General features: G+C 41.8%; 1 protein-coding gene across 1 annotated transcript; it reads right to left on the bottom strand.

Moving 5' to 3' along the window:
* Nucleotides 1-43,847: 43,847 nt before the first annotated feature.
* Nucleotides 43,848-122,855, bottom strand: LOC124777874. The gene is made up of 8 exons (XM_047253413.1): nt 122,770-122,855; nt 112,197-112,322; nt 101,750-101,885; nt 100,204-100,328; nt 67,596-67,724; nt 54,912-55,043; nt 54,604-54,657; nt 43,848-44,086 (listed from the first exon to the last, which is right to left on the bottom strand). Exons 1-8 carry the CDS (start codon nt 122,843-122,845, stop codon nt 43,935-43,937), a joined length of 930 nt encoding a protein of 309 aa, XP_047109369.1. The 5' UTR covers nt 122,846-122,855; the 3' UTR covers nt 43,848-43,934.
* Between the last annotated feature and the right edge of the window lie 21,324 nt (nt 122,856-144,179).

The raw sequence follows: 144,179 nt of genomic DNA, 5'->3' as shown, positions 1-144,179 counted from the left end.
TTATGCTATCGCCAGTGCGTTTATTTTTCTTTTGAGAAATTGTTACATGTTATTTTTTAAAGAAATTTTTGGTACAGAATATTTGGAGGTGAATTTTGCAGCTCTTTAAAGGCTAACGTGTAAAGTAAACCGGCTGAAAATATCATAGAAAGTGCTTAACATGTATGGGTGAAAACAAAGCTAAAAAGCTATCTTGCATAAGGCGGAATTCCTCTCCAGTTTTCTTAGCAAGCACGGAAATAAGAAGAGTGCTAACATTCACAAGATTATAATAACGCATAGAAGAACACAAGGACGAAAAAGCAACTGACGTGAGCATCCCTCACAAATGGAAGACGAAAGACCTGCAGATAAAGGCTTTTCTCATCAAGTCGACTGATTGGTAAGTTGTTGGACGCCCGACGAACAGATGAAAAAATACTCTTGGAGTTCCCACTTGAACCAAACGCGGTGAAGTGTCCTCAGTGATTAAGATATGATCAGATATTCTTCATTTTTTATCCATCTCATTAGGTTCGTCGGCTCTAATAACCTTGGCTATCTGCAAGACATTAACCTATTACCATCCTTTCGTTTCTGCAAGATCACCAGTCTTCCTTTCCCTGACCTTCTCCCGTAACTTCACATGGTCGGGATGAGCCAGTAGTAGAAGGGTGCCGAATGCCCTTTGTTACTAGCTTCTACAGGGTGGAGAAAAATTGTGTCGCGAAATTTTAAACCCGGTTAGCTGATGCCAGTGGGAACCAAAATTACTAATATTGTGTAGGTCGACGACGCACAATTTTTAAACCACGGAAACTTGGCGTCACGCGCTTCGATTGGCCGAAGGATTGCCCTGTTGCCGCATGCTCTGGACAACTCATGGCCGCGAATGCTTTGCCTGCCGCAGATCGCTATGTATCCATGGTGGCCCGCGCGCTCGGTGGAGGCGCGCCAGCCATCCACACTGGTGGCTTGGGAGGGGGGCAATCCGCCGGGGTCCCGACACACACACGGTATTGGGAACAAACCCGTTAACAGCTGTTAGTTCAGGTACAGAAAGGCTTTTACAAATTGAGTCGGCCCTGAAAAGGGCCTATTTGTAGCTAAAGCATTGTTTACTTATAGCACGTGCTCGAAGTGGCGATTAAAGATTTCTGGCATTGCCCTAATGTGACTGGCGGATGTTGAATGCGATCTATTAATTCCTCTTCGTTTCTAGGTGGTTCGCTTTCGGGTGGGTGAACTAGAACCTTGAAGAATACCCACAGGAAGAATTCCGGTGGGGTGATGTCTGATGATGGCGGAGGCCAGGTCCTATGAGCACCTCTGCCGATTACCCGGCCGTCGAAGAGTTCATTTAAATATCCGAGTACAGCGCGACCGCTATTTACGAGCGTCCCATCATACTGCAACCACATGCGTAGCTGTATGTCCATGGGAACGTCTTCCAGCAGACAGGGTAGCGTTTCTTGCAAAAGGTGAAGACGGTTTGCCCCGGTATGTCGAAGAGGTAGACGGACCGGCCCAATCAGATGGTCACTCACAAAGCCTGCCCAAATGTTGAGCGAAAATCGTTCCTGCTGTCCGTGGACGTACGTGGCAAGAGGATTTCCCCTTCGCAATAATGAACGTTTCGTGTGTTTTAAAGGCCATCGCGATGGAAGGAGCACTCGTCGGTAAAGAACAAAATGGCGGGGAAGTCGGGATCTAGTGCAACACGTCGCAGAAACCACAGGAAGAACGCTGGCCTCTGTTCATAGACCGCCATAGTATTTAGGTCTTGAACAGGGTGGAAACTAAATCGGTGCTGGCCGTCATCCCTCAAAACCTCCCAGATTAACCGACGAGTAACCCCCAGGTCGGGTCCAACCGCTCGAGTACTTGTCATACATACTTCCTCGATGCGCTCGGGAAGTCTCTCCAAATGTAACATCCCGTCGTGTTCGAGTTCTTCCAGCATTACCGTGATATCCCGCTAAAGAGCCTGTTTCGCCAAGTCGCCCGTGAACAGCTGTAAACGTTTGCAGGTATGGGTCGAGTCTTGCTGGGTACCGTTCCTCGTACAACCGTCGAGCTTCATGCGCCTTACCGTCGGATAGTATGACTAAATCGCAGGTGACGTGTGTGTGCTCCCTACCAAAGCTCAAGTGTGAATGCTTCTGACGTGAGGTGGAGACCAACAGCAAGACCTATTCGCCATGTGTGCGTATCACGTTGGGACAGTGACGGTGCGAGGAACGTTTGTATGTGTGAACCGGCAACCATAGCGCCACCCGTCAACCGACTAACGGCAACATGGCAATCCCGTGGCCAACCAGAGCGCGTAGCCCCAAGTTTCCGTAGTTTAAAAGTTGTGCGTTGTCGACCTACACACCATTAGTAATTTTGGTTCCTACTGGCTTCAGTTATGTAAAGCTCAAAATTTATTGAAAATTTGTCTCCACCCCCTACAGCCAAAGGTAGGTGTGTACACTTTCTCCTCCATTCTCGTTATATCGTTGACTCGTCTGCAACAATTAAAATTTACTGTTTAATTTTTTCAGTAAATAAGCTGTATATTGTGGTACTTTATGTGGTTGTGATTGAAAGATCACCATTAAAAAGTTAAGCGATCAAGACTGCTTCTAAGTTATTTAAAATAATTACAGATGACTGTTTTCCTATTTAAGAACTATGTTCTTTAAAACGTTCATACTATGTGCCAGTCACGGCAGGCAGACTGTTAAATTTCGTGGTGACATCTTCAGCTGTACTTTATTTTGCACAATTCGCTACTAGTTTCGGTCAGTTACCATTATCAAAATGATGCCAGCTAAGTTTGATTATAAAGGACAGTTCAAGGTTTCACCATGAATTGTAACAGTTATTTAGCGGGTGAATATCCCAACCTGTAAACACACAGGGTGACTATTATCGAACTATATGAAATAAAATCGTCATAACTTTTCAACGGTTTGTGTTAGGACGTTCAAACTGCACGGTTGGGCGCGGGGGATGATGGGAATTAGTATGCGCATTCATCCTCAACGGGTGACTATGTGGTGTGCGTTGTACAGTCACAGAATAATCTTCGCGATATTCCTCGATGGCACGGTGACTACCGAACGGTACGTTAAGATCTTGGAAGATGATTTAATCCCCATAATCCACTGATTTCGACAATATGCGGTTAATGCAAGACGGAGCTCGACCCTATCGGAGCAGGAGAGTGTTTTATGTCCTGAAGGAGTACTTTGAGGACCTCATCCCGTCTCTGGGGTACTCAGAGGCCACTGGCATAGGCCTCGACTGTCCGCCTTATCCGGATCTGAACATATGCGACTCCTTTTTGTGGCGCTGTATTAAGGACAAGGTCTGCAGAAATTAAAGACAAGGTGTACAGCAATAACCCTAAAACCATTGTCGAACTGAAAACAGAAATTCAGGATGTCATCGAGAGCATCAATGTTCCAACTCTTCAGCGGGTCATGCAGAATTTCGCTATTCGTCTGTGCCACAACGTCGCCATTGATGGCAGGCATATCGAACATGTGATAACCTTGATCCGAATATCTGTAGTGACGTTTAGCTGTTGAATAAAGAATGTGCACACCGTAGTTTGTAACTAATTTACGTTTTTTTCATATAGTTCGACAATTGTCACACTATATATAAATACGTCAGGCAGAAGGTGTATCAGCATTTGCAGCAGAGAAAAACAGAAATTTGGTATAAAACTGCTACTTTCTCTGATAGTGGAAGACACAAAAGGGAAGCGGAAAATCAAGTATTATGAAACTACTGTTCTCTAAAAATCACAAGGAGAGAACTGTGATTTGAGTTGTCATTCGATATGAGTAATAAAATGCAACGTAGTACTTCTAGTGGTAAATAACGATTTAATTACACTTTCCTGTCTTTCGATAACGGGAAAAATTGGAGGTCAAACGATAGATTATCTCAATATTAATTTGGGAATGGAACTGAAGTTCACGGGCGAGAAATAAAACTTTTAAGCTTTTCCGATCAGATTGTAATTTTTGACAGAGGCAGCACAGGGCTTGGGTCAGTTGAACGGAATGGACTGTGCCTTGAAAAGGAGTTATAAGATGACTTACAACAAAAATAAGGCAATGGTCGCGGAATTTAGCCGAATTTAATCAGTGGTGCTGAGAGGACTAGATTAGGAAATGAGGCACTAAAGGTAAATAAACTGATTTTGTCACAACTGATAGCGACAGAAATAAAGAAGATATAAATTGCAGACTAGCAATAGAAACAGACACATCTCTCCAAAAGCGAAACATGTTAACATCTAATGTAAATTTATGTGTTAGGAAGTACACTGACGGGAAAAAATCGCAACACCGAGAAGGAGTTGTGCGACATAAACGAAAGTTAGGCGTGTTTCTACAACTAAAAGATGACGTCTATTCAGATTTCGCGCAAGTCACATAAGACCAGCGCCAGTAGCGCCACTATGTGGATGCAGGTTATCTTTAAACACGTGCTCTAATTGTCGTGAGCGTTAGTTGCCTTTGAGATTGGGAGTGGTGTGTTGATGTTAGTCAATAATGCATTTAAGGCGACGAAGAAGGCATTATGAGCACCTCACTCCTTTTGAACGAGGTCGTGTAATAGGTCTACGAGAAGCTGAATGTTCCTTCTGCGGTAATGCAGAGAGACTGCACAGGAATGTAGCCACTGTACATGATTACTGGCAGTGGTGGTCACGGGAATGTACGGCCCCAAGGGGACCTTGATCCGGACGGTCACATGGCACTATCGAGGGAAGACCATTTTGTTCACCGTATGGCTCTGGCGCATTGTAATGCAATTACAGCAGCAATTTGAGCAGCAGTCGGCACCACAGTGACTCAACGAATACTTACAAATCGATAACTTCAAGGATAGGTACGAACGAGTGTGCATTCCACTGACCTGTAGTGTGCATTCCACTGACCCGGAACGACTGCCATTTGCGAATTCAGCAGTGTCAAGCGAGAAATCATTGGAGAGAGGAGTGGAGGTCTGTTGTGTTTTCTGATGAAAGCTGGTCCTGCCTCGGTACCAGTGATGGCCGTGTTGGTTCCAAGGTGGCCAGTTGAAGCCCTGCAACCATCCTGTCTCCTTGCTAGACACAGTGAACTTACATCCGGAGCTTAGATATGGGATGCGATTTGGCGTGATAGCGGGAGAACTCTCGTTGTCATCCCACGCACCCTGAATGCTTTGTACGTCAGTGTGGTGAATCGACCTGTTCTGCTGCCATTCACGAACAGCATTCCAAGCGGCTTTTTCCAACAGGATAACGCTCGTCTACAAACCGCTGTTGCAACCCAACATGCTTCACAGCCTTGGCCTGCTCGATCTCCAGAATTGTCTCCAGTCGAACACATATGGGACATCATCAGATGATGATCCACAACCTGAAGAACCGTCCCTGCATTGACCGACAAATTGTAACGGTAATGGAACTCCATCCGACAAACAGACATCCGGCATCTGTACAACACAATCCATGCACGTTAGCATGCTTGTATTCAACATCCTGAATTTTTCACCGATTACTGAAGTACCAGCATTTCGCACTTGCAATGGCTTATCTCGCACTTACATTGATCTGTAATCTTGCAATTTTAATCACTTAAATATGTTACGTAGACTAATTTCTCCCCCTGATTTCATTACTTTATATCTAGCGTTGCGACTTTTTTCCGTCTGTGTATTTTCCCGAAATATTTCTATGAACTTTAGCCTTATATGGAACAGAACATGGCTGAGAGTAGAAGAGCTTGAAATATACTGTTTTAGAAGACTGCTGAACAACAAGTGAGTTGATAGTGTAAGCAGTGTTAAGGTCTTGAATCTAGTTAAGAAACAACTTAGTAATAGAGAGGGAGTGTGCAAACCACCAGGTAGCCGAGAGCACGTGCTGCTTCCTGGCCTCGGGTAGGCGCGCTGGCTCCGTATCGAATCCGCCCGGCAGACTAACGACGAGGGCCGGTGTGCCGGCTAGCCTGGATGTGGTTTTAGGGCGGTTTTCCACATCCCACTAGGTGAATATCGGGCTGGTCCCCTCGTTCCTCCTCAGTTACACGACTCGCAGACATTTGAAGAAGTCTGCACTATTCTATGGTTTACACTAGTCACAGACAGTTGGGGTGTACACATTCCATCCCGGGGGGTGGGGGGGAGGGGGTACCCCTTAACATTAACTTGACAATTCCGGTTAACCATGAACTGTGTAGCAAAACCAAGTGACGAATACTATAGTACGCGGGTTCAAATGGGTATTGGATGTGGTAGTCATTCAGAGATGAAGAGGCTTGCACAGGTTAGAGTTGCATGGAGTGGTGCATCAAACCAGTACGTGGACAGAAGACCACAACAACAACATTAATGTTTGCGAGCTCGCTATTGGTATTACTCTATTCATGACTGTGATGATTAAGTTCCAAGCCCCTGGGATAGTAAAAAAAAAAAAAAGCACTCCGTCTTCAGGCCACAAGTGGCCCATCGGGACCATCCGACCGCCGTATCATCCTCAGGTGAGGATGGGGATAGGAGGGGCGTGTGGTCAGCACACTGCTCTCCCGGTCGTTATGATGGTTTGCTTTGACCGGAGCTGCTACTATTCGGTCGAGTAGCTCCTCAATCGGCGTCACGAGGCTGAGGGCACCCCGAAAAACGGCAACAACTCATGGCGGCCCAGATGGTCATCCATTCAAGTGCCGGCCACGCCCGATAGCGCTTAACTTCGGTGATCTGACGGGAACCGGTGTACCCACTGCGGCAAGGCCGTTGCCTACCTGGGATAATGGCTAGTAAAAAATACAGTAACCAGCTTAACGTTATTTATGCAAAGACACATTCTGAGCATTCACTCATCTTCATTTGAACAATAAAGATATGTAATCCTTACTGCATGTTGAATTCTGTGGCTTCCTTGAGCAAATTGTTTTCCTTTAGATATCACGTCTGGCATGGCATTGCGTACGTCACATTGTACAAGAAATCTGGGTTTCTCCCCGATAAACTCACAACAGCGAGCGGGAGGAATGGCCGTCTAAACGCCTCTATGTGTGCTGCAATTAATGTGCTCTTGTGTTCTTAAAACTCTGTGACAGAATGCGTCTGTCTGCAAGCGTCCCCCAGTTCAGTTTCTTCAGCATCTCTGTGACACTCTTCCTCATGTAAAACAAACCTGTGACTGTTCGTGCTGTCCTTCTATCTACACGTTCAATGTCCACTGTTAGTCCTGTCTGGTACGGGTCCCACACACTTGAGAAATATTCTAGGATGGATCGCACGAGTGATTTGTAAGACATCTCCTTTGTAGATTGATTCCACTTCTCTAGTATCCTACCAACAAGCCGAGGTCTGCTACATGCTTTAGCCACTACTGAACCGATGTCATCATTACATTTCATATCCCCCAAAGTCTCACACCCAGGTATTTGACTTGATAGAGTCCAGAAGTGACTCTTTAACACTGTGGTCGTGGGATAGTATGTGTTTTCTTTTTTTTCATTTTGTAAAGCGCACAAGTTTACATTTATGAACTTTCAAGACTAGGTGACATTATTTGTGCAACATTGAAATCTGTATAACCTTTTTCAGACAGTACTTCTTATAGATAACTGCATCATCTGCGAAAAGTCTGAGCTACTATTAATACTGTATGCCTGTTCTTCATGTGGAACATATAATACTCGTAATTCAATCAGCCATCGTCAAACTGTGAGTTACGTGTCCTTCTCTTTCTGCGCCTTTAAGTCCAGTTCATAGGCCCTTTACAAAGGACCTATATGTGCAATTCAATGCGTTCGTACAGACGCTGCAGTCTTCTATTTTTTATTTTTTTCATATATACAGTTTACTGCCAGAGATGGAAATAAATGGTTTGAATCCAGACTCTTTAGAAACTAACAGTTACCCATTGTGCCAGCCAAACAACCATTATTTATATCCCGAGAAACTAAAAAATTTGATGATACGTTAAATTTTTCAGAGTTTATGTTCAGGGAAACATCGTTACCCCTACCCAAGAGGTACACCTCGCCATTCACTGACGAATTTCCCCCGTTTTGTTTTCCTTTAATTTGACTCTGCCGTTCGTCATTTTACTTCTTTCCTTTTCGCTTCATTTTTTTTTTTTCACTTCATGAGCAAATAGTGCGTTGGGAAAAACGTAATAAATGTTAAATCTTCGACAGACAACTCTCTTTACTATTCTAAAAGCAAGCTGTTTATGCGATTTTTTTTTTCCTGTATCGGAGACGCGAGGTTCATCTGCGCAGTTGATGACTGTGCAGGTTACCTTGTGCCCGAAGGAAAGGAATCTTTCTGTTACTCGACCTACACTGTTGACCACTGCTGTGGTACTGGAATTAAGTGCAGTATGTGGGAACAACCAAACTAAACACTATTAAAGGTATCAGCTTTTCGTATTTCTACTGGTATTAATTTGCTTACAACCTACTATATTTGCGTAATTCCTCTTAAAACATTGTCTATAATGTTATTAATTAGCTGTTAAATATGCTAGATGAAATGATAGGTGCTTCCTTACTCTTGGTATCTGGACCGATCTCGTCAAGCATCATCGCTTCTAGATTGAGGAAAAAGGTCCGAAAGAAATTAGAAGAAGCGTAATTTGGCTTTCAGTGGAACCGAGAAGGACACCCAACATCTGATCTTCACTCTGATGAAGGTCATCAAAAAATGCTACAAATTGTGTTCATCAGAGGCTGGTTACAGGTACTACTTGCCCCATTCCGTAGTAACACTCAAGTCCACACAGTAAGTATTTAGTCGGTGTACAGTGAAGCCTCGGTATGTTTCTTGGAGCTAATTTTTTGAAAGCTAATAATGAGAGAACAAATAGCACGAAACATGAAATAAGTGTGATACGATATTGAATTGCCTGTGTTATTCAGACGAATTACCATGAAATGTTCCTTTCGACATGCACGTATGACCTAAGGAATGGGCACTGTGGCGAATATTGCCGTTATGAAATACAGTAAATGTATTCGCAACTGCGAATACGGACAACCATCAACTTTATAATGGAGTGACAATGAAAAGTCGTGCTGGACCCCGACTCAAACCCGGATTTTCCGCTTACCGCTAGCGCTCGCCTTACGAGATGACTATCCACGCACGACTCGCTATCAGACACAAACTTCCTTACGTCATCAGCCAAGTGTCTATAAGCTGTACTTGTACATCAGTTATGTATATTTCAGTGCAAGAGGGACGTTTTAATGTTCGCTTCATCGTACTTGTGACTAACACTGGAGTAAGTGCACTCAGCTCCACAGTCCTCCAATAACTTGTTCCTACAGTACAGTGAACATCGAGTTTGTTGAGCTGTATTTGCGTCATGCCGTTGGGAGTATGTAAACTCTTTCACGTGGACCCACAATCAAAAGTTCACAGGGCATGGGATCGGGAGGTCGTTCTTGCCATAAGGCACGTCCGTTACGCCCAGTCTGATCTGAAAACGTACTTGGCTCGATATCCTGGCCAGCAAGCTACATAGCAGCAGAGAGATCCTAGACCACTTCATTCTTCAACTTTCGGACTTGTTTGACCACGCTGGCAGTTCCTGTGCCACCAGAGAGCTGCGTTATATGATGCTTCATTGTTGCTGTAGACACTCACAAACTCATCGTAGACTATTGGAACGTTGTTCGTCTTTAAACGGAGAAAACGATTTACTGCACGATGCTGTACAATATCAATGGATGTACCACTTTACATTGTCTCCACTGTGCACACGGATTTCATTGTGAACCAAGAACGCACACTTACATCTACGAACAAATAAAAATTTATTTATGTAACCACATTTTTATGTATCGATCAGTGAAACTTTAGGGCTATTCTCTTACTTTGACTTTTCTCAACAAATCGTTTGACGACATCTAGCTCTTTTATCTTTCGGAATGTGCCCAACCTGTCGTACGTGCGTCATTGTGGTGCCATACATTACAGGTATTAGCTGGGCCGGCCGGTGTGGCCGAGCGGTTCTAGGCGCTTCAGTCTGGAACAGCGCGACCACTACGGTCGCAGATTCGAATCCCGCCTCGGGCATGGATGTGTGTGATGTCCTCAGGTTAGTTAGGTTTAAGTAGTTCTAAGTTCTAGGGGACTGATGACCTCAGATGTTAAGTCCCATTGTGCTAAGAGCAACTTTATTAGCTGAATAGGCAAGTATAAGATTTAACAAGTACCTAAATGCTTTCTTCCGTAATTACGTATAGATTACATCACGAATTTGCAAATTCCAGTTAAGAATGCACTGTATCTCCCACAGGTACTTGTTTCAGTTATGCTGACGATGCATTGCAGGTCATTAAAGGTGAAACTGTGACTTCGATATGTATATAAATGTCACAAAAACTGTGTTCAAAGGCGGATTTTGTAAACTATTACACTTATATCACTGTCTAGTTTTTGCTAAGAATAACACTATGGCTCACATTGAGTAATCCATTTATAACGGCTACCTCGTATTGCAAAACATGACTGTCCAAACATGCAAATAAATCTCTGCTAAGGTATAAATAATCGGCAAAATTCTCAGACAATGTTGCTATTTAGAGATATATTTATCTTCAATGCCATGCACTATCTCATTACCTTAGTAGTATTTTATATATAGTTGTACGTTTTTTTGCAACGAATGACACCAAGAGCCCACGAGACGTCGCCGAGTGTACTTACAAAGGGAAGACATTCCTGGAGGGCCAGTTCATTGAAGGAACACAATCTGAGTGCGAAAGGTGTGTTTGCCAGGAGGGATTAGACGGTAAGTTAACAATTAATCGTTTATAAACACAGCACTTATAGAGTAAAGAAATCGGTTTCCCTTTCGTAACTTCAGTAAACAGACATAAGAGAATAGAGGCGATGACCTACCACAAACTGCAAACTACTACACTCCATAATGCCAACACCGTGTTACGAAGGCTTTTACACCACAGTCTACTCGTTTCATACAAAGAAAAGTATCACGTATACAATACAAGACACACATCTACACTGAAGAGCCAAAGAAACTTGTACAGGAATGCGTATTGAAGTACAGAGATACAGTATGTAAACTGGGAAAATACGGCACTGCGGTCGGCAACGCCTATAGAGGACAACAAATGTCTGGCGCAGTCGTTAGATCGGTTACTGCTGCTACAATGGCAGGTTATCAAGATTTAATTGAGTTTGAACGTAGTGTCATAGTCGGCACACGAGCGATGGGACATGGTAGCTCTGAGGTTGCGATCAAGTGGGGATTTTCCAGAACGATCATTTCACGAGTGTACCGTGAGTATCACGAACCCGGTAAAACATCAAATATCCGACATCGCTGCGGCCGGAAAAAGATCCTGCAAGAACGGGACCCTCTACGACTGAAAAGAATCTTTCAGCGCGACAGAAATGAAACCCTTCCCCAAATTGCTGTAGATTTCAGTGCAGGGCCATCAACAACTGTCAGCGTGTAAACCATTCAACGAAACATAATTTATATGGGCCTTCGGAGCCGAAGGCCCATTCGTGTATCCTTGATGACTGCACGACACAAAGCCTTAAGCCTCGCCTGGACTCGTCAACACCTGCATTGGGCCGTTGAAGTCTGGGAACATGTTTCACGGTCGGACGAGTCTCGTTTCAAATTGTACCGAGTGGATGGACGCGTACGGGTGTTGATTCAACCTCACGAATCCATGGACCCTGCATCTCAGCAGAGAACTTTTCAAGCTGGTGGACGCTCGTAATGGTATGAGGCGAGTGCAGTTGGCGTGATATGGGACCCATGATACGTCCAGATACGACTCTGACAGATGACACGTAGGTAAGCATCCTGTCGGATCAACAGCATCCACTCATGTACATTGTGCATTCCGAAGGACTTGGGCCGTTCCAGTAGAACAATGCTCCGTTCTTTTACGCTTCTTATATGCAACAGCCACTTTTTTCAGTCGCTTGGGTCCTTGCGCTGAGCGACAGATTTGCTATAAAGTTAGGGGCCAATGCTATGAAGTACTCTTTGTAAAACAGGGTTGTGATTCCATCTCGACCTGTCGACTTACTTGTTTTCAACTCTTTCAATTACTGTGACGGTCATACGGAAGTCTGTTCTATGGTCAAACGACGCCATGTTTGTACGATTCTCCTGTGTGAACGGTTTCTGAAACGCGAAATTTAAAACTATGCCTTTCATTTTGCTGTCTTTAACTGTCGCACCAGACAGGTCAACGAATGACTGCGTGGAAGCCTCAGAACCGCTTAGTGATTGTACGTGCGACCAGAATTTTCTCGGGTTCTCCGCCAGATTGGTTGCGAAGGTATGACGGTGACAATTCTTGTATGCTTCGCGCACAGATCTTTTTAGAGCCGCACGAATCTCTACTGACCTTTGCCTGCATGATTACCAGTGTCTGGTTTCTGTCTCCTTCTTTGCAATAATCAACTAGTGAAAACTTCCTTATTGGCATCTAGATCCAGTCACGTACCTGGTATGGCACTTCAGAACGTTACCTATAGAGTATTAATTTTCTAATAATTTTCTGATAACGGTCTCTTTAGTTTTTGCGATGATGTGGTGACCAGTGTAATTCTGTGATATCAGGATACCTTCTCAGTTTATCGGAAACAATTTAGCTATGTACATATACACTGATCTTCATTCTCCTTAGAAACGTGGGATTTGGCACTTAGAATCTAGTAGTTTTCCAGTCATCAATTGTTGGTACCTATCTACATAAACACCTGCAACAGCAATATAGGAAATAGTAATAATGGTAAAAATGTTAGATGAGCTTTTATTATGTTAGATGTGTTTTTTTTAATCAGTCAAGATTTTCTTTTATTTGTATTTTACATGAGGGTTTCTTATCTTAATAATCTGGACTATAAGTTGCTTTTATCTGTTTACATCACTGAAACAGTGAATTTGTTCAAGCACTTTGACAGTATATTTGAATAATAATATAATTGAATAATGATAAAAACACTGTTGTATATAGATGTAAGAAAATTGTAATCCCGATTATTAAGATAAATGACCACTGTACCAAATTATATCGAGGGCATTATCAGTGTTAACTACATCTAAAAACAACAATGTAATTGTTTGTTTACGTAAGTTCGTTAGTTTCGATGTATACTCTACACAGAAAATTGTGTGTGATGTTTAATATCTGTAAGATTCTGCAGAAACGGACCGCAAGAAACTGTAAATACAAGCATTTTTACAAATTTCGACACTAACTATACATCAAGATCAAAAATCAATTAAAATTGGGTGCTTTTATTTCAGTAAACGTTACAGAATATTGGAGAGTCTCACACATCAAAAACATTGCAAAAAAGCTCATAGAATGCAGGGAAAAAAACACACTTTAAATTGGGCACCACACGCGTCGTGTGAAATGTAAATAAAAGAAAATCATGAGTGGTAGCAGATCTGCTCGATTTTTGAAGGTCTTACTCTTGAACAAATCATCCAACTTTTATGAAATTGTAATCATTTGTTTGTCTTTGCATGTACGCCTCATATATCGATTTCCATCACATTCTGATAGTTCCTTCGTGGTGCGTAGTTTATTTTCTCTTTTTTTCCTTCGTTTTCTTGAAGTATATATCAATGTCTGTTTGGACACTTGCGAAGTTGAGAGGAACTCTGGGGACTTCCGTCTGTACAGATTATTTTGCATGTTGAATGAGTTCAAAATATAGATCATAAATATCGATAGCATTTTGCTACGAAGTACACGCTGTGAACAGATAATTATACGAAATCAACACCCTAGCAAGGGAAATAGAAAATATGTATGGTTACGCTAAGTGGTCTGAGCGATTGTCACAATTTCTGTCAAAAATAAGACAAGGGAACACAAAATATCTCGTTTGTAGTAACCCTAGCATCATTTTGACTTACTCCTCCCTTGCCTACTAATGAATTATTTCCAGTTTCAGTAAATGTACTGAGAAAGAAATCTAAGAATTTAGAGTAGCCCTTAACAGTCTAACAGGTTTGACCTCATACTGAAATTTTTGCAAAGCTAATATAAATAATAAAATCTAACTGTGTTTCAGATCACGTCAATTTTAGCAGATATTATGCTTTTAACTTCTTGCCATATTTTCAGCTTAATAGTTTTTGTGCAGGTATTTGTTTATAGGTACATATTTTCTTATCTATAATTCTTTAATTATGATAAACTTATATCTGTGAAACATTGCAGGTGAGTAGTGCTCGTTTGGAGATCACAGGCTGAAGAAAGGCGACTATTTCTTTCTTATGGCAGAAACTGCATAAAGTGCACATGTGATACACCACCGTTTATACCCTGTGAGAAGCTTCCTGAGAAAGACTGTCCAACAGACAAGAAATAAGATGACATTATGGAGAACATGTATTGGATATCTATCACATCCAAGAAGAAATATAGATTGTTAAAGAGCAAATATAACAAGAGCTTGTAATTAAAATTACAGAAAAAGTAAATTTTGGCATCTCTGCATTTAATTACATTTCCTATACCACACTACAAACTGACAGATTTACCTTCAGACAGTATGACTGTATAACAAAAAGCAGTCCGTATTGGATTAGTATTTGCTTTGGTGAATATTTTAGGAACGAAATATCTTCATTCAGACGTCTTTTTAAGATGTTTAGTATCTGCACAGTCATGACGATACCACTCAATAACGCTTTCGGCACAAAGTACTGCATGGTATGACGGTGGCTCCACAAGAACCTGGGAAACAGAACACTGCAGGAGGAGATGAAAGCTCACCATCCGATTTAGTCTACAGGGAAGTAGAATGTCCGTAACAGCACAGCGATGTGTACAGGGATAAACACATGGACAACTGAGACTATGGATATGGCGCAGGGTGAATCCAGCGTTAGAACTGTCCCACCTGGTTCAATGTCACCCGATGGTACTCTAACGAACAACCTACTCTACTCCAGCACTTTCTACTTATTTGGATTTTGTTTAATACTTAACACAGTGCCATGGCTCGTGTAAAGTACAAAATTAAAGGAGTACATGTAACTCAGTGTCCACAACAAATCTAATTGAAATACTACAGTACCTTCCTCAGAACGCCACTTACATGTTAACTCGCCAAATTTTGCAAGCATTGAATAGTATTATTATTATTTTCTGCGACTTGTCTAAGGCATTTGACTGTGTGAAACGCAGTATTCTCCTAGAGAAATTGAAGTTATGTGGGATTGACGATTTAGCCAATCAATGGATAACGCCATATCTAATTATAAGAATGCAGAAAGCTGTAATTGGTAATTCAAATAATATAGTCTGGGGACGTAATTCTGACTGGGGAAAGAAAGTCACATATGGGGTTTCTCAAGATTTAATCGTAAATCCGCCATTGTTCCTCATACTTGTAAACGATCTTCTATCTAATATAAAACAAACAGAATTAGTTCTTTTTGCAGATGACACTAGTTTTGCGACCAGTCCAAGGTTACATGCGGAACTAGAAGAAATGATAAACAAAGTTCATTATTATTGGCTGCTTTTTTGTGAGCGGTCTCAGACTCAATTTTAAAAATGTACAATGTATTTGGTTCTGCACATCTTAGTGTCCTACACTAGTGATAAGCGTAGCTCCTGGTGAAGAAATAATAAGATGGAATCTTCAAAACTCTTAGGTTTCCATATTGATGAGAATTTAAATGGGAAGAAGTACATTTAGGAACTCCTAAAACAACTTAGTTTAGCCACATTTGCAATTGAGACCATTGCAAATCTTGGGAAGAGAGAAATCAGTAAGATAAATACTTTGCATATTTTCATTCAATAATATCACATGGAATAATGTTCTGCAGTAACTCATCTTTATGACGGGAAATCTTCATTGCTCAAAAACGTGCTGTAAAAATAATATGTGGTGCTCACTCATGACCATTTTTAGATATGTTTCTAAAAAACTGGACATTCTCATTTCTGGTTCGTAGAACATTTATCCCCTCATGAAACTTGTAAATAATCGACTTCCATTCAAAAGGAACAGTGAAGTACAGAGTTTCAATACCAGAAGAAAAAATTACATTCATTACTCCAAATTAAGGCTGTCTTTAGCACAAAAAGAAGTGCACAATGCACAATCTAAAATCTTAGATCACTTACCAAGTGATATAAAATGTCTGTCAGAAAGCAAAGTAAAAATTGAACACAAACTGAGAAAATTTCTCCTTCACAATTCCTTGAATTCCCTTGCATAAGTTCTGTTATTGTAATGTGTACAAAGTGGTGGTTAGGATTTACTTAAATCTGTGCATCTTTTTTTAATAACAAAAAACCTTAACAATGTTAATTTGAAATGTGAATGAAAAATTACTTGTTCTGCATCATTACCATTTGTCATACAAAATTATCCACGGAATATTTGGGCACTGTCTGTTCAATAACCGATAATGCAGACAGCAATGCAGACGCAGCTGTTTCACTGTACATGTGGCCACACATGATTTACACACGTTTCTGGTAACACAACACGTTACAAAATAATAATAAACAAAGAAACACATTGTCTTATATCGCTAATACCGCGTGACTGCTACGGTCGCAGGTTCGAATTCTGCCTCGGACGTGGATGTGTGTGATGTCCTTAGGTTAGTTAGGTTTAAGTAGTTCTAAGTTCTAGGGGACTGATGACCACAGTAGTTTAGTCCCATAGTGCTCAGAGCCATTTGAATCATTTGTTAATTTCTAAAAGATATTTAACCACATTATTGAAAAGTAAATAGTTGAATGAAGGTAGCTCTTCTGTTACGACAATAATTTGCACACGCTCAGACTACTGTTAACTTACATTTAAAAGTTTCATGATATTGTAAGTAACGTACTTGGAATGGATTGCAGTTACTATGAAAATTCACTGAATTTAATAATGAACTACTGGCTTCCAACAGGCTGCCAAAGCTGAAACAGAATTGTTACAATAGACACAGAGATGAAACATATAAACTTAACTTATTCTTTCTTACATTTGTGATCCCTAGACTTACTCTAAGTTGCTTTAATTTTTCTTCACTCAGTTATCAAGAATAGTTATGCCGCTATATATTATTAATCAACACTGAAAACTTATTGACACTTCATTATTAATTAATTTCAGTTCTCTTTTTTCAAACAAAGAAAATTGGCCATAATAGGGTTTTGTTACGTTCCTTTTAGCTACTTAAACGACGACACTAGGCTATTCAATAACTGGAAATGAATGGCGCCTAAGTACGTGACAATGACTGAGGGCAAAGATAAGATGAGGTAACTACATTTTTTTTGGTACACCTTTTATTACGGGAATTAAGTTCACTTAGAATGTATCTGAGTAGTACCTAAGAATTTTTCTAAAGTGAACTAAAATAAAACGACATTACAATTCGCTGCAGATGTCCAGCCGCCGTCTTTGTTGTTGTCTACAATGTAATCACTGCTCCATCTAATATTGCGATCACTCCCTGATTCGCCGTGGCCAGGTATGGGGCAGGATTTTGACCTTACTGAATACTCCTACATCTGACCATACCCGTCATGCCCTTGATGTCCCGCTTGTAACAAGTGCGCCTCACATAGGCCCGACAGGCACTCCACTTGTTTGTGTCCACTCTTACGTCTCACCACCAAGCAAGTCACACTCGCGCCAGAGGCAGCGCTCCTACACAAGTCTTCTCTCTCTGCCAACGATACTGTAATGCTTTTCCTAAGTTTCCCTAGCGGCATTAACACAGAATAATTATAACACAGTGAAGAATAATCTATACAAGTGGCAATACATATTTCATTTTCATTAAACACATAGTATCGAAAGGTTTACAGAATAAAACAAACACGCCATATTTATAAATAAACAAAATTGGCAAACTAAATTTAGGTAGCCCTTCTGTATAATAGTACGACAAGTGGAGTCAAATCAACAAAAAATGTGGAAGATTTTCGGTGCCATAATTTAGTTACTTATATTTAAGGTACAACAGCTAGGAAATGCCACTTGAAACATATCAAAAACAAATAAACATACAGAGGACTCATTTTCTCTAATTTTCTGCCATAGAGCAACCAATCTTTAACGCTTGTAGCTAGTATAGCACCGACTTCTTTTAAATTTGACCGTGCACTTTTTCTTTGGCATTGGAAAGAACGCAAAGGCCTACAACGATACAATATGTGTGGAACTTGAAGAAACAAAGACAAGATAACAGCACTTCAGACTATTGTCTCGCTGTTAGGAGAACAGCTCAAGTGTCTATCCCACTACATCAAATGTATGCAGACACGAAACTCGGGTACGATTCACGTTTTAATATCATAGTTGTCGCGTCAAGTTATCAAAATGTTGACCCTGAGCAATGACACATACTGTAGAGCGACTGTGCGCAGAGAATGTAAGCAAGCACGAAACTCAAGTACATTTCGTGTGTTAATTACCATGGCTGTCACACTAGGTGATCGAAATACTGATCTTGAACACTGATACATGCTGTAAAACGATTAGGCAGAGACAATGTAAGCAAACTTGAAACTCAGGTATGGTTAGTGTGTTAATTATTATGAGTGTCACATCTAGTAATCAATCAGTGAGTGAGAGTAGTATAAAAGAGAAATCGATAATACTGCTATGATATAACATTAGCGTTGCAGTGTACAGAGGCTTTGGGGTTACTTATTTACTTATCGGTGTAATATGTTCGCAGATGATGCAGTTTCTATAGGAACACTGTAGCGTATTGTTATATGATCTGTGGAGCATGTATGATTGGGACAAGAACTGGCAGGTGACGCAGTCATAAATGTATATAACTGTTGCATATAAATAGACATAGAAATCCACGACTAAGGAATTTCGTTAGCTCCGGTAACAGTAACTACCGCAAAATACCTAAAAATGGTTGTTAATTCTCTTGAAAAGGGATTATTTAATTTAGTATGGTAGCTTGATCTCACAGATTTTAATTTTTTTTTCTTCCCAGAATTTTTGGGTTCTTTGCGTAATATCTATAGGTGGGTAAGTGGAGATGGTACGCAGCGAGAGATCTGTGGAGTTTTCTGAGTAACTGTTAGATTGGTACAGGTTGTAGGAGTGGAATAAAAATTTTAAGATTTTAGCCCTGCCTCAAAAGTCAAAAGGGACTCTAAACCCTTATAAAAATTATTGCGACTATTTGCATGTTGGAAAGCGAACTGAGTACAGCGATGAATATTGTTGTTCAACTTTCGAGAGTGTACGTTCTGGGTATCATACTTCGTCCTCCCATATACTTGTCGAAAACTTAGAGTTAATACATAGATTTACCACCAGTAATTCGTTCCATGCGAATGGAGCAGGACAGGGTTCTGTGTTTCGAATGATAAACACATCCCGTATTAATGTACTGTAATAGATGGCCATATATTGTCGATCAGCGAGTGTAATAGCAATTTATGCATGTAGTGCACCACTGATAGGGAAGCAAATTAGCCCATGTGCGCTAGAGTATATGGCGAAAACAAGTGCTACTATGCAGTGATATAAACTGATAATGGAAAACAAGAGGGCCATTACAGGTACACAGGTAATACTTACAAATAACTTTCCGCTCGAATGGAACAGAGATGGAGGTTAAATGACTGTAGCATGACACACCACCACAAATTATAAGATGATATACAGGCATTAAAGGTTTTCATTTGTTAAACGAACAAGTTCACGAAATGCTCAAGTGATAGGAGATATACACTTCAAGGTTGGGAAGACGTACTTTGCCTTTAGAAACTAATGTGACATAATAGGCACACGCGTCACTGTTAATCCCTGATCTTTTTGATAGTACCAGCATAACGAGTCTCAAACGATGGACATCCCGCGCTAAAATAGCTTGATGGAATTACTCGGCTGACTGTTCAATAGCTTTCTGTGCTGTTCGCACTGGAACCACACGAAAACACTAGACATTACATCGACGCTCTCATCTTATTAATTTTATTCCGATAGGAAAAAAGAAACGAAGCAAGCAATAATCATTTAAGGTATTGATATATATGCAGTCGGTCTAAGCAAAGTAATGCGTATCGAATTCTTGTGTCAAAAGTGAAGGTTAGCGTCTGTGTGGGATTTCAGTAGTAATAATAAGCCCTGTAAATGTTTACAAAAACATCCTAACTTCCGGCCTCCCTTTCTTCGTTAGCGTCTGTATTGCTCCTGTGTGCGAGGATGTGTGCGATCCGTTCGCACTGTATGCTTACAACTTGCTGTATGATCTGCTGGATTTAAAACATAATGCTGGTAAGTTCGTAATCTGAGTCTTCAGTGGAAAGAACGTACTCGATTTTAGCGCAGTTTCTTATCGTGATACTGGTGTATACATACCACAAACATTCATAAATATGTATTTCCACCAACTTAAACTTGTAAAAAGGCAACTTAAGTGAGGTACTTCAATTACAAGCAACATACCATGGTTTTTTTCTGTCAGTTTTTGAATTTCCCGCACTTAGATGCTAAGTTTTCTTCCTGCCTGGGGTGGCGGCTCATCTCTGATACTGCTGTAGCTTCATATGGTATATCAGGATAATTTTAGCGATGTCTCGTTTGTGATTTCTAGTGTAATTGTTACGTATGGCTTTTTTAAGTGGAATGGGTTAATACCTACATGTCAATTTATCTTTCTCTGCCTGGGAACGGTGGCTGTGCCTGGTCTCTGTAGCACCTAGTGTTACATCACGACTGGATAAAAAGACCACCTGTGTAATATCAGCAATGTCTTTTGTGTGTTCCGTAGTGCAACTGTAGTACGTTGTTTTGTGTGTGTCGTAGTGAACTCCCAATCATAGGTCTATGTATAAAGAGAGCAATTGCTTAATACTGATACGACCCTTTTTTCTTCATTTACCTGGGGTGGTGGTAACTAATCTCTACTGGTGGCACTTCTGTTTCCAATTTTATTCTCAGATGTATGAAAGTTGGACATGAGTGCAGTTGGAGATTATGAATCCTCAGACCCACACACGTTGGCAGTTTACTGCACATAGATGTAAAAAACACTTCTACTTTGAGTTGACAAATTGGGGTAGGAGTGTATTTTTATGCACCTCCGTATTCCAAAGGATAAGTGCCCAAATGAAACCTGCATCTACACATTTTGATTATTATGTAGCATCAGTGTACTTAGTGTCTGACAGAAATTAATGCCACGCGAGATTTCCTGGCCGTCAGGATAACTCACCTTTGATTTTCCACACCAGAAACACCTATGACGCATTAAAAACGTCACCCTAAAATTTTAGGAAACAAGTTCGATAGTTTACAAAATTTTAGTGATTACGATACATTCGTTTGATTGTCAGCTGAAATAGAGGGCAAATCTTTCGGCAAATGAGCAGCAGCCCTCTGGTTCGAAAATAAATCATCGTCTAGTAAAATATGACGAATTGTGATCTGTATGTCACAGGCAACACGCATTGGAGGGTCCTCCCGGTGAAGCAGGAAGCCATGCATCATAGGGCTGTGGCCTATGTGGAGGCGAGTAAGGAGCACCTCATTCCGTCTGCGTGGCTAGAAGGGCGAACACCATGGCCGTGTTGTGGACTTAACGAGGCACAGCTTACTACCTCCCTCTTCCAGTCATTCTTCTTCCCATCGATGCATAAGTATGTACGTCAACAGCGATGTGACAGCGTCCTGTGGAATGGCACATTGAATTATCTGCGGATCTTGACTCGCTTCCTTGGCTGCTACTTCTGGCCTTTCATTCCCTGCAATACCTATGTGCCCTGGCACCCAGTAGAAAGACACGTCCTTTCCACAGTCTTCGTAGTTTGAGGAGGGCGTCAGGGAAACTTTGGATACAAGCGGTGCATAAAGTGGAACAGACAAGGAATTTAGCACTCAAAACACATCTCATCTGCTCCAGTACCTGCTATATAGCGTATAATTCCGCATCGAACACAGTGAAGTCTTCAGGCAGTCTGACCTTGAGAATATGATCAGGGAAAACAACAGAGCAACCAAAGGAGTCCCACTTTTACAGCCTTCTGTAAATAGAACTGAAGTGTTGTGGTGTTCAGCTAAAATATCATAAAATAATTTGTTAAAAATATGTGCAGGGGAGCAGCTTCTCCTGTACTGCAATACATCTAAAATTAATCGGGGCCTCTTGAGTAACCAGTACGGCAGGTGGTTAAAATCCTGGAGTTGGTGTTACACTGGCCCAACACCAAGTGATTCCAGCACACGCTGTACATGGTTTCCAAACGGCCTTGTTGCTTGAGGAGGTTTGCAGACAAGACGCTCCAGAGGCGGACGAGCCACAGTATGCTATGCTGGTGAATTTGATTCAACAAGGAACTTACAGGCCTGAGAACCTTGAGGCGCTGTCGCCGGATGGTGGGTGTCTGATCCCCAACCCCTGCATAGAGACAGGTTACAGGGCTGATCCTGTAGTTGCCCCATATTCAAACTAAGTCCATCAAGGTACAGAACGTCAGTAATCTACAGATAAGAAGGCCTCGTTGATCCACACACTGTGCACCCATAGTATAGAAGCGATCACACCAAAGTCCTACAAAACTTTCCTCTTCCCAAGACGTTTGACTGAGGCACCTTAAGATGTTCAGTGCCTTGTGGGTGCCGGTTTTCAGGTCTCTCAGCAGTGGGAAATACAACAGTTTGGAGTCAAAAATGAGGCCTTGAAACCTCGCTGACTCTTTAAGGGGTAGAATGATATCCCTCATATGGAAAACAGGTAAATTAAAAGTACGGTGAAAAAAATTAAAATGAACACGCACACACTTACTTGCCGGAAACTGAACACCCATATTTATGGTTGAAATGGTTCTGAGCACTATGGGACTTAACTTCTGAGGTCGCGCGGTTCCAGACTGTAGCACCTAGAACCGCTCGGCCACTTCGGCCGGCCCCATATTTGTGGCTCACTTCTCTAACCTCTGCATTGTTGTCCCTGACGAGTCGCGGTGGGAGTACTGGAGAAGGAACAGAAAACTGCAACATTGTCCAGGATCTATTACCGTAGACGTGGTACTCTATATGGCTACGGCAAAGAGTGTAACACTTAAAACGCTGCCATAAGGAATACCATTCTTCTGCTCAAAACGATCCGACAGCTTGTCACCAACTCGGGACCGAAAAAAGCTCTTAGATGGGAAGGACCAGGTGAAGATACGAAGGTGCCGACGAAAGCCCCATTGGTGAATCTCTCCTAGAATACATTTGTCTCCAAGTAGTGCTGTACGCCTTACTGATGCACTATGCGATCAAAATTGTCTGGACACCTTGCTAAAAATGACTTAGAAGGTCGTGGCGCCCTCCATCGGCAACGCTGGAATTCAGTAAGGTGTTGGTCCACCCTTAGCCTTGATGACAGCTTCCATTCTCGCTGTCATACGTTCAATCAAGTGGTGGAAGGTTTCTTGGGTAATGGCAGCCCATTATTCACGGAATGCTGCACTGAAGAGAGGTATCGATTTCGTTCGGTGAGACCTGGCACGAAGTCGGCGTTGCAAAACATCCTAAAGGTGTTCTATAGGATTCAGGTCAGGACTCTGTGCGGGCCAGTGAATTACAGGGAATTTATTGTCGTGTAACCACTCCACCACAGGCCGTGCATTATGAACAGGTGCTCGATCATGTTGAAAGAAGCAATCGCCATCCCCGAATTGCTCATCAATGGGAAGCAAGATGGTCCTTAAAACATCACTGTAATCCTGTGCTCTGATAGTGCCACGCGAAACAACAAGGCGTGCAACCCCCCTCCATGAAAAACACGACCACACCATAACACCACCGCCTCCGAATTTTACTGTTAGCACTACAAATGCTGGCAGATAATGTTCACCAGGCATTCGCCATACCCACAACCTGCCGTCGGATCGCTACATTGTGTACTGTAATTCGTCACTCCACACAATGTTTTTCCACTGTTCAGTCGTCCAATGTTCACGCTCCTTACACCAAGCGAGGCGACGTTTGGCATTTAGCAACGTGATTTGTGACTTATGAGCACCGGTCGACCATGATATCCAAATTCTGTCAACTCCCGCCTAATTGTCACAGTACTTGCAGTGGATCCTGATGCAGTTTGGAATTCCTGTGTGATGGTCTGGATAGATGTCTGCCTATTACATACCACGAACACCTTCGACTGTCGGCAGTCTCTGTCAGTCAACAGACGAGGTTGGCCTGTACGTTTTTGTGCTGTACGTGTCCCTCCACATTTCCACCTCACTATCACATCGGAAACAGTGGACCTAAGGATGTTTAGGAGTGTGGAAATCACGCGTAGAGACGTATGACACAAGTGACACCCAGTCACCTGAGCTCGTTCGAAGTCCGTGAGTTCCGCGGAGCGCCTCATTCTGCTCTCTCACGATGTGTAATGACTAGGTAGTTCTCTGATATGAAGTACCTGGCAGTAGGTGGTAGCACAATGCACCTAATATGAAAAACGTATGTTTTTGGGCTGTCCGAATACTTTTGATCACATCAAAGAATATACCGTGACAGTGATGTTTAAGTAGAAGATCTCCAGGTCGCCTCTAGGAAGGTCAGGTTGTCGATAGTACATCGAAATCTCCTGAATCCACGCTGAGAGCGACTAAGGAGTTGGCTGACATCTAACATCCAGACCAGGTGACAGTTAACCATTAGTTCCAGGGTTTTTCCTGCACAAATAGGTAACGTGCATCTCCAGTAACTACTGGCTCACGTTCGGTCCTTTCCTGATTTTGCGAGACGCGTCAAACTTTATTCTCTAATGAATTGGGAACGTGGCCTGTCTGCCACAGCAGTTTATAACATTCGAGGAGGATTTCATTTGACGCTGCTGTCAAATGCCAAAGCATGCTGTACCGAACTTCACCGTGACGAGGCACAGTATCAGAGGCCTCAGACAGTGCAGAACCCATCTCTCACATGAAAGGGGAAGTTGTAAGACTCCAGCCGACCCCTGTCAACAGTCACGCTGAAGACAGTGTTGAATCCAGCTTCCACATGGAGAGATGTTAGTTCTAAGGCTCCAACTGGTACCTGTCTACAGTCAGTCCAAATACAGTGCCGAATCCAGTTCCCACACGGTTAAAGGGCAGTTTTGAAACTCAAACCGGCCCCTATTTACGATCAATTCATAGCAACGAAACACCAGATCCTGGCTGGCAGTAGCGGTACACGTTGCGGAATGCTCTACCGTCGTCTGGGTGATGTCCCACGGTTTTGCTAGGGGACACGTTTCAGGACTGCTGCTACGGATGAATGACTGAGTATCCCGGAAATCCTTCTAATGGCTTGCCATACTTTTGTAGAAGAAGTGGAATAGTTGATAGAACGCTTGGCAAGACCTTGAATTGCCCTCGCTAACCACGCCATGAACTTTGGCTGTCGCAACTCTAAAGGCTCTGAGGTTGTCTGTTGTTGTACGGCATTTATATCATCAAAGAGGCGCATGCCTGACCCAGACTGTTGAGCAACATTCATCCGTACACCAAGGTACAGATTGACACTTAAGGTGATCTAAGGACTTTGGGATGAATAAGTCAGAGGCATGGTGGATCATTCGCGTGATGTAGTCCAACATTTCCTGGATGCTGCCTCTTTGTTCAAACACAGCTGCCTGTCTGAAGCACATCCAGTAGGTGTATCAACAGCGAGAAGTGATCACTGGAATGATGGTCATCAGTTGCTTCCCACAGAGCTGGGAAACAGTAAGAGAAGTCGATCGCGGAGGACGACCCGGGAGCAGTCAAGAAATGAATAGGATTGACCATGTTGAGGATGTACTGTTCCTGAGACATCATGAGGCTCTCCAAAACTTGACCCCTATATGAAGTTTTAGTTCGATTCCCATCACACATTGTGGGCATTAAAGTTACCGCGTAGGAGAATTGTATAGCGAAGTTGTTCAATAAGGTCTGTGATAGATTGTATAGCTTCCTATTGAGGTAAATACAGTGAGCAGTTAGTGATCTTCTGCCCAACATTAACTTCAATAGTCGCTGCTTGTTGGTCAATAACCAAGGGGAGGTACAGGAATGGGGTGCATTATTGACAAACACAGCAAACCCTCCCTTGCCTCTTTCCTCAGTCTGGTCATCCATGCAGTAGAGGGTGTAGTTCAGAAACACAGGGGCATCGGTGGTTTCAAAATGTGTGTCCTGTAAACACAAGCACATGGGGTGTGCCCAAGCTAGGAGGTTCAGTTCCTCAACATGAGTCCTGAACCTGTTCATGTTGTACTGTAGTATGGGAACCATTTTTATGGGGTTTGCACTTTCGCCCTGTCTTTGTGCTGCGGTGGGATGTCTTCAATGGGTGGAGGTTCAGTCTTAGGGCGAGATGGTTGCCCTGACAAACTTCACGTTCCGCTGGCTGTAAGATCGACATGGTCTGAGGGTATACTGCTTGCTTTCGCTTGTGATGCTGGTAAAACGACTACAGTGCCATCTACAGCTTTCCAGCCTGTCTTTTGGTGGTCATAATTCATTATAAATGGTTAAAAATTGATGGTAATAGCACTATAGGTCATTAATTATGATATTTAGGTAATAAGTAGCGATGATAGATTATACAGATTTATATTATGACAATAACATAACAGGTCATCAATTTTTGCTGTTGTGCTTTTCTGTCCTAAGACCAGTTTGATGCAGCTCGCGATGCAACTCTATCCTTGGCAAGCCTCTTCATGTCTATATCAATACTGCAACCTACACCACTTTCAACCTGGTCACATACTCATCTATTGGTCTCCAGCTACAGTTTTTACTCACCACCCTCCTCTGCCCCCCACCCTCCACACACACACACACACACACACACACACATACTCATGCACACACACTTACCTCCAATACTAAATTTATGATTCCTTGATGTCTCAGAGAGTGTTTTGTCTAATGATTCTGCCTCTCAGTCTACATGTGCCATGAATCCATTTCCTCTTCATTACTTACATGATCTATCCATGTAATCTACAGTATTCTTGACGAGCACCACATTCCAAAAGCTTATAGTTTTCTTGTGTCTCAACTTCTTATCATCCCTATTTCATTTTAGTACAAGGATTCGCTTCTTCAGAAACGATTTTTTGCCTTTTCCAGTCTACATTTTATATCCTGCCTACTTCGACCATCATCAATTACTTTACTGCCAAATAACAGAATTTCTTTGATGCTTTTAGTGTATCCTTTTCTAATTTCATTTCCTCAGCACTGACAGATTTACTTCGACTTCAATCCATTATATTTGTTTTACTTAGTTATGTTCATCTTATATTCTCTTTTCGAGACACTGTCCATTCCCTTCAAATCCTGATCTAATTCCGTTGTATTTCTCACAAGATTACAATGTCTTTGGAAAATATCAAAGATTTTTTTCTTCTCCCTGAACGTTAATTCCTTCACCAAATTTTTCTATAGTTTCCTTTACTGCTTGCTCACTGTCCAGGTTGAATAAATTTGGTGATAGGCTACAACCCTACCTCACTCCCGTCTCAATCACTGCTTCCCTTTCATGCCCCATCGCTCTTGTAATTGCAACCTTTTTTTTGCAAAAGTTGTAAATAGCCTTTCGCTCCTTATAGTTTACTCCTGCTACCTTCAGAATATCAAAGAAAGTACTCCAGTTAATATTGTCAAAATCTTTTCTAAGTCTACAAAATAATGCTATAAACGTTGGTTTGCCTTTCCTTAACCTATCTTCTACGAAAAGTCGTAGAGCTCTATTGCCTCACATGTTCCTATATTTCTCCAGACTGCAAGTTGATCTCCCTGACATTGACCTTCTAACAGTTTTTCCATTCTTCTGTAAAAAACCCATTTTAGTATTTAGCAACCATGGTTTACTAAACTGATAGTTGGCCAGTATCCACCCCTGATAGCATCTGATTTCTTTGGAATTACATTCTTGTTGAAGTCTGATGGTATTTCGGTTGTCTCATACATATTACACGTCATGTGGACTTGGAAGTATTACGGTCTAAAGCTTTATCTCATGATATTTATTTTATACGTGATATGCAAGTACTGTTTCTTTCTTGTACTGTTAGTCAGTGCTTATACTTAAATTAAAAAAAAATTTCCTATAATTTTTTACTTGTGTTGTAGGCCAGTTTGACAGTTTTGTTTCTGATGAAGGCACTCATAGTAGTGCCGAAACCTGGGTCAAAAGACGTCTTTTTTGCGATAGAGGGCTGTTGTTGCTTTGATTTTACTTTGTAAACGGTCGCTGACCACACAACCATGTCCAGAAGTTTAAGTATTACAGTCTTCTTGAAGTCTTGACAGTAGTCCTTGGAAATAAGGAGGATATTGAGCACTGACCTTGAGGATAGGCCGGCCAGAGTGGCCGAGCGGTTCTAGGCGCTACGGTCTGGAGCCGCGCGACCGCTACAGTCACAGGTTCGAATCCTGCCTCGGACATGGATGTATGTGATGCCATTAGGTTAGTTAGGTTTAAGTGGTTCTAAGTTCTAGGGCACTGATGACCTCAGAAGTTAAGTCCCATAGTGCTCAGTGCCATTTGGACCATTTTTTGAGGATGGGCCAGTTGATAGAATGGTACACTCTCATCGTTCAGATGTCTATTTGTATTTCGCATGTTTCATACATCACATCAGGTGAAATAGTGTTGTCATGATTAGCTCTCTCAAGACATCAGTAGTTCTGACTCAAATTATTGCCACAGTATCATATTTCACCTCTCATCATCTAAGTTCTCTTCTTTCTGTACAATTTTGCTTGAAGACCTTTTGCTTTTATAGCTCCTCTACATAAACCTTCCTCCTTTCAGCTTCCATTTCTTTTCTTAGCACTGGTTTTCCATCTGAGCTCTTGATATTCATACCGCTGCTTACCTTCTCGCCAATGATCCCTATAATTTTCTTATACTCGTTATCTGTCTTTGCCCTAATTCGCCCCCAATGTCTTAGTAGTCAGCGCGACAGAATGTCAATCCTAAGGGCCCGGGTTCGATTCCCGGCTGGGTCGGAGATTTTCTCCGCTCAGGGACTGGGTGTTGTTTGTCCTAATCATCATCATTTCATCCCCATCTACGCGCAAGTTGCCGAAGTGTAGTCAAATCGAAAGACTTGCACCCAGAAAACGGTCTATCTGACGGGAGGCCCTAGTCACACGACTTTGCCCTACACATTATTCTTTCATATCCTTACATTTGTCCTCTAGCAATTCCTGCGTAGCTATTTTGCTTTTCCGGTCAATCTCAATTTTAGACATTTGTATTCCCTTCGCCTGCTTCATTTACTGCATTTTGATATTTTATTTTCTCTTGATTAAATTCCATATCTTTTGCGATATCCAAGGATTTCTACTAGGCCTTGTCTTTTTATGATCTGCTGCATTCACTAATTCATCCCAGCAACGTACCCATTCATCTTCTACTATATTCCTTTCTCTGCTTCAGTGAATCGTTGTCTAATGCTCCTTCTGAATCTCCCGACTGTCTCTGGTTCTTTCAAATTATCCAGTACCCATCTCCTTAGTTTACATTATCTCTGCTTTTTTTCAGTTTTAGTCTACAGTTCATAATCAGTAAACTGTGGTCAGAGTACACATCTGCTCATTCCATAATCTCTGCCTTACCATTATATAATACATCGGAAAACTTCCTGTTTCTCCATTTTAATTTCATGTATAAAAATGTCTTTCACGATTATTACGCAAAGTGTTAATGATGGTTAAATTATGCCTTGTGCAGAGTTCTAGCAGGCGGCTCCCTCTATCACTCCCTTTCTCCAAGGCTGCACACACCTACTAGTTTTCCTCCTTTTCCTTTCCCTATTACTGATTTCCAGTCCACCATCATAATTAAATTTTCCTCTGCCATAATTGTCTGAATAATTTACTTTACCTAATCATTTTTTTTTCAATTTCTTCGGCCTCTGTAGCACTAGTTGCCGTATACACTTGTACTAATGTAGTGGGTGTTGGATTCGTGTCTGTCATGCCTACGATAAGAAGTTCACTGTGCTGTTGATAGTAGTTCAATCTGCACTCGCTTGATGTGTTCTGGAGTAACCATAAGCGCCAGAACGCGTTGCAGAGATTTTCTTTGCTTTTTTTTGTCTATTTGTTGCAATTGTATCTTCCAACATGCCCACCAATCCTGTCCCGCCCCCAGCTCCGACGCCACGTAGCTAATGCAGTTGTTTCAGTTACAGACGAACCACATTTCTACCCTGCACACCACGGTGCAGCAGCTACTCGCCAACGCTGCGCGCCCGATAGAACAAGCACCACCTACTACAGCTGCTATCCGCCTTTTCGACAGTTTCGTGAATGAGACGAGTAATGGCTCGAGTGGCTGCACCAGTTCAATGCGCCTATGGTGGCTCATAACGTCCCAAGTATTGTGAAACTTCCATATCTATTATAGGAAGTGCAGTGTTCAGATTAATTCAAAAAAATTTTCCTAACGCCACTCCGAGTGAATTTCATTACGACCAGGTTATCGTCTCTCTAACAAACTATTATGACCAACAAGTGAATGTGGTAGCAGCTAGGTATCAGTTCTTTAATTGCAAAAAACGCGCAGAACAAACTTATTGCGAGTGGCTAACAGATTTCCAGGGTATGACAAGAAAATGCAAATTCAAATGTGCTTGCGGTTATTTACATTCAGACATTATGTTGCATGATGCAATCGTGTACAATGTCCATGATGTCAAAATCAGGGAACAACTATGGAAAAAGTCCGATCCATCATTTCAGCAGGTAGTGCAAATATTAGATCAGCATGATTCTGTGGCCTTGTCGCTCATATTTTGAGTAGCAAGCTATTTTTCAGGTAGAGTCCCTTAGTCGTGATTTCCCCATTCCACACAGGCGGCGTGCGCTAGCCACGCCGGGTAAACAGCCTTCCACGTCGCATACGCACTTCGCTGAACAGGCGGCTACACATTCGAACAGAATTAAGTCTTGTCCTCGCTGTTATACACGGAACAAACGACACCACTGCCCCTACCGACAAGCTCAGTGCTAAGCTTGAGGTAAAAGGACATGCAAAATCCGTATTTTTGCAATGGAAGAAAGATAAAAATTCATCCCACTCACAAAACAATGATACACCAGTCAAACCAACTTTATGTTCATTTATTTATTTATTTGTGAAATTTCAGTTGGACACAGGTGCCTCTGTCACATTGCTAAATCGTCGCACATATGAACGGTTAGAATCTCCACGTGCCTGCCATATATCACTCGCATACGCGAACAATGACTTTCACAGTACTACAGTCACGTAAATGTGAGAACATATTTGCACTTGATTCTTTTCATTTGTTTGGCTTTAACATGCAGGACAATGTGTTGTCAGTGTCTGCATTCAATACAGAAGACAGTTTAGCTAGCTTGCTAAAAATGGTTCAAATGGCTCTGAGCACTATGGGACTCAACTGCTGAGGTCATTAGTCCCCTAGAACTTAGAACTAGTTAAACCTAACTAACCTAACGACATCACACACATCCATGCCCGAGGCAGGATTCGAACCTGCGACCGTAGCGGTCTCGCGGTTCCAGACTGCAGCGCCAGAACCGCGCGGCCACTTCGGCCGGCTAGCTTGCTAAAAGAATTCCCGGAACTCTTTTCTGAGGGTTTAGGCTAAGCTAACGATTTTGTTGCACATATTGCGCTGAAAGACAATGCTCAGCCGAAATTCTGCCGGGCTAGAATTGTTCTCAATGCATTACGGGACAGACTCGTTGCTGAACTTGGAGAATTGCAGCTAGTTCAAAAATGGTTCAAATGGCTCTAAGCACTGTGGGACTTAACATCTGAGGTCATCAGTCCCCTAGACTTAGAACTACTTAAACCTAACTAACCTAAGGACATCACACACACCTATGCCCGAAGCAGGATTCGAACCTGCGACCGTAGCGGTCGCGCGGTTCCGGACTGAAGCGCCTAGAACCACTGGGCCACAATGGCCGGCTATCAGCTAGCTAATGGGCAAGTCCAATGGTTTTACTCCCCAAACCTTCAGGTCGAATTCGCCTCTGTGTCGACTTTTAAGTCTACCGTCAACCCAGAAACGTCATTGATACCTATCCATTGCCACGCCCAGACAATCTTTTGGACAAATTAGGCGCTAGACGCTATTTTTCGAAAACTGTTTTGCAAGACGCGTATCTTCAAATACCGATAGATGAAGAATCTCAACAAGTGCGTGTGGTGAATACTCATTTGGACTTGTTTAAATATTTGCGTTTGCAGTCCTTCCGCATCCGCCATTTTCCAACGGTATTTGGAACAGCTGACTGCATAAATGCCAAACTGTTAGAACATACTGCAAATTTACGTGCTTTGTTTCATGTGTTGTCTGAAGCAGGACCAAACTGTACACTGGACAAGTGTGATTTTTTAAACCTGAGTTGCAGTATCTTCGTCACGTCACTAACAGTCAAGGTTTACATCCCCTTCAGTCGTATTTAGTAGTTCAAATGGTTCAAATGGCTCTGAGCACTATGCGACTTCTGAGGTCATCAGTCGCCTAGAACTTAGAACTAATTAAACCTAACTAACCTAAGAACATCACACACATCCATGCCCGAGGCAGGATTCGAACCTGCGACCGTAGCGGTCGCTCGGCTCCAGACGTATTTAGTAGTCGTAAGCGACTTGCCAGCAAGAATGTGCCCTTTGTCTGGACAAATGAGTGCCAAGTAGCTTTTCAAAAACTTAAAGATGCATTGATCAGTGATCGATGCTTAGTTCACTTTGATCCTGAAAAACCAGTTGTATTGCAAGTTGACGCTTCTTGTTACGGAATCGGTGCAGCGCTTTCGCTCAGAATTGGTGATAAAGACAGACCTATTGCTCTCGTATCAAAATTGTTGGCCAAAGCCCAGTGTAAACTATTGACAAATTGAAAAAGAGGCATCGGCTATTATGTATGGTGTCACGAAATTCCACCACTATTTGTATGCCAGAAAATTCTACTTAGCAATGAATCAGAGGCCTTTGCAGTTCTTGTTTGATCCGGCTAAAACGGTTCCTGTACTAACTGCACAAAAATTGCAATAAAGGGCTTTTTTGTTGTCTCAGTATCAGTACAAGATTCTGTATCGTCCGACAGCTCAACATGGTAATGCAGACGCACTTTCACGTCTTCCGATTGGTTCTGATACAAATGGCTCTGAGCACTATGGGAGTTAACATCTGAGGTCATCAGTCCCCTAGAATTTAGAACTACTTAAACCTAACTAACCTAAGGACATCATCCACATCCATGCCAGAGGCAGGATTCGAATCTGCGACGTAGCGGGCGCGCGGTTGCAGACCGAAGCGTCTAGAACCGCTGGGCCATAGCTGCTGCCAGGTTCTGATACAGACTTTGACACATTGATGCTCAGGATTCTGGATTCCTTCAGTCTTTTCCGTTGAACTATAAGAAAATTGCACAGGCCGCGGTAGCTGATCCAGATTTGAACATTTAGCTAACCTACATTCGCTCATCTTGGCGTCGTTTGTTGTATAGCATAAAGAACTCCGTAGTGCGCCTATACTTTGCACGTCGGTATAGCCTCCCCGCACAGAAAGGTGTAATTCTGGTTCAAAATGACAGTGGACAGTCACGTGTGTTGATCGCTACAGATTTGCAAAAACAAGTGTTGTAGTTACTTCACCTGGGACACTGGGGGATTGTTTGTACGGAACAGTTAGTGCGTCGACACTGTACTTGGCAGGATATGGACGCCCAAATAGAACAGATGACGTCACAGTGTCACGCATGTGCAGAAAATCAGTCCGCACATAATCTTTGCGGGACCCTTTTGAACACTCGCTGGCTAATTGTGGTTTACTCATACAGCAAGTTTCCTTTTGCTATGCCCATGTACTCGACAACATACCGTAGCACGATTCAGGCATTGTCATCTTTTTTTTTTTGCGTTGAAGCCTTACCTGAATTAATAGTGTCAGACAATGGACCTCAGTTCACGTCAAACGAATTTCAAACATTCTGTGAACGCAATGGCATGTTTCATCTAACTAGTACGCCGTTCCAGCCACAGTCAAACGGCTAAGCGGAGCGTTTTGTCAGAACATTCAAGCAGCAGATGGCCAAACTTCGCTCCGCACGCACAAGGGGTCAAGCATCGTTCACACCTACTAGATGGACCATCACCGGCGGAATTGCTTCACAGCTGCCGTCATGGCACACTGCTTCACCTGCTCCACCCTCCTCAACATCCGGCGCCGCAGGACGACCACAAGTATCGCTTCGCTCCGCATGATACTGTCTTTTACAGGGATTTTAGCAGCAGCAGACGGTGGGCGCGAGGCGAGGTCGTCCGTCGACTTGGCGCTTGCATGTATCTTATTTCAGGTCCGGATGGCTTCCAGCACTGCCATCAAAATCAACTTCGCCTCTGTCACGTATACGATGATTGCAGTCTCTCTTCTCCCAGATTCACGGGTCCAGAGGATAACGCGGCCGCAGCAGCTTTCAGAGGGTGTCATCACGCCATCGCGGGACGACCGCATGGATAAGGAGCCTTCGCCCCCTCCGCCCCCTCTCGTCTTACCGATGGAGCTGCACCCACCCACACCGCAGCAATTTCCGCCCTCGTCATTTTCATGGCAGCAGGAGGTGGACGCGTGCCCTTCTGGTCGTTTTCCGGGGGACGTTCCCGGCAAAGCGCAGGCCGGATGGCCGGACGGCCAGAAGCTGGACGTCGCCTGCAGCCACAGCTTCCTGCCCATCAGAGCGTCCACGCTCCTGCATCCCTCGCCGTGGTCGCACTCCATACACGTCGACGGTCGCTTGCTTTGGGGGGATGAATGTTGTGGGGTAACCACAAGCACCGGGACGGAGATGCGGGTCGCAAGAGCAGAGAAGGCGGCGAGAAAACGGCGGCCAGTGGTGCACGGAACTGGACCGCGCCGCGTCAAGAGCGACACCTGGAGGAAGGGAATATAAACGCCGCTCCTGCTAGCCTCAGCAGGGCGGATCGGCTCCAGATCGTGGACGTTAGTTTCAGTGACGCGTGTCAACTTCCCTCAGTAGTTCACATATCAAGGACTCTAAATTATATTGCTTGTTGCTCCTCGTTTGCAACTACTACTTGTAAATCTCCAAAGGTTAGATATTGTCAATTGCTTTATAGAAATAAAAGTACTTATATTTTTTGTTTGAATTGTTGTATAGCATTCCAAGAACGCTAAATCCCTTAGGCACCCTATCAGCTACGAGTGAGCAATACCCCTTATAATGAAAAGTTCTTTTCATCGTGTCACCACTAACTCCCACAGTATCTAACTTCAACCTTTCCATTTCCCATTTCCAAATTTTTAAAACCACCTACATGATTAAGGAATTTTGCATTCCACGCTCTGCACATAGCATGCCGACTCTGTTTTGCCTGATGACGAGATCCGAATGGGGGTCAATTTTATGTCCATAATATTATAGCCAAGAGGATGTGATCATCATTTAACCGTATAGTAGACGTGTATGCATCATAAAAATTACAGCTGTGGTTTCCCCTTGCTTCCTACCATTCCCTGTGCCAGCACAGCAAAGCCATGTTGGCTGATGTTGCAAGGCCAGATCAGTCAGTCATCCAGACTGAAGCAGTGGTGCGGAGACACTGCAGTCAGAGGAGGCAGGATGGAGACATCGCAGCGGAGAGGCAGCGTCATTGTGGGACTGTGGCTCAAGCAGACATCAGCATGGACAGGCGCAATGGCTACAGAGCAGAGAACAGACATCGTTGTGGACTGGCACATCGGATACAGCGAGGTCTGGTGACAGCGTTTCAAACCAATGACTCTGTAATGATTGATACACATACAGGCAGCGGTATGGATCAACAGTCCTACAGTGGATGCAAGACCAGTAGGCAGACGCTGGGAGAGGATTCAGCATGGATGGATGTGATTGCTGTGATGTACAGACACTGTAGCTTCGACCATCATTGAAGTGGACAAGCACAGTGGCTGAGGTATGGTCGTGTGGTGGCTTGTGGATGCAGCTGCCCCGAGATAGATGCGGCATGGACAGACAAAGGAGTGGACGCAACGGTCCTACAGTCGCTTTGGAACTGACAGGTAGCAATGTGGATGCACGTCCCTGTGATAACTTCAACGTGGGAACTGGACACAGAGATGGTAGCCCAGTGAAAATTGCGATATGAGCAGCGCGCCTGCTACAATTGCAGCATCGACAGATAGCAGTATGGACGTGACCATCCTGTGAAGACTGTAGCTAAACATGCAGTGATATAAAGACAGCAACTCTCTACAGACTGCAGCATGGATAGTGGTGGCGTTGTCAAATTGTGGCGTTGCGTACACCGCTGTCTACTGCTCCCACCCACAATAATTGCACTGCTACTACAGTTGCTGATACTGCGCTGTATGAATCATCTCAGAGCCAACATACTAACTCTATTTCTAAGATCCCCAAACACATATTTACACACAGTCCGGACATGAACCTTAGAGTGAACTTGTTTAGTTGAGTAGGTAATTCGTTTATTAGTGTTCTGCACATATTTTCTACGTGTACAATTTTCTGGAAAATTTCCTCTTTACCAGCTCTTTGTTCTTCGTCTTCTGTATGGTCTTTCAGATTGCTGTGTTATACATAACCTAATGGTTCGCACTTCCCACTGTCTTCTTCAGCCATCACACAATGTATCACGGAAAATGCTTCTTTATTCTCTGTTGTCTTTCCTGTATAAAGGTAACCTCTGTCGCCCTTCTGAATCTTTACAGCATTTTCGCCAAAATTAACCTCAACTTGATGTTCTGTCAACCCAGCTGCCTCCAGTATACAATCCAGACGTAAGTTTGGTACAGCCAAAGCCTCCAATGCATGCGTTTCTTGCCCTCTTTCCAAAGCCAAAAATACTTGGCAATTTGTACATTTGATGACATCTCCTATTATGCCTACAATCTTACGTCCCTTGTGGGAAAACTTACTATGTGAACTCCATTTTTCAACATGTAACATTACCTGACTCAAAACTTGCTTGTACTTCTATAGTCTCAAATTTTGAGGTTATTACCAGTGATCTCTGTTCCTTTCCGCACACCTCATTCTGTCACAACAGTTCTTGTTGTTTCTAAATGGTTCAAATGGCTCTGGGCACTATGGGACTTAACAGCTGCGGTCATCAGTCCCCTAGAACTTAGAACTACTTAGACCTAACCAACCTAAGGACATCACACACATCCATGCCCGAGGCAGGATTCGAACCTGCGACCGTAGCAGTCGCACAGTTCCGGACTGCGCGCCTAGAACCGCGAGACCACCGCGGCCGGCTCTTGTTGTTTCTCCTTTAATTTATCTGTATATTTCATTAGTATTTTTGCTGGTCTTTCATCTCCAGTTCCACATTGGGCCTCTTGTAGAGCTACTACTAGCTATTCAGTTCACGAATACAGCCTCCACCTTTCTCTAGTTCTTCAAGAGTTTCATATCAACCTTTGTCCCACCTATACTGTATGTCCTCTGCTGTGGACAAAGCTTGCCTCGGGCCTCATTCATAGTGGTCCCACTTCTGCCAAGCACGCACACTATGGCCATTAATACCATCCCATCATCAATACTGTTCTAGCAGTAGTGGACACCGGAAGATCCTGCGGAAGATCGCAGCAGAGGGGTCAAAACGCCGATAGTTTTAGAAGAAATATGACGCGGACTAATAACCCAGAAGATTTTAACTTCAGGGATCTTAATCCTGTTGTTCATTACTTATCCCTGTTTCTTAGTAATTTCTGTGCTGCATGTTTATTCCATGTTGCATGATTCTCTGGACATGCATTTCTTTTTGGATCTAGTCGATTCCTTTAAAACCTCCTGTGCTGTTTCCATGGATTGCACTACTGTTCCTGCTAGTGTATGTTCCATGGCACTCCTTTTATTAAAACTGAAACTATTCATTTTTCATGTCGTTGACACATAGATAGATTTATGTCTTATTCCTTACCACCGAAACTCTTTAGCATTCTGTTCTCTCTTGAGCATCTTCGTCCAGTTATTAACGTAAATTTTATTTCAGTCTGTTTTTCTTCTGTCCGGTATACCTCTAGGAACGCTGCGTAAAAATTGGTGTAGGTCTCCGTTGCCTTTCATAAGAACATGTGTCACACATCGGCTTCTCCACTTAGCTTCCTTGACCTTTGTGTCTTCTGACCAACCCACAAGCCAACCTCGTTTGAAGTTTGTTCAAAGAGCTTTGGAGCTTTGGGGATCAAATTTGTAATTTGACTCAACCGAGAGACGTCACAGCCTACATCTATACCTCCACTTAGTACCCAGTGCGACTGCGTTAACTCCTCCTTAACCCATTCATGCATGGTTTCTTCAGTATTCTTAGGGTTCTCAGCAATTTCCTTTCTGGCTGTTTACACTTAATTATATAATTACAGAGACATTCTGCGCAAGTTTACTACATTCACCTTGAGTCTGATTACATCAATGCACCACTTGCACGTTGTGTTCTACAATCCCATTACCTTTCTTAGATGATTCAGTATTCACTCGGATATCCTCCCTAATTGCTTTAGACCGATTGAGCAGGCCCGTTTCCATATCAGAAAGTTTTCCTGAGTATTTGCTCCTAGTTCCTCACATTTGGCTTTACATCGTTTTATTGACTCTCTAATTTCCTCGTGCTCTTTCTTTATCTTTTCAAGTTGTTCCTTCCGCCTCCATTTTCCTTTCCCAGGGTGTCTGCCGCCCATCCTGTTTTCTTCCCCACTGCGCCTCCTTCTCCTCCTCTTTTCTTAACTGCTGTGCCTCTTTTATCATTAGTACATCGACTCACTAATAGTGGTTTTGTGTGCTTGTTAGATACGTCCATTTATTTCTTAGTTTCGTCCATTTTTTCCACTTTATTCTTGTCTCATTTCTTATTTGTTCCGTTAAATACTCCTTCAGTTTCGGCCATAAGTGTAGTTAGTAGCCGGCCGAAGTGGCCGTGTGGTTCTAGGCGCTACAGTCTGGAACCGCGTGACCGCTACGGTCGCAGGTTCGAATCCTGCCTCGGGCATGGATGTGTGTGATGTCCTTAGGTTAGTTAGGTTTAAGTAGTTCTATGTTCTAGGGGACTGATGACCACAGCAGTTAAGTCCCATAGTGCTCAGAGCCATTTTGTAGTTGGTATTCGTACATACTTTATCACAATAAACACTAAAGCATAATTCTAGCACTGTTTGCTCTAAATCTTGACTTTATTTCACTTTCTCAGTAATACCATCTGCTCGTGAATGCTAACCTCAGCAACTACTGTAAGGATTTTGATACAGTGTTTAGTAAAAGACAAACTGATTGAGGAGGAGAGTTCATGAATGTAATTTATCATCGCTAAGCAATGAGTGTGTTGTATACATATTGTTACCTGTTCCATGTTTAACTGACGTTGGAGGTCACATTCGTGAGATTGATGGGAGCTACGAGCAGTTCAGCTAACAGGCGGTATCTGGCGGGAAAATCAGTGAAGCAGGCAGCCCCTACAACTGCAGAGTCCATTGTAGCTTGACCAGAATCTGCGTCGGCTCTGCTCGTCTAGAGGTCATACTAGCGGTTATGCAATCAGATTTATAACCTAGCATTCACCTGTCAGTGGTGCGGAGATTCCCCAGAAAAGACATATGGTTCGGTTTCCGCATTAAGCAGAAGGTCCTCTTTACCCGATTGGATAACTGTGGTGGGTTAGGGACATGCAAGTCACTGAAGTAACGTTCAATTGAAAGGCTTACACCACGACTTTGTGCCACATGAGGTTATTATTACCAGAATCTTATAAGTCTATACATATCTTCTTGTACATACATACCTTTGCAGAAAACAAAGTTAACACACATTTTAGAGGCTTCCAGTTCATTCAAGATTTATTGTTGCGATAGTGGATATGGAGCACATCAAATTTTTACATTTATGGATCAATAGCACAAACTGTTCTCCAGTACCATGTATCAACCCATGGTGAAACACCGACATTAGCACGTGGTGTATGGAATATGTTATGACACGCCTGCTGCACCTGTTCACGCAGTTCTGTAAGAGTTGTTGGCTGACGAGTCACACTGTCACTTCGCATCCCACCATAGCACAAACGTGCTCCACTAGAGACAAGTCCGGAGATCGTGCTGGCCAGAGAAGTTGCTTCTTGTCTTGCAGAGCACGTTGAGTTTCAAGGGAAATGCGTAGGCGAACATTATCCTGTTGGAACAACACAGCATTTCCTGTTGCAATAGCGGCAAAAGAATGGGTCTAAGAATATTCTAAACGTACTGAGTGCTGGTTAGCGTTCTCTCCAGAAACACCAAAGATAAACTAAAGTTGTAACTTATCCCACCCCAGACCTTAAGGCCTGGGGAGAGGCCAGTGTCTCTTGGACGAATGCACTATATGAGACAGCACTCCAGGTCTACGGCGTAAGTGCAGACGACCATCACTTACGTGCAGGCAGAATCTTCTTTGTTCGCTGAAGACCACGGGGCGCCATTGCACCTTCCAAATGATCCTCTGACGACACCAATCGAGCTATGCCCGTCGAGGCTGTGGCTTGAGCGGAAGATAGGCCAGAGATGTGCGTGCCCGTAGTCCCACTGCTAATCAACGGTTTTCAACAGTTCATGTTCACATATCTTGCTTCACAAGCCCTCTTATCTCTGCTGTGGTAGCTGTACGACTTGCCACTGCTGCCCTTATAGTATGATGATCCTAAAGGCCGTCTGTGCTGCGTGGACATCCAGAATTTGACCTTTTTCAAGTTCCCTCAGTTGACTGTAAGGAGCATTAGTGCGTCTTTGTTGCATGGTTTTCTGTTTGCTTCATACGTTTGCATCACAATGAGCTTTCTGCCTGTGACCATTACCTCTCAAAAGGTAGGCACATTTGGCGCTCTGGTAGCTATGCTACTACGCTATCCATTGGAGGATGACGAAACCATTATCAGTACATCTCCTATCCCCCAGCAGGCATATACAGTCAGAGGGTCAAAATAAACGTTGTCTTTCGAGGTGTACAAGCCTTTTCTTTTCATATGACTAAGAATAGAAACATACAATCTGGAGAGGGTATTGATCTTATTTTCTAGGAGTTGTTGAAGAAGGGATTTTTCGTAATAACACACCTAACGGGGTGAAACAATGCTCAAAGGTTTTCGAAAATATGTCGCTATTAAGGCAATTGTCAAACTAGACTCACCGGAATTGGTCATAAATAAAGAAATACGTGTGTAACATTTTTGGAACTTTTTAACCCATATAAGGATTAAATAGTGGGTGAAACTTTTTTTTAATAGATCACTATTAAAGAACTACTAAAGTATTTTTAGAGCTATATCCACAAAAAATGGTGCTTGACTTCTCGGTTGAAAATTTAAAAAAAAGTGTTTCAGTGTTTTTGGAAATTCAACCCGCATGAGGGGGAAATACGCCCTGACTAATTAAATGAATCATCATCACCAAGCCTAAACTCCTAATGATAGAAGCTTGAAATTTGGGCAGGTTATTGATCTTATACCTTAGGCATCGTTTACCAAGGAATTGTTCGAAATTCCACCCGTAAGGGGGTAAAGTAGAGGATGTAATGCTTTTCGAAGATACGTCGCTTTTAAGGCAGTTTTGAAGCTAGAATTACGAAAATTGATATTTGGTCACTCAGTCAGAAATAAAAAAGTACGTGTTTCAGCAATTTTGAAAATTCAACCGCGGAGGGAAAGAAAACTGGGTCAAAACTATTCTGATTTGGAGAGGATGCTGATCTTATACTGTAGGCATCGTTTAGTTCTGGATTGTTCAGAATACGACCACTAAGGGGAGAAGTAGGGAATGAAAGGATTTTTAAAAATATGTCGCTATTAAGGCAATTCTGAAGTTAGAACTACGAAAAGGGGTATTTGTTTCCTCAGTCAAAAATTAAAAAAAAAATAAAATACAAAAATAAAAAAAAACCTGCTCTAGCATTTCTAAAAATTTCAACCACTAAGAGAGTAAAATACTGAGTGACAGCTTTTTCTAAAATAAATCATTATTAAATTACAATTAAAGCTACATAGAAGGAAATTAGTATTTGGCTTATCGGTTAGAAATAAAAAATATATCTGTTTTAGTGTTTTTGGAAATTCGGCCCCTCAAGGCGTAAAACAGGAGTAGAGATGTGTTACGAAAATATTTAATTATGAAAGCATTTTTGAAACTATCTGAAAAATTGTATTTTGCTTCTTTTCCCACTATCTGTTTTCTGTGGCCATTCCACTTAAGGTCGCTCTGGATAGTTACGCCTAGATATTTTACGGCATACTCTGTCTCCAACTGTTTGTCGTCAGTAGTGTAGCTGTACAGTACTGGATTTCTTTTCCTATGTATGCGCAATATGTTACATTCATTTACGTTCAGGGTAAACTGCCAGAGTCTGCACCATTCATCAGTTCTCTGCAGTTCGTTCTGCAAATTCTTACTATCTTCTGGCGTTGCTGTTTTGGTATAAACAACTGCATCATCTGCGAATAGCCTTAATGAGCAGCCGACGCTTTCTACTAGATCATTTATATATATTGTGAACAGCAACGGTCCTATCACACTTCCCTGTGCTACTCCGGATATTACCTTTACATCTATCGATTTAATTCCGTTAAGAGCGGCGTGTTGAGTTCTGTTTGCAAGAAGGTCTTGAATCCAGTGGCAGGTCTGCTCCGATACTCCGTAAGCTCGTATCTTTTTTCATTAAACTTCAATGCGGGACGATGTCAAATGTCTTACTGAAATAAAAAAACACGGCATCAACCTAAGCGCCTTTGTCCACTGTGCTGTGGATCTCACGGAGGAACAGAGCGAGCTGAGTTTCGCAGTATCTGTGTCTGCGGAATCCATGTTGGTTTTTATATAGGAGCTGTTCAGTTTCCAAGAATGTCATAATTCTTGAGCATAAAACACTTCCATAATTCTACAACAGACTGACGTCAACGATATAAGTTTATAATTGTGTGGGTCTGCCTTACGGCCTTTCTTAAAAGTGGGAATGACCTGCGCTTTTTTCCAGTCGTTACGTACCTTTCGTTGCTCACGCGAACTACGATAAATTACTGCTTGGGGGGGGGGGGGAGTTCTTTCACATAATCTTTATAGAATCTTATAGGTATCTCATCTGGTCCTGAGGCATTTTCACTATTAAGCGATTGTAGCTGCTTTTCAGTTCAACGATCGGTTATTTCAACATCTGTCATTTCGACGTTCGCACGACGATTGAAAGGAGGGACAGTGTTATGATCTTCCGCGGTGAAACAACTTCGGAAGACCGAATTCAGTACTTTGACCTTCTCTCTGTTATCTTCCGTTTCGCTTAGAGAATGAATAGATGATTTTGATCCACTTACTGATTTTACCTACGACCAAAATCTCTTATGGTTTTTATTCAGGTCGGTTGACAACGTGTTACTTTCGAAGTCATTGACCGCTTCTCTCTTTGCTCTCCTTACGCTCATTTTCGCTTAGTTCAGCTTTTGTTTGTGGCATTAAGAAATTTTAGCATTTTTGTGAGAAGGTATGAAACATATTAATTTGTATTAATGAATCTGAAATTTTTGTGTCAGTAAGAATGGGATCTTTTATTTTTAATAATATTTTACAAAACATTTGTGCTAATATAACTGTTTCATTTCTAGACTATTCATCTAAATCAATACAAAATCCAATGAACTTTTCATTTTCAAATGTGTTATAATGTGTATCCTACGGGTTTCATCTGTAATTCTTTCTCTCATATCATAATACTGATTTTAAGAGTGAATCGTTCTATTAATTGTGAGGTATACGGAAGATAATTAAATACACAATGTCTTCATGTAGATTTATTCCTTGTAATCTTTATTTAAATGCCATCTTTACATTTTCCTTTCTACATTCTATATTCCGTTGTTGTTTGTGACTGATAATCAATAGATGTGATTCATACATTTGTCTTACTTCTTCGTCGTAGGGCAGTAGGAGTCTGGAAGCTTCTCGCAGGTTATGAACGGTGGTATATCGCATGAGCATTTGATACACTTCCCTCCAGTTGACAGAAGTTCGTCGCCAATCTTCAGCTTGTGATCTCCGAACGAACACTGATCACCTACAACGTTTCACACACATGAGTACATCCTTACGTCTCGATCAGAGATAAGCGGAAATAAAACAATAAACATTGTCAAACACATACACAAAAATTATTAGGGTGAAAGTCACATGAGAAATTGTAAGTATTCGTAATTCTGTGTGAAAACATTTCACAATGAGTTCAGATGTGTTAAACTGTTATATGCACAGCAGTAAGGGCACTAATTTGAAAAACATGAGCTCCGTTTTTCAGTGCATATAGTAAAATTGAAAGAAAAAGTCCATATATACATTAACACGAATGGCTGGCGTCAGGAACTGTAATGTACGAATAGGACGGTAACTGCATCATGGGCTGAGAACTGCCAGCGTAACCTTATTCATTTTTCATGTGTCTGGCTGATATTTTTTTATCGAATGAATGTCAAATCACAATATCTTACTCGCAAAAGCATAATTATCCTCCTACTAAGGACATGCATGTTATCTAATGCGTAAAACAATCTTTGCAGATGAAAATTCGCCGGAGTTCCTGTTGCACATTGCTGAACAGATAATAAATATTTGCTAGAATTACGTAGTTTTGTTAACCCTCCCTTGATGAATTGTAAATGAATCTGTAGGTCATTACTTATGCAGCTAGGAAATTGAAGCACCAGGAAAAACCAGAAGGTAACTTCCGCTTGTTCGTTAACATAATTCAAACTACCATTAACATCAGTTTTCTGCTCGTTCAGCAGGTCATTAGCATCTCCATTTCTTAATTCCTTTGCATATCTATCCGTCCAACACATCTTCCAGAACCTGAAATCTCCTCCTTCCTCGCTTCCTCCCTCAGTAACGTTCTCTGTCCTCCCCCTCCTCTCAGCAACTCCTCAGTTCCCCCTCATCCATATAAGTAGTTCTTTTCTTCCTCCTCCATGTCTACATCTGCAATGCCTGGAGCTTTGCTCAGTCTTTTTTCCTCCTCGTCCACCTTCTAACACCATACATGAGGATACTCATCAGTGAAAAATATCTTGGTCTGGCTACTTTCCGCCACTAGTACTTTCTTTTGTAAACTAAGACGCATTTTTATCGGTGCATCCTATATGTTTTTATGTTTTAGGTGTACTTCACCATTTGTGTTAGGGAATTTGTGTATCTAGTAGTTATTCGTTTGTCCGCCCCGAAATCTCCATTTCCTCTCAGTTAATCATAGGTTAGTCTCTCAACTTCATTGGCAGCGTAGGAGAAAATTGCAGTATTAATAATGACGTTTGCATTATAAGCTATAATCAGATGAGAGGAATCGCAGATTTTTGCAGGACATGAGAATAAATGTTAAATCCACTGAACATCATAAAGGGTGAAATGCATCTGGAACAAAAATAAAGATTGTGGTAGGTCTGGGGCGTTTTAAGTTATAGAAAGATCTTTCTCAAATACTTATGCATATTTCTGCAGAAATCTCTCCTTTTATTACAAAATGTTTCTTTCGCCGTGCCTGTCCCTTTCTTAATATTAGTGTCTGTTTTGCGTCCTATGTGTTAAAATATTTGCACATCTTATAATGTATCTTCATTCAGTATTATCCTTGCCTTCCCATTTCCTCGAAGCCTTATTTCTTTTGTTTCCTTGATGTCGATTTTCATTCGGTAGTTTCTTCCTTTTATCGATTTTCGTTCGTTAGTTTTCCCCATTTAATCCCAACGATCACATTTTTCTGAACGACAAGAGTCGTCTGCAAACCTCAAACATTTACTCATTTTCAGTTAATTAAAACCTCCGGGCTAAGAGGCCTTGGTCGAACAGTAGAGTTTCTTCCTCCTGACGTTGCGTTCCCAACTGCCGGCAACGTCTTTCTTTTCCTGATTCAGCTCAGTACTTTCTCCTCGCAGTGCCACAGACATCTTTTGAGTCAAATGAAAATCACCTGTCGGGTAACGTACACGGCCCTAGGGAGCTGGTCGCAGGCGGTGCAGTTTTCCACAGGGAGGTGACACTAGTGGAATCACTTTACCACAGGCAGAGCGACTTACAGAAATTCAGTGTCTGGCACAAAAACTGACACTCGTGTCCACGATTGAAGCTTCGGCAGCTGCTCCTTTTCAGCAGGAATCATCCTCGGTCTGAAATTTGAACCTCGCCACTGCCTAAATTTTGAACGTAAATCAGCAATGCCAACCGAAGACTTAGGCATAAAAAGTTATCCTCGTTCTGCCAAAGGCCTTGTCAAAGAGGCAAAAAGGGCGGAGGAGCGGACAGAGATTCAGGGCACTCCCTTGACCTTGGGTGCAAAAGGCAATCGAAACCACTGAAGGGAAGGCACGTAATGTACATCCACAAGACATGTGGTCTGTAACTGAAAAAGTGTCATGATGATCTCTCCACTGGCATCTCACCATACTAGTCAGCTATCCAGATCTCAAGGAGGGAACAGCCATTGTTGAGGTGCACATGAGGAAAAAGACTGGACAGCCAACGCAAGGGTAACGTTCTACGAATCAGGACGAGGTATGTAATGTGTTTGAACGTCGTAGGGAAAATAGAAAATCTGAAAAGAGAAATGCTAAACCTCAAGCTAGATACAGTGGGAGTCAGCGAACTGAAATGGAAAGAAGACAAGGACTTCTGTTCAGACGAGTATAGGGTAATACCAACTGTAGCAGAAAATGGTATAAAAGGAGTAGGATTCGTTATGAATAGCAAGATTGGGGTGAATCAGTTATTCTGAACAGTTCAGTGTTTCTTCCCATCAGCAACAACAGAAAACCAACAACGGCAACACTACTTCAGGCATATATGCTGACGTCGTAAGCAGAAGATGAAGAGATACGGAAAGCATATGAAGATAGCAGACGGATAATTCAGTACGTAAAAGGAGATGAAAGTCTAATATCCATGGGGGATTAGAATACTGCAAAAGGCCGGGAGATAAGGAGTGATTCTAGTTAGATTACATCACGGTCAGGCAGAGATTCCGAAATCAGACATTCGATTATAAGGCGAAACCATGAGCTAAGATCACAATTTAATAAGGATGAAGAGTAGTCTGTAGTTCAAGAGACTAGTCATGAAGAGTCAATGCACAAGCAGGTGCGATACAGGAGTATTAACGAATAAAGAGACCATCTTTTAATTCTGTGAGGCTAAAGATACTGCGATAAAGATTAGCTCAGCAGGCAGTTCAGTTTAAGCGGAATGGACATGACTAAATTGGGAAATAGTTGGAAAGAAAAACACAGGTACAAGGAAGGTATTAGGTAAGAAACAATGGGTAACAGAAGACGAACTTCAGTTGATCGGTGAAAGAGGGAAATTCAGGATGAAATAAATAGGAACTACATGGAAGCTAAGGTGAAATGGCTGCCTGAGAAGGGCTAACTTCACTTGTAGAGAAGTCAAAACAACCTACGGTGAAATTAAAAGAAAGTGTGGTAACAGAAAGAGTGAAACGGGAATTTCAATGCTAAATGCAGAGGAGAGGGCTGATAGGTGAAAAGAGTACATTGAACGACTATGTGGGGAAGATTTGTCTGATGATGTGACAGAAGAGTTAGGTGTCGACAGGGAAGGGATGAGGGATCCAGTATAAGAATCAGGAACTAAAAGAACGTTGAAAGACTTGAGATGAAATAGGCAGAAGGGATGGATAAGATTCCACTGGAATTTGTAAAATAACTGGGGAAAGTGGCTACAGAACCACTAATCACGTTGGTGTGTAGAACGTATCAGATTGGTGACGGACCATCAGATTTAAGAAAAGCTTGATCTACATAATTCCGAAGATAGAAAAAGCCGACAAGTGCAAGAACCATCGAAAATCAGCATAACAGCTCACATCCAAGTTGCTCGCAAGAATGACATGCAGAAGAAATGGAAAAGGAAGTTAAGGTTTTGTTATATGACCATCAATCTGACTTTAGGAACGGTAAAAGCAACAGGGAGGCAGTTCTGACGTTGGGATCAAAAATGGAGGCAAGACTGAAGAAAAATCAAGGCACGTTCATACGACTTGTCGACTAGGAAAAAGTGTTCGATAATGTAAAATGGTGCAAGATGTTCGAAATTATGAAAAAACAAGGGTAAGCTATATGGAAAGACGGGTAATGTACAATATGTACTAGAGCCAAGAGATAACTATAACAGTGTAAGATCAAGAACTATGTGTTCGGATTAAAAAGGTGTATGACTGGAATATAATCTTTCGCCCCTACTGTTCAACCTACACATCGAAGACACAATGACGAAAATAAAAGAAAGGTTCAAGAGTGGAATTAAAATTCAGAGTGAAAGGATATCAATGATAAGATTAGCTGATGACATTGCTGTCCTCAGTGAAAGTGAAGAAGAATTACAGGATCTGCTGAACGGAATGAGTACAAAATAGGGACTGAGAGTGAATAGAAGAAAGACGAATGTAAGGAGAACATCTACATCTGCATCTACACGGATACTCTGCAAATCACATTTATGTGCCTGGCAGGGGGTTCATCGAACCACCTTCACCATTCTCTATTATTCCAATCGTATAGCGCAGGGAAAAAAACGAACACCTATATCTTTCCGTACGAGCTCTGATTTCCCTTATTTTATCGTGGTGATCGTTCCTCACTGTGTAGGTGTCAACAAAATATTTTCGCATTCGGAGGAGAAAGTTGGTGACTGGAATTTCGTGAGAAGATTCCGTCGCAACGAAAAACGCATTTCTTTTAATGATGTCCAGCCCAAATCCTGTATCATTTCTGTGACACTCTCTCCCACATTTCACCATAATACAAAACGTGCTGCACTTCTTTGAATATTTTCGATGTACTCTGTCAGTTCTATCTGGTAAGGATCCCACACAGCGCAGCAGTATTCTAAAAGAGGACGAACAAACGTGGTGTAAGCAGTCTCCTTAATAGATCTGTTACATTTTCTAAGTGTCATGCCAATAAAATCCAGTCTTTGGTTAGGCTTCCCCATAACATTTTCTATGCGTTCCCTCCAATTTAAGTTGTTCGTAATTATAATTCCTAGGTATGCAGTTGAATTTACGGCCTTTAGATTTAACTGATTTATCGTGTAACCGAAGTTTAACGAATTCCTTTTAGCACTCATGTGGATGATCTCACACTTTTCGTTATTTATGGTCAACTGCCTACATTAAAAAGGGAAGTAGCAGATATGAGAGCAGCGAGAGACTTACCAACAGGATTTGGATCACGAAGTAGACGAAGTTAAGAAATTCCACTGCCTGGGTAGCAAAGTAACCGATGATGGACTGAGTAGGGGGACATGAAAAGTAGACTAGCACTGGCAAAAAGAGCATTCTTGGCTAAAGCAAGTCTGCTAGCCTCAAACATAGACCTTAATTTGAGGAAGAAAGTTCTGAGACTGTATGTTTGGAGTACAGGTTTGTATGGTAATGTGAGAAAACTGTAACAGAAGAGGAACATTTGACATGTGGTGATACAGACTGTGAAATATAGCCGATAGCGATAGGTAAACTTTTTATATCTTTTCCGTCATTTCTTTTCCTTTGTTAGACTAAGTACTCATATCTTTGGTGTAGTGTATTTTGGTGTTGATATTAAAAGGTAACTGCAGTTTATTTCATTTTCTTTAGAGCATAAGTATGTTTCCTTATTATTACTTGAATATGGAAAGACTTTAATTTGTTTTATTTTATTTGCATTTGCAATATTAACTGTGCTGTGAAGAACTGCTATGTATATTGACTCCTCTTCCTCTGCGCGAAGTTTCTGGGAAATCGAGTTGTGGCACTTCCTGTGTTCTCCTAGTGGGTTTTGTCGTGTAGACTGTCTAAGTGTACGAAGTGCACTTACTTTGTCCGTCTCCTTAGCATTTGCGATAGTAAAAAGTCATCCAACATCACCATAACTATCAGCTGTGGCTTCAGGAACGTAAATAACGGCCCCGCAGACTCCTCAGAGTGGTGGATGAGGGGGGGGGGGGGGGGGGGGGGGGGGGAAAGGGTGGCATGTGGCATTACATACAGCGCTCAGATTCCACAAGTAGAGTCTTCACAGAATACCGTCGTCGGCAGATGCGCAGCCGGCAGGGAATGTGTGGGGAGAGCGATGGTGGTGGGGGTTTCGGGCAGACGCTGTAGGGGAAATGCTGTTCTGGACTGAAGCCTACGCTCACATTTTTTGTATATATTAAATGGAGCCCCTGCATGCGCACATGCGTGGTGACCATTCAGAAAGATCTTCCGTCACCTCTTCTTTCGTTAGTATCTAAAAGGAAATCCTCTGGAAATGCAGCCATTCATTTCCCCTTGGTTTGTTAACCATTTGTAACTTTCAGAGAAGTATCATGAGTGGCGAATTTTGAGTAAAACCTACACATTTCTCTTATTTCCATGTTAAAATTTGCCTCTATTTCCAAAACACAGCAGAGTTTACACAATGTCACCTCACTAATATTTTGTGCACATGCAACAGCGAGAGAATTCCGCAACAGTGGTTTCTGAAGTTCATTGAGAGAGGAACTGACGAGAAGTAAGGTCAGTAGCATATTTTTAAAAAGTACATCCTCAGTACAAAATAGACGTGCAATGCCTTCGCTAATGTCGTTCCAGACCTATAGAATTTCTCGTTTCACCAGCTATCGATAGCCCCTAAATATCACCTTTCACCGAAAAGATCTGTAGTCAGTGGAATAACATGGTTGATAATGAAGTTTTGAATAATAACCACATGGCAAAATACTCTCCTCTTTGCGCGCTATCATTTGCCAAAATCTCATTTGCATATGTCAAACCGTTTATGAAATATGAGGAATGTTGAGAATATTTCACTCTTGCTTTATCGCTGGCGCGGCGCGATCGCGAATGAGCGTGTCACATCAGCTCAATTTTCTCGACATTGGTAACAGGTAAGGACCTCTACCCAAGACCAATGAAAAAATTCAGTGTCTTAGTTAAATTTCATACGCAGCAACATATTACGTAATACGCACCAACGCAAAATCATAGCGAACGCTATTTTTCATTGCAAACTTTTTCGAATTTCGCGCGGTGTCTTCTTCCATGTAAATATCACAGAAACGTTGACCATTAATGAAATGAAGGCACATGATCCTGAGCCTGACGTATAAAGATGTAAGTAACGCAGAAATTCATAGTTCCTGTGAAATCGTCTGATAAATATTCCAGGGCGTGGCCTCGATTTTGTCATCGACCAGCCGAAAGGTGGCAGACACAGTCGGCCTCCCGTTCCGAACAAAAGAATGTACTCGCCCTGCGCATTGGACGCAAGTTGGTCAGTGCGCATCAGCCACCTTACCCTGCGTGGACTCAAACTAGTTTTCTGCGCGAGTGGCCGGTACGCCAGCTGGCGCTCTAGAACGCGCTGCCTTCTTGATTTTGTTTCCTTTAACTCTCGATGACAACAATAGACGCCCCTACTAACAATCCCATACGTTTATTTGTGTTTCTGTGACAGCCACAGTCTTAAAGGGCAAGTAAATTGATAATAGAAAGTGACTCTTACTTTAAAGTTGTGTATGTAAGTTGTCTGACTAATGCAATTATTTTCTCTGCATTAATGTAAAACGTGTTGGTACTTTTTATTATACTGACTGTTCTTAAGCTTTTGCATTAGTTAAGTTCACAATGTCAAGAAATAGGCTATATTTAGGTGGTGTGCTAAAGAGAAAGTAAATAGCCTGCCGAGATGAAGGAGCTAAAAAGATAGTGAAAGTACATACAGTCTTCCAGTGATCAGCTACACCTCAAGAACAGACATGCACTAAAATTAGTAATGAGATTGAACTTTAGGAAAAGTCTGTCGATTTAAAGTTGAAAATGGAAGTCAATATAGTTGCAAAATCGAAACTGGGAAAGATTCTGACTTTTGCAGCTTCATAGGGGACACGAAAATGGATAGCGTGGGGTTAGTATTGTAATTACACTAAAACTGCTCAGAAAATGGAACAAATTTGGCTACGCTATTCCCCTACTTTAAATGCCCCTTAATTGTGTAGCCTGCTGATTACTCGGAAATGAAGAAAAAACGGCGTCATGGACACTTTGGCGACTGGCAAGGTCTAAGCAAGAAGATAAAAGTATGAAAAAACTTTCGCTACACATTTAAATGTGTGTATTACTCACAGAATGTGGAAACATGGCAAAACCATTAACACAGATTTGTATAACAGGTGTGATGAAACGGAAGCCATTATTTCTAGAATACCGTATCTAACGAGAACATCAGCTCCGTGACGAATAGTTTCGGTGGCCTCATGAATATGCCATAGGGAATATAGTGGCAACTTTTTAATTATAATAGATCATCGCTCTAGATATGATCCTGCTCTGATGACATATCTTTCAAATGAAAAAAAAAGCTAAAACAAAGTTTTCAACCCACAAATTGAGAACGAGAGAATATAACTGCTGAATGGTTGTGTTTTAGAGCGGATCATCGGTGAAATTAAACAACAGCCACTCTGTTCTCTTGTAGACCCAATCCCTCATTTATCAAGGAAGTGATGTAAGATATTTGCCCTTAGATTTAAACGAACTAGATACACCCAGAGTTTGAAATAAAGGAATCGTTTTCAGGGTTTCGTAAAGTAAGGGGTATAATGCTGAGAGTTTTGCAAAATAAATAATAACTGATTTAGAGACGATGAAAATACAACTGGGTAGATGTATAGATCAAGGGTAAGATGGTGCTGTGTCTGTGAGTGGTAAATGTTTTACGGTCAAAAATATAACTGCAAATCCTGAGTTTACATATTGTTCAACAGAAAAGCTTAATCTGGTGCTAACTTAACTGTCGTGAATACAGCGGAGCTGCAACAGTTTCATGAGAAAATACAATGCATTTATGTTTTCTTTACTCCTTCACTGTTTCGACGTCAATAAGTAAATGGAACTGTAGCAAATTACAGACGAGTTACAACGGCTGTGAAGAAACTGTGCCCAGCCAGATGGCCTTCCAAATCTGATTCTTTGTTATCAATAAAATAGGAGTTTCATAAAAATTTTGCTGTGCCTATCTTGTCTCATTATAAACACCAAGAAGAAAGCAGAGAGGGAAGCAGTGTCTAATCTTATAAAAAATTGGAAACATCTGGCATTGTCCTGCCTCTGTATTTTAAGGTGAGCTTTGGAAAACATTAATCTACCTTCCCAACTACCGTAGTACCCAAATAATGATACAGATATTACCTCTCAGATCCTTCAGACTAAATAAAACTACTCACCTTATGAAATAATTTTAAACTTGTAGCCGAAGAAACGAAAGTACTGGCGAAAGTTTGTAGCATTGACACAAAGCTGACCTAAAGTGTAGAAATTTTTGGACCAGTTTTCTGCAGATCTTGAGTTTTGAATAAACTAAAGTCTTTTCAAGTGGCAGTTTTCAATGATTTTACTCATATTTTAAATCAAAAATGTTAAATACTTTATCACCCTAAAGAATGCTAATGATTATTTTTCTTTCTTACGTCCTGTTCATCATTTTAAATTAAAAAATGAAGATATCCAGGAAAGAGTGAAAAAAGTGATTAGAAAGTACTAATATGATTTCACGTGAACCTTTTAGCTTAGAAACTCTTATGTCGAAAGAATTTGAAAAGAAAGGACACGTGTTGTCAGTTAAAGAGCTTGTAAAATTGTTGGTTCTTGCAGGTACATTTCCAGCAAGCAGTTTAGCCCTGATGTTTGCACAGCCCGACAGCTGTTCTTGACTCTGCCAGTTATATCCGCCATGGCAGAGAGATCATTTCAGTGTCCGAGTCCAGATTAAGTGCTTTAGCAATTCTAAGCGTTGAACTTGAAACCTGCTCTATTTACTTTGATGCCGTTGTGAAAATGTTTTTGAGCGCTATGGTAGGAGAAAGATGTGTATGTTTTAACATGCAGCCTCATTTCACAACACTGAAGGCTTTGTTCGTTCTACAAATAATGTATCGATAAGTGAGTTTATTTCCCTCTTCACTTGAATTATGGCGTCTGAATGAAGAGTTTTTTCGATTTGTTCTTTAATTTTTTTAGTAAATAAGGCCAACAAAATTTATTTGCACTGGGTTCCCCAAAATCTTACTTACGCCACTGTTATTTAGTATACTACTACCGTTTTAGATGTTTGTTTGAAGATGCCGACAATTACAAGTAACTTTCTTTTGTGCAATGATAACTTTTTACCTTTTGTGCAATAGTAACTTTTTGTGTTACTTAATCCATGCTGGCATCTGAACACCAAGGCTGTTTTGGTAATACATATCACTGAGAAAACAACTTCCACCAACCACACTTTTTAATGTCGTATTTATATTACCGTGAAGCATGTCAAAAACTTTGATAAACTTATCTTTCACCCAGTTTCCATCAGTCCGCTGGCGATCGTCATTGATATTTATCAAAAAAAAGCTTACTAATAATTTTTCAACCGATAAAAACGGATGCTGCATGACACAGTTAATTAATGGTTTTTGTGGCCGTAAATAACAATGGAACTAAGGCAGTATTTTTATAATCATTGTTATGTCTGATTTCCTAAAAGCTTTAAATTAAACGCTGTAGAGACTGACCTTCGTTCGCCGTTGATGACTCAGAACGCCTTACTACAAAATCTTCAGCGGAAGCTGCGGAAAGAATAAAGTACACCAATAAATTCTATACTGTATTGTCTAAAGAACGATGTGTTACAGGTCAGTTGACATGTAAAGACATTTGCAGAGTGACTGTGATAATTCTTCATGTTGTAGACACAACCGAAACTGTATTTGCTGACGTTTAAAACATGCATTTATTACGCCGAAAGACGTGAAGTTTTTTTTCTTCTATAAGTAAAAAGCTACAACTGGAAATTGACACAAGTTAATTTGGTGCTACTTACGGCAGTGGAACTCATAAGTACAGCACTTGTTTTCTTCACTGTACAGTGGCGCACACGTACGTAGCTGTGAAATGGGCCATGTCAGACGATACCCGCAGCTGGGTCTGCTACACCACGGCCCTTTCAGCGTTCCTGTAACGTAATTGCAGTCAGTATTTAACGACAGCAGGACGTGCATACACTAAATACTTCTATCAACTACACGGATGCGTCACTGCTGCTTCTTGGGCTGTTGCTTCTTGTTCTCTACAGTCTAAACACTGGCTCAGTTTAGCTCTGCAAACCCGTCTAAACTGCCCAAGTCTGTCCATGCCCACATAACTACTGAAATCTATAGATCACCTTGAATGCTCCTGCAGCATCCTTGTCTTTGAATCATATCTCCCTTCCAAACTCCCCACCCACAAGCCCGTTCTTCACACTTCCTTCCATTACCAAATCAACTATTTATTGATGCTCCAGGATTTGTCCTAGCAACTTATCAGTTCACTTTGTTCCATATAACTCTTTTCCTCCTGGAATTATTCAGTAACTTCATTTACTGGTTGTCCTGTCGACAAATCTAATCTTCAGCATTCCTGTGTAACAGGTCAGTTTAAACTGCTATGTTCTTGCCCCCCCCCCCCCCCCCCCGTGAACCATGGACCTTGCCGTTGGTGGGGAGGCTTGCATGCCTCACCGATACAGATAGCCATACCGTAGGTGCAACCACAATGGAGGGGTATCTGCTGAGAGGCCAGACAAACGTGTGGTTCCTGAAGAGGGGCATCAGCCTTTTCAGTAGTTGCAAGGGCAACAGTCTGGATGATTGACTGATCTGGCCTTGTAACAATAACCAAAACGGCCTTGCTCTGCTGGTACTGCGAACGGCTGAAAGCAAGGGGAAACTACAGCCGTAATTTTTCCCGAGGGCATGCAGCTTTACTGTATGATTAAATGATGATGGCGTCCTCTTGGGTAAAATATTCCGGAGGTAAAATAGTCCCCCATTCGGATCTCCGGGCGGGGACTACTCAAGAGGATGTCATTATCAGGAGAAAGAAAACTGGCGTTCTACGGATCGGAGCGTGGAATGTCAGATCCCTTAATCGGGCAGGTAGGTTAGAAAATTTAAAAAGGGAAATGGATAGGTTGAAGTTAGATATAGTGGGAATTAGTGAAGTTCGGTGGCAGGAGGAACAAGACTTCTGGTCAGGTGACTACAGGGTTATAAACACAAAATCAAATAGGGGTAATGCAGGAGTAGGTTTAATAATGAATAGGAAAATAGGAATGCGGGTAAGCTACTACAAAAAGCATAGTGAACGCATTATTGTGGCCAAGATAGATACGAAGCCCACACCTACTACAGTAGTACAAGTTTATATGCCAACTAGCTCTGCAGATGACGAAGAAATTGAAGAAATGTATGATGAAATAAAAGAAATTATTCAGACTGTGAAGGGAGACGAAAATTTAATAGTCATGGGTGACTGGAATTCGAGTGTAGGAAAATGGAGAGAAGGATACATAATAGGTGAATATGGATTGGGGCTAAGAAATGAAAGAGGAAGCCGCCTGGTAGCATTTTGCACAGAGCACAACATAATCATAGCTAACACTTGGTTTAAGAATCATGAAAGAAGGTTGTATACATGGAAGAACCCTGGAGATACTAAAAGGTATCAGATAGATTATATAATGGTAAGACAGAGATTTAGGAACCAGGTTTTAAATTGTAAGACATTTCCAGGGGCAGATGTGGACTCAGACCTCAATCTATTGGTTATGAACTGTAGATTAAAACTGAAGAAACTGCAAAAAGGTGGGAATTTAAGGAGATGGGACCTGGATAAACTGAAAGAACCAGAGGTTGTAGAGAGTTTCAGGGAGAGCATAAGGGAACAATTGACAGGAATGGGGGAAAGAAATACAGTAGAAGAAGAATGGGCAGCTTTGAGGGATGAAGTAGCGAAGGCAGCAGAGGATCAAGTAGGTAAAAAGACGAGGGCTAGTAGAAATCCTTGGGTAACAGAAGAAATATTGAATTTAATTGATGAAAGGAGAAAATATAAAAATGCAGTAAATGAAGCAGGCAAAAAGGAATACAAACGTCTCAAAAATCAGATCGACAGGAAGTGTAAAATGGCTAAGCAGGGATGGCTAGAGGACAAATGTAAGGATGTAGAGGCCTATCTCACTAGGGGTAAGATAGATACTGCCTACAGGAAAATTAAAGAGGCCTTTGGAGATAAGAGAACCACTTGTATGAATATCAAGAGATCAGATGGAAACCCAGTTCTAAGCAAAGAAGGGAAAGCAGAAAGGTGGAAGGAGTATATAGAGGGTCTATACAAGGGCGATGTACTTGAGGACAATATTATGGAAATGGAAGAGGATGTAGATGAAGATGAAATGGGAAATATGATACTGCGTGAAGAGTTTGACAGAGCACTGAAAGACCTGAGTCGAAACAAGGCCCCCGTAGTAGACAACATCCCATTGGAACTATTGGCGGCGTTGGGAGAGCCAGTCCTGACAAAACTCTACCATCTGGTGAGCAAGATGTATGAAACAGGCGAAATACCCTCAGACTTCAAGAAGAATGTAATAATTCCAATCCCAAAGAAAGCAGGTGTTGACAGATGTGAAAATTACCGAACTATCAGTTTAATAAGTCACAGCTGCAAAATACTAACACGAATTCTTTACAGACGAATGGAAAAACTAGTAGAAGCCAACCTCGGGGAAGATCAGTTTGGATTCCGTAGAAACACTGGAACACGTGAGGCAATACTGACCTTACGACTTATCTTAGAAGAAAGATTAAGGAAAGGCAAACCTAAGTTTCTAGCATTTGTAGACTTAGAGAAAGCTTTTGACAATGTTGACTGGAACAATTTCTTTCAAATTCTAAAGGTGGCAGGGGTAAAATACAGGGAGCGAAAGGCTATTTACAATTTGTACAGAAAACAGATGGCAGTTATAAGAGTCGAGGGACATGAAAGGGAAGCAGTGGTTGGGAAGGGAGTAAGACAGGGTTGTAGCCTCTCCCCGATGTTGTTCAATCTGTATATTGAGCAAGCAATAAAGGAAACAAAAGAAAAATTCGGAGTAGGTATTAAAATTCATGGAGAAGAAATAAAAACTTCGAGGTTCGCCGATGACATTGTAATTCTGTCAGAGACAGCAAAGGACTTGGAAGAGCAGTTGAATGGCATGGACAGTGTCTTGAAAGGAGGATATAAGATGAACATCAACAAAAGCAAAACAAGGATAATGGAATGTAGGCTAATTAAGTCGGGTGATGCTGGGGGAATTAGATTAGGAAATGAGACACTTAAAGTAGTAAAGGAGTTTTGCTATTTGGGGAGCAAAATAGCTGATGATGGTGGAAGTAGAGAGGATATAAAATGTAGACTGGCAATGGCAAGGAAAGCGTTCCTGAAGAAGAGAAATTTGTTAACATCGAGTATAGATTTAAGTGTCAGGAAGTCCTTTCTGAAAGTATTTGTATGGAGTGTAGCCATGTATGGAAGTGAAACATGGACGATAAATAGTTTGGACAAGAAGAGAATAGAAGCTTTAGAAATGTGGTGCTACAGAAGAATGCTGAAGATTAGATGGGTAGATCACATAACTAATGAGGAAGTATTGAATAGGATTGGGGAGAAGAGAAGTTTGTGGCACAGCTTGACCAGAAGAAGGGATCGGTTGGTAGGACATGTTCTGAGGCATCAAGGGATAACCAATTTAGTATTGGAGGGCAGCGTGGAGGGTAAAAATCGTAGAGGGAGACCAAGAGATGAATACACTAAGCAGATTCAGAAGGATGTAGGTTGCAGTAGGTACTGGGAGATGAAGAAGCTTGCACAGGATAGAGTAGCATGGAGAGCTGCATCAAACCAGTCTCAGGACTGAAGACCACTACAACAACAACATGTTCTTGCCTTGATACAAGCATTCATTTGTCATGTTTACCGTCCACATGAGGCTACACTGCAAACAAATATATTCAGAATGTACTTCCTAACACGTAAATATACACTCTGAGACAGAGAAAACGTGTCATGGAGGAGCTATGCAAATCGGTCGCAAACTGATATAGATGTATCGACGGAAAATTCAAAATTGTAAACTTTGGCGGTCGATGGATGAATGTGTTGACCTGCAGCGCAAATTCACTGCACAGGTGGCAAGGATAGTACACAGGGGACATGTCAGTACCAGGGCATAAAATATTCGTGAATTTAATTTCGTGTACTCAGTTTGACAATGACTATGGCACAGACAAGCGCGTGAACAATACACGCAGATGTCAGCAATTCAGTGAAGATTTGTAGTTGGGCTCAAAGAAGCTGGTTGGGGTAATCGGCGAAACGCTCGACGTTTCAATACGAGCCATGCTACTATTCAACCATGTTGGCAGGAACAGGTGACTCATGACTTAACACATCGTCAAGAAAGAAGCGGTCAACGTAGAGACACGACACAACGTGAGGACTGAGCAGTCGCCAGAGAGGCATTCAGAGCCCCGGTTTCAGCGGTATCATCGATATGATGTGGAACTGGTGCCGAAGTGACCACAGGGACCATTAACAGGCTCCTCACGAGAAGGGCGCTGATTTCATGGCGTCCGCTGCGCCGACTGCCGTTGACGTCTGCTCATTAACAGGCCCTTCTGTGGTGTTGTCGGCACACTCGGCCTGAATCTCATCGACTGGGTTAGAATTATCTTCAGTGATGAGTCACGCTCCGAACTGAGCCCCGATGACCAGCAAAGACGCATCTACAGGGGCCCCAGACAGCGGTGGGATACCGGCCTCACTGTATCCCGCTGTACGGCCCGACAACCAGGAGTGATGATCTGGGAAACCATTTTATTTCATAGCAATACTCTTTGGTTGTCATCAGTGACACTCTTGCGACACATATTCTACGCCTCGTTTTTTTTCAGTTTCATGGAAAGCTATCCTGGACTTACTCTGAAGCAACATAACGCCCGCCCGCACAGGGGAGAGTTTCTACAGCTTCCTTTCGTGTTTCCCTCCGCAGTTAAGAACGTTTCGAACTCTGTGGGAAGGGCATCCAGTCAGCTCGTTATTCTGATGATGTACCGGTTCAGTGGGACAGAATTTGGCACGATATCTCTCAGGACATCCAACATCTCTATCAATCAGTGCCAAGACGAATAACTATTCGCATAAGGGCCAGAGGTGGACAAATCGGTTATTGACTTGCTCAATTTGTGGCGCTCTTTCTATAGAATAAACCACCCAGTTTGCCTGGAACAGTAACCACTTGTTTGTCTGTACGTGTACCTCACATCTACCGATTCCGGATCCATTCGGATAATTCCTTTGTGGTGCAATCCTTTCTTTCTTATTTTTTGTCTTAGCGTGTATACTGCCTCTCAAAAATGTGAAGCAACCAGAAGACACGGTAGAACATCAAGGTAATTTCGTTCACGTACAAAACTTAGGGTGGAGCGTAAATAAATAAATAAGATGCAGTTCTTTGTGACACGTAATACTTCCAGCACAGCGCATTATTTTTGTTAGCATTTTGACCTGTTACCGGGATTTGTTGGGTATGTAAGGGGCGTAAACACCATTAGATGTTAAGTGATCACTGTGAAGAATACGGAGATGTAGCGTGGTCGTGTGAGACGGCGTTATCTGCATGTGGCACAGTTGGAAAGAGGCTTTATTCGGGACCTCTACCTGGCCAACTGGTCACATCGTGCAATATACTGATTTGTGGGGCATTCAGATGCAACAGTGGCGCAATGCTGGAGTACATGGAGACGTGAGAACAGGTTCTGGTCGATCATGTCAGACCACTACAAGGAAGGTTCTTCGTATTGTGCACCAAGCACATTGTAGCCAGTTCACACCTGCACGTGACAACCGAGGACATGTAATGAACTTCCTGCAACCTCCTGTGTCATTCCATATTACTGATCGGAAACCAGCAACAGCTGGATTACGGAATTAGCATATGATGCGTAAGCTTCTGTTAACACCACAACACAAACGGCTGCTATCACAGTTGTGCCATGACTAGGAAAAACAGACAGCTGATGAATGGCATCACACTGTGTTTAGTGATGAATCGCGGTTCTGCACTACCCCTGACAACCACAGCCGGTGAATATGAGGTGAGTATGACGGGGATATGCGGAGAGGGCCCCATTTCTCTGATACTTTAGAGGGGTACAGCAATGTTACTCCTGGCGTCACGTTATGAGGAGCCACTGGATCTAGCTTCAGGTTTTGGTTGCACTGACCGAAGTAACTCTGACGGCATGTCCACGGTGCACGTCCTCTGTCCTCTTTTTTTATCTCTCGCACGACAATACTTTTTAACAGTGGTACGCTCGTCCACAGATAAACCGAGTTTCTATGAACTGTATTCAAGGTGATGAGGTATTCACTTAGCCTGCAAAACCCCTAGGTCTGTCCCCGATAGAACGTGCGTGGAAGCAGCTTGGACGTAAAGTACATCCCAGGGCCAGTATACAGGACATCAATTACCAGTTTACTTGTGGGCCAGCTTGCCACAGAAGAGAATACAACGGCTTTACGTAAGCTTTACCGAATCAAATCGTTCCATGCCTCCGAAGCGTGCGCAACGTCATAGCAGCAGCTGACTCATGTTGCCTAGTCATTTGCAAATTTTACTCGATCATTTATCACTGAAATAACATCATATTGTTGTGACTTAGCACGACAGCCAAGTCACAACGAGAGGAAGCCGGAAGGCACGCGTTAAGCTCACGCAGATTGGCGTGAGGTCTGGAACAGTTAAAAGGAAATGAGAACTTAGAAAATGGACGCAGTTGCTGTAATACTTAACTTTAATCCACATTTGTAGAACATCGCTCTTGTTACGGTACAAGCTTCATAATATTAATTATCAATTGAATACGGCGCCTTGCTAGGTCGTGGCAAATGTAGCTGAAGGCTATGCTAACTATCGTCTCGGCAAATGAGAGCGTATTTGTCGGTGAACCATTGCTATGAACGTCGGCTGTACAACTGGGGCGAGTGCCAGTACGTCTCTCTAGACCTGCCGTGTGGTGGCGCTCGGTCTGCAGTTACTGACAGTGGCGACACGCGGGTCCGACGTATACTAATGGACAGCGGCCGATTTAAAAGCTACCACCTAGCAAGTGTGGTGTCTGGCGGTGACACCACACATATACTCTCTTAATTTGTGAATTTTCATTTCTTATCGTCCTCCCCTTCTTGGTCCTTTAGTTTTTTTCGCTTAATGTGTTTTCGGTGTTAAAATACGTCTCCTTTTTCTGAAAATAGTCTCTAGCTGTTGCAAGTCAGGATTTTATATTCTCTATGGTGACGTTCCTCTCAGTTCCTTTGGTCGCCAAACGGGCTTAAATCATTCCCTGTAAAGGAAATTATTTCTTTAAGAGCAGTTAATGTATTCTGCATATGCAAAAGGAAACTGAAAATGTAAGAGATCAAAATCAAAAAACGAAAATTGGAGTATAGACTGAAAACAAATGCTACAATGGAAAAATATAAACTGCATTTGGAAAGAAATCTGCCTGTGCCAGGAACACAAGATATCTTTGTCTACTGTAATAGCAGTGCAAATTGATCGGGTGTTGGAGTACACGCAGAAATCAGTGTCTACATGGATGTTTCCCGTATTAATCTGAATTCAAAAAACTTGTATACAAATATCCGCTCCCATTCAGGCTGGTTTACGAATGATGGTGTTTACATTTAAATGTGGTGGACCGAACGCTGTGCACCTACCAACAGAACAGCCATTTGTGGTGTTTAAAATTGACATAAACGCTACTTATGAAGGTCGCTTGTTTCCAAGGTTTATAAACTTTAAGTATTATAAGAAAATGCCACAAGAATGTGATGAGAAGAGCTAGTAACACACAGTCAGAAAGATCTGGAATGTTTTAAATGCTTTGTTATGGAGAAAATAGAAGAAAAATTGAAGTACTGGATACCCTTACCCACAGTCATATTTCCAAGAAGAAGCAGAGTTTATTCCTGAAGGCGTAAGAGAAATATTTTTTAGAGAAATTTATATATGTGGGGCGAATCACCTGCAACAAGCTTCACAAATATTGCGGAAATGGAAAGTGCTATCGATTTGCGGTTTTCACAGAAACAATTGATAGTCATGGCTCTTACTTATAGCCGATACACAGATTGTAATAATACTTAGAAAGTGTATTTTTTGTGCAAATATACAGTTTTTTAATGGAACAGTGCGCATTGGCATTAAAAAACTAAAAGTAGGGTAAATCAGAATGTCAATCCTGTTTGTTGCAGGATGCTAGTGCGAGTCGTTTACGAGATATCGTATTTTGAAACGTTTCCACGCCGACATTTGTTTGTGTCATTCAATCTACGTAGCTGCTGGGTTCGATATTGTTATGTTTGCTGACAGTGTGCTTGTGTGTTCCTTGAGTGCACCGCGACTTGCTAGTCGGTTAGTGTGTGACAGTCCAAGAAGCAGGTTGAAAGCAGACGATGAGATTTGCCTAAGCATAAAAAGCCAACAGGCTCATGGTATATGGAGCGTTGCCTTCCCTAGAAAGCTGTTCGTTCTTGTACGGTTTATTTGGAAAGATAAGCCAATAGACGTCAACCATCTCCGAAACTATTTATCAACATCTTCAACCAGTTACGTGAATGTGGCAGTTTGATCTCTAGACAGCGTAACAGAAGGAAACAAGTGACGACATGAGAGAAGGAAATCAATGTTCTTGCTGCCGTTGCTGTTGATCCGCACGTTGGCTCCCACGCAATCGCACGAGGAAGTGGCATTGGGTATTATCAGGTAAGTGTCGTACGTATCGACATATGTTCCATGCCTATCACATCTCACTCCATCAATAGCTTCAAGGAAGCGATTATGAGAATTGTGTTAACTTCTGTACACGGACATTAAGACTAGATATTTCAGAAAAATGGTTCAAATGGCTCTGAGCACTATGGGACTTAACATCTATGGTCATCAGTCCCCTAGAACTTAGAACTACTTAAACCTAACTAACCTAAGGACATCACACAACACCCAGTCATCACGAGGCAAAGAAAATCCCTGACCCCGCTGGAAATCGAACCCGGGAACCCGGGCGTGGGAAGCGAGAACGCTACCGCACGACCACGAGGTGCGGACGATATTTCAGATGTATCATGTATCTTGTTTAGTGATGAACCCACTTTTACCAATCATGGCCAGTTAAACCACCGAACAACACTCCGCCAAGTGGGACGTAAGTGTACATGGTATGAGAACGTGTGGTTTGGGATACTGAAAATCAGGTCATAGGCCCGTTTGCCATAGATGGAATACTGAACTCGCTCAAGTATAGCTGCCTGCTAACAGACCATCTTCCACGGATGCTGGAAGACATTCCTCCGGAGACTAGGAGAAACCTGTGGTACCAACATGATGGCTTTCCAGCTCATAGTGCACGAATTGCTACAGTATGTCTTCACGAATTATTTACAAATCGTTGGATTGGACGCAGAGAACCTGGACCTTGGCCGGCCCGTTCCCCGGATTCTTCTGTGGGGAAAGCTGCAAGGCGCTGTCTGAAAGAACATATCAACTGCACCCGCTGATATTCAAGGACGTATTACTGCAGCCTGCTCGAACATATCCGCTGAAATGCTAGCAAGTGTGCATCAGACGTCCATACTAGACAGGAAGCGTGTACTGCCGCTGCCGGTGGTCATTCTGAACACAACTTGTCAAAGCTTCACCCTCCATTGCTGGTTGTGGACTGGAGTCGAGCTCGCGGCCGCGGATTGTATGTCCAAGGGCTTTTCCGTGGTTATTTCCGGTGCGGTTCTCCTCTTGCTACCTGCAACGGTCGTTCGCTGCAGCACGGTAATCCTGGATCCGACCACCTTGAGACTTTCTTCTTTCTTGCTGAAGCTAGTCGCATGTTTGTGCATTTATGTAGCTTCTCTGAACAAGCTGGTGTGATAGCTCTTCTCTACAGCCAGAATTACCGTGTCGGCGAATTTTACTACGTGGTCAGCCTCATAGTGTATTGTCGCTTATGCTCTGTGATCCTCTTCCGCATGTGCATGGTTTTCGGCATACTACTGGCATTGCAAGTGGGTCCCTTTTTTCCTTTGCCGGTCTTTTGTGTCGCTTTATAACTGGACTTTACGCCGTGCTTGCGCAGTGTACGACTGATTCTGTCATTCAGTCTGGGAATGTATGACAGAAAGACCGCACCCGATATTTCCTTTTTCTATGGCTCACTTCGTCAATTGCTTGACTCTGTTACACTTCTTATATAACTTTCGCATTGTTGCATTTTGCGTCTGAGGAGCTGCGTCTCACATATTCGTCTTGCTCGCGTCACGAGCGTATTAATCATGCCTCTTCTGGTCCGAGCGGTGATTTGACAGTTTGTACAGGTATCGGTCCGTGTGTGTCAGTTTTCGATATACGCCGTGTCCCGGGTTTTTACCATCCCTTGTGACCAGCACGTCTAGAAATGGCAGCTGTTTGTAGTTTTCTACTTCCATGATAAATTTTATATTGCCATGAAGGCTGTTCCACACAACGAAGGTGTCATAGACGTATCTGTACCACGCATTAGATTTACAAGGTGCTAACTCCAGTGCCTGTACTTCAAAATGTTCTAGGGACAAGTAGGGCACCACTGGACCAAGAGGACTACGCATGGCGAAGCTTTCCACCTGTTCGTAGAAGTTCCAATTCCACTTGAAAGAGTTCGAGATGAGACTTGCATCAAAAAATTTTGATTTATTGCTGGAAAATGGAAGCGATGTGCTCCAGAGAACCATTAGGAGTCGAGGTACTGGCGGAATTAAACCTGTGAGGACGGGTCGTCAGTTGTACTTGGGTAGCTCAGTTGGTAGAGCACTTGCCGGCGGAAGGCAAAGGTCTCGAATTAGAGTCTCGGTCCGGCACACTGTTTTAATCTGCCAGGAAGTTTCATATCAGCGCACACTCCGCTGCGGAGTGAAAATGTCATTCCAGAGATGCCAAGCGTTTTGCCAGTTTATATGTCGGTGAGACAGGAGCGATATCATTCGATCTTAATGGAACGTTATTCTTACGAACCGTTGGTTATCCACACAGCCGAAGTGGTAGGGTTTCTCTGTTGCGCATGTTCTTCTGTATGTCCACAGAGAGAGAAGACGCCTCGATTAACCGATTCATATTCCGTGTGATACGCTGCGTGAGATCTGCGCCTAGTTTTCGGTACGTCGTCGGATCTAACAGGTCCCGGATTTTCTGTTCATAATCTTGGATCTTCGGTCGCGTTTCCCTTATCGGCGGGCAGTACCAATAGACTCCTATCGGCGTTAAGATTCTTAATAGCTTGTACCTCTTCTGTCTTTAGGTTACAAGCTGGTGGTTTTGCTCGGCGCAGTATCCTGGCTGTTTCAGTGCGGATTTCCTCTGTTTTTTCACAAGTTAGGGCCCGAATGGCCGCTTCAGTATTAGTAATGATCTCCTCCGTAGGTATAGTTGCGTGGATTGTAGCGAAATTGCCTCCTTTTTGATGGACAGATTCTTCCTCTTCCGTCAATTGTCGTTTACTGAGGTTGACCAATGTGCGTGGAATGTCAGGAATAGCCTTGTCAGTCTGCTTCCGGCATCTTGCAAACTTCTTCTGTCGTTCAGTGCAGCGCTCGAGTTCGTTCTGTATGTTCCTACATGTTGTTATTTAGTGTGTGCTATTACAGCTATTGTACATGTGTCAGTGTGAGAACTTTCCAAGATACGATATCTCGTATACGACTCGCACTATAATCCTGTAGCAAACACATTTAACATTCTAATTTATCCTAAGATTAATTTTTTAAGGTCAGTAGGCCCGTTCCACTAAGAAAGTGTATGTATGCACAAGAAATGCACATTCTAAGAATTATTACAATCTGTTGATATGCCAACAGTACGAGCCCTGACTACTAATACATTCTGTGAAAACTGCACATCAATAACACTTTCCATTTCCACAATACTTGTGGTGTAAGTTCACCCTGTATACAGTTATTTATAAAATAACTGGTAAAAATGATCTGAGTGATTCGGGTGCAGATTTAAATTGAAAGTTAAAACTTATCTGGATTCTATTAAAACTACACCAAACACAAATAATAAAGACTTCTTTTCAGTGCTTAAACGTATATATAAAAATTAATAACAGTTCTTGTTTGAGAATATTTTTTTTTTCATTCACTACCATGCAAAAAACCATAAACGTCTGCTGCTCACAACGATCTAAATGTGAGTTTGGGCTGAGGTAGTGGGTTAGTTGGTTGAGCCTGAAAAGTGGTTGAAACTAGGTAGTTCAAACTGCAACAATTGTCGTTTCTTACCTGTATGATAATACCCCAGCACCTATACATAAGGCAATCGGTCCGGAAGAGAGGGAGATGGAGAACGGGTGGGTAGGATAGGGATGAACTTGACCTTGATCTTCGAGGAGCTCTGATTACAATGGAGACTCCGCCAGAAGTCGCTTCTTCTATTACTCACCATATCATACATACCATGTCGGTAGAGTTCAGTGCAATGGTTTGCAATTTGTATCAGTTTTACGTAGGTCTCGGCCTTCATGCATCTATTTCTGTTTACTGGCTATAAAGTAAAAGACACCAAATAATTTTGGCTATCGTTATTATTTCTGTAGACGCGAAATTGTTTACTCACCGTCATACCCCTTCTGACAGACACATCTCTGGCACTCAGACACGGTTCCATGAATGACCTGGCCCTCCAGGAACGTCTTGCCTTCGTAAGTACACTGTGTGACATTCCGTGGGCTCTTGGTGTCATTTGCTGCAAAATAAAATATACGTATTTAATTTACTAACAGTTTGATGTAACGTACATAAATGAAGATAAAAGTGTCTAAACTGCTACAGTCTATGAGTGTTTAGCAGAATTTTTGCACCCTAGCAGAAACGTATTTCTATTTTCGCATGGTGGGCGTCTTCTGAAGCAGCTGTTACGTGTCAGTTAACTTCATGTAAGCTACGATGGTTATTCTTCGTAAAACCAAAACGGTTAAGTAAATGGAGGACTTAACAGCAATATGTGTCTACTGCCTTTATAATGTCGTTTTTACTATACCGATGATCATGGCTTCAGCCTCTATTTCAAGGCCTCCTTTCCGGTGTCATCACACCAAAAACGGGAATCTCCGGAAGCTGTAATACATGCTTATGGGCAGTTTTAATTAACACCTCCAAAAAATTACTTTTGTAACTAATTCTTTTTTATTCGTTTTAATTTTCTATTTTTTATGTTTATTTTTTATTTGTCATTTTTTGCGTTTGTTTGTTTGAAATTTCCTGGCAGATTAAAAGGAGCGCCGAACCGGAAGTCGAAGCTAGAAACCTTTCCTTTCGCAGGCAAATGCTCTATCGTCTAAGAAATCCTTCTTTTCTTGCATATTTAGGGCCTCCCTTTTCCCATCACAGCCTGCAAGGGTACATTACCCTTACATAGTACCGATCATGCACTACGCAGCGATCATAAAATTAAAGCAATGACTGCAGTGCAGTCAACAATGTGCGAGTGGGTGAGCGAGAGTCGAGTGTTAAGAGTCCGTGAGTTGAAATCGGGTGTGCGAGAGGCCAGAGCGGGTGCTCGGTAACGAGGTTGGAGATTAGTGGCAGAATATAGGCGTAATGGCACACAGTATTTGACTCCTGTTGAGTGTTTCTAAATGTTGGTTTACGAAAGGGTGTTTTTAATTAATAAAATCCAGTAATTGTGAAAGGAGATGATATCATTTAGTAGCTTTCCTTAGATTTCACAAGAATAGAAGGACACGACAGTAAGCCTCTTGAAAAGGAGCTATTACCTATTATTGTAAAATAATTAAATATAACTTCACATTCAGCGTATGCGAATAATAAATTTCGGCACGTGCGTCGGACTTCGATTCCACAGCAATCTTCGGAAACGACGGAGAAGACGGAGAAGACAACACAGCAAACGGTGAGTCTGCAGCATTTCAGCACAGCAGCTCTTCGAAATTAAATGAATTCAACGTTGTGTAGGAATGAACAGGAATAGGAACAATCAATAGTGATACTGACTTTTAAGTAGCAAGTGAACGTTTCAATTAAGTGCAGGCATAAGTTGTAACGAACAGTGATTTTTGTGAACAGAGTTAATATGGCTAATTCAGAACAAAACGGTAGTGTTACTGAAGGTGAGGGAGGACGATTTAATAACGTGGTTGACGGAGTACAAATTAATGTGATGGAAAATACTACAGTTAATTCGACAGAGGACATTAGTATTGTCAGTTTTGATTTACCTTAAAGATGTTCAACACCAGTGGCTATCCAGCAAACAGGAACTGCTATTGTCAGTAAAGACTGCATGTGTCAATTGTTAGAAGCATTCAAAAATGCTTATGAGCAAAATAGACAGGTGCGAGTAGAAATAACAAAATTTTGTGAGGAACCCAAAAAGTTCCATGAGGAAACCAAAAATGATTATCAGACACTAACTAATGCGATTAGTAATTTGCGAGCGGACTCACCAGCTCATTTGAACGAAAGCATGATGAGCTCCGAAAAGAATGTCAAGACAGACATATGGCCATTAGCAGCGAAATTTCATATCTTATGGCTCTGAGCATTATGGGACTTAACATCTATGGTCGTCAGTCCCCTAGAACTTAGAACTACTTAAACCTAACTAACCTAAGGACATCACACATCACCCAGTCATCACGAGGCCGAGAAAATCCCTGACCCCGCCGGGAATCGAACCCGGGCGCGGGAAGCGAGAACGCTACCGCACTTCAGATCTTAAAATACAGGTTAATGGACGGTGCAGGCAAACGGAAGATTCTGTTAGTAAAGTTAATGACAAAGTTAAGGTTCAAGATGACGAAATTGTCAAAATTAAAAGTTCTTGTAAAACCAAAAAAGAGTCAATAATAAGATGGTTAGCGGCGTACAAACGCGATGCGATGAAGTAAGTGATGAGGTGGATGAGATACGAGAAAAGGTAACAAACAACGACACACTGTCAAAAGGAATTAGTAAAGAAATTTTGTGTGATAAAATTAATGCAGTATCACGGGAATCAGATAGCAATACTGTTGGTTTGACGCAAGTAATTGTTGACAATGGTATGACCGGTTGAAAATTTCATGACTATGAACCGAAACACCCACTTGCGTTCATTAAACAATTGAAACATGCGTTTCGGAGGCATTATAAGGAACGTGCTAAAATCGATACTTTCGTCAGTCACATGAAGGATGAGGCACATATTTGGCGTATAAGTGTATCCGACAATTACGCCAAGTATGAAAAATTTTCCCCCCCATGAACCATGGACCTTGCCGTTGGTGGGGAGGCTTGCGTGCCTCAGTGATACAGATGGCCGTACCGTAGGTGCAACCACAATGGAGGGGTATCTGTTGAGTGGCCAGACAAACATGTGGTTCCTGAAGAGGGGCGGCAGCCCTTTCAGTAGTTGCAGGGGCAACAGTCTGGATGATTGACTGATCTGGCCTTGTAACAATAACCAAAACGGCCTTGCTGTTCTGGTATTGCGAACGGCTGAAAGCAAGGGGAAACTACAGACGTAATTTTTCCCGAGGGCATGCAGCTTTACTGTATGGATAAATGATGATGGCGTCCTCTTGGGTAAAACATTCCGGAGGTAAAATAGGCCCCCATTCGGATCTGCGGGCGGGGACTACTCAAGAGGACGTCGTTATCAGGAGAAAGAAAACTGGCGTTCTACGGATTGGAGCGTGGAATGTCAGATCCCTTAATCGGGCAGGTAGGTTAGAAAATTTAAAAAGGGAAATGGATAGGTTAAAGTTAGATATAGTGGGAATTAGTGAAGTTCGGTAGCAGGAGGAACAAGACTTTTGGTCAGGTGATTACAGGGTTATAAATACAAAATCAAATAGGGGTAATGCAGAGGTAGTTTTATAATGAATAAAAAAATAGGAGTGCGGGTTAGCTACTACAAACAGCATAGTGAACGCATTATTGTGGCCAAGATAGACACAAAGCCCATGCCTACTACAGTAGTACAAGTTTATATGCCAACTAGCTCTGCAGATGATGAAGAAATTGATGAAATGCATGATGAGATAAAAGAAATTATTCAGGTAGTGAAGGGAGACGAAAATTTAATAGTCATGGGTGACTGGAATTCGTCAGTAGGAAAACGGAGAGAAGGAAACATAGTAGGTGAATACGGATTGGGGGGAAGGAATGAAAGAGGAAGCAGCCTTGTAGAATTTTGCACAGAGCATAACTTAATCATAGCTAACACTTGGTTCAAGAATCATAAAAGAAGGTTGTATACCTGGAAGAATCCTGGAGATAATAAAAGGTATCAGATAGATTATATAATGGTAAGACAGAGATTTAGGAACCAGGTTTTAAATTGTGAGACATTTCCAGGGGCAGATGTGGATTCTGACCACAATCTATTGGTTATGAACTGCAGATTGAAACTGAAGAAACTGCAAAAAGGTGGGAATTTAAGGAGATGGGACCTGGATAAACTGAAAGAACCAGAGGTTGTAGAGAGTTTCAGGGAGAGCATAAGGGAACAATTGACAGGAATGGGGGAAAGAAATACAGTAGAAGAAGAATGGGCAGCTCTGAGGGATGAAGTAGTGAAGGCAGCAGACGATCAAGTAGGTAAAAAGACGAGGGCCAATAGAAATCCTTGGGTAACAGAAGAAATATTGAATTTAATTGATGAAAGGAGAAAATATAAAAATGCAGTAAATGGGGCAGGCAAAAAGGAATACAAACGTCTCAAAAATGATATCGACAGGAAGTGCAAATTGGCTAAGCAGGGATGGCTAGAGGACAAATGTAAGGATGTAGAGGCTTGTCTCACTAGGGGTAAGATAGATACTGCCTACAGGAAAATTAAGGAGACCTTTGGAGAGAAGAGAACCACTTGTATGAATATCAAGAGCTCAGATGGCAACCCAGTTCTAAGCAAAGAAGGGAAGGCAGAAAGGTGGAAGGAGTATATAGAGGGTTTATACAAGGGCGATGTACTTGAGGACAATATTATGGAAATGGAAGAGGATGTAGATGAAGACGAAATGGGAGATATGATACTGCGTGAAGAGTTTGACAGAGCACTGAAAGACCTGAGTCGAAACAAGGCCCTGGGAGTAGTCAACATTCCATTAGAACTACTGATGGCCTTGGGAGAGCCATTCATGACGAAACTCTACCATCTGGTGAGGAAGATGTATGAGACAGGCGAAATACTCTCAGACGTCAAGAAGAAAGCAGGTGTTGACAGATGTGAAAATTACCGAACTATCAGTTTAATAAGTCACAGCTGCAAAATACTAACGCGAATTCTTTACAGACGAATGGAAAAACTGGTAGAAGCGGACCTCGGGGAAGATCAGTTTGGATTCCGTAGAAATGTTGGAACACGTGAGGCAATACTAACCTCACGACTTATCTTAGAAGAAAGATTAAGAAAAGGCAAGCCTACATTTCTAGCATTTGTAGACTTAGAGAAAGCTTTTGACAATGTTAACTGGAATACTCTCTTTCAAATTCTGAAGGTGGCAGGGGTAAAATACAGGGAGCGAAAGGCTATTCACAATTTGTACAGAAACCAGATGGCAGTTATAAGAGTCGAGGGGCATGAAAGGGAAGCAGTGGTTGGGAAAGGAGTGAGACAGGGTTGTAGCCTCTCCCCGATGTTATTCAATCTGTATATTGAGCAAGCAGTAAAGGAAACAAAAGAAAAATTCGGAGTAGATATTAAAATTCATAGAGAAGAAATAAAAACTTTGAGGTTCGCCGATGACATTGTAATTCTCTCAGAGACAGCAAAGGACTTGGAAGAGCAGTTGAACGGAATGGACAGTGTCTTGAAAGGAGGATATAAGAAGAACATCAACAAAAGCAAAACGAGGATAATGGAATGTAGTCAAACTAAATCAGGTGATGCTGAGGGAATTAGATTAGGAAATGAGACCCTTAAAGTAGTAAAGGAGTTTTGTTATTTAGGGAGCAAAATAACTGATGATGGTCGAAGTAGAGAGGATATAAAATGTAGACTGGCAATGGCAAGGAAAGCGTTTCTGAAGAAGAGAAATTTGTTAACATCGAGTATAGATGTAAGCGTCAGGAAGTCGTTTCTGAAAGTATTTGTATGGAGTGTAGCCATGTATGGAAGTGAAACATGGACGATAACTAGTTTGGACAAGAAGAGAATAGAAGCTTTCGAAATGTGGTGCTACAGAAGAATGCTGAAGATAAGGTGGGTAGATCACGTAACTAATGAGGAGGTATTGAATAGAATTGGGGAGAAGAGAAGTTTGTGGCACAACTTGACTAGAAGAAGGGATCGGTTGGTAGGACATGTTTTGAGGCATCAAGGGATCACAAATTTAGCATTGGAGGGCAGCGTGGAGTGTAAAAATCGTAGAGGGAGACCAAGAGATGAATTCACTAAGCAGATTCAGAAGGATGTAGGTTGCAGTAATTACTGGGAGGTGAAGGAGCTTGCACAGGATAGAGTAGCATGGAGAGCTGCATCAAACCAGTCTCAGGACTGAAGACCACAACAACAACAACACAACAACATAAAGAATTTGAAACAGCATTCTTGAAATAATTTTGGTTTAAAGGAAAACAGTGGGATGTAAAATCAAAAATTCTCACACCGCCGAACTATGCAAGACATCACGGTAAATGCGTGAATTTATGCAAAGGTACTGGAATGACAATGCGTACTTGGACGATCCGGTTAAAGAAGAAGAGCTGATGCTTATATTAATCCAGAAATTACCATTTTTGGTGGGTGAGAAGTTAGCACTCACACCACAGTTCATAATGGAGCAAGTGTGTTTGCTAATTGACCGGATGGAAGCGCTCAGTGTCGAACGGGAACAACGTGAGCGAAACAGTAACAGTAATTACCCGAATCGTCAAAAAGGGCCCATCGCGGGAAGAAATTCCAAGCTGCGGACGACCGATAGTGTTTGATGATGATAGACACAGAAGAAACAGATACAATGTACAAGACGGATTCAGGTCAAATCATCCGCCGAACTGGCCACGCAATCACAGAGAAAGACAGCATCGATCGCCAGAACGTGCAAGAAGCCGCGATCTCAATCAGCGAGATTCTGAACAGTTAAACTAAGCAAAGTTTCGGAGACGACCCGCTCCGAAATTCTGTCACAGGGACAAGGGTCGGATATTATGATAAATGCCATAAAGTGTGAACATGTAAATGACGTCAAAGAGGATTTGTGCCGAGAAGATGAAGAGACTACTAAAGAAAATCTGATGCCATTTGAAGAGGTAGAAGTATGTGGTATTGTTGTGGATGCATTAATTGATTCAGCTAGCTAGGGAAGTGCTATTTCTGAAAACCTATCTGCTCAATTAAACAATCTTTTAACCATTCCCACATTTCCTGTTAACGGCGTACGTATTTTCAGTGCAGCTGGAAACCGAAGCAAACCAATTAAAGGACCACTAAGATTTCGTATTCAAGGGGACGAATATGAGCACAGTGTGTTAATCGTTGGTTCTCTCAATGTCGCACTAGTTCTCGGAGTTGATTGGTTGTCAGAGATGAGATGCGGTATTAATTTTGAGGAGAATCGACTGCGGACACGGAAAGATAATGAAGAAAGAATTGTATTTAAGGGATTTATTGTGGGTGATGATAAGGTTGGCTCTGAGCACTATGGGACTCAACTGCTGAGGTCATTAGTCCCCTAGAACTTAGAACTAGTTAAACCTAACTAACCTAAGGACATCACACACATCCATGCCCGAGGCAGGATTCGAACCTGCGACCGTAGCGGTCTCGCGGTTCCAGACTGCAGCGCCAGAACCGCGCGGCCACTTCGGCCGGCTGATGATAAGGGCGCTGCGGGCGTGAAGATAAGGATGATAAGTTATAGAGGAGAAGATGAAACTGTAACTTTAAACAGTTCTGAGAACTACGCTAAGCAGCTAGAGAGGAACGAGAAGGGTACTCTAAATTGTGTTCGAACCAAGTTTCGAGTATTGGTGGATTTGACTGAAGCAGAACAAGAAGAACTGAGGCAACTACTGAGAGGCTACGTCGACATATCTTCAAAGGTAACGGGATTAATTGAGGGATGTGTTTGTAAAATTAAAGTAAAGGAACATGAACCATTCCGCAGTAAGCCATATGCGATACCATTGGCAAAAAAGGAAGCTGTTAACAAGGAAATACAGAGGATGCTGAATAATCAAATAATTGAGCGCAGAGATAGCGAATATTCAAACCCAATGCAAACTGTAGCAAAGAAGGATGGCACAGTTCGCATTGTTCTTGACGCCCGTGCAATGAATCGCATAATTTTACCACAGCGTGATGTCAGAAAATCTGGAATTTTTGTTACAAGGATTTAAAGGAGTCCAACATCTAAGTAGCCTTGATTTAACTAGTAGTTACTGGTAATTACTGCTACAAGAGAATAGTAGGAAGCATACAGCATTTCTTTATAATGGGAGAAGTTACCAGTTTCAGAGAATGCCTTTTGGTCTGTCGATTTCTTCATCGGCTTTTATGAGAGCACTGGACAAAGTTTTAGGCGAAGATTTGTCGAAATATGTGGACGATATTTTGATTAGCACAGCTTCATGGGAAGAACCTGTGGAAATTATTCATCGGGTACTTCAGGCATTTAGGGAAGCTGGAGTGGTTGTTAACCTGGAAAAATCGGAATTCGCCAAGTTGCAAATTAAATTCCTTGGGCATATTACTTCGTCACGAGGGATTGAACTAGATCCAACAAAAATGGACACAGTAAGAAATTTTCAGTCACCTAAGTATCGTAAGCAACTTAAGTCGGTTTTTGGCTTCTGCAACTTTTATCCTCATTATTTTTCTGGATGCTGCTTATCTTCTTATATCTTAATGGACTTGCTGAGAAAGGATGCTATATGGAAATGGACTCAACATCAGGAAGCATTTGATTTATTAAGAAACCAACTGTGTGAAACACCTGTCCTTCACCACCCTGATTTAAGTAAAAAGTTTTACCGTGGGACCGATTCAAGTGATTATGCTCTTGGCGCGGAATTATATCAAGTAATTTAAGTCAATGGAGTTATTGAACATAATACTATTGCATTTGCGAGTTGCGTACTCACGAACTGGGAGCGAAAACATACTGTCACGAAAATAGAAGCACTTTCTGTCGTTTGGAGTTTCGAAAAGTTTCGTTTTCACCTATTTGGAAGGCATACTGTCATAATGACAGATCACAAAGCATTATCATTCTTGATGAGTTGCAAATTGATGCACAACAGGCTAACCCTGTGGTCATTAACGCTTCAGCAATAAAGTTTTGAGATTCAGTATAAACCAGGAAAGCAGAACGTCGTGCCGCATGCGCTGTCAAGGCTATCAGAAGGAAAAGATTAATGTTGCGCATCCATGCCAGAAACATATAAGGATTCATTTTATGCGAGGTGTCGAAGGCGAGCTTCATATACGCAATATTCTGCGGAACATCTACATCTACATCTACATGTATACCCCGCAAGCCACCCAACGGTGTGTGGCGAAGGACACTTTACGTGCCACTGTCATTACCTCCCTTTCCTGTTCCAGTCGGGTATGGTTCGCGGGAAGAACGACTGCCGGAAACAAGAACAGCATGCAGACGAAATATTGAAGATGATTAAAGAAAAATATGATGATCCGAAGGCCGAGGGTAGCCACAAGATACGTCAATATTATTTAAAACAAGATGGCGTCATTTACTGTCGAAGCGACATGAATTCTGATCATTGGAGGCCATGTATACCCAAACATGTTGTGTACGAATTAACAATATATGTGCTCGTGAGCTATGCTCATTTTGGACCACGTAAATGTATACTAAAATTGCAAGAGAACGTCATCTCCGATAACATGGCACGGAAAGTACGATAAATTTTAAAATCTTGACGAGATAGTGAAGCCGATTACGTACATAGTCGGTAATTTAGTACTTATTCGAACTCGCATTAAATCGTCAAGTGCAAATGAAGAGATAAAAAAGTTTCATCTCTACCACCGAGGACCATTCAAAATTAGAAAACTTGTTCACCCTAATTCGGTTGAAACTGAAATGGTGCATCTGGTCAGTATCATAGCCTACAACATGTAGAAAACATTCAACTGCATCATTTGTAGGAAGTGTTGCAAGACAACAGATGCTCTGTCGAAAAGTGAACGTTGTGTTATTTGTGAACATATCATTTTGTCTGTTTGAAAGTAAATGGACAATAGTCGGTAACTATTGTGAGTTCATTATAGTGGACAATAGCAGATAGCCATTGTGAGCTAGATGCAATCAGTTTTAAACATTTTGTGCCATCAAGAAAACATTGTACAGTGCTTGAGCCACAGAAGCGTCCATAAGCAATAATAGGGACGCGTGGTGCGAGAGTTGTGTTTACTACACACTGATGTGAACGCGCGGTGTGTTTTGTTTCCCAGCCGCCAAATTCCCTTTCGTGTTTGTATGTTGGCGAACCGACATGGAGCCACCGACGTGAAGCGATGCGCGTGCAGCTCGGTCGTCACTTGTCGCTAGTGCAGCAGTGGATCTGCAACGCCTCCCAGGACATAGCACGCAGCGCGACCGTCGCTTGTTCCAGCGCTGCGCTAGTGCGGAACCATGGGATGCTGATCAACAAGCTTCATGACGCGGGAGTCGCTGTCATGATGCCGTAACGAGAATTCCACCAAATTGCAGAGACAACGATTCTACAGACCCCAGCGGCTTCTATGCCACAGCCTTGTAATTCATCGAAAGCAACGAATACGTGTGTTTTGCATCGCATCCTACAGGAAAGTAAAAAAGCTGAGTAACCAGTGATGTGGTGGTGTATCCCTGGCGGCGTCGATGCCACAGCCCAGTGCATCTTGAACCAGTGTGTTTGCTTGTGATTTACGACTCACTGCATAGGCAGGGACCTAAAGCAAAGTAATTAGATATGAAGTGCTATGTAACAAAGCGTTTCCAATGTGATTATTTGCTTATGGTTTACTCTCCAAGGTTTGTGCTTTTTGCCAAATTTATTGTGTTTCTGACCCTGTAAACTCTGTGCCAAAATCTAACAGTAACAGATTTTCAAAATATGCTGCCACTAGGACTATAAATTTATGTGGGGTAGTAACAGAATATTTTCCTGTCAATATTGTGCAGTAGTTAGAGTGGTCTGTTTATTATTTTGCTTACTTTCGAATCAGTTAGACCTATGTTTCTATTCATTGAATACTGTGATTTATATTCAATTCATTCTGACAAATTACATCAATAGTCAATAGTAACAGACAATTGTTAATTAATGTGTCACATTTAGCCATGCTATTTCAATGGGATGTTACAGCATTTGGTCTCATGCTGCTATGTTATTTCAGTGAGATTATGCAGTATACACAAGCATTTGTGAGTAACCTGAATTATCTTGTTGCTAGCTAGTGATTGATTGAATGAGCTAATTGATTTTAATGCAGTGTGATACTAACTTTAATTTATTAAATGCCATTTTCCATTTGCAAATATAAACAAATGTTGTAAATAGGGACTCCATTGAGAATTATTCTTAATCAGTTGAGGTTCTACATTGATAAACAAATAGTTTTGACTAACTACTGTAATTTTATAACGTTAAATTTTACATTTTTTGTCTTTTTTGTCATTATATGTATTTTTTAACTTCAGTATTCAGATCTAATGTCACCATTACATTTTATCATATAAAAGTATTATTTTGGTGGGGATACGTAAGGGCGCAGTACCCTTACATAGTATCGATCATGCACTATGCAGCGATCGTAAAATAAAGGAAAGATTGCAGTGCAATCAACAATGTGCGAGTACGTGAGCGAGAGTCGAGTGTTAGAGTTCGTGAGTGGAAATAAGGTGTGTGAGAGGCTAGAGATGGTTGCTCGGTAACGAGGCTGGAGTTTAGTAGCAGAATATAGGCGTAATGGCACATAGTATTTGTTTCCTGTTGAGTGTTTATAAATGTAGGTTTATGAAAGGATGTTTTTAATTAATAAAATCCAGTATTTGCCAAAGGAGATGTTATAATTTAGTAGTTTTCCTTAGTTTTCACAAGACCAGAAGGGCATGACAACAAATTTCATGAAAGGGCTATTACCTATTATACTAAATTAATTAAATATAACTTCATCTTCAGCCTATGTGAATAATAAAGTTTGGTGCAAAACTGGAGGGAGGTTATAAGCCCTTCTTTCGCTCACCACACATCACTTACTCTGGCCTAGATTCTCCACTGTTGAACTGTAATTCTTTCTGGTGTATAATATTTTCTCTGAAAAATTAAATCCAAATTGTGAGGCCCTCTTGTAATTCATTCTAAAATTTGACACATATTTATTTAATGTTATATGCTATTTGTTGTCTCACTACTAGCATTAAAGAAGATTAACTCTGCTGACCCCTACCGAGGCTTCAGTAACCTGCTCAGTCCTCATTTAACATAGAACCTACACCCAGCTTTTAATATTTATGGCACATGGCAAACTAATCTTGTTGTCCCTGAGTGTAATGTGCGCATTACACCATGTGCTTTGTCTTTATCACTTGTCTTCGTTTCTGCATGCTCCCAGTAGTCGCAGCACCTTCTTGAAAAAAGCTATTTATTACACTGTATGTATGGCTTCACAAAATAATTGTAATTTCTGCTTGTTTCTAGCAATTTTCTACTACAGTGTTTTAGAATATGATATTATAATATACAATAAACAATGAAAAAATTGATTCGTTATTTCTAGAGTATATGATCTTTCTAATGTAGCACTGGTTCCACACTCGCCAACAACTACACACCCACAAGAGAGAATACATCAGGAAGAGGAGACTGAAGAAGAAAGAAAAATCTGATAAAGATGATGCAGGTCCAAAGAGGAAGTGCCCCAGAACAACAAAGCCTGTGCCACCTAAACATAATTGATGTAAGGCTTTTCAGATGTAGGTTGCCTTGATATTAGGGTTTTACATATGTGCAGTGTGCTACATGAAAAACATATCTCTCTTTCACAAAAAACTGGTTTTTGCAATTTCATAAAAATGGCAAAATTATGAAGGATTTTCTGATTGTGTTTTCACATAAAATAAAATAACTTTTCTGGTCATTTATAAGAATATTTGTGTATTTCAATTACCAGTTCATAAAACCCATGAAAGCAAACATTAAAATCACTTTAATACTGGGACAAAAAAAAAACAAATTAGCCTCCAGACATAGTACAATCTAAATGCAGTAAAATTTTACTAAAAATAACTCCAAGTTTTTTATTTTAGTATTTGAGTTTATTTCATTCCAGAAAATGGCATTGACCATCAACATACATTTTTCATTTATAAAATCTAAGCTCAGAATTTTTTTCCTTTCATTTCCCTCAATCCACATGTGGAGGGATGAGCTGTCAACAGTACAACATTCCACTCTTCAGCCAAGAGCTTAAAAAAAAGTAACAAAAGCCAAACATAAATTATCAAAACGCGAAGAATTTTCAGTGATTTTAAGAAGTACAATTGAGTTTTGTCAGCAATTACATTGTATTTTTAAAAAATATTAAAATGGGAGGAGTAAATGTTAAAAAACACAATATATGTGCAGCTATTAACATACTGCCGAAAGGCAAACAATCTCTAGAGAAATAGCGCTGCACTCTGACTTAAAATCTGCAGGACCTGCAGTGGGAGAAAAGGATTTGGGAAGGAGAGAATGCATTCTATAGGACTGACAGTTATGGGCTGAAAAATACAGGCAGTCCTTAAGGTAAGGAACTACTGGAAAGAAGGCAGATGTTGGGATGAGTAGCAGGAAAACAGATGGTGAGGAGGAATCTAATGAATGGGCGGATACAAAGAATGGACAGGATGGGGAGAGGTGGATAAAGAAAAGGGAGGGGGAGATCTGATGTGAAGTGAGTTCAACAGGCAATTGTAGCTGGTAGGATAAACAAATGTTGGGGAGGGGGGGGGGGTGCGAGAAATGTCAGAGTCTGGGATAGGATCTGGAGTGTGTGCAGCTGGAGGGATGATGTGATGTGTTTGTAAACATGTGGCATTAAACTGTGATTGGTGATCACACGGGAAACATTATGGTTATTGGAATCTTAATTTGCAGTTTCTATCAGATATGCAGAGGTTTTCGATGCGAGTGAGGAAGGGTGGTACTTTGAAGAACTGGTGGAGGAACTATCTGGGGGAAGGTAAACATAAGTTGAAAATGAGGTGGAGTACATGACATTCAAGAATTTGGAGGGCACGACAAGCATAGACAAGGACAGGTCAGGTCAAGGTTTTCCTATGTGTGGAGGACAGTGACTGTAATTACCAAGTTTAGCCAGGTAGCAGTTTTAGCCTATTGTGGGCTTTGTGTTGGATTGTTAGTAGGTGAGATTTTCATTTTAGTTGTCGGTCAGGGTGTTCTACTTTATTACTGAATTGGATGGGATGGTCATAAATGGTAAGATACAGAAGGTGATCATTTTCCATACTGTAGTTATTGCCTCCCCCCCCCCCCCCCCCATGAACGATGGACCTTGCCATTGGTGGGGAGGCTTGCATGCCTCAGTGATACAGATGGCCGTACCGTAGGTGCAACCACAATGGAGGGGTATCTGTTGAGAGGCCAGACAAACATGTGGTTCCTGAAGAGGGGCAGCAGCCTTTTCAGTAGTTGCAGGGGCAACAGTCTGGATGATTGACTGATCTCGCCTTGTAACAATAACCAAAACGGCCATGCTGTGCTGGTACTGCGAATGGCTGAAAGCAAGGGGAAACTACAGCCGTAATTTTTCCCGAGGACATACAGCTTTACTGTATGATTGAATGATGTTGGCGTCCTCTTGGGTAAAATATTCCGGAGGTAAAATAGTCCCCCATTTGGATCTCCGGGCGGGGACTACTCAAGAGGACGTCGTTATCAGGAGAAAGAAAACTGGCGTTCTACGGATTGGAGCGTGGAATGTCAGATCCCTTAATCGGGCAGGTAGGTTAGAAAATTTAAAAAGGGAAATGGATAGGTTAAAGTTAGATATAGTGGGAATTAGTGAAGTTCGGTAGCAGGAGGAACAAGACTTTTGGTCAGGTGATTACAGGGTTATAAATACAAAATCAAATAGGGGTAATGCAGGAGTAGCATTAATAATGAATAAAAAAATATGAGTGCAGGTAAGCTACTACAAACAGCATAGTGAACGAATTATTGTGGCCAAGATAGACACAAAGCCCATGACTACTACAGTAGTACAAGTTTATATGCCAACTAGCTCTGCAGATGATGAAGAAATTGATGAAATGTATGATGAGATAAAAGAAATTATTCAGGTAGTGAAGGGAGACGAAAATTTAATAGTCAAGGGTGACTGGAATTCGAGAGTAAGAAAAGGGAGAGAAGGAAACATAGTGGGTGAATATGGATTGGGGGAGAGAAATGAAAGAGGAAGCCGTCTGGTAGAATTTTGCACAGAGCATAACTTAATCATAGCTAACACTTGGTTCAAGAATCATAAAAGAAGGTTGTATACTTGGAAGAATCCTGGAGATACCAGAAGGTATCAGACAGATTATATAATGGTAAGACAGAGATTTTGGAAACAGGTTTTAATTGTAAGACATTTCCAGGGGCAGATGTGGATTCTGACCACAATCTATTGGTTATGAACTGCAGATTGAAACTGAAGAAACTGCAAATAGGTGGGAATTTAAGGAGATGGGACCTGGATAAACTGAAAGAACCAGAGGTAGTAGAGTGTTTGAGGGAGAGCATAAGGGAGCAATTGACAGGAATGGGGGAAAGAAATATAGTAGAAGAAGAATAGGTAGCTCTGAGGGATGAGGTAGTGAAGGCAGCAGATGATCAAGTAGGTAAAAAGACGAGGGATAGAAGATATCCTTGGTTAACAGAAGAAATATTGAATTTAATTGATGAAACGAGAAAATATAAAAATGCAGTAAAGGAGGCAGGCAAAAAGGAATACAAACGTCTCAAAAATGAGATCAACAGGAAGTGCAAAATGACTAAGCAGGGATGGCTAGAGGACAAATGTAAGGATGTAGAGGCTTGTCTCACTAGGGGTAAGATAGATACTGCCTACAGGAATATTAAAGAGACCTTGGGAGAGAAGAGAACCACTTGTATGAATATCAAGAGCTCAGATGGAAACCCAGTTCTAACAAGGGAACCTCCCCATCGCACCCCCCTCATATTTAGTTATAAGTTGGCACAGTTCATAGGCCTTGATAAACTGAACACAGATCAATTGAGCAAACAGGAATAAGTTGTGTGGAACTGTGAAAAAATAAGCAAAATATACAAACTGAGTAGTCCATGAGCCACATAAGCAACATCATGGACAATATGAGCTCTAGAGCGCCGTGGTAGCGTGAGAAGCTGCTAAATGTGAGGTCCTTGATTCAAGTCTTCCTTCTGGTGAAAATTTTACTTTCTTTATTTTTACAAAGTTATCATCTGTCCGTTCGTTCATTGACGTCTCTGTTCACTGTAATAAGTTTAGTGTCTGTGTTTTTGCGACCGCATCGCAAAACCGTGCGATTAGTAGACGAAAGGACGTGCCTCTCCAATGGGAACCAAAAACATTTGATCGCAAGGTCATAGGTCAACCGATTCCTCCACAGGAAAACACATCTGATATATTCTATACGACACTGGTGACGGCATGTGCGTCACATGACAGGAATATGTTGCCGACTCACCTAACTTGTACACTTGGCGAATGGGTAAAAAGATTCTTTTACCTTACCCGATTTAGGTTTTCTTGTGGATGTGATAATCACTCCCAAAAAAGTGATGAAAACAGAAGAGTTTGTCACATAAACTGAAAATAAAAAGTTAAACTTTTCACTCGATGGAAAATTTGAACCAAGGACCTTTCGTTCCGCAGCTGCTCACGCTACCACGAGACCACGGCGCTCCTGCGGTCACAGTATCCTTGATGTTGCCTATGTTTTCATGGACTACTCAGTTTGTATATTTTGCTTACTTTTTCGATAGTTCCACACAACTTTTCATGTTTTCTCGATTGATCTGTGTTCAGTCTTTGAAGGCCTATCCACTGTGCCAACTTATAACTAAATCTGAGGGGGGGTGCGATGGGGAGGTTCCCTTGTAAGCAAAGAAGGGAAGGCAGAAAGGTGGAAGGAGTATATACAGGGTTTATACAAGGGCGATGTACTTGAGGACAATATTATGGAAATGGAAGAGGATGTAGATGAAGACGAAATGGGAGATAAGATACTGCGTGAAGAGTTTGACAGAGCACTGAAAGACCTGAGTCGAAACAAAGCCCCGGGAGTAGTCAACATTCCATTAGAACTACTGATGGCCTTGGGAGAGCCATTCATGACAAAACTCTACCATCTGGTGAGGAAGATGTATGAGACAGGCGAAATATCCTCAGACTTCAAGAAGAAAGCAGGTGTTGACAGATGTGAAAATTACCGAACTATCAGTTTAATAAGTCACAGCTGCAAAATACTAACGCGAATTCTTTACAGACGAATGGAAAAACTGGTAGAAGCGGACCTCGGGGAAGATCAGTTTGGATTCCGTAGAAATGTTGGAACACGTGAGGCAATACTAACCTCACGACTTATCTTAGAAGAAAGATTACGAAAAGGCAAGCCTACATTTCTAGCATTTGTAGACTTAGAGAAAGCTTTTGACAATGTTAACTGGAATACTCTCTTTCAAATTCTGAAGGTGGCAGGGGTAAAATACAGGGAGCGAAAGGCTATTCACAATTTGTACAGAAACCAGATGGCAGTTATGAGTCGAGGGGCATGAAAGGGAAGCAGTGGTTGGGAAAGGAGTGAGACAGGGTTGTAGCCTCTCCCAGATGTTATTCAATCTGTATATTGAGCAAGCAGTAAAGGAAACAAAAGAAAAATTCGGAGTAGGTATTAAAATTCATAGAGAAGAAGTAAAAACTTTGAGGTTCGCCGATGACATTGTAATTCTGTCAGAGACAGCAAAGGTCTTGGAAGAGCAGTTGAACGGAATGCACAGTGTCTTGAAAGGAGGATATAAGATGAACATCAACAAAAGCAAAACAAGGATAATGGAATGTAGTCAAATTAAATCGGGTGATGCTGAGGGAATTAGATTAGGAAATGAGACACTTAAAGTAGTAAAGGAGTTTTGCTATTTAGGGAGTAAAAGAACTGATGATGGTCGAAGTAGAGAGGATATAAAATGTAGACTGGCAATGGCAAGGAAAGCGTTTCTGAAGAAGAGAAATTTGTTAACATCGAGTATAGATGTAAGCGTCAGGAAGTCGTTTCTGAAAGTATTTGTATGGAGTGTAGCCATGTATGGAAGTGAAACATGGACGATAACTAGTTTGGACAAGAAGAGAATAGAAGCTTTCGAAATGTGGTGCTACAGAAGAATGCTGAAGATAAGGTGGGTAGATCACGTAACTAATGAGGAGGTATTGAATAGAATTGGGGAGAAGTTTGTGGCACAACTTGACTAGAAGAAGGGATCGGTTGGTAGGACATGTTTTGAGTCATCAAGGGATCACAAATTTAGCATTGGAGGGCAGCGTGGAGGGTAAAAATCGTAGAGGGAGACCAAGAGATGAATACACTAAGCAGATTCAGAAGGATGTAGGTTGCAGTAGGAACTGGGAGATGAAGAAGCTTGCACAGGATAGAGTAGCATGGAGAGCTGCATCAAACCAGTCTCAGGACTGAAGACCACAACAACAGTTATTGCCTGGGTTTTGGAGAGGTCGATCTTGAGGAGTCGTTGGTTACTCCAGGGGGGAAACTGATGTAGATTGGGAGGGACCGAGCGAGGTGGCGCAGTGGCTAGCACACTGGACTCGCATTCTGGAGGACGACGGTTCAATCCCGCTTCCGGCCATCCTGACTTAGGTTTTCCGTGATTTCCCTATATCGCTCCAGGCAAATGCCGGGATGGTTCCTTTGAAAGGGCACGGCCGGCTTCCTTCCCCATCCTTCCTTAATCCGATGAGACCGATGACCTCGCTGTCTGGTCTCCTCCTCCAAAACAACCCCAAGTTTGGGAGCGATCATTGGGGTTTCTGAAGTATAGGATGAAGGAGGAGGAAAGTGGTGTCATCAGCATACTGAAGGAGGTGAACTAGTGGGGGTGTTATGGGCGTACCAGCAATGCAGAGGAGATAAATGAGAGACAAGAAGATGGAGCTATGGAGCACTATGTTCACGACTGAGTAATGTACACTCAAATACCTCCACAGCGGGCTGTCAGGAGAACTACAGAATGGAATAAAAAAGCCTTCTTTTCAGCTTCTGAGCTATGTGTATGTGTAATGCTTAGCATGCTACAAAACTAGCAAACTGTTTGGAATCACAGTGTCATATTATCTCAGCTAAAAGGGACTTGGTTGTAGGCGAGCGGCGATGGCACAGTGCATGGTCTGAGTTAAGCCAGTAGCTGGTATGTACATCTATATCTACATCTACACACATACTCTGCAAGTCACTGTAGGTGCGTGGTGGAGGGTACCCAGTACCACAATTGGTCGTTTCATTCCCTGCTCCACTCGCAGACAGAACGAGACAAAATCGACTGTTTATATGTCTCCATATGCGCAGTAATTTGTCATATCTTATCTTCGTGGTCCCTACGCGCAATGTATGTTGGCGGCAGTCAGCTTCAAATGCCGGTTCTCTAAACTTTCTCAGTTGTGTTCTTCGAAATGAATGCCTTTTTCCATCCAGAGATTTCCACTTGAGCGTCTGAAGCACATCCGTAACACGTGCATGCTGATCAAACCCACTGGTAGCAGATCTAGCAGCTCGCCTCTTAACTGCTTTGATGTCTTCTTTGAATCTGACCTGGTGTGGATCCCAAACACTCAAGCAGTACTCAAGAATAGGCCGCACAAGCATCCTATACACGGTCTCCTTCACAGATTAACCATACTTTCCTAAAATTCTCCCAATAAACCGATGTTGACAATTCGTCTTCCCCACCACAGTTCTCACATGCTTGCTCCATTTCATATTGCTTCACAGCATTATGCCCAGATGTTTAAATGACGTGACTGTGTCAAGCAGGACACTACTAATGCTGTATCCGAAAATCGCAGGTTTGTTTTCCTACTTATTCTCATTAAGTTACATTTTTCCACATTAAGAGACAGCTGTCATTCATCACAGCAACTTGAAATTTTTTCTAGGTCGACTTGTATCAACCTACAGTCACTTATCGTAGATATCTTCCTGTACACCACAGCATCTGCAGCAGATAGCTGCCCACCCCGTCTGCCTGATCATTTATGTATAAGGAAAATAGCGACGGTCCTACCACACTTTTACGGGGCACTCCTGATGTTACCCGGTCTCCGATGAACACTCGCCATCGAGGACATCACACCTGGATCTATTACTTAAGACGTCTTCGAGCCAATCACGTATCTGGGAGCCTATTCCATACGCCCGTATTTGGATGTCGACCCCACTATCAAAATGAATTGCTGGTTTGTGTTCAGGTGTGTATACAGTGCTCCACTAAAGAAAACATTGGCTTCATTCACAGATCACACGTTTGTATCAGGTGCGGAGACTTCAGTGGCGACGAGTTCTGACCCTGTCACGTTTATGGCGACGTATTCGACTCTGGTTCCCATATTATGGACTCAAGTTTATGGAACTTTGGTTTCAAGAGCAGTCACTCCAAAGAAACAGTTCGCGGCTTCAGAGCAACGGCACAAAGAACAGCGGGCCGTTCTCCTGCTGCTCATCTCTCAGCAGCAGCTCCCTAGTCAGTCGGTGGCTACGGCTATGTCCTCCCCGCCGTTCGCTGCCTTCGACGAGTCTGGAGTCTGCGGAGAGCTGGGAAGTCCACCTTCACCGTTTTGAACTCTACTGTTTTCCTTATGGCATTTCAGGTGGGCAGCAAAGTGCTAGGTTTTTGAGTTCTCGTAATCAGTTATACGAAATCGTGCAGAAGCTGCATCGACTCTTGGCCTCTGGTGAACCATCTTTCGTTTAGCTCCGTGCTCTGATAACCAAATACTGCGATGAGCAGACACACCTTAATGCGGTTAGCCTACAGTTTCAGGTGTCTTAAGTGTTGTGGACAACTGTACACAGCTTGGACTTCCGACCTGCACCGTCTCACACACAACTCCAGTTTCAGTCGCCAGTACCGTGCGGAATCATTGCTTCGAGTTGTGCTTTTGCACTTTTCCACTGCCAGGGAGGTAATAGCTAAATCTTTGGAGAAGTTCGATCCTAGTCTTGATGAAGTGCTTCAAATTGCAAACACATTAGAGTTCGCTTCTGCAACTCAGCATGCTTTTAGAAATTAAACTAAGTTTCAGCAAGTTGTTAGTCACCGTCCCAAGCAGTGGGCAACTCGTGATTCCTATTCATCATCTTCTAAAAGTGAAAATAAAGTGATTTACAACTGAAGCGGTATTTTCAACCTCGGTTCTAAAGGTTTCTTGAAATTACTGCAACCAGTCGCCTGTTATTTTGTTCTTTAATTTTTTTATTATTCCATTAGCGTGTTTGAACCGCCTCGCGATTCATCATCAGATGCTATATGTATTAAATGTCTGCAGCAACGTGTTACTTGTGGCAAAGTGAGTAAAGTGGAGTACAGTTAACGTCACTGGAAAACATTCATCATGTTTTCCAGAATACGATGTACACCAGCATCCAACCAACGGATACAAATCACTATACGTGACTCCCACACTGCTGCAGAGAGTTAATATACACACCTCAAAAAAAGTTTTGTATCACCTCGGTTACGAGAGTTCTGGAACCTGTACAGAAAATTGTAATAGAGATCACCTTCTGAGGTGGTGGTCCAGATTGCTGTACACATCAGCTCCTCTAATACCCAGTAGCACGTCCTCTTGTATTGATACAGCACTGGATTTGTCGTGGCATACTATCCACAAGTTCATCAAGGCACTGTTGGCCCAGGTTGTCCAAAACCTCAACGGCGATACGGTGTAGACCCCTCCGAGTGGTTGGCGAGGCACGTTGTCCATAAACAGTCCTTTTCAATCTATCACAGGCATATTCGAAAGGGTTCATGTTTGGAGAACATGCTGGCCAGTCTAGTCGAGCGATGTCATTATCCTAAAGGAAGCCATTCAAAAGATGTGCACGAGGGTGGCGCGAATTGTCGACCATGAAGATGAATGCCTCTCCAATATGCTGCCAATATGGTTGCACTATCGGTCAGAGGATACTATTCACACTTGTGTTATGGCGCCTTCCATGACCACCAGCGGCGTACGTCGGCCCACTTAATGCCACTCCAGAACAGCAGGGGACCTCCACCTTCCTGCACTCGATGGACGGTGTGTCTAAGGCCTTCAGGGTGACAGGGTTGCATTCAAACACGTCTCCCACGATTGTCTGGTTGAATGCATATGCGACACTCATCGGTCAAGAGAATGTGATGCCAATACTCAGCAGGCCATTCGGCGTGTTGTTGGGTTCGTCTGTACCGTGCTGCAAGGTATCATGGTTGCAAAGATGGACTTCGCTAGCCGGCCATGGTGGCCGAGCGGTTCTAGGCGCTTCGGTCTGGAACCGCGCGACCGCTACGGTCGCAGGTTCAAATCCTGGATGTGTGTGATGTGCTTTGGTTAGTTAGGTTTAAGTAGTTCTAAGTTCTAGGGCACTGATGACCTCAGATGTTAAGTGCTCAGAGCCATCTGAACCATTTGGACCTCGCTATGGACGTCGCATCATGCACTCTGTTGCTCACACTTTGCGTCGTAACACGACTTACTGTGGCTGCACGAAAAGCATTATTCAACATTGTGGTGTTGCTGTCAGAGTTCCTCCAAGTCATAATCCGTAAGTAGCCGTCATCCACTGTAGTAGTAGCCCTTGGGGGCCGGAGCGAGGCATGTCATCGACAGTTCCTGTGTCTCTGTATCTCCACGTCCGAACAACATCGCTTTGGTTCACTCTGAGACGCCTGGCCACTTACCTTGTTGAGAGTCCTTCCTGGCACAGAGTAACAATGCGGATGCGACTGAATCGCGGTACTGACCGTCTAGGCATGATTGAACTACAGGCAATGCGATCAGTGTACCTCCTTCCTGGTGGAATGACGAACTGGTCGGCTGTCGGATCCCCTCCATCTAATAGGCGCTGCTCATGAATGGTTGTTTACATCTTTGGGCGGGTTTAGTGACATCTCTGAACATTCAAAGGGACTGTGTCTGTGACACAATATCCACAGACAACCTCTATTTCAGGAGCTCTGGGAACCGGGGTGATGCAAACATTTTTTCGATGTGTTGATGTACTATCTGATAATGAATCGCTATGTGGTTCAAAACTGGTAACTGAATAATAAAAAAATGAAGAACAAAATAAAGGGCGACTGGTTGCAGTAATTTGAAGAAACCTTTATTCATCACAGTCACAGTGTTCCTCATCCATACTGTATAAAAGTTTCATCGTCCTCTGACTCTGCTTCCAGGTCTCAGCAGAGTTCGAGGGAGTCTGGTTGGTCACTATCTTGTGAGAGATGTAAGTACAATACATCGCTTAATCTACTCAGGTCTCAGTGTCGGATGAACTCTTTTGTAATATTAATAGGGCGGGTCAGAATTGACTTCGCTCTTCAGTGTTGAGATGCAGCTTGCACACATCGAAGAAGCTTCAGTGTTGTTCCGATGGCAGTGGCGTACATACCTGAAATCGATGTCCGCAACGTGCAGTCATCTGCTCGGCCAAGCGGCCCTATTTGTGGTATTCCAGCTGACATGGGCGCTGCCGTGTGTTTAACCTCTTAAACTACGATTTAAGTTCCACCGACCTGGGCCCAAAATTTAAACATGATTGCCAGGCCTTCGAGGCATTCCACGGTTCGACAAATCGGTCCGACATTGTACCAATTCCGTGAGACTTACGGACTGTAATTAAATGTGTAAGATCCAACTGGTTTAATTTTGTGAAATATTTAATAAGTGGTTACAAATTCAAGTAACAGTTGTGTTATAAATACTACAAAGGATTTATTATCAATCAGTACAATGTAATATAAACCAACTGCTTGCAAAGTTGGTCAGAGGGAAATTAGAAAACGGACTGGTACGTCGTGGTCTGATGAAAGAGACTTCATTCTGAGAGGACGAAACAAATTTGGACACAAAGGAAGGCTAACCATCAAAAGTGATATTGGTGGATTGCAAAGGGCGTGGTTCTATTGGGTCTATATGTGAATAATAATAGTAATAAACCAATACCATTATCTCAAGTTCTCGAATACATTCAGAATTCACATAATTAGCACTTTTACAAAATTCAACAACGCAAATCAGTAGTCTTCAAAGGCGTGATATGGTTCGAAGTGTATGGTACATGTAATGGAACCCTGCATCTCTCTTGAACTCCCACGTTGTTTCACTAGGTTTCTTTTCTTCTTCTTTCGTTTCACCCTCTTTGGGGTACGCTGGATCAATCATTTCTTTGTGTGTTGTTCTTTTCTTAGGGCCCAGTATTTCTTCATTCTTTCTGATCTTCTTCTCCTCTCTTCTTCCGAGATGAAGGATTTGGACTTTTGTGTGGATTTGTCTTGGAACCTTATGTTTTCATCTTTAGTACTTAATTTAGCAGTTCGATCAATAAGTGAATTTTCTGAAATATTTAATTCCACTAGGTCTTTCTCAGTTTCTTTAAACCAGTTGGGCTTCGATTTTCGGTTACGGAAGAAGTCAAAGATTTGTTTAGTTAATCTGCTGGAATTCATTCTGAGAAGATGACCATAAAAATTTATTCTCCTTTTTCGCATAGAATCTGAAAGTTTTTCAATTTTCTTGTAGAGAGTTTCATTTTTGATGTATATAATCTTATTGTCTTGAAATTTTGGCCCAATGATTTTTCTTAAAATTTTTTTTTCCTTTATCTCAAGTTTCTCCATTTGGCCTTTGAAATTCATGTTTCTTTATATTTTATGTGAAAACTTTACACAGTCTTGATGGCCTTGATTTTGATGCTGCTGGGTCAACACGCTTAAGAAAACTAGCCCAGCATTTAGCATGCTGTATCTCCGGCATATCTCCGTGTGATACCTGTCTTTGTTCCTTTATAATCTGGTTTTGGTATATTCTTCAGTAATAATTCGGCTATTTTAATCCTATAATCAACATAATTCTATTTTCTCTCGTTATTTATTCTGTTGCACAAACTGCACGAATTGAAAAGACAAATATCGAAAAGATAAAACAAAGTTTTTCGATATCCTTTCATATATTTTCACATGATTGGGAAGCATGCTAGTACTGGTGTTGCTTATTGATTCCAATCATTTTCTTGTTGTGCTCAATAACACAACTTGGTTTCGATATACGATTGGATCCTTGAGTAGTCATTTCTATTGTTCCCTGTTTTGTCGTCATAATATGAACATCTCGCTCATCCCCATTGCGTCAACAATATTTCCATTTTACAGCTAGTATTCGACTGCAGCTCCTCATTCAGTATTCTTCCTCTTTAATTTTAATTTATATAAATCTTTTGGCATATTCTTTCTGTTCACAAGCACTGGCCCAGTCTCATTTGTTTTATAACTGTGAGATAGTGTCATAAATAGTTTTGATGAAGGGTACCAATTTTCTAGATGTGAAGTGTGTCCTCTGACCCACTGTGATAGGTCTTTGATAAAAGTTTCGGATTCGTTGTCATCACAATTTATTTTACCGAGACATGTATATATTTTGAAGTCATACTAATAAACTGACTCTGACTGACATAATTTTTCACGGCAGTGTGTCAGTGTTCGACGGATTGCCTGCTGCGATGAAGCAGCGTTCATGGTCAGTCTTTCTGCGGTCTCGTTAGTATGATTTACACAGACTATATTGATGCGGCCTAAGAGTAGCAACTCGCCATTGCGTCAACAATGTTTCTGAGTCGTATTTTTTCGCAGACAAGTAGAAAATTTAAAAAAACTAGCTCTTTACAGTAATTCGAAGGGTTACTATGTAATGCGTCAAACTGCAATAAATGAATTTCAGTGCATCCAGCATGGGATGGTATACATTGAAATTTTCATCATTTCCGTTCTTTAGTGTTTAATGTATGCTACATTAAGTGGGCAGCTCTTTACAGTAATTCGAAGGGTTACTATGTAATGCGTTAAACTGCAATAAATGAATTTCAGTGCATCCAGCATGGGATGGTATACATTGAAATTTTCATCATTTCCGTTCTTTAGTGTTTAATGTATGCTACATTAAGTGGGCAGTGTTTTTTTTTTATTTTTGTTGCTACAAGCCTCAATTATCCGACCAAGACATGTTACAAAAATTTTACTGGTCTCCTTGCCTATTGGTGAATTTAGCAATCTGAGATATTCTATTCTGTCGTAATTCCTGCTATTTCCGTACAGCTTCCTGGTGGATCTACAAAAAAACATCCTAACTAGGCTTTCAACTATGGACTTACGAAATTCAGCTCATGAGACCCGGAATAATGCTTACTTCATGTTCAAAATCGAAGTTTGGAAGATGTTTTTCTCTACGGAAATTTTTGGTGGCCATCCTATGAGTGAAGATGAGATACTGGGTCATCTGTCTGCGGAAAAGCCACACTACGATTTTTCTAATTGATGTGGAGCTGATTCCTCAGTCTAGTTTCTAAGATATCTGAGGAGATCTACGTATGCACCGAGAGTGGCGAAATACCCACCATTTAATCCAGTACCCATTACGTGCCTGAAATAGCTAATTAATGGCGTTTCAAAGATTCTTTTGATAAACTGAAACACCTTTTTCTTATTGGAAGCACTATTTATTTATGTCCCAAACGCGTTTCACAACTTAGGTTAAGACACGTCCAGTGGATTTATTCTGGAATAAAGCAGTTTCTTTTATGCATAACTTACAGAACAGGAAACACTTTCAATCATAAGGGCGTGTGCTATGTATGTTGCTCCGTATCCTGGATGACATCATCCAAGTGTCCGGACCGTTCGCCGGATAGTTAAGGAAACGGGAAGTGTTCAGCCACATGTGAAACGTCAACCACGACCTGCAACAAATGATGATGCCCAGGTAGGTGTTTTAGCTACTGTCGCGGCTAATCCGCACATCAGTAGCAGACAAATTGCGCGAGAATCGGGAATCTCAAAAACGTCGGTGTTGGGAGAATGCTACATCAACATCGATTGCACCCGTACCATGTTTTTATGCACCAGGAATTGCATAGCGACGACTTTGAACGTCGTGTACACTTCTGCCACTGGTCACAAGAGATATTACGGGACGATGACAAATTTTTAGCACACGTTCTATTTAACGACGAAGCGTCATTCACCAACAGCGGTAAGGTAAACCGGCATAATATGCAGTATTGGGCAACGGAAAATCCACGATGGCTGCGACAAGTGGAACATCAGCGACCTTGGCGGGTTAATGTGTAGTGCCGCATTATGGGAGGAAGGATAATTGGCCCCCATTTTATCGATGGCAATCTAAATGGTGCAATGTATGCTAATTGCCTACGTAATGTTCTACCGCTGTTATTACAAGATGTTTCACTGCATGACATAATGGCGATGTAATTCCAACATGATGGATGTCCGGCACATAGCTTGCGTGCGGTTCAAGCGGTACTGAATAGCATATTTCTTGACAGGTGGATTGGTCGTCGAAGCACCATACCATGGCCCGCACGTTCACCGGATATGACGTCCCCCGATTTCTTTCTGTGGGGAAAGTTGAAGGATATTTGCTATCGTGATCCACCGACAACGCCTGACAAAATGCGTCAGCGCATTGTCAATGCATGTGCGAACGTTACTGAAGGCGAACTACTCGCTGTTGAGATGAATGTCGTTAGACGTATTTCCAGATGCAGTGACGTTGACGGACATCATTTTGAGCATTTATTGCATTAATGTGGTATTTACATGCAATCACGCTGTAACAGCATACGTTCTGAGAAATGATAAGTTCACAAAGGTACATTTATCACATTGGAACAACCTAAATAAAATGTTCAAAGGTACCTAGGTTCTGTATTGTAATTTTTAAAAAACCTACCTGTTACCAACTGTTCGTCTAAAATTGTGAGCCATATATTTGTGACTATTACAGCGCCATCTATCACAAAGCGAAAAAAATGGTCCAACTAAAACATTCATATTTCTTTATGTACTGCACGAATATGTAATAAAAATGAGGGTTCCTATTTTAAAAAACGCAGTTGATATCCGTTTGACCTATGGCAACGCCATCTAGCGGGCCAACCATAACGCCATCTGGTTTCACCCTTCAAGCTAGACAAGTTTCGTTCTTTGTAGTTTTTTTCGTTTGACGCTTATTTCGAGAGATATTTGGCCCGGTCACGATCAATGGACCACCCTGTATAGAGGTTCGTGCGTCTGTGAAAATATCTATGCGCGAAGCATACAGCACGTACCACTATGCCGGCCGCTGTGACCGAGCGGCTCTAGGCGCTTCAGTCCGAAACCGCGCTGCTGCTACGGTCGCAGGTTCGAATCCTGCCTCGGGCATGGATTTATGTGATGTCCTTAGGTTAAGGTAGGTTTAAGTAGTTCTAAGTTCTAGGGGACTGATGACCTCAGATGTGTTGTCCCATAGTGCTCAGAGACATTTGAACCTACCACTATCTCTCTCTCTCGATGATGTATAAGTGTGTGTGCATTTCTTTCAGCGATGTTTTCATTATGTTAAGGCATTTTGTGTGGTAGGTTTATGTTCAGTCGGAGAGGTTTACTGCAGGTCCTTGAATGTGGAACGAACAGCTGTCATGCAGTGGATAAAACGTTCTGGTGTTCGGCTTGTTGGATTTTTCGTTTAGAGGTTATATGGGGGGGGGGGGGGGGGGGATTTACGGGAAACGTAAGTGAAAGGGGATTGTGCAGAACTGTTCTGACGATCATATGCTCATTGATCTCTAGACCTGTGTCATCGGGTGGTAATTTGGCGGACTCCCCTAGAGAGGTAACGGATGCACTACACAAAGGAAGCAGCTACTCGGGTAGCAGAGTATTTGTGGAGTGCACATGAAGGTATTTTTAGGCCAGGCGGAAGTTTGAGGAACTGCGACGAAATCTCGCCAGTCGATACGCAGAAAGGGAATTCAGACTACGTGCAGAGTAAAAATACTTCGACTGTCAAACTTTATCAGTATACTGTCCAAGTATTCGTATCAAAGTTCCCGGATTTACTGCCGTCGAGGAAAGTTCTCACGCTTCAATTATTTTCGGGACCGAGAACTGGCTGAAACCCGAAGCAGTAAGTTCTTAGATATTTAGCGGGTCACGAAACGTATGTCGGAAAGAAAGGTTAGACGCCACAATAGGGGAAGTGTTCATTGCAGTTTACAAAAATATTGTCTCTTTGACGTCGAAGCCGAGTGTGGCAGTGAAGTTACCTGGTCGCGTATAACAGGTCTAGGTGAAATCAATTTAAGCGGTGGATGTTTTTACCGGGCACCATGTTCCGCTGTGGCAGTTCAAGATTCATTCAAAGGAAATCTATATCCAATACCCACATCATACAACACTAGTGGGAGGCGACTTTAACCTATCGAATATAAACTGCAACGTCTAGGAATACATTGCAGACAGGTGGGCTTCCGAAGTACTTTTCAACACTTTTCTGAAAACTTGAGTAGCTATTTCGTCAGCCCACACAGAGTGGAAATATCTTAGACCTTGTAGCTACAAACAGGCCGGACATTCACGACAGCGTCAGTATAGAAACTGGGACTAGTGATCATGACGTTATTGTAACAGCTGTGGTTACGAAAGCTAATAAAGAAAGCAGTCAAGAAGGTTAGGAGAGTGTTGCTGCTAGAAAGAGCAGATAATCAGTTATCAGCATCTCCCTTAGACACTGAACTGGCAGCACTTACTTTCAGTAGGATGGACATAGAGGACTTATTTGCGTAGTAGGTGGATTGAGGACAGAAAAGACCAATCGTGTTTTAAAAACGAAATATTGAAAATTCCGAGGAGGCAAAGGATGTTGCACTCTCAGTTCAAAAGAGAACTCGCACATGACGACAGGCAAAGGTTAGTAGAGATTCGTGCGTCTGTGAAAAGATCTGCGCGCGAAGCATACATCAACTACCACCGTCATGCTTTAGTGAAATATCTGCGCGAGAACTCGAGAAAATTCTGCTCCTATGCAAAACCGCTCAGCGGTGCTAAGGCTTCCATTGAGTCACTCGTTGACAAGTGTGGTGAGGCAGCTGAAGACAGAAAAACGAGAGCGAAAGTTTTAAATTTCGCGTTTAAAAAATCGTTCAAGCAGGAGAATCGTACAAACGTAACGTCGTTCGACAATCGAACGGATGCTCGTATGAACGACACAGTAATAACCATCTCTGACGTAAAGAAACAACTGAGAGATTTGAAAACAAGTAAGTCAAAAGGTCCGTATGGAATCCCAGTTCAGTTTTACAGAGAATGCTCTAAGGCACTGACGCCTTACTTAGCTCGCATCTACAGCGAATCTCTCGCCCAGCTGAAAGTTCCAAGCGAATCCCAGTTCAGTTTTACAGAGAATGCTCTAAGGCACTGACGCCTTACTTAGGTCGCATCTATAGCGAATCTCTCGCCCAGCGGAAAGTTCCAAGCGAATGGCGCGTAAGAAGGAGAAAAGTAGGGACCCGCAAAATTACAGACCAATATTGTGGACGTCGGTCTAGTGCGGAATACTTGAACATGTTCTCATTTCGGATATAGTAAACTTTCTTGAGACCGAGAGGCTTGTGTCAACAAATCAGTAAGCTTTTAGAAAGCATCGCTAGTGCGAAACTCAGAATACCCTTTTTTCACACTAGGTACCGTGAACTGTGGATGAATGGCAACATGCCAAGTCCATATTTCTAGACTTCCGGAAATTCTCTGACATGGTGTCCACTGTAGACTGTTATCGAAGGTAGGAACATGTGGAACAGTTTCCGAAATACGTGAGAGGCATCAAGACTTCTCAAATATTAGAACCCAGTATATTGTCCTCGACAGCCAGTATTCATCAGAGACAAGGCTAAAGTCACTAGCGCCCCACGGAAATGTGATACGACCGCTATTATTTTCTATACACAAAAATTACCTAGGGGACAGAGTGGACAGCAATTAGCCGTTGTTTGCTGATGATGATGTGGTGTACGAGAAGGTGTCGGAGTTGAATGACTGTAGCAGAATACAAGATGACTTAGACAAAATATCTAACAGGTGTAATGAATGGCAGCTAGCTCTAAATGTAGACAAATGTAAGTTAAGGCGGATGAGTAGGAATCTATAATCTTCGGATACAGCATTTGTAGCGCCCAGCTTACTACAGTCACGTAGTTTAAATATCTGGGCGTAACGTTGCAAGCGTTATAAAATTAAACGAGCATGTGAGGACTATGGTAGGGAAGGCGAATTGTCGACTTCAGTTAATTGGGAGAATTTTGGGAAAGTGTGGTTCATCTGTAAAGGAGACGGCATATAAGACGCTATTCTTATGTACTGCTCGAGTATTTGGGATCAGCACCAGGTCGGATTGAAGGAAAACATCGAGGCAATTCAGAGACGGGCTGCTATATTTGGTAACGGTAGGTTCTAACAACACGTAAATGTTACGGAGATGCTTCGGGAACTCGAGTGGGAAACCCTCGAGGGAAAGCGACGTCCTGTTCGAGGGACAGTACTGAGAAAATTTAGGAAGCTGGCATTTGAAACTTTCTGCATAATGATTCTGCTGCCACAGACATACATTAGGCGTAAGGACCACGAAGATAAAATACGAGAAATTATGTCTCATACGGAGACATACAGTCGCTCGTTTTTCCCACGCTCTACTTGCGAGTGGAACAGGAAATGACTGGTAATGTTATAGGGTGCCCTCCGTTACGCACCGTACCGTTGCTTTCTGAGTGTGTATGTGGACGTAGATGTATTATCCTACTATTTTATCTATTAATGCGACTACTGAATCATTTGTCATATATACTTGATGTTTCAAAAGTGATTTCTTTTCGACTTTCGTTTTTTGTATATGCTATTCCTTATTCCGATTATTTTTCTCTTTTTCTCTAGAGTTTCCCTTGTGGTTTTATTGTCCGAGATGCTCTGCAAATGTGAAGTAATTTGTCCCTTACTTACAGACACTCATACATTCTTTTTTGGTGACCATCGAACGTTCTATCTCTTTGCCCGACGTATCTGCCATCATATAAGTTACACTGTAATTGATATACACCTGCATTTCGCTTCATGTCTACGTCTTTGATTAGTTTTGGGATGCATTATTGCACACAATTGGCTGCTGTGTATGTAATGCCCATGTCTCGCCTCTTGAAATTGTTAGTGATTTCGTGTTTGAGTTTGTGTTTCTGCATCTACATCTATGTCTACATAGATACTCCTCAAGCCATCACCTCATTGTTCCTATCGTGTGCTTTCGCTTATATTCTCCTGTTTATTCTATGTTCTTATGGTATTGGATGAGTGTATTTGTGTTGGGGTATGTTGTGTTGTTTTTGGTGGTTTTGTGTTTACTGTTACTATTTTTATTTTAATTTGACCCATTCCTTGTGGCTGTCTGCGTTATGTTAAGCCAATGGACCATGTGTCGAAGTGCTGTTTTTGTGAAGTTGGCTGGTTAAAGGCTTGATGTATGAATGTATCAGTTGTTGTGGATTATGATTAATTTCAAATATGTGCTACGTGTTTCTTTTTTGACTGTTATATCTAAAAAGTTAATTTGGTAAAAAGTTAATTTGGTATTATACCTTGAATTTTAAGTACCTTGGCGATAGCAACGTGACGTTTATCAATTTTTGATATGCTTCATCTAATAACCAGTGGAAGTCACTCATATATCTGAACCCAGAAAATTCTGTTGCATTCCTTTGCAATTAGTTTTGTAAAACTGAGCTGTTCAACATGGTTTACGAAGATATTTGCTAAAGTTCCTGAAACTGGGGAACCCAACGGTAACCATCCTCCAAATCAGAGGAAACTCAGATTTCGGACAGAATAAGGGAAACTACATATAGAAATTTATTAATGTAAAAACGCATTTGGAAGATAAATAAATGAAGACTATAGTAAGAAAAGTCGTTTATATACCTAGTGCGCACAATGGCCATATCAACAATCTTGACATTATAAAGAGTATTTTTACGAGGAACCATACCTTTCTCGTCAGTCTTCACCCATCAAAATTAAGCCGAAATGGACTTTAAAAAACGTCACCTTTCAAACCGTTCAGATTATTTATTCCTACTTACCACAGATAATTCCAGCAAAACAGTCCTGATCAACTCTGAAGCTCGGATAACAGACGGATTCCTTTCCTTCAGGCAACAGGTACTGAACGAAACCAGGGGGTAAACAAGCCCAATGCGCATCTCCCCTGCAGAAAAAGAAAAAGATCGACATGTAGTCTGAATTGTTTAAAGCTTCTGTTTCGAATAAATTGCGTTATTTTTTCAACATTTCATTGTTATGCATTTCCTAAGAAACTACTTGTTCACAATGTAAACGAGAGGATTTCGAGCAGAAAGAAGACGTACAAAATTGAGAGAGAATCGTTTTACAGCAGCTGCTAGTTTTACACCCAGAATAGCCCAGGAACGCTGCAGAATCGAACTAAGGCAAAACCTGAAGGGCCAATTTGATAAGTGAAGGACAAGATCTATTCCGTTGATGTTTCCTTAAATATCCATTCTGTAAATTTCATCGTTTCCCCGGGACGTACACTGACTGAATCGTTGGGTTAGTGTCATTTCCGAAAGATCGAACACTTGATTTTCATTTTCTGCCAGTGAACCTTATGAAAAAAAAGTGCTGCGACGTCCTTCAGACTCCACATTACTATACATTTAGGATCCTTTGTGAGTGGCTGCCTAAACCACTTCTTAAGCTACAGAATGAGAAAATCACATCAACCGCAACATGACGATGCCTTGTTGAACGCCCGGAGTAAACGAAAATCGAGAATGATTACGAGAATATGATCCAGAAAATGAACATATTGGCCTAGCAAGACGACGTGGTACTGGGTATTAGAGGTACCGGTGTGTACAGCAGTCTAGGTCACTACCTCTGAAGGTCTCGCTGTACGGTGTTACAACATCCAATGTGTGGCTTTCATGATCAGTGAAAGAGCGGAAGTGATGTTTATGTTGATCTGTATTCCAATTTTCTGTGCAGGTTCCGGAACTCAGGGAACCGAGGTGATGCAAAACTTTTTTTGGTATGTGTATTTTGCTGCCGAAATAGCAATATCTTGAGTGTCTCGTTTCCTAATGCACCTGCATAGCATCACTGATTAACATTGAGTACATTTAATCAAACTTCCTTTACGTTTGTTGATTTTCATGCCAGAACCCCTTTCCTCTTCTCAGCAAAAAATCTTTTCCCTTAAACTGATCTTTCAATTGCTTTGCGGCCTCGAAAAAATAAGAATGCAACCGGCAAATCGTAGAGGTTTTTCTTTCTTCTCCCTGAACATTAATTCCCTTCCCAAACGAGTATTGAGTTAATTAATCTATTGCCCTCTAATCATGCACAGACAAATACAACACAGTTTTTCTTAGCACTAAGTATACTACAGTGTATTTTACTTCATCTGATTAAAAGACGACACAAATCTAAAATTTAAACTTGTTGTTTGAGACAGCAGTATTTTAATGTGCTCGTACTTGAGTAACTTTCCCCCTTTTCTGTCTTAGACTACCAGAGAAATAGTCTTCTGCAAGTACTGACGCAGTTTCTGCTTGCAGTGACTACAGTTCTAGAACTGTCATTACAGGGCAGAATGCGAGTACTAACTTCCAGGGTCCTTCTTCATGGCTTTGGCAGACACACCCTGGCGTGCATTCAGACGTTGATCCATCATTCCATGCCCCATCTTCATACGCCTTCCCGTCGAGGTGACATTTTGTCTTGTCCAGTGATAGTAACGAATCTGTAATGAAAGAACATTTAACGATAAAGCAGCTGTCGATGGTCTGATCTATTCAGCATGTGCCTTTATTGATGAAGTAGTATGTGTAACAAAACTAGGATATATTTCCTTATCATATTTTTTTGAAGGAACAGTCCACTGAAATGCCGGTTTTCGATGTCCATGGAGCACAGTGCAGGGCTATTCACAAAAAAACCTCCGGGATTTCAGAAGACAACTTGAAAGGCATATGCACAGAGTAAATTAATTCCCGTGTTGTAAAAAAATATCATATCGAACGAGAGATGGTCAAATGTAGTATCGATTGTGTAGTAGCGTCGCTGCTCAACAGCGATCACTGATTGAAGGTGTTATGGGTGATATGTTAGAGTAACTTTAGATCGAGAGAAGTATTGAGGACTCTCAAGCGTAAAGTCGTGTTGTATCTGATGTGTGCTGGATATATACTTACTCGCTACGGGTAGTAATGATTTTTTTTATTTACAAGATCATATGATATTTGCTAACTGTAAAAGGAATCTCAACAGAAGTTGGAAATAACTAAGGTAAAGAAAGTTGTTTTGTTACTGATGCAATGCGCGTATTCATAAATGATTGAGACAATGTATAGCAGTCACACCCAATGGTTTTGTAAAGCTAATTGTTAATGTATAATCAGTTTATTAAGAGTGTTAATTGTGACCATTATTATTTCCAAAAAGTCAAAATAACAAGTTTTAAAGTTAGTATCATATTGTTACTCACCCAAGTTAGTACCAGTTCCCACCCATGTCATTTTTGATTAACTATTTTTCTCAAGTAGTTATCGTCTCAGTCATATTCGATTTTTTTTAAATGTATGCTAAGCAACAGCCGTGCACAGTAGCTGTTTGCTAACTATACAATTTAAAGTACTAACAGAGAACAGTGCGAAGAGCGTTAGCATTGAACAGATAAAGGTAATAAATTTTATTATTTACGTGGCTATCATACATTAAGCACTGGGGCCATTATTTTGAAATTGATCAAGGCTTTTTTATTACCAGGGTCCCTTTCAGTTTAATAGTGTTTGCACCAGATTCAGTTTTTGTGTTACGTAAATTCATGCAGTTTTGGTTTGGTTTAAAGAAGTTCAGTACAGGGCAAAGCGCATAGCGAAGAGCTAAAATCCACGTGCACATGCCGTTCCATTCTAACAGTCGTGATTCAGACTACTTTCAGTTAAGTACTTTTAATCCTACTTCAAACGTGCCTGTTTCACTTGGTCACAACTTTGTACAGATGGAAATTATTTTTGGAATCTTTTGAGATAATATTGTCAGGCCTACGGCCTGCTCTTCCTTACTTAGTTAAGTTTAGTTAGTAATTTTGAGCTGCGCATTTACTGTTCTGTGTCAATTATTTCTAACAGATCAACGGCAAAAATGCTCTTTATCTCTTTTCTGTTTTTCTTTCGTTGTATTTGTGCATCATGCGTGTAAAATGATTACTAGCGCTATGCGTAGCTCAGTCATGGACAATGCCGAAAATACGCATTTGCTAAGTAACTCTGTTGCAAGGAATACCAATTCTGACAATTCTGCATTGACGACAGTGAATCACATGACAGTCAAACTGCCTTGAATTGTCTTTACCTACCGATATCACCATTAATCAGACGGCACATTCCACAAATGAGGATGAAGCTGATACACATACTTCCTATGTACAAAATTTGCACTCTGATCGCTTACCTTTAGAATCCAATCAAACTAACAATACCCAAACCTCAACAGACATGTCAAATGCTGACACTGTTGAACATTTTACGCCAAATTCTTTAAATACTGATGGTCAGTTATCGAATAATGCCATTATGATGATGATTCAACAAATCATCGATGGCAATAAAAAGTTACAGCAGAAAAAAGACAGACGTTTTACTCAAATTAGTGACACGATTGTTTAATAAAGTTTCACATAAAGAAGAGGAACTGGCACGCAATATAGAATAACAAATTAACGAATGTTTTGAACAACAAGAAACGCGATTTAATGAACGCCTCAACTAGCCCTTAGAGACATGTAATCAATTTCAATATCAAGTTACACTTGCAATCCAAGCGCAAAATGAAACCATTCACCAACAAAAGATCGAATAGATACACCAAATTCTCGTTCACGAGAAAAATTCATAGACAGTTGCTACAGTAAAGTTTTCGGTGACTTTAAAACCGTACATGACGCGAAGACACAGCTTCAAAGCGATTTTATAGAGCATAAAACACAAGCAGAAAATCGTTTGAGTCAACACGAAACACATCAGGAAGAAATGCAAACTGTCACCGGTAGACTTGAACAACTAGAATATGATACTGATTCTGCCGTAATCAAATCTGGCATAAGCAAAATTAAGAAGTGTACAAAGAAACTGCATAAATGTGCAAAGAAACTGCAGAAACAAATGATTTCCATTATAAGTATTTCTTGTCAGTAGGTAAGTTTAAGGTACTCCGCAATAACAAAACAGATGTGCATCCCTTAGACGGGGTACAACCATTTCCATTCTCGTTACCACCTAACAGACCTATTACCAACAAACTGGAATCCATTTGCAGTTTTTTCGGAGGGTGAGCCCGTCAATAGAAAGCGCCACATTGCAAGACAATTCTACTCATTAGAAGAATTTCAAAATGGCATTTTGTCGGCTTATTGGTCGCAAACTACACAACGAGGAATTAAAGGTCAGTTAACCAGTTTACCTTCCTTTGAAAATTCTGTCTTCCAAACCACTGTGCAATTTTTTAGCACATGGTTGAACTAAATCAGCTTCTTACCGAGCCATATAGTCAATCAGCATTAATACAGCTATGCATCTCTAAATTACCGCTTTCATTACGAGTCTCCCTGTTAACAGGGCAACAAAAGAAGGCATTCCTTCATGTCGCCATCTTTTACAACTTTTGAGAGTACTGACTATTCTTTTGTCATTAAAACTTTCTCCCAAAACAGCAACAGTAACAACACGTATGGGTATCAAAACTCATCGGGAAATTTTCATGACAGACATAATAAGAGGTTTGGGAATGGCAACAACTTTCAGAATGATTTTCACAGACGTCAAAATTTTAGTGATCAGTACTCACAAAACTAGCAACAGTACCAACAGTTTGGTAGCAACAACCAGAATTTTCAACAACAATTTCACGATGGAAACATCAAGTTGAAAATTTGAACAACAATATCCTCAGCAAGATCAACCCGCCTTCAATGGTTCGCCGCAAACTTCCGTGAACACGCAACAGCATAGCATTAATACTACACAAGGCAATAATTTCATGTATAGGAACCAGACTCTGCGTTTCATCCGAAATGTTCCGTATCAGACTAATTACAGCAACAAACGATGAGGTCAGAATCAGAATTTTCAGCGTTATTATGGCAATAACAGTTTTTTTCAGAAACAACGACAATTTTAACAACAACCTCCACTGATTCTGAATGAACCTGACATACATTTACACCCACCTCAAAACTCTAATGACCACAATAGCAGAACTGTCAAATTATTGAGATGCCACAACGAGCTTCGACAAGTAATCAAATTCCGAATACTACATGACTAGAGAACAACCCCCTTGCTTTAGCCTGCAACGACGATCAGAATTAGAACCCTACGAAACAGTAACTGAAAATGTAATCAGTTTGACGACATTAGAGAAACGATTTTAAAAGAAAAGAATCAGACTAAGAAGACAGCTTCACATCTGACCATTGAAATACAAATATGTCACACAAATTTACTGCTGTGATAGATTAAAATTCGCCTGTTACTGCGGTAAGTGATGCTGCATTTAATAAATGTAATTACAATTATTCCTGTCCTACTTTTACACTGAGCAAAACAAAAGTATGTGGAGCAGTTTCTATCAAAGGTGTCGACGTTAAGCTTCAAACACATTATCTTTTTATGTACACGGTCACACATTTTATCCTAAGTTTTTGATTGTTCCCCGACTTAATGTTAGGTATGGACTTTCTGGTCGAACATAAAGCTATTTTGGATTTCAAAAACTCGTACGCAATGTTAAATGAAAACGGAATTTCACCAAACTTTATCATCTGAGGAACAAAACGTCAATAGAATTGAACTTACTTCTGTAACCAAAAATACACATTTGCTTAAATCTTTTTACACTGGGGCTTATGTACCAGACGATGTGTAATACAACGTTGAACAAACAATTACTAACAACGTAAGTGAAAGCTAAGCTACAACGATGATGACAGTTACATGACATTTTACCACAGCTTTCATGACTGTTTCATAACATTCTAGGTACTATTCTAATTTTCTTATATGAATTTTATGTCAAACCTCGCGATTCTTTCAAATCTATACATTATTCCACACCATTTACGTATGGAGAACAGCTCAAACAGGAACTTCGAGCCATGCTCCACCAAGGGATTACAGATTCAGCTTTTAGTCTGTACATAAGTCCACTGCACATTCTTATTAAAAAGGATGGATCATTACGCCTTGTTCTCGATTCACACCAGATCAACGACATTATAGTAACGGAAACTGATCGACCACAGACTTCAGACGAACTTTTACAGAAATTTCATGATACATCCGTTTATTCAATGCTAGATCTACAATGGGGTCTTTGACAGATTGAACTTCAGCCGAACTGTAGAAAATACATGGTATTTCTCTGTTTTGGCAACTGCTGTCAGTTTTGTAAACTGTCATTTGGTTCGAAAATATCCTCTGCTGCATTCAGACGAGGTATGAACACAGTAATATTGACTGAATTGAAAGACAGAATAACCACGTATATTGTGAGATTTTAACTGCGGAACCCACTTAGACTGACCATAACAATACTCTTCAAGCTTTACTTCAGACATTTCTTCAGCAAGGCCTCACAATTAGTCTTAGTAAATCCCACTTTGGTAACACTTCTATTAAATTTATAGGTCATGTCATTTCTGCCGATGGCATAGCGCCCGATCCAGAAAAACTTCAAGCAATTCGACATATTATGAGTCCTCCTTCAAAAAAGAAACTTCATAGCTTCCTAGGGCTGATCAACTTTTTCCGTCGCCTCATTATTCTGCACCAGATACGCCGAAATTATGTCAGTTAATTGGTAAAAATACTATCTGGACATGGAATGAACAAGCTCTTTCCGAATTCTTGAATTTTAAGGATGCACTCTTGAATGCACTGATATTATCGCACCCTGATCCTACTAAGAACTTTTCGATCGCCACTGACAGTTCCAAAATAGCCATCAGGAGACAGAAGATAGAAGAGATAGAAGAAGATGGCATCATTGTTATTAAAAGCATTTCATGTGAGAGCCGCATTCGGTCTGCTTCAGACATACGTAGTGATGTTCAAAAAATATTCAAGATAACATGACTTAAAAATATAGTCCTCGATTTGCAGACCATCCAGACTGTAACTCTACCTCAACAATGATTTTATCCTTGCCTTTTTCACCCATTACTTTCAATTTTATACTGATGATATAGCTACACTACGCTTTGTGTAACAATGCATATTATTATTTATAACTATGGTAATGAGCGTTATATAAATGGACACTTGATCTCACATACTAGTGCGTTGTAAATGGACACTTGATGTCACATACTAGTGCACTTAAGCGCTTCATTTCTTAACAAATTTGTAAATACTTAGTAATGTTTTCCTTTAACTCTGTATTACATAAGTCAGGCTGTTTTAATTCGCATGTACTTTTAAAGACGTAGATACTGTAACTGACAGCAGAACCAGGCTGGAACTACTAACAGACTAGTTAATCACCGTTCGCTGACACAGGTTTAGACCAGTATTCAGAAACTTTACCTCAGTGCCATGTTACCACATCATCACCACACTGAAGTTGAGTAGCTGCATTACATTTTAATAAATGATTGTTAGTTGTTACTCACTGTGTTGCCAACACTATTTTTGCTGTAGTCTATTTGCTCTGTGAAAAGGAAGTTGCTGCCACCTTAATATAGCAGCTGCTTTCTGTGGTACTTCCTGCTACTTTTATGTTGAGTGTCAAACTTAACCGGCCGCAGTGGCCGAGCTGTTCTAGGCTCTACAGTCTGGAACCGCGTGACCGCTACGGTCGCCGGTTCGAATCCTGCCTCGGGCGTGGATGTGTGTGATGTCCTTAGGTTAGTTAGGTTTAAGTAGTTCTAAGTTCCAGGGGACTGATGACCTCAGAAGTTAAGTCCCATAGTGCTCAGAGCCATTTGAACCATTTTTGTCAAACATATTTCGTAAATACAACGCAGGGAAAACTTGGTCGTGTTCAGAATGGAGGTACAGTACATCATACTGACTATCCTGTTGCATCATAATACAAAAGCAACTAACATAGCGAGTACCCCAAAAGGAGAAGGTTGTTTTCCCGTGCTACAGTAGCTATGGGCAGAGTTCATTTAACGCACAGTTCCTGATTGAGTGTTATGTGCGCCTGTCAGGCTGCACATTCAGGTGCAATTTGTTGAAGAGAGAGGTCTGTGTGTGTGAGGGGTAGACTGACAGAGAACCTTGGGAAATCCTCTTAACGACTGAGCTATTCAGCAATGTGCAACGCATATTCTCAGCTGTGGCTGTGCCTCTTTAGTACTTACCAGATCCTGCAGGGGCTATCCTGTATACCTGGATGTGCTAGTACTCCTGGGAGGATTTTTGGAAGGCGAGAGACAGACACTGATGGTTTTGTAACTGCTTGGACAGCTCTGTATGTTAGATCATCGCCTGTGAAGGACTGCGTTGTGTGTCCGAGTCCCATTCCCACCCACAGTTTACGACTGCCTTGAAGTTACACAACAACGCCCACTCCACTGCAGACTGAAATATTCATTCCGGAAAAAGATCCTGAGGCTGTGACTAAGCTATTTTTGTCCAGGACTGCTGGTCGTGCAGATACGCAAGAGAAGTTCTCTTAAATTTAGGAAAGTAGAAGTGAGATACTGGTCGAAATGAAACTTTGAGACTTGGCCGTCATGTATTAGTGAACGGCTTAGATAGTGTGAGAAAATTCCACCCCCTCTCCCCGGAATATGAGGTTTTTATTTCGAGTCCCAGGTCGGCACACAGTTTTAATTTACAGTTCTTCCTTCTGTCAGTGCTCCGCAGATCTCAGATGATTCATGAAAGACAAACAGCCAAAAGCCGTTATACTAATTTTTTATTACTTCTATTTTCTATTTTAAATTATCAATAAGTTCATAAATGTTATCGCCATTACTCGTCAGAGCGAACCTCACTGCAACAAAAAACACAACAACACTGATGTCTGGTGATACATACAAGTACCCTCATGACCTGGGATGCCCACAGTGCACCGTTTGGGTGTGACTGATAGGTAATGCACTGGATTGGAGATCTTTCGGAAACTGAAGGAAGTCGACCATTTAGTAAAAATTATCATCTGCTTCTTCTTGTTTTTTTGCGATTGATAAAGGTACGTCTCTCTCAAAGAGCAGTTCGAAGAAGGAATACCCCTACGATCAGTCGGTTTGTAGACCGAAAATACTTTTCACAAGCCTATTTTCTGCCAACCATAAGACATGTTGGCACTAGTTGCTCTTTTATTCTTGTATTTTTTTCATTAGCATCACATATATTTTTTACTGCGCGTCTTCGTATCAAGTCTCTGAAGTTATATTCAACAGTCGTACTCAGCAGCCACTCGTTCACTATTTCCACAGCCCCTTCTTTCTATACAAGTCCTATTTCTCACACAAGACGGAAGAGAGCAGGCAGTGCTGTTACTAGAAAAAATCATAGTGTCTTCTCGTTATTTGTTCTGCTGGAAAGCTTTCTGTTCATAGTGTCATACATCAGCTCAAACTTATTTGACTCATACTTGTTTCGTAAATAATACAGCATTTTCTTGCTGCAACTTTATTTTTCCCAGACGCGTTTCGCTCTTTTTCTGTCTCTACAGGCATCATCAGCGGGATCTATAACGATACAGTTTTGTTATTTTTAGATTATCAAACAGCTCAAGTCGCAATTTTTTACGTAACGCAACTAAGTAATTACTTACGTTTGATGTGATCTGCGTTTCATCTCATCTGGCCTGGAGGTTGCACTACCACTTTTTACCGGCACAAACAAACTTATTTGACTCACTTCGGAGATCCTCCTCACTTCGGAGATCCTCCTCACAGAGCAACAAAAGTCCTGACTTGGCCGACTACTTTATTGCAAATCGTAATCTTTGAACGGTTCCGACTTTTTCTTTTCAATACCAATACTCACATGAATTTATAGAAACATCTAGATCGCAGATTAAAGCTGTTAAAGAGATGATGAGTGGCCAGCTGTAGCAAGTAAAATTATGATTTAAGTTCTGCTCTGCAATTAAAAAATGTTTTATATTGCCTGAATTTTCTTTTACAGCTGCGTCAATTACACTACTGGCCATTAAAATTGCTACGCCACGAAGATGACGTGCTACAGGTCCGAAATTTAACCGAAGGAAGTAAATGCTGTGATATGAAAATGATTAGCTTTTCAGAGCGTTCACACAAGGTTGGCGCCGGTGACGACACATACAACGTGCCGATATGAGGAACGTTTCCAACCGATTTCTCATACACAAACAGCAGTTGACCGGCGTTGCCTGGTGAAACGTTGTTGTGATGCCTCGTGTAAGGAGGAGAAATGCGTACTATCACGTTTCCGACTTTGATAAAGGTCGGATTGTAGCCTATCGAGATTGCGGTTTATCGTATCGCGACATTACTGCTCGCGTTGGTCTAGATCCAATGACTGTTAGCAGAATATGGAATCGGTGGGTTCAGGAGGTTAATACGGAACTCCGTGCTGGATCCCAACGGCCTCGTATCACTAGCAGTCGAGATGACAGGCATCTTATCCGCATGGCTGTAACGGATCGTGCAGCCACGTGTCGATCCCTGGGTCAGCAGATGGGGACGTTTGCAAGACAATAACCATCTGCACGACCAGTACGTCGATGTTTGCAGCAGCATGGACTATCAGCTCGGAAACCATGGCTGCGGTTACCCTTGACGCTGCATCACAGACAGGAGCACCTGCGATGGTGTACTCAACGACGAACCTGGGTGCACGACGGCAAAACGTCATTTTTTCGAATGAATCCAGTTTCTGTTTACAGCATCGTGATGGTCGCATTCGTGTTTGGCGACATCGCGGTGCACACATATTGGAAGCGTGCATTCGTCATCACCATACTGGCGTGTCACCCGGCGTGATGGTATGGGGTGCCACTGGTTACACGTCTCGGTCACCTCTTGTTCGCATTGACGGCACTTTGAACAGTGGACGTTACGTTTCAGACGTGTTACGACCCGTGGCTCTACCCTTCATCCGATCCCTGCGAAACCCTACATTTCAGCAGAATAATGCACGACCGCATGTTGTAGATCCTGTACGGGCCTTTCTGGATACAGAAAATGTTCGACTGCTGCCCTGGCCAGCACATTCTGCAGATCTCTCACCAACTGAAAACGTCTAGTCAATGGTGGGCGAGCAACTGGCTCGTCACAATACGCCAGTGACCACTCTTGATAAACTGTGGTATCGTGTTGAAGCTGCATGGTCAGCTGTACCTGTACACGCCATCCAAGCTCTGTTTGACTCAATACCCAGGCGTATAAAGGCCGTTATTACGGCCAGAGTTGGTTGTTCTGGGTACTGATTTCTCAGGATCTATGTACCCAAATTTCGTGAAAATGTAATCAAATGTCAGTTCTAGTATAATATATTTGTCCAATGAATACCCGTTTATCATCTCCATCTCTTCTTGGTGTAGCAATTTTAATGGCCAGTAGTGTATATATTAAACAGATATTAGAAAGTTTCGATGATATGCACCACACATTAGTGTCACCCTATGGTTTGTGGCTGCATGCGGGGATCTGTCCTTGCCTTTCCTCATCACCCTCTCTCCTTAGCGTGAACACAGACTGCAGGAAGGGAGTGTAAGTACCTCACGAATTCCGCTAAGAGAGTGGGAGGGGAATGACTCAGTGTGTAATTAAAGAAACTGAGAAACTGGATGGGCCTCCCTGTATTAAGGTATTGGACAACTGTATTTAGAGTTAGGTTAGTTTTCCTAAATCGCTATAGGGAAAGCTAGGACGAATTCTGCTACGATACTATGACCAATTTTCACTCCAAACATTGTTAAACATAGTCAGCGCTCAGACTCTGTTGATATCTAACTAGACGAACTGTTAAGCTACAGCCTCCCCTGGATTCTGTTGTTACTTTCGTCAAACAGCATTTGTTGGTCGGTTCCCCGCTGATTATGCGGTACTCACTGCAATCGAAGCGTGTAGGGCAACATTCGCTGGAGCCGTCACTGCGTACACAGCCCAGATCCTCATAGTAGTGTATGGTGCGGTAGTTGGGGCAGTCCTGTACTCTGCATGTTGACGTCTCTGAACCTGAAAAAGAAATGTAAGAACCCTTTCTTAGACTCGTTACATGGTTGCCAGCGTCAGTACAAGATAAATATTTCTTAGACGCTTCCCGCATATCCGGCGGACATGCAGAATATCCGCTTCTCTGATTGTCTTCCCGCATCACGTTGAATAAACTTCACTGTAGTTCCTCAAGGCAAATGCTCGACATCACTATGGTAGACAGTAGCAGTCTCCTGTAAACGTAGAGCAATTGCCTTGAAGTAATATATAACCGATAATAAATAAACGAACAACTGTATTTTCATCTCTGATTTATTCCAGAGCCAACCGGATTCGGCTTTCCATTATGCCATCATGTGGCCCTCCATAGTAAGTAGCTGATCTTACAATGGAAGACAAAATATCATGCAAAAGCGAACCAGTATCCACATACACGCTTGTGTAGATACAGGTTCGCTTTTGGATATTTTGTCTGGCAGTATAAACTCAGCTACTATGTTACTATAGAGGGCCCGATGATGGCATAAGAGAATGCCGAATAAAGTGAAATTCGAAGACATATGGTGAACACATTGTGCTGAGGCAAACCCAAGAAATGCTTTCCCAAAATGTCCGTTCACAAGAATGTATTCGAAACATTAAGGCAAACTCGCAGTGAAGTGCTGCCACAAGCATTGTTCCTTCATGTCCACTGTAACTTGGTTTTTACACCATGAATGACCAATACAAACATTATGTTTAGGAACCTTTATTCTATATCACGTCATAATTATTGTATTACTTTGACAAAACTAAAAAATACTGACATGCTTACAATACTGACGTACATCTTACCTAAGCAATTACATGCTTCTTGCACAACATCTCATAAGACATGTTAGGTAAGGATGAGTTCGTGTGTCAGTAGGAACGATTTTAATTTGCTTTCAGGCCTTTATCAGCCCTATGCTTTCCTTCTGTAACTAGGTAAGTCCGTTATTGACGAATTCCATGCCCAAGTCTACATCAACATTTACATCTTTACTCTGCAAATCACAATGGAAGGAATGGCAGAGGGTACCACTTGTATCAATTCCTTTCCATCCGAATCTCATATGGAACTGAAGCAGAATGACTACTTAAAGCAAGCCACCGTGAGATTCATGTAATCCAGTCTTCGCCAGCGCTATGGCAGCGATACATAGGGTATGTACAGTTTATGCTACTACTGACTGTTGCAACATTGTAACTAAGCTCTCACGGAATTATCTTCAAGTCTCTACTAATTCAGTGTTTTCAGCCTACGCCCGGGATGGTTTACGGTAATGTACAACGTGTCAACTGAAACAAGAAAACTGTAGATTTCTTTAGTAAGTATAACAGTTCACTTGTATGTAGATAAAACGAATTTCATGAAACTGGATCTGCTTATTCACATCTTATCTTATCAGATGCTTGGTGTCCATATGTTTGTCACAGCTTGCTATTGAAGATAATGCACGATACCTTCACCTGACAGAGCAATAGCCCTTTTCGTCAGCTCTCAAACGATGCTGTGGTGCCGTTGTTCTACGTTACTTACCAGTCTTTTGCTGGAGGCCCTTGCACGCGCTCTCTCAGACCCCATCCAGCTTTCGGACGCTCCCCGCCCTTCTTTTACTTCCACCAATTTTTCATTGAACTGAGCTATGTCCCTACTTCTATACTGCCAACACACTTGCCATTCACGAAGGCGACCTATGGCTTCCTTCAGCATCACAGGTCAACAAATGTGGTTGAGGGGCTGCATTCCCACGTCGACTGGAGTGCCGTTTGGCGATCGGTGTGCGCTCCTTATCTTGACACTGACGTCCAATCTGCATGGTACGTTACTGTCAACGGAAAGCAAATATGCCCGTCACGCCCTCACGGGATTCACCTCGCAGACACCCTGTTGTGCGTCGCCTGTGGTGTTCTAGACAAGGACGAGCATCGCCTGGTGTGCGGATTGGCGCGAGGCGTCTGGCTCTTGGTGCGACAGATGCTTGTCCTAATTACCCATACGATTCCTCATCAGATACCTACTCAACTGCTCCTCTTTCCGGACTCGGGATACTTCCCACAAACGAAGAGAAACACCGTGAAGTGTCTTTTCAGAAAAGACACACACACTGATCGTTATCAGCAGAAAGATTCTAACAACCACCCAAGACATAAAAGAGGGGTAATTAAAAAATTAATAGACAGGGCGCACAAAATATGTGAACCAGCTCACTTAGATGATGAGATTGAACACCTTACAGCTACCACCAAGAAGAATGGGTATTCCAACAGACAGATCGTGCACTACGCTCTAGACTGACAACCAGGATGGACGAGGATCGACACCAACCCAAGGGGAAAGTGTTCTTAGCATTTATCAGTAAGGTCACTGATCGCATTGGAAAAATTTTAAGCAAGTACGATATGGTAGCTGTTTTCAGACCGACTACGAAAATAAAAGAATGTTTAAGATCCGTAAAAGATAAACGACATCCTATAGCTACACCAGGTCTCTATAAAATTCCGCGCAGTTGTGGAAAGGTCTATATAGGCACAACAAAAAGAAGCATCAGCACCCGTCTGGGTGAACATAAAAGGAACTGCCCCCTCGGACATATTGATAAATCGGTTATAGCGGAACATGTGTTTCAGGAAGGTGATCATGAAATAAAGTTTAGGGAGACGACCGTCATAGCAAAGACGTCGCGTTATTATGGGCGAATGTACAGAGAGGCAATTGAGATTGCCAAACACTGCAATAACTTTCATAGAAAAGATGAAGGCATTAAGCTGGATGGGATATGGATGTCAACATTGCAGCAACAGCGTGATAATCGATTAATTTCAATTGAGGAAGTTAGCAATATCAGAGATCATAGCACAGCCGACGTCACGTGATTGACAGCGGCGCCCTCTGCATGGCTTATATATACTGCGCTCACTCGCGCTCTCGTTGCAGTTCGCCCATTTTCCTCGGAGGATGCCTTCCGCAGTCGAAGGCGAAACGTCAGGGGAGATTTTTATGTACTGACCACGGCATCTCAGCCCGGAAGTGTTAAATGATGACAACACCTGCCGTGAAAGCCTTCATTCTATGGTCACCGTGAAGTGGATTTGTGGACACACAGTGCACAACGAGTTTGCTCACGACGAGAAATATGTCCAAATTCTTGGCATTTCCTTGATGAACGCCATTGCATAGTTGTCCACAATTTTTCTCAAGTTTCCTTTGTAGTGTTCCTTAACGCCAGTGTTGGGGTGTTCCTGCAATGAGAAGTTGATCCACGTCTTTTCCACTCTTAGAACCGGTTATTCTCTGGCCGTTGGAAAGTTCTTCTCCAAAAAACTATGCTACGATACTCTCACCGAGTCCGGCGACTTGCCGCACGCTCCTCCCCGGGACGTCGGTTTTCTGCTGTTCTCAGAGGACTTAATAATATTTTTGTTTTTAGAAAGGAAAATGAGTAAATGAATCATTGACGTTCTTTGTACCTTGACTCCCTATTCCTTACGTTCCCCTTGGTTCCTGTGGGTAGGGAATGGTGGCCAGATAACGGCTTACGAACCGTGCGCACTTTGCCCCACCTACTTTTTTGGGCGCCAGGAAGATGCCTTTGAATCTAAAAAAATGATTTAAGGGTAGCGTCTCATCACCCAAAGGCCATATAAAAGACAGCAGAGGAATGGACAGAGGTTCGGGGCACTCTTTTGACCTTGGGGTGGAAAAATGCCCCTAAAGACGGAAGGATCAGCAATGATCAACGACATGGGGTGCAGAAGGCTTTGGAAACGACTACCTGAATGACACATAGTGTTTACCCGCAGCACAAGTGGTCTGTAACTGGAAAAGTGTCATGATGTCTCTCCACTGGGGAAAGATTCCACACTAGTCCCCCATTCCGATCCCTGGGAGGGGACTGACAGGGAAGGGGTGACCATTAAGAAAAGATTGGCGGTCGGGTAACGTTCTACGAGTCTAGGGGCGCAATATTAGAATTTTTTTGTATGTGGCAGGGAAGCTAGGAAATCTGAAAAGAGAAATGCCAAGACTCATTTTAGATACAGTTGGGGTCTGTGAAGTGAAATGGAAAGAATTCAAGGGTTTCTGGTCAGAAGAGAATAGGGTATATAAACAACAGCAGAAAATGCTGTAACGGGAGTAGGATTCGTCATGAAGAGGAACCCAGGCCAGAGTGTAAGTTACTGTGAACAGTTGGGTGGTAGGGGTGGTCTCATCAGAATCGACAACAAATCAATGCCGACAACGATAGTTCAGGTATACAAGCCGATGCCGCAAGCTGAGGATGAAAAGGTAGAGAAAGGACGTGAGGATACTGAAAAGGCAGTACAGTACGTAAAGAGACATGAAAATCTAATTTTCATGGGGGATTTGTAGGCGGTTGTAGGGGACGGAATAGAAGAAAAGTTTATAGGAGAATATGGGCTTCGTACTAGAAATGAGAAAGGTGGATAACTAATTGAGTTCTGTAATACATTTCACCTAGTAATCGAGAATAATCTGTTCAAAAATCGGGTAAGAGATGAAGGCGTACTTGGAAAAGCCGGGAGATACAGGAAGATTTTAGGTAGATTACATCATGGTCAGGGGGAGATTCCGAAATCAGATACTGGACTGTAAGGCGTAACCCAGTAGCTCCTACTGACTAAGATCACAATTTTGTGGTGATGACGAGTAATCTGAAGTTTAAGAGACTAGTCAGGAAGATTCAAAACGCAAAGAAGTACTAAAGAATGAAGCTATGCCTGAAGTTCTCTGGGACTATAGAAACTACGATGAGGAATGGCTCAGTAGCCAGTTCAGTTGAAAAGAAATGAACATCTCTAAAAAGGGCAATTACAGAAGCTGGAGAGAAAAATCAAGACACTTTCATAGGATTTGTCGACCTGGAAAAAGCGCTCAGCAATGTCAAATGGTGCAAGATGTTTCGACATTATGAGGAAAATAGGGGTAAGCTATAGGGAAAGATGGGTAATATAGGATACGTACAAGTACCAAGAGGGAATAAGAGTGGAAACCGAGAACAAAGTGCTCGGCTTGAAAAGGTTGTACGACAGGGATGTAGTCTTTCGCCGAAGAAGCAATGATGGAAATAAAAGAAAGGTTCAGGTGCGGAATTAAAATTCACGGTGAAAGAATTCCCGTGATAGTATTAGCTGATGACATTGCTATCCTCAGTGAAGAGAAGAAGAATTACAGACTCTGCTGAAAGGAATGAGCGATCTAATAAGTACAGAATGTCGACTGGGATTAAATTTAAGAAAGACAAAACTAATGAGAATTAGTAGAGATGAGATCAGCGAGAAACTTAACATCAGGATTGATGATCACGAAGTAGATGAAGTTAAGAAATTCTGCAACCTAGGAAGCAAAATAACATATGAAGGATGGAGAAAAGAGGACATGAAAAGCAGACTAGCACTGGCAAAAAGGGCATTCCTGGTCAATAGAAGTCTACTGGTATCAAACACAGGCCTTAATCTGAGGAAGAAATTTCTGAGAATGTATGGTAGTGAAACATGGACTGTGGGAAAACAGGAACAGAAGAGAATCGAAACATTTGGGATGTGGTTCTACAGAAAAGTGTTGAATATTACGTGCGCTGATAAGGTGATAAATAAAGAGTTTCTCGACAGAATCGGCAAGAAAAGGAATGCATGGGAAACACTGACAAAGAGGAGTGCCAGGATGGTAGGACATCTATTAAGGCATCAGGGAATAACTTTCATGGTACTAGGGGGAGCTGTAGAGGGCGAAAACTGTAGAGGAAAGCAGAGACTGGAACAGAGCCAGCAAATAATGAGGAGATAGATTGCAAGTATTACTCTGAGATGAAGAGGTTGGCACAATAGATGAATTCGTGGTGGACCGCATCAAACCAGTAAGATGATTGATGACTCAAAAACAAGAAAAAAAAGAAAATTTTGCTAGTTTTCTGACTGCTGCTTTCAGGTATATCTGTCTAATGTATACAGATGATGGTTATTTGTGTTTGTCCCGTAACTTGTAAATTTGCCTAATGCAAAAGTTTCTCCCGAATACAACATACTCTACCTTTGTGACTGAAAGTATATGACTTACAATAAGACATTTATTTGAGCTCTGCTAAAGTGAAATCAGTGTAAGTCTTCGAACATTTCGTAGCGCCTGCCGATATTTGTTGGTGTAATGCATACACTTATGACGGTGTAATATTCTACCACGATACAGAGACGAACTAGAATAGTGGTGGAGATAATTCTCCTCTGGAGAATGGTTCTAGCTATGAAAGCCATGAGGCCAGAGGAGGTGGAAAACATGTCACATAGGCATGACCATTTACAGGAAATAAATATCCGCCCTGGCGAGCTGATCGACACTTCGTATCTCGTCACTGAATCCATTGTTACGCCGATTCTCAAATACAACTGTTACTTCGTTTCCAGGGACGTAGATTTTTATTTGGAACTCTGTTTGATTGTGTATCAGAGCATCTAGGCTTTTCTGATTTACGCTCACGCTATTTGCAGTTATAACGTTCGCACTCTACTGCCTAGGTCTCCAGACTTCGATAAAAGACGGAATGTTCTTCCATCATATTGGCAAATATGTCATACCATTTCAAAAACATGTCACATAGGCATGACCATTTACAGGAAATAAATACCCGCCCTGGCGAGCTGATCGACAGTTCGTATCTCGTCACTGAATCCATTGTTACGCCGATTCTCAAATACAACTGTTACTTCGTTACCAGGGACGTAGATTTTTATTTGGAAATCTGTTTGATTGTGTATCAGAGCATCTAGGCTTTTCTGATTTACGCTCACGCTATTTGCAGTTATAACGTTCGCACTCTACTGCCTAGGTCTCCAGACTTCGGTACAAGACGGAATGTTCTTCCATCATATTGGCAAATATGTCATACCATTTCAAAACTCTTGGCAGCTTGTTTACAAGAAGTAAGTTTTGAAAATACTATTTGGGAAGTTTACTGGCAGATACTGCTTTGGAAAGAATACATTTCGGGCTTGATGGAAACTTCAGTGATAGTTGAAATACAGAGTGACCAGCAAAAAACAGAACCCATAACGCTACCGATACAGAATCGGTGCCTTATGTCGGAATCGAATTTTATGAATCGTATATAATTTAAATGTTGTATTACTTAGCATTGCCGTTATAAATTACGTTCAAAATGGTCACTGTGGCCACATTTTTGCTCGACTGATCAGTTGATGTCAATTTCGTTTATTTCTCACTGTACTTCTACCTTCAGTTCATCAATATTGTAGGATTAAATGCATAAACTCCAAAGGAAAAAACTGAAAATTGACAACTGTGGGGAATGTGGAGTCCACTGCTGACATCTCGTTCATTTGTGATAGCTGCATTAATGACATTCGGCGAGACGTTTGACGTATGACACGTTGCTCCGTCTTGTTGGAAGAAACTCTTTCATTAACAGTCCAACGTGCACAGAATTCTGCTATAACTGCGAGGTAATATTGTGTATTAACAGTGTGGTAATGCAATATTGGTTCCAAAACACGATTATGTGAAACAGCAGACAAAACACCAATGTTCTCATCGTGTGGTGTAGGCTCGAATACTTCGTGAGAATTCCTCGCCATCCAATATCCGGTGTTCCGAGAATGAACAAGGCAAGAGAAGTGAAACCATGCATAGTTTCACATCGGATACACCGGATCTACTTGTCCCCCGACAAAGTTTTCGAGAAGCTAGTTGCAATTGTCAATTCGTGTCCTTCAGCTTTAGCATAGTTTTAAAACTGTATGCTTGCTAATTTACTTCGTGAAACATTTTACGACAAATTATATATTTAACACCAGGCTATCTTTTTTTTAACTAACGGTAATACTTTTTTAAATATTGGCAACGGATTGTGGGCTCCTATCAGAAGTTTGACTATATCGTTTTGCATTTGAAATATATCTTGTTTGACTAAACCTCGTATGCTACTCTTCCTAGGGATACTGGCCTTGGAAAATGTTTCTACAAACACTTGACGTGCTTCTTGAAACAACTGAGAAGTACCATATGCCACAACCATAGCTATCCCCTCCTGGATTCGATAAGGTATTTCACATAAAAACAAAGCCACTCACAATCCTGCACTGCTCTGGGACATATACTATACTGATACGCAGTCATGTGACATGAAACCTTCCCGCAGGTTAAAACTGTGCATCGGACAGGGACTCGAACCTGAAAACCTTGCCATCCACTGGTAAGTGTTCTGCTAACTGTGCTATCCGAGAATAACCCACGAATTGCCTTCACAGTCTTTTCCGCCGGTACCTTGTCTCCTACCTGCCAAACTTCACAGAAGTTATGCTGCATACCTAGGTGGAAGTAATCCTGTGAGGACAGGTCGTGAGTCGTGCTGAGATAGTGGTTAAGTGAGTACCAGGCAGTGACACACTAAGTAAAGCAAATGATAGTTCGTGTCCACCTGTCCTGGAACTATGCAGCATAAAGGTGTGCGCGGCAACGAGTGACGGATGCACTAATATCAGGGTGTAATGACTGAAAAGAGACATATTTAATACCATTTCACTCTCTGCAACCCGATAAAAAGTTTCATAGTAACTACTGCCTTTACATCGTTGGATTCATCTGTTTTTTTCTTCTTTATTGATTTTCAATTCCCCCCGAAGGGGGCGGGCTGGCAGCAGCTTAGTACGCTGCTCTTCAGCCTACACACTTTTTTAAAAAACGGAAGAAGAAAGCAACAAGAAAAACAGGCGATAAAACTGTGACTTAAAGTGTAAAACTGGCGGAAAAACGCGGAAAGGTAAAATAGAAAGCAAAAAGGGTTTGGCAATGTTAATAAAATACACAGGAATCAGACAAGTAACATAGTAGACACACAATTAAAAAACATGGCGACAGTCTGGTTTCTGTTTGCAAGAGATAAAAAATCACACCCAGCAACAGTACGATGGCCGTTTGCAACACTTCCCAAAAGACACAATACGGAACACTCACTGTAAAAACACTCATTGTAAAACACTGCACGAAAATGGCGGCACAAAGATGACACTTCCGAGCCAGATTGGGGGGGGGGGGGGGACCTGGAGGAGGGGGAAAAACAAGGAGGGAGGAGAGGAAAAAACGAAAAGGGGGGGAACCAAGGAGGGAGAGGACTCACAAGGGGGGAGAGGGGCAGGGCAGATGTGAGAGGGAATGAGAAGAGACAGAGGAGGGAAATACAAAAGGACTTGGGGGAGAGAAGGGGGCAGAGAGTGGGGAGGTGGGAAAAAAGAGTATGGAAGGGGGGGAGAGGGAGCCCAGGAAAAGGAGAGAGGAAAGGAGGGGGAGTGAGGATCTGATAGGAGGGATAAATGGAGGGAGAGAAGGCATCATCCAGGAGGGGGAGTTGATGGAAGCCACCTTGGGAAAGGGGATGAAGGGTGTAGAGATGGAGGGTAGGGGGGACACAACGGTGAAGGCGTGGCAGGGGGCGGGGATGGGAGAGGAGAGGAGCAACCAGGGGGTGAGGGGGATCAAGGCGGCGGGAGGTGCAGAGGATGCGGATATGTTCGATGAATAGGAGCGGATGGGGGAAAGGAATGAGGATCAGCTACACTGTTACAGTTACAAAGTGAGGCCATTGTTTTTTTTATTTTCTTGCACTAATTAGAGAGGAGCGTATGCGTCCTACACCAGCAGCTGCAGACGGACATGAAATTTGGATATTATGAATACAGGGCGGTCCATTGATCGTGACCGGACCAAATATCTCACGAAATAAGCGTCAAACGAAAAAACTACAAACAACGAAACTCCTCTAGCTTGAAGAGGGAAACCAGATGGCGCTATGGTTGGCCCACTAGATGGCGCTGCCATAGGTCAAAGGGCCGAGGGGTTCTAGGCCCTTCAGCTGGAACCGCGCGCCTTCTACGGTCGCAGGTTCAAATCCTGCCTCTGGCATGGATGTGTGTGTGATGTCCTTAGGTTAGTTAGGTTTAAGTAGTTCTAAGTTCTAGAGGACTGATGACCTCAGATGTTAAGTCCCATAGTGCTCAGAGCCATTTGAACCATGTGACATGGCGCATTATCCTGCCGAAAAATGCGACTGCGGTCGGGAAACATGAGCGTCATGAAGCGATGAATGTGGTCTGCATTGACCGTGATGGTGCTTTGCATGAGCTCCACTGGACCCATGGAGGCCCACGCCAATGTTCCCCCGAGCATAACGGAGCCGCCACCAGAACAAACCATTGACCAAATTTTCGCTAATTTTTTTTTCTTCCATGGCGTTTCCCCCGTGCGTCAGTAATATGCTGTTCGAATTTGATATCATTCTGAGTAGTAGTTCTCTTTCTACAGCGTTTTGAAACTGGATGCCCTGTATACTTTTTTGTAGGGTAGTTAATAATCACCGCTGGAACAATCAGATGGTGAATTGTCTCTGTGTGTGTGTGTGTGTGTGTGTATACTCACTGGCGGGGACCGTGGCGACCAGCAGCAGTAGCAGTGAGAAGGCAGACACGTGCAGCAGCACCCAGAGGCCGTCCATGCTGGATGTCGAGTTGCCACTGTGGCGTCTCATCAGCGGCGGCGCTCGCTATATACGGCACAGCTACGGGAGGGGGAACCAGATGTTAGGCTAGCAAGCAGCCTCCGATTCTCTGACGTCACTCACGACCGGATGAATTCGCACCTTCTGGGAGCAACTGTTCCGAAAAACCGACCGACGACAAGGAGTGCAATTACATATGGATAACCATGAACTTGATTTATTTCCTTCCGACTGACATCAGAAGTGTCCAACATGTATCGTCTTAATAACATTGTGTAATTTAATTTAATTTATTTAATTTATGTTTACTCATCGAAGGATCATCTCACAATGATACCGGAGCTGTCAATGTAATACAATACGAATCTAGAACTCATAGTATACGTCACACGGAATAAGTAACATGCTTTATGGGCATACAACAGATGGCCTATGATGATGGGGCAAGTAATTGTCCGTGGCCTTTAGGATCCATCGCGGGATTTCCCTATTTTAACTCACTTCCAGCTTGCTGGACGACGACAGCAACTTGGCACGGTTCAGTGAAATTACAGAACCGCCAAACTTGCACAGGTCTGTTGCTATTTAAATAGCTACGAGCTTCGGACTTCTGTCCATTATAAAGCCGTCCACATAACACCATAATGTGTGTACGCTAGCCATGCTACTGCCACTCATAAGTGGTTAAATGCAAGATACTATTTGCGTACAATAGTCCAGTGCTGTGTGAAGCAAAACAATGTTCTGTTATGGTAGAACATACATGGATGGCATAATAATACACTAAAGTGAGAAACTGATCACCATTTAAATGAAAAAAAAAACTTCTGTGCAAGTTTGACGGTTTTGCAGTTTCCCTGAATTGGCCTAAGTGGTTCAGGAAAACCATGGAAAACCCAAATCTGGATGGGCGGACAGAGCAACTCCATCCTTCCAAATACGAGATCAGCGTCTTAACAGATGCTTTGGCTCATTAAGCTACCCGATATTGAACGATGTTTCTTGATTTACTCGTACACAGAAATTGTTCCAGGTTAACTCGTAATAAAATAAAAACCTAAAGATACTGGCGAAAAGAATTTCGTCAGTGTATTATGCTCTTACGGTTTCTGAATCAGTTTGTAACGGCCAATTTCTTGTAGTGGCGTACTACGCCTGTGTACGCTCGAATTATTATTCTGAACAATAAATTATCGTTTCCACAGTTCTGTCGGGTGAGCGGGTCGGTATAAAAGTGGTTGAGTGTCAGACTAAGACAATACAAAGATCAGGTCGAAAGGTGTCCGTGTCGGCATTTGTTCTGCTATTTCAGTTTTTGGGTCCCTCATCATTTCCCGGTTTGATAGTCGTAACTTTGTAGCATGGAGGAGAGTGTTTGTTGTGATCGCCGGCGACGAAGGCCTGGGCACGCAACATTGTCCTTGTGGGGTCCTGCCCACCCGTCTCTTACAGGGTGCCTAAAGGATGCTGCTTTCTCGGATAGCTATACAACAATTCAAGCAAATCACATTAATGGTATTTATTACAATAAAGTAGACTGACAATATTTAACTTTGGTTTACAATGTCATGTCGTAAGCTATTGGAGACATGCAAATAATCGATGTTTAGAATGTCCATGCAAGTAATGGATATGGATCACAAGTAACATATCTTCTAGTGCTCCCTTCTAGTCCGGGTATACTAGTGTCCGTCTTTTACTGTCAGGCCGAAGCTGGCAGTGATGACGATGAGGTCCCATACTCCGAGGAGCGTGGGGGACGATGCGGGAGACCCGCAACCCTCTACTAGGCAAGGTCCTAGCGGAGGTGGTTTGCCATGGCCTTCCTCCGACCGCAATGGGGACGAATCATGATGATGAAGACGACGCAGCAGCCAGTCATCTCGAGGCAGGGAAAATCCCTGACCCCGCTGGGAATCGAACCCTGGACCCCGTGCGCGGGAAGCAAGAACGCTGCTCAAGACCACGGAAGCTGGCAGTAGCGGTTCTTATATTCTCTTCGGCTAGATGCCGCTCCTGTAGTGGTGCGGTCCTACTGGCTGACGTCGTCTCACAGCCTCCTCTGCTCTTGCGTTCTTCATCTTCGTGCCGTCGCTTGTCGTTACACCGGAGCAGTCCTATTCTATGGAAAGTATTTGGGTCGTACGAGATTTTTGCAATGCTGCTGGGTCAATTCCTTTTTCCTGGTCGCAATCGAATTAGAACCAGCCATGAGTGAGTTGTAGCTAGCGATTCTTTCCCCACTTATCTTTCATTCTTCCAAAGTTATTTTTCATACTTAAAACCCTTATTAGAGCTGGGTTATGGGTATCCGAATGCGGGATATTCTTATGTCGACAGTGTATATTTTCTTGGTTAAAAAATATTTTGTATCAAAACTATTGTGTGTTATGTCACATTATCGTTCTGATTACTTAGTGTGGTGTGGATTGAATAAATTCGTCAACTTCAGAATGTCTGAGTTCGTGGCGTAAGTACGTTACGTTCTGCAGATTCCTGCTCTACCTCCTGTTCCCCCAAACCACCAATACAGTTACGTCTGGCAACTATTTGTTTGCGACATACAAGGTGTTCCCTTAAGAGCGTGCAAAAATATAACAGTATAGATAATGCTCCACTGAACAGCGTGCGGTAGGGAACCTGGGGGCTAAGTAAATATGTAGGACGCTGTAGCAGAGGCAGCGAAAAATTCTAAGTCCCAATCAAGGCCACGCGCTGCTCGACGCGTAACACGTATCTAACACGTACTTAACGTATAGTTTCTCTAGCATTACAGTTTTCCATCTTATTCACAACTAACATGCATACAAGTTTCCTCGTACTGTGCTGTTTATTTACATGTACATTCTTTATTTCCTGCGAGGAAACAAGGAGGATAAGCCTGATTACTGGGAAGTTACGATGCAAGATTTGTTTACTTTACTTATCCTTGAGATGGGTCTGTTGTATCGTATTGACAGTGTCCCCTTGGCTGTTCGTGAGAGGATGCGGATACAGCATGACGATGCACCGCCTCGCTTCAGTGTAGATGTCCGCATCCATCTCAATGCTGTATTTCCTGGTCGCTGGATTGGAAGGGGAGGTCCTATTCCACGACCAGTGGCTTCACGCGACATGAATCCAGTTGATTATTTCATATGGGTATGTCTAAAGTCGCAGGTATATGAGATCCCAGTGGACACGGAGATGGTGTTAGTTGCCAGGATTGTATCTGGCTGTGATGTGATTAGAAACACACCAGCGGCATTTGTCAGTGTGCCTCAGAATCTTGTTTGCCAATATTACGCTTGCATTGAGATTGATGGCTGTCAGTTTCAGCACATTTTGCAAGATACAGCACAAATGGTACATTATTTGCGTCCATTATGATATTTTCAGTTAACTGTAAATAAAAAAATACTTCGAAATGTGATTTTATTCCTATAATCTCCTTAAGCTGGCTTCTCCGCACCCAGGTTCCTACCTCAAATTCTTCAGTGCAGCATCCTCTATGTCCTGTTAAATTTTTGCACACTCTTACGGATACACCCCGTGTACAAAATGGAAAGATGTTTCAAAGGTTTGCTGTCGGTCACTGTAGCCACCAGCGCTGTGTGTAATATTTTCCGAGCAATGTGGAAGTCTTAGGATGCTATTGGCAGCCGCAGTCGTATTGATAGTTCGAGTGCAACGGTGTATTGCCATAAGATTCTGTGTAGCAGTTCTGAAGCTAATGGCACCAAGTGCTTCCTTCAATTTTTTTATGTTGTCTCGTTGTCTCTGTAGAGCTGTACCACAGGAGCAAGGAGAGGATGTTGTTTGTGGCCAGTGTCCTCTTTCTATAACACAAACTGCACGCATAGATTAACTGGGTGCTTCATTCATATGAATGGTAAATTTACTTAACTCAAGACATTCATTGTGGTACAAGCTCTTCTGTATACCTCACGTGTTGCTGAAGTACAAAGTCAGCTATGTTCACAATTATCGTTGCCATGTGCTGCCTGTGTCTTTGTTATCCGCAGAGCAAACTGCTACTGCGATTCCCGCTGGGCTGCGACTGATGACACTGGAACGCACTCTGTGCTACAGACTGCGTCAGACTCGCCCTCCAGACCGCAGCGGCGATCTTAAATACTGGCAGCCGGGAGAGCATTGGCGGCGCGTTTCCTACGAGTCTGTTTTTGGCCTCTGTCGATCTTCTTGCAACCTCTATGGTGCATGGTGTGCTGGCGACACTTTACGTAAGCACAAATTTAGGAATGAAGTAGAAGTCACTATGGCTTAAGTCCGGGGAGTGTGGTGCGGCAGTTCCCAGTGCAATCGATTCAACAACTCAGTCACAGCTTCCGCCATATGCGCCCCAGCATACTCCTTCGAAATGATGGGTGCCTCCTGCAGAAAGTTTCGCCATTTCTGTCGCTAAGCTGGTTACAGGCTGTGATCCAGAAATCAGCAGCTCAGACAAAGAGGTGGTGACTCTTTCTGCAGGTCCTGCTCATTTGGATCAATGTAGGGCAATGCTCGGGAGCATATGGGGTAACTTGTAACTGATCCGTTCGATCAGTTGAGTTGGAAAGTGCTCTACCACACACCACACTCAGTGGATGTAAGTGCTTGTAACTTCCAGTTCATTCCTATGCTGAAGACAGCATTCCTGCAGTTTGCTTCTGAAGTGTTACAGAGATTCGTCAGGCAATAGACCACTCCACTCAAACTGTTAACAAAACTGGTGCTGTTAAGTGTATCTTACGACTTCCACATAGCTCGCATCAGGCTATGCACAGTGCTAGTGACCACAATGAAGAACTGAAAAACGTTCACACATCTATCCATTTTGTGGAAGTTGCAAACAAATAGTAGCCAGTATTTAAAATTCCACTCCTCATATCTTCCCTTCATTATTTTATTACTGATATGGCTTTATCTTGTTTAATGCAGTGATTGGTATTAATAATTATTCTTCTGATGTTACATGTAATTAGACAGAAGTGATTTTCAGACTGTCACAATACTTTTCATCATAAGTATAATTTATTTGTACTCAGTGGAGAGATATTCACAAACCTTTTCAGTGTCTTGTCTTTATTAAATGAGTATCACTTTCAACCAAAGTAGTAAATTTTCCTACCACTGCATTTTACCAGCATCCATGGTAGTTTCATACATGTATTATCTGAGACCGTTAATGTAGACAAAAATTCTTTGCATGAGTAATCAGAAATTTGTTATCGACCAAGCACACAGGCAACATCACCAAATAAAGCAGGTTCCACTTGATTTAAAACGCTCTTAATTACAGAGCCACAATAACGTTCGATCTTTTCACCATGAGAGAATACACGCTGCAGTTCTGAAAGTACTCTCTCGCAGATCGCTATGTAACGGTAAAACATTTTCATGTGGTGTGATTAGTTATTTCTACAAATAATTACAATTATACTTAGGTTGGAACTTAAATAGTGGCAGCACTGCTGTAGAGACACTATGCAATGGAATCAACTATTGTTGATGATAGCACACGATGTTGACATACCTACCTCACTTCTTAGTAAATGGACTCGCTTGTCCCACGTCACCGGGGTGCGCACAATCGATGGAAACACAGTCACTTGTGAGCGAGCGGTCTAACATAACAATGTCACTATGTTTTCAAAAGAGGAACAACGGAGTTGGATCAAGATTGAATGTGCCAGAGGTCGTACAGCACGACAGTGTCATCAAGGTCTTCAAGAGGCGTGCGGGGAATCAGCATTTCCGTACAGAATAGTGGCACGTTGGGTAAAAGCATCGGGCAGGTCGTCCTAGAGTCTCTCAAGAAGAAGTGCATGCTGTTGCTGCGTTAGTGGACAGTGATGGACGCCATACGATTTGTGAGCTCACCCACGAAAACGTATTAGCGCATACGAATGTGCTTCAATCCTGGAGGAACGCCTGGGCATATGAAAAATTGCACCACGATGGGTTCCGCATGACTTGACGGAAATGCAGAAATGGATGCGTTACGACACTGCTCAGACACACTTGGAGCGCTATGAGCCCAAAGGAGAGGCTTTCTTATGCCGTATAGTAACACTGGATGAGACATGGGCCACATCGTACGAGCCAAAACTGAAACGCCAATCCCACGACTGGCGTCATTATGGGTCGCCGCGAAGGTCGAAAGTGCGTCAGAGCCCCAGTATGGTGAAACTTATGGTGATTCTCGTGTACGATTGTGATGTTATCTTAACGCATTACGTTCCTCCCCGGCAGACCATCAATGCACAGTATTACTGTTCGTTTTTGGAGCATTAACTGCGACCAGCTTTACTAAAGAAACGGCGACACTTTCTGCGCAACCTACCCATCATTTTGCACGACAATGCGCGGGGGCATGCAGCGCAGGCTGTGGTTGCTCTGTTCGGTCGATGGGATTGGGAAGTACTGTACCATCCACCATATTCCTCGGACTTAAATCCTTGTGACTTTGATTTGCTTCCGAAGATGAAGGAACCATTTTGTGGCATTCGCTTCAGAACTGTTCCAGAGATTCGACAGGCAGTAGACCGCTCCATTCGCACCATCAACAGAACAGGCTCTGCTGAGTGTATACTACGCCTTCCACAACGCTGGCAACGGATTCTACACAACGCTGGTGACTACATTGAAGGACAGTAACAGGTGCACACATGTAACTCTATTGTTTCTATTGTGAATACGTAGTTGCCACTATTTAAATTCCAACCCTCGTACATAGTCGGACTTCCTTTTGCCAGGTAGAGGCTACAGACACGTTGTTGACGGTATATGGAAGTTTTGGCCTGGCCGCGAGTCATGATCAGGTAGCCCAACAGTAAGACGACCGCTCATGAAAACGGAAAATCCGGGTTCGACTCCAGGTCCGGCATACATTCTCGTCGTCGTCATTCCATTATACAGCTGATTGTGGCCCATATTCGCAAATGCGAATACATTTCATGTGCTTGTCAAAAAGTCCTAGCCGCTGAGCAACAGCTGTTAAACAGAGGTAGAATCCTGGTCTTCAAACCAAACCGCAACATTAAATTAATAGTTCAAAGTATAGGAATAAATCTTCGTTAGTAGTAAATAAAATGGACCGAGCCGCAAAATGAAATATTCACTGATATTTTGGAGAAAGAGTTCAATAACTGGGTCAAAAGGCAAAGCCGTCAGGTTGCTATAAGGTGAAAGGGGGAACAGCAAGGAGATTTAAACAGAGTCACTCGAAGACATTTTCTCAACAAACTCAGGTCACTGAATCCTTTGTTGAAGGAAAATTAAGTTAGAAATTGGCGAGTCTGAAACAACGACGTATCTAAGGATCATTGCCACATGAGTAGCGAACTGCTCGCGGTGCAAGCAGAAGTTAGCGCAATAAAATTAGAGCTCAGGAAGTTGAGGGAGATAATACCTCGCCGCAGGATCTGCAGCAGAAAATTTGAGAACGAACTGCGACCGTTATCCCTCCCTGGGGACTTCATAAAAATTACGGCTCTACAGCAACTGTTTCGAGTGTCTGCCGGACCAATGAGGAGATATGTCCCATTAAATTCATGCACCACCAAAATCTAGCAAAGTAATCAAGTACCACAATAACGACGATTTTCTTAATTAAAAATATACTGACAGCAATCTTTAAAAGAACAGTTAATCAAAACCATTGCATTTCTTAGTTTCCCAACACAATAATGCAGTGCGAGTCGCAAGCACTCAAGTGACTATTGATCAACGTACGAATGTTCTTTCAGTTGCCATATTCCAGTCTACATACGTCATCCAACTCAGAACTTCCTCGGAAATGCTTCAAAGTCCAGAGCTGCCTACAAGCAATAGGTGCTTGGATAACTCCGACAACTGTAAGAAATAATTCAGATCCACCGAAAATCGAAAATAGTTCAAAATCTAGCACCGGCCAGGATATCTTTCCGTGTTCCACAGTTAACAACTAGCAGAATTCCTCCAAGTCCTCACGTGCAGGCGTTTCACTGTTCGTCCGCCGACACTCGCTGGCATTACCATCTAGAACACTGGTCAGCAAGAAAATTCTTGCCCAGTCGCCCCTCTTTGGCGCTTTATTGACTGGAGCCTCGTTTCTCAGCACCATACAGATTACAAATTGCTTCGTCATTTACAACTCTGTCAGTTTACACAGGGCTAATATGCGTTCACTAGCGTGCACTTCGTAATGTGTTTAGCTTTGTTGTTCGTTGTATAGCCAGCGTAGTTAATTTTGTTTCTAACAGTGAATGTCAACCTTCATATCTGATACTAAGAACAACACTTCCAGAAGACAAGTGTGCTGTCATGTGGTAATTATTTTTCTGTATTCCATCTCCAAAGGAAGCAGGTGCTGACAGATGTGAATATTGCCGAACAATCCGTTTAATAAGTCATAGCTGCAAAATACTAACACGACGTCTTTGCAGGAGAATCAAGAATCTGATAGAATCCAACCTAGGGAAACTTCATTTTGGATGCCGGAGAAATTTAGGAACAAGCGAGGCAATGCCGCCCCTGTGACTTATCTTACAAGTTAAGTTATGGAAAGGAAAATTTACGTTTATAGCATTTGTAGACTTATAGGAAGCTATTGAAACCTTTGGAGTACTATCTTTGAAACTCTAAGAGAGCAGGGGTAAAATTCAGTGAGCGAAAAGTTGCTTATAACTTGTACTGAAATCAGACGGCAGTTATAAGATTCGATTGGCATGAAAGAGAAGCAGTGCGTGAGAAGGGAGCGAGACCGAATTGTAGCCTATCCCTACAATATTCAGTTTGTATATCGAACAAGCAGTAAAGGAAACCAAAGAAAAAATTGGAATAGAAATTAAAGTTCAGGGAGAAGAAGCAAAAACATTGAGGTTTGCCGAATAGATAGTTGTTCTGTCAGCGACAGCAAAGGACTTCGAAGAGCAGTTGAACAGAATGGACAAAGTCTTCAAAGAAGTGTATGAGATGAACGTCAACAAAAGCAAAACAAGGACAATGGAATGTAGTCGAATTAAGTCAGGTGATACTGAGAGCATTAGATTAGGAAACGAGATACTTAAATTAGTAGATGAGTTTCGTTATTTGGGAATCAAAATATCTGATGGTGCCAAAAGCGAGGAAGGTATAAAATGTAGACTCGAAATGCTAAGAAACGAGTTTCTGAAGTAGAATGTAGACATGAGTGTTAGGAAATCTCATTTTGAAGGTATTGTATGGAGTGTAGCAATGTACAGAAGTGAAACATGGACGACAAACAAGAAGAGAAGCTTCTGAGCTGTCGTGCAACAGAAGAGTACTGAACATTACTTGGGTAGCGCACGTAACTAATGCGAATGTACTGAACAGAATAAGGGGGAAAATTTATGGCACAACCTTACTGGAAGAAGGGATCAATTGGTAGTACACATTCTGAGACATGATGTGATCAACAGTATAGTATTGGAGGGACAGATAAGGCAGTGGGGTTTTAAAAATTGTAGAGAGAGACCAAGAGATGAACACAGTAAGCAGAATGAGGAGGATGTAGGTTGCAGTAGTTACTCGGAGATGTAAAAGTCTGCAGAAGATAGAGTGGCATGGAGAGCTGCATCAAACCAGTTTCCGAACTGAAGAACATAACAACAACTTTTATTTTCAAAATTCTTTATAACTTCTATTCCTAAAATGTAAAATTTAATTGTTGTGCAATAATCCAAACATGCTTTAAGGTGCGAGCAAGAAATATTCTCCCATTCTGTCACAGTAAAACACAGACTAATTATTATTTCAAAAATTGCTTATAATAGTTTCAGTGCAGACATATTTTATGAGTAATAAATACCAGGAAAATTAAATAATGTGCAAATAATCAGCAAGTTAGAACATTAACGTCGCAATTGATTCTTACAACTTGCCAATAACAGGTTACATGGTTAGTTTCATGACACTATGAAAAAGGTTCGTTATTCCACACTGTGAATCAAATTCAAGATACTATTGTAGTAAGCTTCAGAAATGACATTCATAAATGAGAGGAACAGAAAATTTACGTATCTTTTAAGTAAACATTTGATATTTATTATGATTCTATATTTCTTGCTTGCTCAACGAATAGGACTAGTGAGGATAAAACGTTAACGTTCTATATAGTATTTGCCTAATACATCATCATAGCAAATTCCTGGCAGAGTCATTGTTGAATGAGTTGGGTGGTATGCTTAAACAAATGCCGTTGCGTGCTATTTTGTATGAAAAATATCTGGCTACAAATGCTGTGTTCCTTTATGAGGCTGCCCAACATGTAAGAAATACAGTTGTGATGACATTGTCTTGGAATCAAGTTGAGGAGCTTACGCTTTTGTTTAATACAGCCTATCACGGTATCCATCTAGAAACTCGTATTAACTCTGTAAACTTTGTGGAAATTCTATCCCCCTACACAATAATTTGTAAAGAACATTCCATCACCAGAAATGGTTTTGAGTTTAAATTAGTTTGAGGGAAAATTGAGTCAGTGATTCCTGAACACACGGTAAAGAATTAGGTCAATAGGAGATTGGACATCAGGGTAAATGGTCATCAAGTAGATGAAGTTAAGGAATTCTGCTACGTAGGCAGCCAAATAACCAATGGCGTACCGAGCCAGGAGGAGATCAAAAGCACTGGCGAAAAGGGCATTCCTGACCGAGAAAGTCTACTAGTATCAAACATAGACCTTAATTTGAGGAATAAATTTCTTAGTATGTACATTTGGAGCACAGCATTGTATGGCAGTGAAATATGGACTGTGGGAAAACCGGAACAGCAGGGAATCGAAGCATTTGAGGTATGGTGCTACCGACTAAAGTTGAGAATTAGTTAGACTGATAAATTAACGAACGAGGCGGCTCTGCGCAGAATCGGAGAGGAAAGGAATATGTGGAAAACATTGACAAGGAGAAGGGACAGGATGATACGACATCTGTGAAGACGCAAGGGAGTGACTTCCATGGTACTAGAAGGAGCTGGAGAGGGCAAAAGCTGTAGAGGAAGACAGATACTGGAATACGTACAACAAATAATTAAGGACGTTAGGATGGAAGTGCTGCTATCAGATGAAGTGGTTGGCACAGGAGAGCAATTCGTGTCAGACCGCATCAAACCAGTCAGAAGACTGATGACTCAAACCAAAAGGAAGATGGGTGACTACAAGAAATATAATTATGTGGATTTCTTTGTTGCTATTAAATTTGCTATAAAATAGTCAGCCACTTCGGAGGGTAAGTTCTAAAACCAGATGTTGACGACTGGGACATGACCTCCTTCAGAAATGGCAGTGCAGAGAAAAAAAAATATGTTTAAAGCTAATGATATTGCATGTTCATCAAGGTCTTGACAGAGTCTTGACACAGCTAGTATTATCAAAGGTTTGTGCATCAATAATGTTTCATAGGCTGCAGTTTATGTTTAAAATGAAATTCTTACTTGAACTTCTTGTTGTTGTTGTTGTTGTGGTCTTCAGTCCTGAGACTGGTTTGATGCAGCTCTCCATGCTACTCTATCCTGTGCAAGCTTTTTCATCTCCCAGTACCTACTGCAACCTACATCCTTCTGAATCTGCTTGGTGTATTCATCTCTTGGTCTCCCTCTACGATTTTTACCCTCCACACTGCCCTCCAATACTAAATTGGTGATCCCTTGATGCCTCAGAACATGTCCTACCAACCGATCCCTTCTTCTGGTCAAGTTGTGCCACAAACTTCTCTTCTCCCCAATCCTATTCAATACTTCCTCATTAGTTATGTGATCTACCCATCTAATCTTCAGCATTCTTCTGTAGCACCACATTTCAAAAGCTTCTATTCTCTTCTTGTCCAAACTATTTATCGTCCATGTTTCACTTCCATACATGGCTACACTCCATACGAATACTTTCAGAAATGACTTCCTGACACTTAAATCAATACTGGATGTTAACAAATTTCTCTTCTTCAGGAACGCTTTCCTTGCCATTGCCAGCCTACATTTTATATCCTCTCTACTTCGACCATCATCAGTTATTTTGCTCCCCAAATAGCAAAACTCCTTAACTACTTTAAGTGCCTCATTTCCTAATCTAATTCCCTCAGCATCACCCGACTTAATTAGACTACATTCCATTATCTTGAACTTCTTAGAAATCAATATTTTCAAAATAAAATAGGTTAAAATGGAAGTGTTTTCTACTAGTCCCATTTCATCCTGATCAGTGTGCCAATCCACTATTTGAAAAAATAATCGTAACATTAAAACTTCAGATGGGAATAAAAAGTATTAATCTATATATGACTATTGACTCTACTTGTTGTTGTTGTTGTTGTTATTGTGGTCTTCATTCCAAACACAGACTTCACGCTACGCTCCATACTCCTCTGTCCTGTGCGAGTCTCTTCATTTCCGAATAACCACTGCAACCTACGTCTTTCTGAATCTGCTTACCACATTCATCTCTTGCTCTCTCTCTCTACGATTTTCACCCCCTCCCCCCCCCCCCCCCCACACACACACATCCGTCAGATACTTAACTAGTGATCCATTGACGTCTCGCAGTGTGCCCTATCAGCCGATCCCTTCTTTTGGCCAAGTTGTGCCAAAAATTTTTGTCTCCTAATTCTATTCAGTACTTCCTCATTAGTTACATGATCGATCCATATAATTTTCAACATTCTTCCGCAGCACCACATTTCGACAGCTTCTATTCTGTTTTTGTCTAAACTGTTTATAACCCACTTTTCACTTCCATACTTGGCTGCGTTCCAAACAACTACTGTACTTTCAGAAATGTCTTCCTGACACTTGAATCTATACTCGATGTTAACAGACTTCTCTTTTTCAGAAATTATTTTCTTGCCATTTCCAATGTACATTTTATATCCTCTCCACTTCGGCCATTATTACTTACTTCGCTGCCTAAATAGTAAAACTCATCTACTACTTCAAGTACCTCGTTTTCAAATCTGATTCTCTTATTATCATCTGACTTCATTCGACTACATTCGATGATTTTTTTAATGTTCATCTAATACCCTCCTTTCAGCACGCTGTCCATCCCGTTCAACTGCTCCTCCATTCCTTTGCTGTCTCTGACGTAATTAGAATGTCATCGGCAAACCTCTGTGTTTTTCTTTCTTCTCCCTGAAATTTAATACTCCAAATTTTTCTTTGGATTCCTTTACTGCTTGTTCAGTATATAGACTGAATAACATCGGGGATAGGCTACAACAGCCTCACCCCCTTCGCAAACACTGCTTCCCTTTCATACCCGTCGACTTTTATTTCTGCAGCCTTGTTGTAAATAGCCTGTATCATACCCCTGCTACCTTCATAATTTCAAAGAAAGTAGTGCAGTCAACAATTTCAAAAGCTTCAAAAGCTTTCTCTAAGTCTACAAAGTCTATATGTAGGTTTACCTTTCCTTAATCTGTCTTCTAAGATAAGTCGTAGGGTCACTATTGCCTTGAGTGTTCCTACATTTCTCTGGAATACACACTGATCTTACCCGGTGTCTGCTTCTATCAGTTTTTCAGTTCCTCTTAGGAATTCGTTGTAGTGACTTATGAAACTGCTAGTTCACTAATTTTCACACTGAGCAACTGCTTTCATTCGATTTGGAATTACCACATTCTCCTTGAAGTCTGAGGGTATTTCGTCTGTCTCATACACACATCCATGTGGTAAGTTCAATGTCACCTCACACCCCTCGCCCTGGATTATTAATAATCAATGTTCGTCTACTCCCCCCTCCCTTTAGTTATGTATGACATGTATCACTCAAGATCTATATGCTGCAGTGAAAGAAATAGTTTTGTCTGAGGCCACGGTGTGGACATTGGTTTTAATAACAACAATAACTTAATTTTATTACTAATCCTATTATATATGTTCTGGCATTTAGGATTTATACACCGTAGAAAGAAGAGCCACAGCACCAGAGTTATCCCACTTAAGAAATGGAAACAAATACTTCACTGTGTGTGTAAATGAATAACATCTTGCCATCTTCTGCAAAATGACAGTTAATATTAATTAGAGTTACTTTTAAAATGCCGCGTGTGGTTTGATTAGTGTGATTTTATGAAATTTACGGCATCCATGATGACTTCTATGAGTGTATGATGTCACAGGGTATGTACTGAAATATGTTGCCCTATTTGTAAAAACACTGTAATTTAATTGTGTCATGGCATATTGTACATTTTGTACATTTGTACATGGTTTCTCGACAAACTTTGTTTTTCTAGCAAACATCGCATCTAAACATTGGTGTACTTTTCTTTGCGAGTTCACCTAGGCCCAGAATCGTAGAGAATTCTCGTCATCAAAGTGCCTTCCTCTGCCACTTTTTCTCTGCTCTGTGGCAAAAGCTTGAACATTTCTCTTACCAAAAGCAGATGAAACACTGCTGTTGACATTTTTCGCCCTGTAAACTCTCTAAGAAACGTAGATTGAGTAAGTAGAAAAATAACTTTATATACGACTTCACGCTCTTCCGTACTGATATGATTCTGCTCAGTAGTCTGTCACCAAGATCAGCTACCCACATATTCGAATTATGTACGACCTTAACACAATGAGGTTCCCTAATTCGTTCACCAGCCTTTCTGTCAGTCTTTCTGTCTGAAACATTTCTGCAGTATTATAACTGGTCAGTATTTACACTTATGTCACACTAATTCACCGCCAGAAATACATCAGTGCACATAAACTGGATTTCTCCTCTTTTCCGTTTGTCTTACAGATTTTTCATGCTGCGTTTGTCCCTGTAAACAGTACCATAAACAGTACCACATGTGGTCTTTCCGTTGTTATGAAGCCTGAGTAACAGGCCTTTTCCTGAGTACCAGTTATCGACGTAAACAGTGTTTCTCTGTTTCAAATACGACCTGATGAATGTTGCCACTAATTCGCCGCTTTCCCCAAATTTTGGAAACCAATTTTCGTGGTTACACCCGTAAACACAATACAACCCAGAACTTAACCAGTCCGACAGTAGCACGATACAAATGTCTTTTTTCTAGCCTACTTCTCCATGATTTCTTCCTCTGTGCAACCACGACAGCTTGCGACTTTCTCAGTCAAAAGCGAAGATGAAAACAGCAGCATAAATAAAGTCACAGCAGCAAACGCTCACGGGCCGAACGTTGTAAAGTTTCTGAGCTCTCAGGGTGTACGTACGACTGCTTGGGCACTCTACCTGGACGCTGAAGGTCTCACGCGTTAACGGGTCCCAAGCATACAGAGACGTGAGCAGCATCTTGCTTATATTAACACCTATGTAGAATAAAGGCGTTGGCAAGTGGGGGCACGCAAACTTATATATAGCATCCGACAGAAGGAACAAAGGCACATTTAAACGCGTCCAGAGCTCTTGGTGACTATAGCAGCAGCACACAAAAACATGCCTAGAGCAGTTAGAGGGTTAATGAAGCACAAACAATGGCAAAAACAGTGTTCCACTATCTTTAATAACGCTTTACCACTCGTAGACTCTAATTGTCATAAATCTTGCATTCTACTTTTTCCTACTCACAGTTCTTGTTTACATGACCTGACTCCCCAGGGTTTCCACAAGTTATTTTTGGATAACCCTTTCTTAAATATTTCTGATGTAAATAGTCTTTCATTTCTTTCTTTGTTGGAAACCTGCCCTCTTATTCACCCATCTAAACTTTTATTATTAGAACAAACTTGCTTTATGGCCTGCCTATCCCATCACGAATCCACGAATTCAGTAGCCTGAATTTGGTAGACTGCCTCATGTAATGGTGCTATAGTTACAACGGTATTACATAATACTGCTCTTCGTCTACTACCCAAGTAAAATATGACATATCACTATTCTTCACTGTACCAGAGATCCGAAGTTTCCACACGGTTTTTAGTTCATTCTATGTTCTTCACCACTGATTTCTGAGTTCCCTGTTCGTGGCGATTCTGATTATATGCTGACTCCTGAAGGGCTCTGGGAGGAATTATATGGCAGATTCTAGCCCAAAAGGCTCTGAAATATGATTCTCTGGTACAGCGTGTAGTACCTCATCAAACAAACCACTTTTACTTCATCATTCTTAACACATCCAAATCTCTCATTTCCCTAGCCCGCTCTCTCTTCCCGAATTCAACAGCAAAATACAGAAACCTAGCTATCTGGCCTGCCGAATTCAAGGACAAATCCGTATATTCACACAAATAATCCTGCAATGGATTTTAATTTTCGAAAATAGAGTTTCAGGGATAGCTCTCCAATCAAAACAACTTCGATCTATCTGATTGGGTTCATTACAAGATTAACTTATCTTCCTATTGTAAGTCTGAAACAGTCCACTTTGCAAAAACTTTCTAAACCATGTTCCTGGCCTCCATCCACACCCACCAGGTAACGCACTGTATCCGCATAATGGTTAAATGGACCTGTAACCTCTGTTCTTGATTTGGACTTCAACCCCCTTCTAATTCAGTCGCGTCTAAAATTTTCTCAAAGGTGACAAAAATGCGGCAGTAGCCAAACTTTACAATTCTTGTCTCCCTAATTTATGGTCTGTATATTCTGGCATACTTGCCTAAATATATCTCGAGAGGTTTCTTTTGGTCCAGTCATCCTTCTTTGTAACCCATAAATGAGATCACTTCTGTGAATATAAGCTGAATCCTTCACATCAATAGGCATTCTGAAAAATAAAAAGGCAGTATAGCAGCCAGTACTTAATTCAAACATGAAACAACGCAATCAAACACCTCTGCTATCCCTTCTATGTGGTACTACTGGACGTAGGATGCAAACCTGGAACTTAGTGGCTGACTTTTACGAACTGAAGTATTTGATATACTTATTTAGATAAAAATAACAAGTCAAAATTTTAGTCTTGAAGATTTACCTGCTACCAAGTAGCTAACGATTTAAACACTTACACTTATCTCACTAATCGTTTTACTCATTGCTGAGTGTAGTGATCTCATTTCCTCATTCATTCTCACGTAGTTGAAATTTCAGACAGATGTCTCCATCCACAGCGATCTTCGGCCTTTCTCAATATGATGGGAAGAGGCAGGCTGGTAATCTTCTTCGCTTGATACAATAATCTGTTTGCTGCTCTCCCACGTAATCTTCTGCCCTCAATTTTTCTCTGCTCTATGGTCTTCTCTAAATTATCCCTTTTACTTCTCAAGATCTGCCCAAGGAACTGAAGGTGTCTTTGGTGGACACTAGAAGATAATCTTCTTGTTGTGGTACAGAGATACGTACAAAGACTACTAACAATTCAACTGTGGGACTTGAGAATAGCTGTAAAAGCGGCAAGTTTAAGACCAGAGCTTAAAAACAATATTTTGAACAAAACTGCAAACCTAGTAAAGGAGAAAGGGATTAATATTTATAGTCTTTCAACTAAAAATTTAAGAAAAAGTTTTCTCTTTATGAAAGATCTTTGATTGATCCTGGTTTGGAACCCAGACAATCTTGCTCAAACTTAGCTGGTAGAAACATCCACATTCGCTCTATTACACGTGCAAACTGTTAATATAATTCTTTGGTTAAACACATCATCATAATTCATACATATAGTGTACAACAAACGCAACCACTGCCCAAAGGTTTACCTGAAACAGGTTATATTATACACAAGACACAGGGACGTGTTAGCAACATCAGTTTACATGCATTTAGACAATCCTATATTGCAACATGTAATCCAATTACTATCGGCTAGTTAACCAATTTATATCAGCTTTTAGCGAAATACACATTTCATTCACTGTGATTAAGGTGGGATGTAAATCTAGCTTCCACCCACAGTAAAATACTGTATGTGCACCCTGTGTAACGCAAAATGAGCTACTACGTCTCGGCAGCAAGACTTATTGAGCTTCCTGGTTACAAGCATTCAGACAATCTTAGGCAACCAAACGATTGTGATTAAGGTGGAGCAGAATTAGCAAAAGCATGCCTTACAGTACCTGACCGAAGAACTCTGTTACTAGGAACATTTTACTTGCTGGTCACACAGCAACTTTCGCGTCCAACATGTCAGAAATCACATCCACAACTGTACACTCGAAACCGGCGAGATACCGATTCCAAAAGCCAAGTGTGCTCTCTGTCCGACAGAACAGGGCGCTACGTCAGTTGCAGCAGACCGTCACGTTGTTCAGTCCACAATCAACAACCAACACTCAGCTCACAGCCAACACCCACTACATCACTCAGAGCCGCGAGCTATCACTGTTTCTACCACCTGGAGTAAATACCGTCTCTGCCCAGTGATGTATCGAACTAGAGTGGCGCCAACCTTCTTACCACTACCAATAAACGCGCCATCCTTGGCACAAGTACTACAGCACGACGATCACTATTACCGATTAAGAATGTATCTCATTCTTTGTACCTGATGAACGAACTCCTAAAAAAATATCGAAATCAGAAAACAACACTGGACTCGTATGTGGTAGGAAGGCAAATAAAATGCCCGTCCATTCATCCAGATTTAGGTTTCCCATTTATTCCTTAAAACGCAGAGAGCGAATTCTGGGTTAATTACAACAGCTTCCAGCGAACTATACGATTCGTTCACTGTGATTAAGGTGGGATGTAAATCTAGGGGCATGGAAGACCTCTTTCTCCGTGTTGGATATATTTATTTACATAACGATGAAAAATCACAGTTGTAGCCCTGGAGATTTGCTTGGTGCCAAATAACTTATGGTTTAAACATTTACGATTATACTACAGAGATAATTTCAAGTCCATCAAAAAGTGTAAAGGCAAAGACGCCGACACTATTTACTTCAGATGTTAAGGACAACTGTAAAAACACCAAGCCTATAACCAGAGTATTTTAAAATAACAGAACTGTAAAATCAGTAAGGGAAGAAGGGACTAATTACTAGCACATCGTCTATAATTATCTCGTGATCGACGTTATTTTCAACTATCAACCTTTACTTGAAAAAATATAATAATTAGCCTTTTTTACATAGTTTTTTTATACCAAGACTTTCACCCACCGCCAAATAGTGTACTGTATTCTTCCTCATTATGCCGTTTTTCTTGACTGAATTTTCAACGGTGCAGCTTACTTCTGGTATATAATTTGTGATTCTTTTATATCCATAGCACAAATAGTTTTAATTTCATTAATGATCCACCGCAACTATCAGATTAGCAGTCACTTAAACGGAGATTCGATAAATATTTAAGTGAGATTGTAGTGTTTCGGACGTTGATTGTCCTAGAACGAGCAATACTGTTGTACCCACAGTGCCAGAACGTAGCCATACAGAACAGTCTTGAACAATTTTCCCTGCGATAGCCACGTCACTTCCTTTTAGTGTTTGTCCTGAAAAATGTTTCAATCTACACGTTCTTTGAGATATCTACCTACATCTAGTTATGCATTTGACGAACTACTTTAAAGTACGTGGTCGAGAAAAGTTCTGTAGTTGTCTGTATTACTGTAGATGCTGTTTCATCGTCTCAGAACACTATTCTCTTGCACGGCTTGTAAGTTCCTGTTGATGTTTCGTCCGTGCTTCCGATTTAAATTTGGGTTTTTCGAATCGAGTCTTAAGCAAAAACGCAATGCATTTCCTTTTGTTTGCTCATACATATTTCGAGCACTCTGTGTGATTCTCTATGCGTCTCGATTTATTGCTGGGAAACATCATACAAGATCATGCTTGCTTTTCTATTTTAGGTCTACAGACTATAAAACTTGCATTTAATTTAATTTCTTTCTATTGTTCACCTCAAATTACATTACTTCTGAAAATAGATTTTTACAGGTCGGCTAACTTTTAAACCTTTTTAATGTTTTGAATCACGTCACCTGCAAACTAGTCGTGAAGAAACTTGCTTACACTTGAAACAGCACCTCCCAGCAGTCCCCTCCGAACCGCCCCCCCCTCCATTTTTCATAAATCTCTCTCTCTCTCTCTCTTTCTCTCTCTCTCTCTCTCTCTCTCTCTCTCACACACACACACACACACACACGCACACACACACACACACACACACACACACACACACACACACATTACACCACATAAATCCTCCCTCAGCAGATACACAAAACTGTTTTGATCAAATCCCAATATTCTAAATTAGCGTCGCCGGCCGCGGTGGTCGAGCAGTTCTAGACGCTGCAGTCCGGAACCGCGCGACTGCGTCGGTCGCAGGTTCGAATCCTGCCTCGGGCACGGATGTGTGTGATGTCCTTAGGTTACTTAGGTTTAAGTAGTTCTAAGTTCTAGGGGACTGATGACCTCAGATGTTAAGTCCCATTGTGCTCAGAGCCATTTTAACCATTTAAATTAGCGCCACAATGAACATAAACAAAATGACGAACAAGTGAATATTAAGATCAATATAGCGCCTCTCTGTGCATATACCGACACAACTGTTTGCTTAAATCCCGTTTTGCACAAAACAATTGTAAAATGAAACATGAAAGCGAAACATAAGAAAAATGTGTGTGAAACGGTGTATACAACCGCAATACAGGAAGAAAATCCACTAGAGATGCTTAACTGGATGGGTAAAAGTATGTACAGTCATATATGCGATCATTGGTTTTGTTGTTGTTGTGGTCTTCAGTCCAGAGACTGGTTTAACGCAGCTCTCCATGCTACTTTATCCTGTGCAAGCTTCATCACCTCCGAGTAACTACCCCAACCTAAATCCTTCTGAATCTGTTTAGTGCAATCATCTATTGACCTCCCTCAACGATTTTTACACTCCATGCTTCCCTCTAGTACTACATTGGTGACCCCTTGATACCTCAGAATGTGTACTAACAACCGATCCCTTCGTTTAGTCAGGTTGTGCCACAAATTCCCTTTCTCCCCAAATCTATTCAGTACTTCCTCATTACTTACGTGATCTATCCATCTAATTTTCAGCATCCTTCTGTAGCACCATTGCTCGTCTACATTTTATATCTTCTCTACTTAGAAAATCATCGGTTATTTTGCTCCCCAAATAGCAGAACTCATTTACTATTTTAAGTGTCTCATTTCCTAATCTAAAACCCTTAGCATCACCAGATTCAATTAGGCTTCATTCCATTATCCTCGTTTTGCTTTTGTTGGTATTCATCTTATATCCTCCATACTAAACATCATAAAATAGGAGACTACTTCTGATTCAACAAAGAGATCTATTTACAAAAAGAAGATGTACTAATGGGTCCATCCATCAGTGGCCTACTTGCAAACATATTTCTGAAGCACACTGAAAACAAAATACTGAATAAATGTATACATCCAAAACATACATGGTTACTTACTGATAGAATTATGTGGACAACATTTGTTTGGTAGATGAAACGAACGCCTGAATAAAATAACTACACAGTGACATAAACTAAGT

This window comes from Schistocerca piceifrons, chromosome 2 (assembly GCF_021461385.2).
Source record: "Schistocerca piceifrons isolate TAMUIC-IGC-003096 chromosome 2, iqSchPice1.1, whole genome shotgun sequence".
NCBI classification, from domain to species: Eukaryota; Metazoa; Arthropoda; class Insecta; order Orthoptera; family Acrididae; genus Schistocerca; species Schistocerca piceifrons.
The sequence above is the reverse complement of the archived record's forward strand: the minus strand, read 5'-3'. Positions and strand labels throughout refer to the sequence as shown.

Excerpts from the sequence above, each read along its gene's own strand:
- LOC124777874 (XM_047253413.1), bottom strand. The coding sequence starts at position 122,845 with ATGGACGGCCTCTGGGTGCTGCTGCACGTGTCTGCCTTCTCACTGCTA. Across the intron at positions 112,323-122,769 it reads GGTCGCCACGGTCCCCGCCA|GTTCAGAGACGTCAACATGC; the intron begins GTGAGTATACAC and ends TTTCTTTTTCAG. Across the intron at positions 67,725-100,203 it reads TTTTGCTGGAATTATCTGTG|CAAATGACACCAAGAGCCCA; the intron begins GTAAGTAGGAAT and ends TTTATTTTGCAG.